This window comes from Heteronotia binoei, chromosome 10 (assembly GCF_032191835.1).
Source record: "Heteronotia binoei isolate CCM8104 ecotype False Entrance Well chromosome 10, APGP_CSIRO_Hbin_v1, whole genome shotgun sequence".
Taxonomy (NCBI): domain Eukaryota; kingdom Metazoa; phylum Chordata; class Lepidosauria; order Squamata; family Gekkonidae; genus Heteronotia; species Heteronotia binoei.
This window is the reverse complement of record NC_083232.1, coordinates 18,959,813-19,103,991: the sequence shown is the minus strand read 5'-3', so window position 1 is coordinate 19,103,991 and position 144,179 is coordinate 18,959,813. Positions and strand designations below refer to the sequence as shown.

Below are 144,179 nucleotides of genomic sequence, written 5' to 3'. Positions count from 1 at the left end.
GGGCCCACTGGGCATTTGCTCCTTTCCGAGTAGCCCATACCCTCCTGGAGATGCTGTCCCCCAGCAGCCGTTCTTATCCTGGCCTTTCTCCATCAGCTGCACCCAGTGAGGCCACTGCTGGTGTTCACTGGTATTCCCGCCTCCTCTACCACATTGGCCGCTGGGTATTGGATTCTGACATGTTGCACCCTCTGGGCATGGCCAGCTGAGGGGGGGGGGACAACAGTTCTCTGAACACTCCACCTTTCTCCACCATAAAAATAAAATATTACAAATGAGGGGGGGAAAGCTAAGATGAAGAAAAGAAAGAAAGAAAGAAAGAAAGAAAGAAAGAAAGAAAGAAAGAAAGAAAGAAAGAAAGAAAGAACTTTGAATCAGTAATAATAGTAGGACAGTCCAAAGTAGACGTAAAGGAACAGGAAGAGCCCAGGAAGTTTTGTTTTAGTTTATAAATATATATATTTTTATTTGATTTATATTTTTGTCTGTTTTGTTGTTTTCGTCGTCTTCATCTCCTGGATATTTATTTGTTTGGTATTTTGAAATAGATGTTTTAAAGAATATGAACCCGATCTTCAAGAGCCTTAAATAGTTTCTTTGGTAATTTATTATCATGCGAACTGTTATACTCACAGGGAGAAGAAAATTATTTTGCGAGGCCAAGCAAAACTGCACAGAGATCTATTTTTCTACCTGTCACGTGTGTCCAGACTTTCCAAAAGGGAAAAAAAGATGTCTCTCTCTTTCTCTCTCCTTCTCATCGGCCCAGTGCTTTGCTCTTTACCTTCCGTGAGTCTCAGAACAAACAGAAGGGAAGCTTCATGGGGTGGGGGTGGGGGTGTGTGGGGAGGCAGGTCCGTAAATTATATTTTTATACACAGAATTGTAAATTCAATTTTTTTTGAGAGATCAATGCTTAACAGTCACATTTCATTTTTTTGAAATAGTGTAAAATATGAGAATATATTATTTTAATTTAAATAGTATCAAATGTAACGTCGGCTCCTGTTATCGTTTGCCATTGTCTTTGAAATATTTTGCTTTGTATAAAATGAAAAAAAAAGAAAAGAAAAAAACCCTTTCATTCACTCTTGGAATTCAAGACTGTTACACAAATTCTCCTTGTTTTTGCAAGCCCGTGGGGAATGGGGGAAGGGAGAAGGGAGAAACTCTCTTATTTTTAACCTTCAAAATCAAGAAGAAGAAATTTATGAGAAAAATAATATTTTTTAAGAAGCGCACATGTTGGCGATTTAAGTGACAATGGAGAATAGTTTGTACAGAGTGGGGGGGAAAAGGATGTTTTGCATTAATAAACTGGTAAATAACCGCTGTCAATTTACTAAAATGTATTTTTTTGAATATTTTGTAATAGTTTTAATAGTTTTATAGAAATAAAAATGTGCTATGCACAGTCTGGTTAGTATATAAGAACAACGGATTCCTGGTGCATCACGTTGGTTTTGTTCTTTTTCAAAGTTCTGGAAATAGGAGCTGTGAGTATCTAATATCAAGGGTGGGTACCTGGGGAAGAGCCATGGCTCAATAGAAGAGCCTCTGCTTGGCATGCAGAAGGTCCCAGGTACAATCCCTGCCATCTCCAGTTAGAAAAGCCCAGGCAAGGCAGTAGGTGATGCAAAAGCCTTTCTGAGATCCTGGAGAATCACAGCCGGTATGAGTACACAATACTCACCTTGATAGACCAATGGACCAATTTAGTATATCATGGCAGCTTCATGAGTGGGACAGTAGGGATGGTATTGGAGAAAATGAGCTGTTACCTTGAGGATCCCCAGAGCAAATCTTGCCTCAGCCTGAAGCCCACTAGACCATCCTGAGGTAAAACGGAAGCACTGTCACGCCACATCTGAAGTAAAATGGAAGTGCTGTTGAAAGGCCAACATCTACTTCAGCACAAACTTTTGTAAGCTGCATCTCCCTTTGTGAAAGCTCGTATAAAAAAATGTTGATAGTCTCTCAGGACATTAGTTTTATGGCAGACTAACCTGGCTACCCGCTTTGCGGTCACCCTGAGCAAATCCACTCTTTCCCTGCCTCAGCCTATCATCAGCAATATGGGGTAACAATCATACTGGCTTACCTTACAGGGCAGTTGTAAGGACCACAGTGGTGCATCTCCTACCACTCGGAGTATGGAGAAACAGAGTTTCCTCCTCTCTGCTCCTCCAGCCCCTTCTAACCCCATAAGGATCACTTAAAGAGTAGGGAAACTCAGGTGGAGGAATAATTATGGGGCTTGGGAGAGTTGAATGAGAAGGGCCAAAGAGGTGAAATCACTCTCCCTTTCTCGTTTGCAAGCACAGTTCTGCTGAGTAATGGACTCCATCTCATCCGGTCACCCCTTCTCACTGCAGCCCACCAGCCTGCAAGGATCAAGCAGTACCGGGAATGATTTCTCTGGGGATGGGAACAGGCTTTGGGGATGGTGCAGCATGCGGGGAAATGCCCAGGCTTGTAGCGATGGATCCATGCCAATGAGTATGAAGGGCTTTGAACGCTGAAGATATATTATTGCTTGGCCAAATCCATCACAGTAATGCCATGGGTAGGATTACTTACTACCAATCAAAGGCATTAAAGACGGTCTGGGAAACAGCCATATGAAGCACCCAGCCCAAATCAGACAGACAATCCATCACCCTTGCAAATGCCAGGCCTTTGACTTGGGGAGAGTCTTAATTCTGACACATTTCTCCTTGGCAGAGAAGAAAATGGTGGAGTATTGGGATAGTTTTACTCCAGGGTATTGATTCAAAGCTGTGTGTGTGTGTGCTGAGTGCCATCACATTGCTTCTGACAAGATGGTTCTAGGCATTAATGCCCTCTAAAATGTCCTGTCGATAATAGCCTTGCTCAGGTCTTGCAAATGGAGGGCTGTAGCTTTGTAGATGGAGTCAATCCATCTCCTGTTGGGTCTTCCTCCTTTCCTGCTGCCATCAACCTTCCCTGGCATTGCTGTTCTTCCCAATGACTCTTACCCTTGTTATAATATGAGTAAAGTGGGATAGCCTCAGTTTGGTCATTTTCAGCTTCTAGGGAGAGTTGAGTCTTGATTTAATCCAGAACTCACTTGTCTTTCTGACAGTCACAGTATCTGTAAAACTCCTTTCCAACACCACATTTCAAATGGTGATTAAAAGATACTCATGTGGCCAGGGCTTTTTTTGAGCAAGAATGCACAGGAACGCAGTTCTGGCTGGCTTGGTGTCAGGGGTGTGTCCTAGTATGCAGATGAGTTCCTGCTGGGTTTCATCTACAAAAAAGCCCTGCATGAAACAATGGTGACATCAGGGGTGCGGCCTAATATGCAAATGAGTTCCTACTCGTTTTTTCCCCCCTACAAAAAAGCCCTGTGTTCTGGGCTATAGGATAAATCCCAGAACAGTCCTCTACTTCTCGGTAGGGCTAGAAAAGCTTCTGGTAGAAAGTGTCATCAGGTTGCAGCCATCTCATGTATATCTCGGAGGCAAGAGATGAACAAAGGTGGGTTGCTGTTACCTGCCTCTGTGAAGCATCCCTGGACTTCCTTGGTGGTCTCCCATCCAAGTACTAATCCAGGCTGTTCTGACTTGGATAGCCCAGGCAAGCTCAATTTCATCAGATCCTGGAAGATAAGCAGGGCTGACCCTGGCAAGTACTTGGATGGGGGACCTCCAAGGAAGACTAGGGCCGGGACACAGGGGCAGGCAATATTAAGCTATCTCTCTGAATGTCCAAACCCCACCAGGAGTTGCCAGAGGTCAACCACGATTTCCAGGCATGCACACACGTGCACCACACAAATACTCACCAAAAAAAAGAGGCTGACCTTGCTTAGCTTTTCATGCTCTCACAAGCTTGGGCTAGACTGGGCTATCCAGGTCAGGTCCAAAGCTTCTAGGGCAGTCTTAAACTATGCCTGGGAAACCATCAACGGAGGCTGCGGTGTGAGAATCTCCGCTCTGCCCAGCTTCTGCTCAGGGTGCCAGCTGGATTCTCTCAGATCCTGGGGAGTCATGCCTCTTTCTTCTCAACCTGCCAGCTCTTAAGTGCCTACAGGCCATGATCCCGAGAGCTTCTCTGATCCACTTGAACTTCAGAAAGGTTGCCAAAATAATTTGCAATAATTCCTGGCAGATCTCATGTTTTTCACACCAGCTGTGCAGGAGCGACTTACTTATTTGCTGAAAGACCAGGATGATGAGAAACTGTCCAACTAGGGATTCAAAACTGAGGCTGGGGACTACATTTGGGGTTGGATCTTGAAGATCCACTCTTCTACCAGCGGTGGTTTCTCTTGGCATGAGGAGCTGTGCCCGGACTGAAAAAGCAGGGGCAGGAGCCTTTAGTGCAAAGGCAAAGTGGCGCCTTTAGTGGAACCGATCCACAGGACCTAACCCTAACACGCCCAATGTACACTGAAAATAGTGAAAAGCACATTTCATCATCTCTCCTATAACACTACCCTGCCCTGAATGGCCCAGGCTAGCCTGATCTTGTCAGATCTTGGAGGGTAAGCAGGGCCAGCCCTGGTTACTATTTGGATGGGAGACTCCCAAGGAAGTCCAGAGGCAGAGGCAGGCAAAGGCAAACCACCTCAGTTCATTTCTTGCCTTGAACAGGGTGGGCCAGGCTAACCCAATCTCATCAGATCTCAGAAGCTAAGCAGGGTCAGTCCTGGTTAATACTTGGATGAGAGGCCAACAGGCAAGTCCAGGGTTGCTACGCAGTGGCAGGCAATGGCAAACCACCTCTGTTCATCTCTTGCCTTGGAAACCCTACAACAGGGGTCCCCAATCCCCAGGCTATGGACCGGTCCCGGCCTGCAGCCTCTTAGCAACTGGGCCGTGGAGTGAAGCAGAGGTGCTGAACTGCCCCTTTTGCCCACCTGGGACCTGGACAGATGAAAGAGGCAGCGTGGCTTTGCTCTGAGGCTGCCTTGGAGCAAGGCAGAGCAGTCTCACTGCCTTTCATCTGCACATGTCCCGGGCGGGCAGAAGGGGCAGCTTGGCAGCAACCTTCGCCTACCCCTTCACCTACCTAGCGGGGAGGCAGCAGAAGCAGTCCCAGTCACTGCCCATTTAAAGACTCCCATGGGGGGCAGCAAAAACCCCAGTGCTGCCCCCCCTGGGTCTGTGGAAAAACTGTCTTCCACAAAACTGGTTGGGAGCCACTGCCCTGTAGGACCACCATGAATCGGCTCTGACTTGAGGGCATTTTCCACCAAAACCACTCATAATATCTAACTCCTCTCTTGATGTTCTCTCCACCCCACCCCATCTCCACCCATTGCTAGCACCATGTTTCGAGACATGGGTGAGTTGCTCCAGAGTCCATAATGATGAAAATGTACAGGGGTTGTCACTTTTGCAGAAACTGTGTACCATGATATTTCACTTGAGGCCCAAGTAAAAAGAGGAGCCTGGCGGGTGGCGGATCATTCTCAGTGGTAGAGGAACCTTGACCTCACCTTAAAAGTCAGCACAATGTGGACTAGTCCTTACCGCCCAGGATCGTGCGTGCCTCTGCTACACCCTTGTTCAGAGTGTGACAACAGTCTCAGGGCTGTAAACCCACCTTGAAGTGGGGAACAGCTCTCCCTACAAAGGGGCAGCCTTTGGGCTTGTTAAAGCCATCTTCAGTTCACCGTGCGCTGTGTCAACATCATTAAGGCCATAAAGTCTCTGTTGCTGGAATGTTGTGACTACCTTTGAGGTTATAAACTCTCCCCAGTTTGGATTATGTACATTTGGGGGCGTATATACGATGCTCTATAAAAACTCGAAGTGATTGATAATTCCCTCCCTAATGTCTCTGCAAATAGGCTTCTAAGAGCTTTCTCGTTATCGGCATGGCTAGAAGGTCTTTCTTCTTCTTTTCTTTTCTTTTTTTGGATTCCAGTTTCCAAACTTCTTGGCATTGTGTCAACAGCTGCCATGCTGGCCTTGATCAGGATCAGCGTGCGAGCCATCCAGTGGATGTTAGACAAACAAGAGAACGCCACTTAAGAGGCCCACGTTGTACTTCTCTATGGGCTAGATATAACCACCTCTTCCAGCCACTTTATACCTCACCTTGAGCCCTGGAAGTCATCCAAAAATGAGTAACTTAATGTATGAGCCAGTAGGTCTTCAAACTTTGAGACTTCCACTCTGAATTTTAGATACAGACTGCACACAAAACTCCTTTTCATCTCTTGCCCTTCCTCCAAAGGTCCACAGATGCCAACCTTCAGATGGAGCTTTGAGTTCTCTTGGAATTATGACTCACCTCCAGATTATGGAATTCTCCTGGAGAAAATGGATGCTTTGGAGGGAGGACTCTGGCATTGCACCCCATGGAGGTCCCTGTTTCCCCCAGGCTCAATCCCCAAATCTCTACGAGTTTCCCAACCTGGATCTGGCAACTCTACCTTCTACTCCCTGCTGGCAGCCAAGGAGGACCTGGCAACTCTAAGAGATCCATGTAGAGCTTCACACCCCCAGGTGGTGCTCAGAATTCTCCTGAAATTATAGCTGGTCTCTAGACTACAGAGATCAGTCTCTCCAGAGAAAATGGCAGCTTACAAAGGTGGACTCAATGTCAGGAATGGCCAAACTTGCTTAATATAAGAGCAACATAGAATACACATCAGATGTTTGAGAGCCATAAGACATAAATGTCAGAGGTTTGAAAGTCACAAGTCAAGGAAGGAAGGAGAATATATTGGGGGAGGAGGGATGCATGCATCCGATGAAAAGAGTTGTGTTTATTGACAGCTTATGCTACAATAACATTTGTTAGTCTGAAAGGTACTACTGGACTCTTTACTATTTTGCAGCAACAGACTAACACGGTTAACTCCTCTGGATCTATACTGGGAGAATGTACACTAAGTGCAGGCTTCCCAAAACACTCTAGACTACACAAATGCCAACTGACTAAAAAAGCCATCATCCCCAATTCATGGGCAAGGTAATCCAGCTGCAAATGAATGCTACAGAGTGCAACATCCAACCGTGTGTGAAAACAGCCCTAGCATCCTTCATCACAACAGCCCTGTCAGGCAGATACACATCATTATCTCCACATCGCAAAAGAGGGCGAGCTGAAAGAAGAGAGTGCTTAGCAGAGAAGAATGATTTGAACCAAGGATCTGCCCATTTTGTAGGCCAGGCTCTCAGACCCTTTACAGTCATTCTCAAGGGTGATTCCTGCATGAGTAGTCTTTCAGCTAGGTAGAGATGAAGGTGAAAACATTTGTTTTAAAGCTACAATCCACCAATAATTCAAAGACTCCTTGAAATACTTCTTACATTTATGGGCAAAGAAGCAGTTGTCTTAGCACATAACACCATTTCGGTGTAACCTCTCCCCCCCCCCCAACATTTTCCTGTGGGACAAAAGTCCATTAAAGTCTCTCCTGCTGCAAATGGCTATTCTGCAGCCACTCAATGGCATCTCAACTTGTTTCAAATATGTCAGGAATTCAAGGAGTGTCTGTAGGGCCCTTCTGTCATCCCCCCCTCTTTCACCTCGTACCCAAATTAAACACTGAGTGGACTGCATAATATTTACACGTGAAATAATCTATGGTCGTGCAAAGAAAATCAATTTGTCAAAGAGCCGGGGCAACAAAAGGAGGCAGGAGGCCCCTTCACCGTCAACACGCAAGCCTTGGGTGTGAACATGGCGGGCGGGTGACCTCGCTGTGGCGCCACTGCCGAGCCAGGCCTCTCAAGAAGGCTCCCAGAAGCTCTCCCTTCTCACTGGCGCGGGTTGACCAAGCCAAAAATGTCTCATCTAATCTCCCTTGGAAAACATCTCTGTCTGTCAGAAAGTCAGAGGCTGGCCTGGAATGGCAGTTTCCAGTCAGTTTTGGGTCAAAACTAAGCCCAAACTGGGAATGAAAAGGGCCGCAATAATCGGTTCCATCCAAGAGTTCCACACACAACAGGGATTTCCGGGGGCTAGACTGGAGTCCAGGAGCAACTTAAAGATCAACAAGGTCAGTGGTTTTTTTGAGGAATACAGCTCTGGCTGGCTTGGCATCAGGAGGTGCGACCTAAAATGCAAATGAGTTCCTGCTGAGCTTTTTCTACAAAAAAGCCCTGCGTGGAACAATAGTGACATTGGGGTGTGGCCTAATATGCAAATGTGTTCCTGCTGGGCTTTTTCTGCAAAAAAAGCCCTGAACAAGACTTTTTTGGGGCGGGGGTTAAAAGTTTCTGGGAGTCAAAGCTACCTTCATCAGATACAAGGAGCTCCTGGAGTCTTTATATCCCCAGTCTGGAGGTGGTGGTGGGGGGCGTGTTTTGCAAAAAAAGGTGTCAGGATGCAGAGGTACAACGTAAAAGGTAACATGAAAAGAAATTTCCAAGTCATTCTAGTCCTCACAGGGCAGGTTCAAGGGGGCTTTGTTGCTCCGAGCAAGGCACACCCATTACTTTTAGAGCCCATAACATCACTCTCAGGGTTCAAGCCATGCAGAGTTGCCAGCCTCCAGGTGGGACCAAGCAAACACAAAGAACCATGAATATAATTAACGCACTATGTATTAATTTCAATATCCACATAAGGGCACTTTACTTTCGATCATCATAAATCACAAGAGCAATAAAGTGCAATGCATATGACTCTTTCAAGTACAATGTATATATCATTCCAATCTCAATAAAGTGCAGTCCTACCAATGTATTCCAAAGTCCAGTCTGCTGGTGCTGATCTTCTGGAGCCCAACTAAAGTGTTTCAAATAACGTCTTTGCCTCCTTTGGTGTATTCATATACGTTGCTATCACTGAGTTCTGGATGGAATGGGCATGCTCAGTCTCTCCTGTTTGTAACCTCCAGGTGAGGCCTGGAGACCTTCCTGAATAACAATTGATTTCCCAACTACAGAAATCAATTCCTTTGGAGAGACGAGTAGCTTTGGAGGGTTGATTCTATGGCATTATACTCCTCTGAGGCCCCTTCTCCAGGCTTGTCCCCCCAAATCTCCTAACCTGGAGTTGGCAGCCCTAGGCAGTGGAAGTGCAGGGCCAGGAAAAGACTTCCCACCCCCACTGATGATGAAGGACTGGGCTTCACCTGGAGTCCCAGAGTGACTTACAAACTCCTTCCCTGCCTCTCCCACAACAGACACCCTGTGAGGTAGCTGGGACTGAGAGAGCTCTGAGAGAACTGTGACTGGCCCAAGGTCACCCAGCTGGCCTCATGCAGAGGAGTGGGGAATCAAACCCAGTTCTACAGATTACAGTCTGTCGCTCTTAACCACTACACCAAACTGGCTGATAAGAGCTGGGAGCCAGCAGAGGGGCCATAGTCTTTGGTGTTCTCCTCCTCCTCCCTAGAACCAGTTCTGGGGCCTTGGGTGCAAAGTGTTTACACCTTTGGGTATAGCAGAACCCAGCATCATTGTTCTAGGGATGTTAGGAGGTGGTGGGCAAATGTATGCGTAGGGGTGCAGAACTGGCTTAGATCATTTCCAGTTGCTCTTGGGGAGTGCCACTGTGCCTATGAACTTTACATTCACGGAGCAGTCAGAGCTTTGCGGGAGTCTCCTGGAAGTCACCGTTTGATGAGGAATGCAACTCAACCACAGGATCATTGGCAACCATCCGAAGCATAAAGCAGCAGATTCTTAATCATCATTCCACACCCAAGTGGCTTGATATGGCAAGTTCTGGAAAGTTTGGGCAGAAAATTCACTCGTAGGTGTGAAGTTATTGCCATGGTTCTGTATAGTTGAGCATGGAATACCAGCAGTCGGGAGGTGGAGGCAGGCTTTATTTAGCCACCCCCCTGAATACCCTCCAGGCCCCCAGTAGGGTTTAATCACCAGAGGTTGCCATGATTTCCAGGTGCACACACACATATATGCAAATATAAATAAATAAAGCCAGCAGTGGGAGTAAGCCATGGCTATTTGTTTCAGAGTAGAACTGACGAGACCTGGGTTCAAGTTCCTCCTCTGCCTCAAAGCTTGCCTGGTACCTTGTGGCCTTTCCCTCTCAGCCTCAACCACTATGGGGGAGGGAGCTGTGGAAAGACGCGATTATGAGGCGGCAGATGCTTCTCCTCCTCCCACCCCTCAGGTTACCCCTGTGTGTTGGTAGGAGCGAGAGACTGGCCCAGGGAGTTTTATGGCTGAGGGGTGATTTGAACCCAAACCTACACGAACGCCTGCAGCACCAGCTCCCGCAACTGCAGCAGGGGGAAACCACCAGAGCTCCCAGAGAGCGTCAACAGATCTTTCTTCACCACCTTTCAGCTCCTCCACACACCTTTCCTCCAAGGAGCTTAGGGAGGTGCCCACCGGGGTTTCCCCCCAGTCTGCAGCCCGCGCTCCAGCAGCTCCCCTGGCTGCAAGCCGCAACTCCCCTGCTGCGCCTGCTTTCCCACCCCTCCGAGGCGGACGGCTCAGGGAAAAAAGAAACAAACGTCCCCCCTCCTGCTGCGGTTCTGTACTCCAGGAACACGCGCGGATTTCCCGCGAATTGTTTGACCTGCCTGCGGAGAGAGCCCCCGCGCCACGCCGCTTGCTCACCAGCAGGTGCAGCCCTCTGCTCGACGCCACGCGAAGCCCCCCTTTCCCGCCCAAAACTGGAATCACAGCGACCTCTAGTGGCCCTCGAGAACCCCGCAGGAACGCAGCGGGCTCTTAAAAGAACGTTGACGCTAGCCGTTGGTTCACGTTGGATTTGAATAATGCCCTCACAACCCATTGGCTGGCGGTTCAGGAAGGAGGTGGCATCTTCCGTTTGGCCACAGATGGGGTTGCCAACTCCGGGTTGGGAAATGCCTGGATACTTAGGGGTGGAGCTTGGGGAGGGTGGAGTTTAGAGCAGGGAGGGAGAGCAGTGGGGTGATTATCATGCTGCACCCTCCTAAGCAGCCATTTTTCTCCGAGGCAATGATCTCGATCCTCTGGAGATGATCAGTTGTAATTCCTGGAGATCCCCAGGCCCCCTCTGGAGGTTGGTAATGCTGCCAGGGATCAAGAAACATCTCCTCCGAGTCCCAAACCATCCTGTCTGCCTGCCAAGATCATCTCTGGAGGAGTTTTGGTGCTGCAGTCAGGCCTCTCTTCTTTGTGACGTTTCTACCCCGGTTTCTTGCTAACAAAACAAGGGTATACTAGAGCAGGGCCAGCTCTGGATTAGGAAATTCTGTCATTTCCTCTATAGGAACAAATCTCTATCTTCTGGAGATCAGAAGATTAAAACGCTTGGGGCTCTTTAGCTTGGAGAAACGTCGACTGCAGGGTGACATGATAGAGCTTTACAACATTATGCATGGGATGGAGAAAGAAGAGAAAGAAGTACTTTTCTCCCTTTCTCACAATACAAGAACTCGTGGGTATTCGATGAAATTGCTGAGCAGTCTGGTTAGAACCGATAAAAGGAAGTGATTAACATGTGGAATTCACTGCCACAGGAGGTGGTGGCGGCTACAAGCATAGCTTCAAGAGAGGGTTAGATAAAAATATGAAGCAGAGGTTCATCAGTGGCTATTAGCCACAGTGTGTGTGTGTGTGTGTGTGTGTGTATATATTTGGCTACTTTGTGACACAGAGTGTTGGACTGGATGGGCCATTGGCCTGATCCAACATGGCTTCTCTTATGTTCTTATCAGTTGTAATTCCAGGAAATCTCCAGGCACTACCTGCAGGATGGCAACTGTACCTCCAAGGGAGATGTACCATTTCTATCATCTCTTAGTACATGGCTGAGAATTTGGATCTATTTTTCCGCCCCTCATTCCGGCCCTTGCGATGCTCCTGGCCTGATTTTAAGCTCCCTTGGATTTTCTGTCTACCTCTCTGGGACAGGTGGGTGTCAGGTTGGACAGGCTGCCAGGGAGTGACCAGCTTCACAGCAGAGCTTCAAAGAAGTTATTTTATTTTTTTTATAAAAAATTGGGGAAACACAGAGTAACAAATATAGAACAGCCAAAACAATGTGTTTTAGCTGTTGTTGTTTTTTTAGCAATGAGCTGTTCTATTAGTCCCCTGTGCAAGCACCAGTCGTTTTCGACTCTGTGGTGACGCTGCTTTCATGTTTTCATGGCAGACTTTTTTTATGGGGTGGTTTGCCATTGCCTTCCCCAGTCATCTACACTTTCCCCCCAGCAAGCTGGGTTCTCATTTTACTGACTTTAGAAGGATAGAAGGCTGAGTCTGGAGCTGGCTACCTGAACCAGCTTCCGCTGGGATAGAACTCAGGTCGTGAGCAGAGGGCTCTGACTGCAGTACTGCAGCTTTACCACTCTGCACCTCGGGGCTCTTTGTCCTATGTACAGAGGTCCTTCATACACATAGGGCTCATGAGGAAATAAACTTTCCTCAATAGATTTCTATTTTACATTTCTCATGCTGTCTTGGGGCTACCCCTGGCTTCCAGTGCAATGAACTTTACATTACTTTTCTGAAGCTTATATCTGCAAGTATGATTGCCTTACTCGAGTAACTGGAATGGAATTCTTAAAATGCTTAAAAAATTACTGTAACTGTTGATTATGCAGAAGCATTGTTTTAAATGAAGCATTCTAATACAAACACCCTGGTTTCTTCTTGCTTTAAAATATACATCATTAATGGCGGTGAAAGAGTGATGTGACTTCTCAGTCTCCCTGCAAATCTGGGCTAGCACATCAGTTAGGGTTGCCATTCTCCAGGTGCGGCCTGGAGATCTTTTGGTTTGGTTTGGCAGAGACCAATTCCCCTAGAGAATTGGCTGCTTTGAAAGGTGGACACTATGGCATTGTACCATGATGAGGCCCCTCCCCAAATCCCACCCTCTCCCAGTTCCACTCCCCAAGTCTCCAGGTGTTTTCCAACACAGACCTGGCAACACTACTTATATATATGAAGAACACACACACAAAGACTGGAGATTCATTAGTATTTGTTGTGCCTTTAATGCTTGGACGATGTAATAGTGTTCCCACTTTCCTGTTAACAATGGAGAAACCAGATTTAAATGTGGAAATTCCCTTGTCGATGTCCTACTGATGATACTAGCCGTTTAAACCCAATTAACTGTGTTAGCAGTTGTATTGCTGGCATGCCGAGACCGCAAGCAAAGAGTCTGTGTATCCAGGATGCGATTCGAGCGCCATCTTGTGGAAAAGCTAAAGAAAACTTTTTTTAGAAAGTGTGCTGATTTTCTTTACTGTTAAGTGCCTTTTTATACATCATATAGAGGTAAACTAGGGCTTGTTCCTGTGCATAGACTGAGCAGGGACATGTAGCCATATCAGCAATATATTCACTTGCAATACTTCTCTTTAGTGGAGTAGCAACTGATATGGTTAGCAGCTGGGAAAACCAAGTTTCCCATTATGAGTTCCCTAGCGAATGGCTGCTGCTGCTGTTGCTTTTTCCTCCTCCTCCTCCTAGTCAGAAACAAAGTATGGGGACCCTCAGGGGTCATTTTGTAGAAAAATAGGTGGTGGAGCTCATTAGCATATGCCACAACCTCCCTCCCCAGCCAAAAGCAACTCAATGCAAGAAAAGAGAACACTGGGTGAGCGAGGCCTACTTGAGCTGGCTAGAGATCCAGGTAGCCCAAGCAGGCCTCACTCACCTGGGGCTCTCCTTGGCCACCGCCCCCAGTCAAAAGGCCAGCAAGGCACCTGCCACCCAAAATCACATAAGAAGTGCAGAAAGGGTGGCATGGGCTTCTCCAGAAGTTAATGAGAGCTGCTGGGGGCATGGCAAAGGTGGTGGCTGGCTGGCTGCTTGCTCTCCAAATCCAGGGATTGTTATGCAGCTGCACCTACTATTCAATAGACAAGGCAGGTGAGGAGGATGGGGGGGGGTGTCAGAAAGGTTCAGGAGCTGCTGAATTCAAGGCCTGGGGACTCTGCAGAGTTCTCAAGGCAAGAGATCTTCAAAGGTGATTTGCCATTACCTGTCTCATGCATCCCTGGCCTTGGTAGTCTCCCATCCAAATACTAACCAGGGCCAACTTTGGAATGGGACGAGATCAGGCTATCCAGGTCAGCATGTCTTTTACAAAACACCTGGGAAAAGTAGAGATGGGGGCTACCAAGATAATGAAGAAGTTGGAGCCCCTTTCCTCTGGGGAAAGGCTGAAGAGCCTGGGACTTTTCACTTAAGGAAAGCTATAGCATGAGAGGGGACATCCTAGAGGTTTATAAAGTTGTACATAGCCAGAGAAAAGTGGATCGAGGGAGTTTTTTCTGCCTCTTCCTTAATACTAGAACCAGGCCACTCCTTAAGCCTAAGTAGCTTTTGGATACAAGTCTTTGAGTGTTGGCAGTCAATGAAATATGCAGCATATTGTTTAGCCATCAAGATCTGGCATCTAGTCCCATTTGTGGTACTGGTAGTGTGTTTCTGTGATTTGTGGAGTTATTATTTTATTGATTGAAATGCTATTCACTTTTATCGCTGAGACTCAAGGCAGATTACAAAATTTAAAACAACTTAATAGGAACGATAAACAATGTAATAAAAACCAGATCATGGAATTAAAAGACAGAGTGATAGAAACAACATAAAACATGACATATAAGAAATGCAACCACCACCACCACCCTGGATTACAGAAATTTGGAAATATCACCACAAGGATAAGAATCTTGGAGTGGTTTACAATCTCCTTCCCTCACAACAGACAGTCCCATAAGGAAGGTGGGGCTGAGAGATCTCTGAGAGAACTGCTCTTGAGAGAACAGCTCTGAGAGAACTGTGTCTGACCCCAAGGTCACCCAGCAAGCCCTCATGTGGAAGAGGAGTGGGGAATTAAACCTGGTTCTTCAGATTAGAGTCCACTACTCTTAACCACTTCACCACAATGACCCATTTGCAGCGTGGAGCTTTCCGCAGACTTTACTCAGATGTGTGCTGTTGAAGTGGTGGGGCATCCAAGACTAACCTAAACTCTGCCCTAAATGCTTCATTTCTTGTCCCTCCTTAAAGCCACTGGGACAAAAGAACTGGTGGGTACAGTTGATTTTGCCAGTTATAGGAGCAGTTGTTGAAAAACATGGGACATTTTCATATTTCCTGTGACAAAGGGTACACATTTCTATTGCCAGAGACAAAGGGAAGCCACATAAGAGTAGAGTTGCAAAGTCCCACTTTGGAAACTCCTGGAGATTTGGGCGTGGGAGAAAAGGTGGGGTTTGGGGAGGGACCTCAGTGGGGTACAATGTCAGAGTCCACCCTCCAAAGCATCCATTTTCTCCAGGGGAACTGATCTCTGTAGTCTGGAGGCCAGTTGTAATTCTGGGAGATCTCAAGGCCCCCATCTACTTATGGTAGTTGATCATTACCAAGCTGACTGATTCATTTGAAATGGAGTGTTTGAGGAGAGTTTTACAGATACCATGGACAGCCAAAAAGAATAAGAATTGAGTACTAGATCAAATCAAACCTTGAAGGTAAAATGACCAAACTAAGGCTCTCATTCTTTGGTCGCATCATCAGAGACAAGAGTCACTGAAAAGTCAATCATGCCAGGAAAAGCTGAAGGCAGCCAGAAAAGAGGAAGGCCCAACATGAGGCGGATGGGCTCCATCAAGGAAGCCATGGCCCTCAGTTTGCAGGACTTGAGCAATAGGACGCTTGGGAGGCCATTAATTCAAAGGATTGCCATTAAGTAGGAAAGCAGCACTTCACACACACCATTAGGAAGAGGAACTATTTTGATAGCATTTCCCAGTGGAAGCTTCAGGGGGGGGGAGAGAAGAGGAAGACAGAGGCTGAACTGGCTTTGAATGTGAAAATGCCCCTAAGGACAGGAGGCCCTATCTTAGGTTTGCACCCAGGACTCTGCCCCTTTCCCCAGCCCAGATGAGGTATGCTGAGAGGTTTCTCCTGGTTGAAGTGACAGGCCTGATACACTCCTGCCCTGAGTGCCCTCCAGCCCCCTTCATCAGCAGCATTCAGCACAAGAGCCCATTTTGCTTCTTGTTTTTTGGAGAGAGAGGAGGCAATTATTGCTCGGCAATTAGGCCCAATCAGTGCCCCTCACACAGCTGGCAGTCCATAATCATTCAGCCTCATTTACAACTCGATGGCCTTTAGCTCTTCTAATTTTCAGGTGCTGGGGGCCATTTTTTCTCCCTCATAAATTTGAAGAAAGGGAGGGGGGATCATAAATGTGTGAGGACAGGGCACAGGTGAGAAAAGAAGACCTAGAAGCGGAGGAAAAGATAAAGGATCAAGCCACAACACAAATCTTCCATGGAAATGAGGGTTTCTTCCTTCCTGCTGTTCCAGGCCTGGTGATTGAGGGTTTGGTTGATGAGATGTGAGGCGGACACCTCCCTCCCCGCACGAGGAAATGAGTTTTCGTTCAAAACGCTGCTGATTAAATGGGGCATGTGGGTGAAGCCCAAAGGAAAAAAGACGTCTATATTTCACTGATTTTTTTAACTAGACTTGCACGAGTTTTCCCTTCACCAGATTGTTTCTTTAAAGCTGGGACAGAGAGGGCACATCAAAAGGAAGCCACAGATCAAAATGAGAGGCGGCTAAGGAAGGGTGCGACAGAAGAGATTGGTAATTATTTCCCATTAGATGTTTCACCTCAACTCAACACTATGAACGTAAGTAGATTGTGAGGGGGAGGGCAGGAAAGGATGAGTCAGTGCTTTGCTCTCAGGGCGCTTTCTTATACGACCACAGTGGCCACAGTAATGCCGATCACCACTTTGGGGTCGGGAAGGAATTTTCCTCACGGTCAGATTTGCACAGGGATCTTGGTGCTGGGCACACCCGGCCCTTCCCCTGTGGAATCCTTGTAAACTAGGACTGACATCCACTGTCCATGTGGGCACCAAAGGTAGCCCGAAAAAAGCTGCACATTCTGGGAACCAAACAGGCTTCCTAAGCCATGATGACCCCAGTGACTGAGATGGCTTTTAGCTGTTGAGACTTGCTATTTTCATCTGCAGTGCTCTTGAATATATTGTATTTTAGATGGGCAGCTAATCATGGACAGAAAGTTGGAAGAGGGGAAATGCACCTCTTATTTGAGAGTTGTACATGCCTGGCTGAAAAGGTTGTTGGTTTCTCCCTAAAATAGCCTTGGAGTGGGCTGCCCATCTAGCCCAGAGCTGTCTACTGCCAAGGAGTGCTGGCATGTCAAGGTCTCATGCAGAGGTCTTTGTAATCTCTCCTTTTAATGGGAAACCACAAGGGCAGAACCTGAAAGCTTCTGCATGCAAAACGTGTGCTCTGCCACTCAGCAATAACCCTTCAAGACCAAAATGGACCAAAATGAGCTGCAAAAAGGCTGCCTAAAGCAAATACTAACCTTCAAAGTCCAGGACGGTGCAGTAGCAAGAAGTAGGCCTCTGGGTTTCTTAATCTACTTTATTGATATATCTCACCTTTCTCTAGAGTTGCCAGGTCCAATTCAGGAAACCTTAGAAAGTCTGGGGACTTTGGGGGTGGAGCCAAGACACTTTGGGGATGGAGCCAGGAGCAAGGTTGTGACAAGCATGATTGAACTCTGAAAGGAGTTCTGGTAATTATTAAGAAACGTGCTTATACACCCCCTCCTGGCTGCATAAACTAAGGCTGGCCATTTGAGTGGTAAAAAGAAGCTCTGGACCTGGATCCAATGGTTCCATTCCCCATACATGCAGGCCCTAGTCTCCTGTGGAAGGAATTCTATTAACCAAGCATGTTGTGATGCAGGAAGGATGCAAGAACATAAAGAGAAGCCATGTTGGATCAGGCCAGTGGCTCATCTGGTCCAACACTCTGTCATACAGTGGCCAAAAAACCCCAGGCGCCATCATGAGGTCCAGCAGTGGGGCCAAGATACTAGAAGCCCTCCCACTGTTGCCCCCCCAGCACCAAGAATACAGAGCATCACTTCCCCGAGACAGAGAGTTCCATCTATACCTAGTGCCTAATAGCCACTGATGGACCTCTGCTCCATATGTTTATCCAATGTGAAATGCTGGATCCAATATACACAAACAGTGCTTGAATATTGTGAAATGACCACGTATTTTAAAAGGCTGACTATTAGATCAACACTTTACTCATTAATACTTCCAGTTCTAAGCCCAAACCTGTTCAACTGTTAACAGTTACAGTGAAATTAACCTTTCAAACTGAACGACTATAAAGACATTATTTATTTATTTATATTTGGACTTATATCCTGCCCTTCTCACCGAAGTGTCTCAGGGCGGCATTAGGTAAAGCTTCTATAGATGAGCAGTTTTTATCCCTCTTGTTCTTATTTCAGGGTGAGTGAACATATCGCACTGCTGCTATTCAAAATGGTAGTTCTTAAGAGCAATACCCTGCTGACACTGTAAGAATCCTTTGTATATGTTGTTTTTGGCATTGGCTGTTCAGCAGCCATCGTGTTAAGACTGCTTCCTCCACGCAAGGAGCTGGTTCTGGCCATCTGCAACCACAATGGAGTATGAGGAGCTTCACAAGATGCCAAGAGGTATTAGCTTTGGGTTTGCACAAAGTGTTTACTCCAAAATAGCTGTTCCCATCATACGAGGATGCTTGGCTTGGAACATCATTATTTTGCGATTCCCTGGCCCTTCCTCAACATTCCACTAGTGCCTGCAGAGTCAATGATGTTGAAGATTCCAGGTTTAGAGTAACCGCCCACCAATGGATGGAATCCATGTATTAGCCAGAAAACAGAAACAGAGGAACTCCTGAGAAGTAATCACCTAATTCTGGAACACCATGGGGAGATAAAAGCAAAGGAAGAAAGACTTCCTGTCATTCAGAGAGGGAAGAACAGAAGGCTGAACTAATGCTAACAGAACTTTGCAGTATAACTGAAGTGACAGTCTTGCAAGCCAAGGTTAACCGCTTTCTCTGTGGCCTTGGTTTCCCTATGTATAGAAGAATAGTTTATATTTTCTAATGTTATCTCCTTCCCCAAGCCCCATGGGTCTCTACAATGCTTTCTTGATGGGTGAAGGTCAATAGTGCATGACTGATAGATAAGGCTTGCGAACTCAGGGGTCACAGCTATGCATTGCACTTACCATGCGGTCAAAATAAAGTCAAAACAATCTGCTGAAGGCTCCTAGATTCTCAGAGTGATCATTAATATTTCTACGACACTCTATCACATAACTTCCTTTCTTATCTATGGTATGAGTTCACAGTAAAATTGTATTAGAGATTCACTTCTGCTAGGATTGTATTGGGCTCCAGTCAGCCATTTTGATTAAACCTATGAGTCCAGAGGGTATAAACTGTTAAAGAAATTGTCTCCTCTGGGCTGGCCATCAACAGCTCCTTGTGAGACGCTGGTGACCAGTCCAGAACGCTCTGTATATCTGAACCTCTTAAGTTCATATACATGCACTAATTTCAAGTATAGTGTTTTTATGAAATTATGATATGCTGAATATGAGATATGTTGAATACTGAAATGTTTTCAGTCTTCAAGATTTAAAATTGATGTATTTTCTGTCCTAAAAATTGCTAGACTATAATTCTCTCTTTACTAAATTCAAACCCCCTTGCCAGTCCCCATCCAACCAATAAAAGAACTCAAGAGAACTGAGGGTCCTAGAAATACTCCTGGGCTCCAAAATCCCACAATATCAATGCAGTGCAAAACTTTTACTCTTTCAGCCTTGAGCTACTTTTCACCTTGAATAATACACTTTTCTTGCCATTCCATTAAAACTGTGGTCCTTCTAACTCTTTCCTTAAGTTGGATCTTTGCATTCCTAGAGAATACCATTGATCTATAACAACCTCCTAAACACAAGAGGTGTAGCAGTTCTCAGTTCAGATCACTGCTAGGTCAAGAATTCACCTACCTCGCAAGGTTGCTGTGGAAAGAAGCCAATGTTATACCGAATCGATCTGACTATAACATATGGATATTTACATAAAGTTGCCTAGTCTATTCCCTATCAGTATTGACTATTTTAATTGTTGGTATCAGACTAAAGGATCATTAGGTTTTCATACGTTTCTTTAGAAAACCTAAATTTTTAAATTGCAAAATATTGACGTTACTAATATATTATTGTGTAACTTCTTTCGCAAACTCAGTTTGAATGCTGGTTTATTGAAACATAAGTTTATCTTACACTCTGTTTGTAATGCTTGAACTGAAATCTCCGATGTTTGTTACGTTTGCTAGTTCTAAATTCAATGAAATGAAATTTTAAAAAGCCAATGTATGGTAGCCCGCCCCAGGTTGTATTTTAACTACATAAATTAATAGAATACTTGAAGCGGTTGAATAAAATACACAAGCCGTGTTATAAAGAAAAGGGGTTTTATTTATACAGTTCAGTTACAGCAGATAAGTTTAACTGCACAATGACACTGGAGCAAGTTTAATTAGCTACTGACATTCCGAAATCTGGAATCACAAATTTACACACCGATATTCTCCATGTATTCATACCATGTGAACAAACTCCAGAGAAACCTTGTAAAACAAGCACAATGAACTTGGTGCCAAAAAGGCACACAGATTTACATTTAAGAAAACGAGGTGTAAAAACAACGTGGGCATCGGATACCGCAGAAAGCAAGAGGCAGGATGTAAACCCCAGGGGCGTCAGTCTCATAACCCAGCAGCCAGCTCTTGAGCTTATCCTAATAAATACAAGTTCCACAGTCCAGATTAGAGCAGTACAAGTTTGAACGGCACTACCAGTTACATTCAAGTCTGTACAGTATTCCAGGAGGTTACAAAGGTTAAGAAAGATCACATTCAGTCACAGTACTAACAGATCGACAGGTTCTCGCTACCGCTACATGGAAAGCTATTGCTATCACTGAATTCGGGGAGAAGTAGGAGAGCCTGAAAAGGGAAGGAGGAAGAAAGAGCAGAGGTTAGAGACGACGTATCCTTCATAGACTGCCTTGGAAGCTGGTGCCACTTGCCTGTATGGATAGTAAACTTGCATTAAAACAGTTAAGAGCCTTGCAACATTCCTAGAGGAGAAAAAGAGAGCCTGTAAAGGGGAGGGAAAACCACAATAAATTACACCTCAGCTGTATTGTAAGTGTTTGTATACACTCCAGCCTTCTCCACCACTATGGAAACACCTACTTGAGTCCTAGAATACTGGTCTGAAGTGCCTTATTAAGGACATCAGCAATGGATCAGCAATTATTCCGGGGTCATGGAGGTCTCATAGAAAAAGAAGACTGCAGATTTATACCCCGCCCTTCTCTCTGAATCAGAGTCTCAGACCGGCTTACAATCTCCATTATCTATCTATCTATCTATCTATCTATCTATCTATCTATCTATCTATCTATCTATCTATCTATCTATCTATCTATCTATCTATCTATCTATCTATCATCTATTATAGCATTGGAAAAAGTGCAGAAAAGGGCAACTAGAATTAGGGGTTTGGAACACCTTCCCTATGAAGAAAGGTTAAAACACCTGGGGCTCTTTAGCTTGGAGAAATGTCGACTGCGGGGTGACATGATAGAGGTTTACAAGATTATGCATGGGATGGAGAAGGTAGAGAAAGAAGTACTTTTCTCCCTTTCTCACAATACAAGAACTCATGGGCATTCAATGAAATTGCTGAGCAGTCGGGTTAGAACAGATAAAAGGAGGTACTTCTTCACCCAAAGGGTGATTAACATGTGGAATTCACTGCCACAGGAGGTGGTAGCAGCTACAAGCATAGCCAGCTTCAAGAGGGGATTAGATAAAAATATGGAGCAGTGGTCCATCAGTGGCTATTAGCCACAGTGTGTGTGTATATATGTGTGTGTGTATATATATAAATTTTTTGGCCACTATGCGATATAGAGGGTTGGACTGGAAGGGCTATTGGCCTGATCCAACATGGCTTCTCTTATGTTATCTCCTACCCCCACAACAGTCACCCTGTGCGGTAGGTGGGCTAAGAGAGCTCTCACGGAAGCTGCCCTTTCAAGGACAACTCTTGTGAGAGCTATGGCTGACCCAAGGCCATTCTAGCAGCTGCAAGCAGAGGAGTGGGGAATCAAACCTGGTTCTCCCAGATAAGAGTCCACATTTAACCACTACACCAAACTGGCACTCCAGTTAGAACAAGAGTTTATCAGCCATGGATTACAAAAAACAACATTACTCAAAGGGCTCAAAAGCTTTCACCTCCATGACAGTTCTGGGCTATTGGACTGGCCCTTAATATAGAGAGAATGCCACTGATGCTTGATTTGGTGAAAGGTCTTTGGATGCAATCCTGCTGCATTGTTTTGTATGACAGGAGCTGGGTACAAAGTACTGGAAACTGGTCTAGCTCCCCCTGAACACTAGGCTGTAGTAACATTAAGTGCTGTCAAGTCACTACTGGCTTATGGTGACCTCCTCATGGAGTTTTCAAGGAAAGAAATGAGCAGAGATGGCTTGCCATTGCCTTCCTATGCACAGCAACTCTGATTTTCACTGACCTTACTTCACTTCTGATGAGCTCTGACTATTCAGGTTGTTATGCTATGCTGTGGACACTGCATTTTCATCAGCATAAGACTCTCCAGCGCCTTATACTGAAGCCCTCAGAGATCCACTCAGAGCCCTAATTCAACGGTAGAGTCCTCAATACTTTGTATGAAGAAGATATGGATTTATACCCTGCCCTCCATTCTGAATCTCAAAGCAGCCTACAATCTCCTTTATCTTCCTTCCCCACAACAGACACCCTGTGAGGTGGGAGGGGTTGACAGAGCTCATGCAGTAGCTGCCCTTTCAAGGGCAACTCAGTGGAAGCTATGGCTGACCCAAGGCCATTCCAGCAGCTGCAGGTGGAGGAGTGAGGAATCAAACCTGGTTTTCCCAGATAAGAGTCCACTACACCAAACTGGCTCTCAAAACTGGCAGATTGCATATCTGGAATCCCCAGTTAAAAGGATCTCTGGCTGGGAAAAACATCTGCTTCCATTCTTGAAGAGCTGCTGCCAAGTCCAAGTAGGCAGTATTGGGCTAGATACAAATTATCCTCAGTTCTCCTAGCATCCATATGTTAGACCAGGGGTGGCCAAAGTGCAGCTCAGGAGCCGTGTGGCTCTCGAAGCTTCCGTTGCCCCTGTTTGGTGAGTTTGGAGAAGGCATTTATCTATTTAAATCAATTATCCAAGCCGAGCCAGCTGGCAGCTTGGAGAATGTATTTAAAGTTGCGTTCTTTTCACCTTCCCATCTATTTGTCTTCCTCCCTGCAGCTCTCAAATATCTGACGCTCATATCTTGCGGCTCTCAAACATCTGACATTTATTCAATGTGGCTCTTATGTTAAGAAAGTTTGGCCACCCCTGCGTTAAGACAGAAGCAAGAATTGCACTATGAAGGCAACACAGGGAGAAGCCAGTTAGTGGGGACCTCAACTGATCTGATTGTGACGCTGCACATGAGGAGATCACATGATGGAGGGGCAGGAAGACCATACTGGGCTCCTATGAAGCCCTTCAGCAATCTGCTCTCCAAAAAGGCAGCAAGTACGACCGCATGCCAAGTCTCATTATGGGTCAACATAAAACATTTGGGTTCAGATATCTGGGTGCTATTGGGAAGGAAGAACTGTGAGAATAAAAAGAAAATGAAGATGATGACATTGCCTGGTCAAACAGCAGGAAAAATATTGCATGGCAGCAGATCTAGACATGAAAAAAAATCAAGGTCAAATTTGTAGGAAGCTTATCTAAATAGATGGCCTTGGGTGAGCCTCAACCTCACAGCCTAATAATGGCAATTAAGGGATGATAGCAAGCAAAGCAGAACTTGGGGGGGGGGGGGAGGGGGAGAATGCTGTTAAGACATGACTAAAAGTGCATGAAAAGAGACAAGCCCAAAGATCCTCTGCAAATAAATAAATCTGATGTTTCTGCTGTGCCTGCAAAAAAAAAAAAGTGTTTACTTTCAAGTCAAACCCGGAAGGAGTTTAAGAATTAACTCCCTGGTCTCCCTTACACCTGTAAAGAAAATTACTGAATTATTTAAAAAAAAGAGAATTAGTTAGATGCATACAAATAGCAAAGAATGAAAACTACTACACACTGTAAAACAAATGACTGAAGAATCACGTAAAAAACCAGAATTTTACAATTCAGAGATTTTTCACAATTACATACATAATTTCAATGACATCATTCTAAAACATACTAGACACTCCAATTAATTTGCACATTTGGTTCTAAGAGATTTATCCTCCCAGATTGTCAGTGGGCATTAATACCCTTTGGAGGTCACTGGTTCACAGGGCTGCCATAAGTCGTAGGCGACTTGATGGCACGTAACACACAGAGCATGGATCTGCTGAAAAGGCAGCACTGTGTTCACAGGCTGCCTTTTTAGATCCACATCCAATCCAATGGCGAAGGGTGGTGATGGCGTTCAAGAAGAATTGACCTCACCAAAACACAAGTAGTGTGAAAAAGGACAGTCTTACCAAGATGAACATGAAAACTGGGAATGCATCCTTGTAGATCACCAAAAAAAAAAAAAAAGAGAGAGAGAGATCCTTCCCAACCACACTTATACCAGAAGATGGTATACATGAGATCCAATATGAATCTGGAGTCTGTACATAAGGCCCCAAAGGCTTATGTAGATTACAGGTAGTCAACTGTGTTGAATAAAAAAAAATGTACACAGGTTACAAAAAAACCTTACAGAAAATCCTTAGGATTTAATAAGTTGCAATGCTACTATCATAGTATTGACATTTTGATATTTAACCGTGGTGCTAATGCAACATCCCACAAGCAAACGTTTAACTTTGACAGCCTAAAAGTGTTCTATGGCATGCTCCTTTAAAATCTTTGCACCTTCTAGTGTTTAATAGAAACAGGTTTCCAACGCTTTGTTTTGTCCAAAATTGCTGCTGCAAAATAAAGTTTAGAAGATGGTGAGGAAAGTTATGAGCAGCTGATTAAAACCCAGATGTGCAGACTGTTGGTAAGAATACAAGACCAACAGTCTACCATTCAGGTAAAGGGACATGTCAACAGAAGGCCAAAAGAAAGAACAATGTAACAAACAGGGAAGGGAAATTAATAGGACATCTAGAGCCAACCCAGAAAAGCCAGAGGTACAGCAACACACATGGACATGAAAACTTATACCCAGAGTTAAACTTTGTTGGTCTTAAAAGGTGCCACTGGACTCAAACTTTATTCCACTATTTCCCTTGATGCTAATAAAGAAAAGATTGAGAAAAGATGCCAAACTATTAATAGCTCAAGGCTATACTAAAAAAATTCCACTCTGAACTGATCCCTGAAGTGTATGCTGCATACAACTGCCAGAATTCCTGGTGTCATCAATATTTCCAGCTAAAGTTTTCTGTGAAAATAACTCACAACTACAGACAAAATAAATAAAAAAATAAATTAAAATATGTAAAAAATAAAAATGAAACTACAGGGAATACCCACCCACAAGATGACATTCCCCCCTTCATTCTTCTGGAGTTGCTACTCTGGATCCACATATTGTCCTGATAATGAAACAAAGACAGCACCACATACAATTCAGCTGCTGAAAACAAATATTTTATCTTTGGATTTCATCACAGGGGACACATTGATGTGAACAAGCTACCATGAATGAATGAAAGAGAAATGTCACCTTGTGTCAACATTTCCCCATAAAAATGATCGTATAAACTCATCATCCCCATTCTCTAGTTTTGTCCTCTCTAGAACATAAAAACTGCAATCCACAGAATAATGGACTATCTTTTTTTGGTAACAATTATATAATTCCGTTTCCCTATTCTAAGTTCAATCTAACTATTTATCTTTTTACTTCAACAGTTTAAGGAGCCAGAATCAGGAATATATGTATGTAGCATCTCCTGTATTTACAAATGGGCTTTAGCTGACCATCTCTGTTTCCTTAGGATCAATATTGCAACAAAACCCTTGAGAGCATGAAGGAGTGTTAAATTCAGTACTCATACGGAGAGCTGTACTGAGAATTCCAGGACCAGCCTGAATTGCCAGTATGAAGAAAACCACCTTATTTCAGTCTTGATGGAAGATTTCCCATGGAAATAACCCTATAGATATCTTAACAAACAGAATTCCCAGATCATGTCCCAATCTTTAAAGTCCCTAGGACCAAACTGAAAACTTTCACTATATTTTCCACTGGAAAAAAACTATTGCTCAGTTAAACTTTCTGTTAAGTTGTAATTAAGATCCAACATTGTACAACATTCGGCTGCGGTTCTTTTTTCATTAAGAAGGTAATGAAAGGTAATGTGAATTTGAAAATGCCGCAAAACTAAAACAGAAGTTATTCTAAGAGAGGAAAAAAACCCTGACTCTGCCTACAATAGATACTGGCTAAAAAAATCCATACCATATTTAAGTTTCTGAAGCTTAGTGAACAAATAATACGCAGATCAGGATATATGTATTGACTTACTAGCATCTTTATAAAAAAATTGAAGAGTTACACAAAAAAATGAACATTTAGGGAACTGTGTCCTTAAACTTCGATAAGACAGCACAACCCACTTTCATCCCCTCCCACCCCCAAGAGTTCTGATGTGACGAGAACTGTAAGCACTTTGAATATCCTTATTTAAAGTTTGTTCCAAAGTCCGATATTTACATAATACATGAAATGCAAGTCCTGCATTTTTGCATCTTATTTTCAAAGCATGATACAGAAAGAACCAGATAATGGTTGCAACAGATCTTCTGCAAAAATTGTGGCGTGTTGCACTGAAGGAGGGGAATGTTTCCTATTTTAACTGCCATTTTTACCAAAGGCACCTCGAACTGAGAAGAGCCACAATCTCATCCTGCTAACAAATCCTACTACTAAGTTAGCATGAGTCGAGATATTGCATGACCTGTTCCCTCTGGGATTACTTAATTCAGTGGCCGGGTGCCTCCCACCCAGAGCAGGGGACTCCTACCAGCTATGGAGGGGAAGAATCGGCAGCATGCGGGAGAGCTCTCCTTTCCCGTAATCGAAACTGGAAAGTTCCAGCTGACAGTCGTGTACAAACAGAAATCTACGTGATGTGCACACGCACAGTTAACACACACAGACAAGGCATACTGTATTCTCCATAATGCGGAGTAAGCCTAGTATTCCTACAGCACCTGTACGGAAATGCCTACCAACCTTTTAAATGCCACAGCTATTTTTTCTCATGGTCAGAGTTTCAATCCTTGAAATAATTTTTTAAATGACTGCTTCTTTACCAGTCCAAAGTTATCTACGGTAGCAGCAGCCCCACGGAGGTTAGCACAAGGGGTGCCATCCTGTCCCCTCCATCACAAAGGCATTTTTTGTTTTTCAAGCCTGGCCAAAGCCGTGCAATCCTGCCTCTGACTAAGCCCAGAGCCTGAAAGCTGCTTGCAATCCCTGCACTTCGTCTCTTTCTCAGGCCCCCTGTAGGGATGTCTTGATTTTGCCCAACCTATTCCTTCTGGAGAAGCAAACAGGAAGAGCACCACATTTAACTGCCATCGGAGTCTAAACACAAGAAAAAGATTTAACGTCTGCAAAGGAACCAAAGCTACCATTTCTGGGCACAGGAAAACTGACGATCCATCGGAACCCAAGATTCCTGGTGCCTCAACAAGCACAAAACGAATGGATTAAGGACAAAACTCACCTCCGTGGCCTGTTTGAGGCTGGGCACTCCATGAGGTCACAGTTCACCTTTACAAGCCATTTGTTTATAACACCTTTTAAAACATCTGTCCTTTTTACTGACAACTAAGCTATTCCTGAAATATTTCCAGGGGCAGAAGTAAGCAGTATTGCCTAAAAAGACTTTTTCTAGTATTGGCAGCTTGGCATCTCAACTGGGGACTGGAAAGTCATCTCCTACAGAGTCTAAGCCTCACATACAACATATGCAGCCTTTATCAGGAATGACATTTTCCAGCGGACTATTCTTTTCCCTGTGCTGGCGATTTTTTAAAGAAGCTTTGACCCCATTAAATACTTAGGCACTTTCTAATTGCCGGCTCTTTATCAGTAATTTTTGAGTATCCATAATTTCAACAGGTGCCTATTTCAACTAATGCACTAGTGCTGGAATGCGCTTATACAGCTAACTATAGAAGATTCCTTAGGCTGGATGCAAAGCAGTTTTCAATGCCAAAAAAAGACCTTCCCCTTTGGGAAGAACGGCAAGAGACAGTGGGAAACTTTACTTACTCTCACCATCCCGCTGCCTTAAAATCTGTACATAATTCCTGGAAGAGCCCCCATGTCTTCAAGAATCAAGTATCTTCCTGATTTCACCTGGGGCGGGGGACACACACACTAAAGTACAATCCAATAGTCTCAGTCTCTGCCATTTACGTGGTTTTTGTAGCGAGTTAAAAGACAGAGCATGTCTCCAAAAAAGGAAGTGGGGATCAAAAGCAATAGATTACTGGGAGCAAACTGAACAACAGCAGGACAATTTGCAAGAGGCTGTCAGGAAACGGACTTTGCTTGTGACCTTTGGTTAGCATTATAATGAATGGGAACACTCAAGAGCTTCCCCTCCCTCCCTGTGCACTTTGTAAGCCCCCTTTCAAAGCGATCTAAGAAATATATATATACATGAATGCAAAGAGGCGTATCTCAAGAGACTCCAGAAAAGTAAAATATAAGATACTTCATTACGCTAAGAGCTGAAATTGGCAAAGTTATTCCTGTAAGTAAGCACCAAGAGAGGAAAGAAGGGTGAGAGAATATAACAGAGTCCATGTTGCAGAATTAGTTTCAGCACCCCTTGGCCAACTACCAACCAGTTATGTAGCCCATGTTATTCTACATATTATATGGCCCTACCTGCTTAGATATGAAAGGTGAGGTGTGGGTGCATTGTCATTTCAATACCCCTCACTGAAGATAAGAGCAACCATTATCAAGTATTCTTTTCTATGAATAAACGTTTTTAAGAAAATCTTTGCAAAGTCAGTGTTCTTTCAGTGCGAGTCACTGATCACACAGTACATCTCTTGAGAACCACTGATGCGTGCTGTGTGTCGTGCTCCAGGGCACGATCCCCCGCAGTTCCCACAGATTTACACGGTAAAAGACAAAGCCAAGACTAAATCCCCGTTCCTGGAGCCTTCCTTCGCAGCAATGCTTTTGATGTCTGTAGCATCATCAAAGTAGTCTGAAGGTTAAACGGGGTACTGCAAAAGCTGGGATCAGGCTGCCCAGGGAGATCCTGCCCTCGTGGCTTCCTCCAGAACACACCATCTGTAGTGTATGAATCAGCTGTCTTCATCAGATCACTCCACTATCAGGGCCACGTTGATGTGGGACAGATCTATCATATGCCTGGAGAAGGGTAAAGCATAAGGGTCAAAGGATATGCATAAGCTCGTAGCGTCAGTGTGCCGAAGAGCCTTTTTTCTCACGAATTTCTGCCGAAGATCTGTTTAAAAAGCTGACATCTGCATCAGGTCTTGGGAGAAATTAGCCAAGATTTAGGGAATAAGAGCGGGCAGCCCCCCCAAAGGAGCCCCTCCTGCTAAAACACTGGACACAAAAAAGCCATGTGGCTTCCAGAGACATTCACCAAACCAGCAGCTTCTAAGAGAGTGATTAAAATGTGGAATTCACTATTAAAAAAATGTGGAATTTACTACCAGAGGATGTTGTGAGGGCTACATGCATGGACATGAAAAGTACCATCAAGTCACAGCTGACTTACGGTGACCTTATAAGGGTTTTCAAGGCAACAGATGTTCAGAGGTGGTATGCCATTACCTATTTCTGCATCATGACCCTGGTATTTAGAGGTCTCATACAAATACTAGCCTGGAGTGACCCTGCTTGGCTTCTGATGAGATCAGGCTAGTCCAGGCTATCCAGGTCAGGCATAGACAGCTTTAAAAGCGGATTAAGGCAGATTCATGAAGGACAGGTCTCTCAGTGGCTACTAGCCATGGTGACTAAAGGGAACCTCATTCAGAGCTAGTCAGCCTCTGAACCCCAGAGCTAGGAGGCAACATCAGGGGAAGGCCTCAACCTCTATGCCAGGTTGTTGGCCTTCTAGAGGAATTGGTTGCTCACTGGATGCTTGGCTAGATGGAACATACCGTATTTTTCGGTCCATAAGGCGCTCCGGACCATAGGACGCACCTTCCTCCTGGGGGGGCGATCCGCTCCCTCCGCCCTCCGATCCCGGCGCTTGCTTTAAGCATCAGAGCTGGAGCCGGGCAGACAGGCACGGAGGAAACACGCCGCCCCCTCCGCAGCCGGCGCTCGCGAAGTGCTGGGTTTGTGGAGGGGGCGGGTGCTTCCTCCGTGCCTGTCTGCCTGGCTCCAGCTCTGATGCTTAAAGCAAGCGCCGGGATCGGAGGGCGGAGAGAGCGATCCTGGCGCTTGCTTTAAGCATCAGAGCTGGAGCCAGACGGACAGGCACGGAGGAAGCATGCTGCCCCCTCCGCAGCCGGCGCTCGCGAAGCGCTGGGTTTGCTGTGGGGGCAGCATGGAGCAATCCCAGCGCTTGCTGGAAGCAGAGCTGGAGCCAGGCAGGCACGGGGGAAGCACCGGGATTGGAGGCGGAGGCAGAGGATCCCCCCCCCCCGGAGGAAGGTACGTCCTATCGTCCCTTCGCTCCATAAGACGCACACACTCCCCCCCCCCTGTTTTTTTGGGGGAAAGTGCGTCTTATGGTCCGAAAAATACGGTAGGTCTGATCCAGCAGGGCTCTTCTCAACCTACTGGTGATCCCCAGCCTAAAAACTAACCATCTGTCCTCAACCAGAACCAGGGCCTTCTCAGACTAGGCTTCAGCCTGATGAAACTCTCTGCTGAACAAGATCCAGGCCCTACAGGATTTGGTGCAGTTCCACAGGGCCTGCAAGACAGAGCTGTTCTGCCAGGCTTATGACTGAGCAAAAACCAGGGCTGGGAAGACAGAAAGAGAACTGCACAGAACTTTCCAAGAACAATAAGGAATTCCTAGCCCTTTGAACTTTCTTACTATTATGTCGTGCATTGTTTGGAACTCCCCTGCTTTGATATCCACTGTAATTTTTGAAATTGCTATAAAGCTATAATGATTAACTCTACTCTTGAAAAAGGCAGAGGTACTGAAACAGGTGTAAATAACAATTGGATCCTGTTGAGAGAAGATATACCTTGACTGTGGAAGTGATTTACTCGTTTATATACACATCTTTTCTGGTTTATTGACTGGCTTATGTTTTTGCCTGTCCGCTAGATTCTATTATGTGTGTTGCTCTTATCATATTGTAATTCTTCTTGTAATTTCTGGCATTTCTTGCATTTACAATACATGTTATATTGCTTTATTGTTTCTGGAGTTGTATTATTATTTTATTTATTCATTCAATCAAATTTATATTCTGCCCTCTCCCTCATTCAATCAAATTTATATTCTGCCCTCAGGCTGAGCCTAATGGGCTCAGGCTCACAACAGTTAAAACAAACATAAAATTTAAAAACGGGATATACAATAAAATCATTTCCATACATTTTACAATCATTACGTCTAAGATGTACATTAATATTCTGATTATTCCAATGTTTTCAGTTTCTGTTCTTTCAGTTCAGTGAGATTGCCGATGCTGCGGAATAACAGCCACCTCCCTTAACCGTTGAAAGCAAGTTTGAACGAGGTCTTACAGGCCTGCAGAATTGTGACAGGTCCCGTAGGGCCTTGATGTTTTTGGGGAGGGCATTCCACAGAGCAGGGGCTATTACTGAGAATGCTCTGGTGATGGATAATCGAGCTTCCTTCTGTCTGGCAATCTTAAGATTTTGGGATCCCGAACATTGTGCTCTCTGGGTATGTATGGGGAAAGGCAGTCTCGAAGATAGACAGGTCTCAGGCCATGTAGGGCTTTAAAGGTTATAACCAGCATCTTGAAACGAATCTGGAACGCTACGGGCAGCCAGTGCAACATTTCCAGCACAGGTTGAATGTGCTCCTGTACATGTAGCTCCATTAACAACCTGACTGGTGTGTTTTGCACCAGCTGCAGCCTTCAAATATGAGTCGGGGCAGCCCCATGTAGAGAGCGCTGCAGTAGTCTGTTATTGAGGTAACGGATGCATGGATCACTGTTGCCAAGTTGCTGCACTCCAAGTATGGAACCAACTGCCTTATCCGCCTGAGATGGTAAAATGTGGATTTGGCAGTGGCTGGTACCTGGGCCTCCATTGTCAGCGAAGGCTCCAGGAGCATCCCTAAGCTCTTTTTGAAGCTGGTGCTAATGGCATCCCATCAAAGGCCAGCAGAGGGATCTCGCTACCCTGGCCGCCGCAACTTAAGCACAGGACCTCTGTCTTTGCTGGATTCAATTTCAGTCGACTCTGCTTGAGCCATTTCACTACGGCTTGCAATGCCAGGTCCAGATCTTCCAGGACACAGCTGGAATGGAAGCTAGATAGAGCTGGGTGTCATCCGCATACTGGTGGCAACGCAGCCCATATCTCCGGACAATCTGGGCAAGAGGGCGCATATAGATAGTAAACAACATCAGGGAGAAAACTGCCCCCTATGGCCACCCCTTGTCCCGACCTTGGAGAAAAGAGGTAAGCCCACCTCGGTGAGGCGGTGGGACAGTAGCTGGTGGTCAACTGTATCGAACACAGATCTAACAGTAACAGCACTGCCAAGCCGCCCCAATCCAGATGTCTTAAGAGATCATCCATAAGGGTGACTAACCAGTACCGTCTCCGTCCCGTGGCCCGGCCGCAAGTCGGACTGAAATGGGTCTAAGATGGAAGCATCATCCAAAAATCTCTGTAACTGTACTGCCACTGCTCTCGCAATTACTTTACCAAAAAAGGGCAAGTTCAACACCGGCCGGTAGTTTGTCAATATGGTTGGATCCAAAGATGGTTTTTTGAGGAGAGGGCAAACCACTGCCTCCTTAAGGGGCATGGGAAAGGTTCCTTCCTGGGAAGACTTATGACTGAGTCAGTGATGGTCTCCATACTAGACTACCCTCTCTCCTTCCTGCCCATCCCATCCCAGTCCTGTTTTTGTGTTTGTTATTCCTCCAAGTGCTTAGCTGTAATATATTTTACTCCCCAACCCTGGATAGGAGGCATTAGACTGTGCTCTTTCAATGTGCCATCTGATTAGTTGTTAATATTACTGCAAAAACTCTTAACAACTACGTTTATAGGAATTGTTTTATGAATGTTGTTACCCACCCTGAGGCCTGTTGTACAAGGAAGGGCAGGCTCTAAATCCAACATATAAATAAATATGTTCTTACAGGGTTCAGTAACTGCATCTTTGCAATTCTGTGCAATGCATCTACTAATGCACAAGAAAACAGAAATATGGCAAGAAAAGCACTTACAGAGGGGTTGGGATGCCAAACCCAAGAGTACAAATCACAAAGACAATTGCATGTTAACCAATCTACCTGTGAAACTTCTGTTGAAATTTTAAAGCGTCGGCTGGCTCTTTAAATTTTGCAATGGCCTTCCGTTGTTGAGGAATCATCTGTAAACTCTGTGGAAGACAAAGCACACACACACAAGTGTCTCTTACATTTTGTTCAAGAGCAAAGTTTTGTTTCAAACCGCCTCCCAAAGGACGAATTGGACCACTGTAAAAAAAATCAGGGCTCACTACACAGAACAGGGATGGAAGGAACTTGCTGTCTCCACTATGAGATGTGGTTGAAGAAGGCGGCCGCTGCTGAGGCCAGGCTGTGTAACCTGCAACCCACCAAACCAAAGGGAGCCCACCGGACATGCACTGTGACTTGACAGTCCTTTCCCCCGTCACTGTTTCTGTCTCCTGAAAGAGGCTGATGTAAACCCAGACGATGAGCTTTCTTCAGTCACTGCTCACTTCTTTTAGGAAGCTGTTTTAATCTTGATATATGGATTTTAATCTTGATTTGTTGTTTTTATTGTTGTAAGCCGCCCTGAGCCCGCTTGCGGGATAGGGCGGGGTATAAATATAAAAATTAAATTTAATTGAACTTCTAGCAAGCAGTAACTTAAGAGTCACCATAAGTTGGCTACAGCTTGACAGCATTTTCTATAACACCAGTTCATGTCACCATCTCTCTCCCTATGATGCTACTTAATTATTTTGTATGTATCATGCCCTACTATTTTGCTTTGCGGTTAGAACTGGCTCCCAAAGCTGTTTCCAATAATAAAAAAGCACAAACGACATTTGAACAAGACGAGTAGCTGTGTTAGTCTGTCTGCAGCAGCAGAAAAGAACAACAAGAGTTCTGCAGTGCCGTATGGACGCACAGAATTTGTGGCAGGGGATGAGATTTTGCAAGATTTTCAAGGCAAGAGAAGTTATCATGGTTGGTATAAGGAATAACTCTTGGAAGGGGGTACAATCCTTGGAAGGGTGGAAATCCAGAGAATGCTGGATTTCTAAGCTCAGTTGCTGCATTACAAGCCAAGGGAAATTCCAACTATGCCCAAGGGAAGCCATTTTATCACTGTAATTCTGGGTCAAAGCAGCAGATTATGAGCGGCAGGCTGGATCCAAAAAGCTCCCTCCTACGCCTGTAAGGTGACCTCTGTGTGCAGAAGTTTATTTAGTATCTATACCTCCTCCTCCTTCTCCTCACAGTGGTTTAAATCATTCCTCCCTCCTTTTTATGCTTCCAAGAACCCTTTGACATGGGCAAAGCTGAGAGCAGCTGGCCCAAGGCTACTCAGCAAGCTGCCATGGCAGAATGGGGATTTGAACCAGTGGCTCCTAAGCCCAGCACTCTAACCCCTAACTGACTCCTAATTTTCACACTTGTGCTAGGGCTCTGTGTGAGATACAGGAAACAAAATCATCCCAAGACACTCTTCAGCTTGCGCAAGATGCTGTGCAACATCTTCTGCAAGAAGAAGTAACATGTAGTAAAGGGTTTAAATCATGTGTGGAGAGGTACTAGCTGGATATGAGGGTGGGGGGGACTTATAGTAAGAGCCACTCATCTGTGAAATCAGCTGTCTAGAGAGGTGCTGAACTATTCTTGTCACCTGTAGAGCCTATCCAGATGTTACATATCAAACAATGACTCTTCTCTTGAAAGACAGTTATCAGTGCTTTTATTCTCACTGGCAGCAGCTGGATAAACATTTGTCAGGGAGGCTCTAGGCCAGCGGTGGCCAAACTTGCTTAACATAAGAGCCACAAAGAACAAATGTCAGAGGAAGGAAGACTAATAGAGGGGGGAGGGACAGGGTAGAGAGAGGTGGAAAGAAAGCAACTTTAAATGCATTCTCCAAGCCACCAGCTGACTTGGTTTGGAGAACTTATTTAAACAGAAATGCCCTACCCAAGATGGCTGATGGAGCGGTGGGGGCTTCAAGAACCAGCACTTGTGGCTCCCGAGCCAGTTCGGCCACCCATGCTCTAGGCTTATCCTGCATGGACTAGATGGCCTCTCTGGACCCTTCCAACTCCATGATCGTATAAGTGTGAGAAGAACTGCTGCAGAACTCTTGGGCTACCACTTGCTGAACAGCTATTTTCCTTCTGTGCAAGATTTTTCAAACTCTGCCCCCAAATCTGCCTTAGCAGCAACTCTTGCTTCCTTCAACAAAAGCCCTAATACTACTGTTTTACCTACTTGTCCTTAGCAGACTACAGTATTAGTGCAATGAAGCCGCCCAACTGCTCGTTGCTTTAACCTGTTCAAAAAGAAAACTCCTGGGACTTCTTACCCTGAGTATGGAGCTCTTTACTATGGATGTAATGGAGAGGGTCTGGCTAGAATACATGAAATCAAAGTAGAACTACAATCAACGGAAAACATGAGCATGCTAAGGGTTACCATCATTCATCATTAAAAAGAAAAAAAAAAGTGTTCTTCCACCAAGCCTTTGATGGCTAAGATTGGAGACTGCAACCCTGAATGAAGTGATCTGAACCACCTTGAAGCACAGGCCTGATCCTATGATTTTTTAACGGAACATCTGGGTGTAATAGCTGAAATGAGATATGGAATGGATAGGCAACTATCCGCCATTGTTTTAAGATCCTTGTTACAGCACCTGTAATATCTTAGTGTTTTTAATGTATTCTTTTCTATATCTGTTTTAACTGGTTTTATTGATACGTAAGCTGCCCCGAGCCTGCTTTGGCGGGGAGGGTGAGATATAAGTCTAATAAATAAGATCTGAATGGTAGGTTGATTAATATGAAGACAACAAAGCTGCCTTAGACTGAATTGGCCCAATGGGGCATCACAGTCAGTACCATCTACTCAGGCTGGCAGGGGCTCTCCAGGGTCTCAGGCAGAGCTCTCTCCCCTCACCTACAACCTGATCCTCTTTTCTGGAGATGTCAGGGATTGAGCCTGGGACTTTCTATACACCAGCCAGATACTCTAACCGCTGAACCACAGCCCCCTCCCCAAGGAACAGCAGCCATGACCAGGTGCGGTTATTGTACTTTTTATTGCAAGGCGCAACATATGGACCATAAAGTGATAGAATTTTTATTACAGAAAAATAAAACTACATAAAAATAACTTACATAAAGTTTACTCGAAAAAAATATATTACGTACAGAACATACACTTTCTTAGTATCACAATTAGTCCTTCAACATAATTTTAGCCTATCGCTCAGAAGTAATGCAGAACACTAACACTAAGCTAACCAATAGTCTATTTTTCAATCAACTTTCTTGGCAGTGACTGTAGTGCGTAAGCCTTGGTTGAGCCCTGAGCCCTACTGCTAACATTCCGCTCATTTGTGGAAGGCTGGGTTTGCCTGATTAGTTTAAGTGATAACAGACTGAAGCTTCCTGTATCCCAACCATCAGTTAGGCTACCTGAACATCTGGTTCACTGCCACCAGTTTTAGAGCTACAAAAAATTCTGTTTCACATCTGCTTAGTGTCAGTTAATGGTAGGCATTCATTCGATACAAAGATACATTTTCAGTCACTTCTAAGCGCTATCACTTAAACTAAAAGTATACCCACATCTATTATTACATGGTAAGTGTTCCACCACAATCGACATGTGCTTATTTTTGAAACAGTGAGCGCGCCCTACGCAGGGCTGGATCTTATGACCATTTTCGCAGAACATACTGATAGTCGTGGATCCTTCCTTGTGCTCCCTTCCTCCCAGAAGTCCCATTTGATCCTGGGAAGGATGATTCCTGGGTGTCACAAGACCCATGAGAACTAACAGCTATGTAGCTCAAGGGGTCAAAGTGGGGAAACAATTGCTCTCCCCACTAGTGCAGATCTCTTAACAAAAAGAGGGAGAAGGGGGCAAGTTCTCTCCCTTCCTTCTCCCCGCCATCACCTCCCTCCAGCTGTGTGGCTACTACATGCAGCTCTCACAACTGTCAATGGGAATTAAGTTTCCCACAGTTAGATGTGACTGCTGAGGGCGAGGGGCAGGGCTTTTTTTATAGCAGGAACTCCTTTGCATATTAGGCCACACACCCTGATGTAGCCAATCCTCCAAGAGCTTACAGGGCTCTTAGAACAGGGCCTACTGTTATATCCAGGAGGATTGGCTACATCAGGGATGTGTGGCCTAATATGCAAAGGAGTTCCTGATTAAAAAAAAGCCTTGAGGGAGATACAGGAAAGATAATCAGGATCCATCCAGTATATAACAAGTTATTTGTAAATGATCCTTAAACAGGTTTACAAAATACATTTTTCAATGAAAACGAAATCATGGAAATCACTGGCAAGAATTCCCCATAGAAAGAATTTCGAAACCTGTGAACCAGATCCTGCATATCATAATTTTTTAGTGTTTAAACACAGAATACAACAGTATCCAAATGTTTTCGTTTGATTGCTCTGTGAAGACGAATGAAAAGGCCCCTTTCACCTTTTCCAGCATTTCTTAAGTGTCCCCATTTTTGCATTTAACAAAAATGGGCATGGAAAATTTCACCATCAGAGATGAATATGGGAAAGAGGAAATGTGAAACCTGTCTGTCAAACCATTCTCAACTATCTTTTCATACTGAGTACAGAACAAAGTGGAAACTACTGGCTTCCAATTCTCAGAAAAGCCGCTTCTAGGCATTCTTGAAGTTGCTCTTTTTAAAGCCTTCATCAGACTAGTCAGAACCAGTCTTGGGCTGGAGGTTTCTGCATTGCCTCTCAAAAAAGCAAGATGGCTTTGGCAGTGTGAATGCAACACTGGATTTTTAAAAAGGAAAAAAAAATATATAACAAACACATCTGCAGCTTTTAAGCTGTGAATGTTAGCATTTTTAAACATAAAGTGAATACACAAAGGTGTGCCATGCAGCAGTATGACAACAGCCATACAGGGATGATAGCATCTAACTCCCAGGATGTTGGTCTGGACAAGATGGTTGCTAAAAGTCTGTGCTCTCCTCGTCCTTTGTCATGTGGCTCTGCTCTGTTTTTATGAACAGCCTTCTTTAACCTGCTAGGTCCACCCCATCGTCAGCTGTTAACCAGTTTAACTAAATAACACTTTGTAAAGCCAGATCTAGCCACTGTATACAGGAAAACTTTACAAAAAAAGATGCTGTTTGCATTTAACAACAGGAACAAATCTTCTCCCGCCAAACAGGGAACTAATTGCAAATAATTTCCTCAACCCTGAGGGGCAAGGCAAGTTCAAATGTCCATCAGTCTCAACGCAAGGGACAAGAGAGACTACGGGGCGGGGTCATGCCCCATCTGCAGCGTGCAGCGACTTCCTCCTGTGCCACTGGCACTCTCCCTCTCCTGAAACTTCTTCGGCCCTGCTGCTAATAACTGATCCTCACCACAACCAAGTTAGGTGCTTCTCTCTCAACTACTGCTGGGCTTTCTCCCAATGTTTTCGCCTCCAGCCTCCTGTGAGAGCCAATTGGGAGAAAAAGAAGAAGCAGCTGGGTTTAGCCACAGCACCATTTTCTCAGGGCGACAGTCCACAAAACTTTTAACTATACCACATTAATCGTTTTGGAAATGATCAGGGCTTTTTTTGTAGCAGGAACTTCTTTGCATATGAGGCCACACACCCCTGATGTAGCCAATCCCCCTGGAGCTTACAGGGCTCTTCCTACAGGGCCTGCTGTAAGCTCTTGGAGGATTGGCTACTTCAGGGTGCGTGGCCTGATATGCAAAGAAGTTCCTGCTACAAAAAAAAGCCCTGGAAAGGATTAAGCCAGCAAGTCAACTTTCCCACGGGAATAAAGCAAACGTGAGAAGGCACTTTCATGATTTGTAGCCAACCTCAACTTTGGATCACGGCTGTTTGCACGCGACCCGCAACTGGTGTCAAGGTTTTGAAAATCTTATTTTTGGGACCTTGAATGCCAGGGCTCTCAGTGGCATCAAACACAAATTAAAACATATCTGCGCTTGCACTGAAACACAGTAGTTAAGAAACATAAGTGAATCTGAATTTATATTTACTAAGGAACACGCTACATTAAATATTTGTTTTACGTCTCAAATGAATTTAAATTCAAGTCTACATTTATATAGGATGGGGTTCCCAACATGGCGCCCACCAATACTTTGCCTGGGGCCCTCCACCAATGTTTTAGTAAAGTGGGTGGGACAAGGGGGGTTCTTGCCCAGCAGGGCTTCTGAATGGCCAGTGGAGATCTGATGCAGTGGAGATGGCTGTGCAGAATCCAATAACATTTCAGCAGCAGCTGCCACTAGAATGCTGGTACTACACTCTCTTTTTTCCTTGAGTCTTTTTAAAGTTACTTCCTCCCCAGCGCCTGAGCTTCCTGTTTTTGAGTGTGGCTCCACCCACTGTAGAGGTGATTTTGCAGCAGGCTCTGCCTCTTGTGGCAACCACCCGTGATTGTGACCATCACTCTGTGCCAAATTTTCAGAGGTGCCCACATTAGCAAAAAGACTGGGGACCCCTGGTTTAGGAGAAAGGAATATTATTCTAACATACATTTTTTTCCGCTATATATTCTACTTACAAACTGGAAAAAATTCCACTGCTTTTCCATGGGACCCTGCTGAGCGGTAAGCATGCAGAATCAAATGGAAAACCAGCAGCTGCGTAAGTGAAGAGGGCCTTTTGTGTGGCAAGGAAATTCAGAGAAAAAATATTTAAGATGATGACATTAAATCTCCTTATTACTCATGATTATGATCCTAATAACTTACTTCACCAGCGACTGCTTTGGGGAGTCCAAGTACAGGTGCTAGGAAAACATATAAAATGGAGTTAAGTCTGCATGTCTTAGTTGCAGTGATAACAGCAAACTCAACTTTCCCTTCTTCTAAAGAAACTTCAAACTCAATCAATGACCATGCTACTCACATTTTTATCACTTCCTAAAACACATACATATCTTCTGCATGCATAACAATGCATAATTTCCTAGAACCACGCATGTAAAAAAAAGCTTGAAATCACTCTGCATATGGATTTGGAAGTTGAATGCAACTCTCCAAAGTGCTCTTTACTACATGGGCTCTTCCTCTACAAGAGTTTGTGTGCACTTTGTTTTTAAGAGGCTTCTCTACTTCACTGGGTAACTTTGGCCTTTGCTGGCAGGAGCCTACAAAGGACCAGCAGTGCACTTTCCTGTGCAATTTGCAAAGGGAAATATCGGGTTACCGGACAAGGTTGTTGATGCTGATTTGGACAGCAACAAGGAGCGAATGAAAAGATGAAGACATGAGGATGAAGATGATCACAGCAACTCAATTCTGTCTTTAGGAGCGGCCCTATATGAAGATCAAAGAGATCTTAGCAGATAAAAGTGGTGAAAACATAACAGTTTGATTCATGTGCTATATGATTCCCCTGTTTTGTTATTTCGTCTTATTTTTGTTTACCTACAAGCTTTTAAAGTTAGATCTCAGCACACACTTGAAATTACTGTAAGCCAGCATTAGGCAATACCATTACTTTAAGAAGGCTATGTGGGATGTGCTAAAAAAAACAGGACCTTCATTCAGCCTCCCTATCCCAGAGCCATAAAAAGAATCTTTTAAGTTGGTGCTTTTAAAACATCACTCATTTAAAATATAAATAACTTTTTAAAAAAACAAAACCTAGATATACAAGAGCTTAGTCCACGAGTTCTATGAATCCTATCTGCCTTAGGCTTTTACAGACTGTAAAAGAGAGAGACACCAGGCAAAATATTCTTATACTTCATGGTATCCTTCTGCAGAAACCAAGAAAAGACAAGAAAAACAAAGCTGCACTTACCTGTAACTACTGTTTATCATCTGTGCAGGCACACATGGGAAGACTGTGCGTGAGCTGACCGGCCATCAGACAGGTTTTTTACAGCTGAAAGCCTCCAGGAGGTGCTGTACGCTGGAGTCAGAAACCTGTTCCTACGCAGTGACCTGCACAGCAGTGGCCCCACCCTCAGTACCTCTAGCACTGTCAAAGCCAGAGCATGCAGTGGGGCAGAAGGGCGTGTATGTGTGCCTGCACAGAAGATACTAAATGAACAATAGTTACAGGTGAGTGCAACTTTGTTTTCATCATCCGTCTTCTGTGCAGTCTCACATAGGGATCATCGCGAGCTACTTACCAGGCTGGTGGGGCACGCTCTCCTCACTTGAACCATGAATAATGCACTGCCTTTCCCACTCGAGCTTCTTGCCTTGCCTGCAGACCCAAAGCGTAGTGGGACATGAACATGTCTGCTGATGACCAAGTAGCAGCTTGGCAGATCTCCATCAATGGTAATCCATTGAAGAAAGCTGCCAAAGAAGCTACAGCTCTCGTAGAATGGGCATGAATATTAAGTGGGCATGGCAACCTGGCTGCACCATAGCAGATAATCCACTAGGAAAAAGTCTTTTAAGTTGAAGCACTCTTTCCTGTATTAGGACCAGTGAAACATATAAACAGTGCTCTATCCCTGCAGAACCCCAGGGTTCTTGTAAGGTAAAATAATAAAGCCTTTCTAACATCTAGAGAGTGCAACAATCATTCCTTTTCAGAGCTTGGTGCAGGAAAAAAGATGGGCAGAATAATATCCTGGGATAAGTGGAACCTTACATTTCCAAGCTCTAAAAGTAGGAAGAGCCACACTCCATAAGCCTCCCTTCCCCACTTTTAAAACGCTGCTGAATTCCAAATCCTGAAGATTTTACTGATGGGAGGAGATCTCACCCCATAAGCACGCCTCAATTCAAACTCTTTCATTTCTGCCCCCTCATGGCATACAGGCAACCATCTGAAATGGGAGGATCATTACTAATCCCCCACACTTGCTCTAGAAGTTGCATTGCCCATGGCCTGAGGATACACCATGGGCAAATGACTGCACTTTCTACAAGCCTCAACTCAACACACTGGGAGTGGCAGGAGAAAGAGAATCTTATAATAATCATTCTTGCTCATGTGGATAAGACAAAAGTCATAAACTGTTTGCGAGGAACACCACCAAACCCTCTCCCAATTCCATCTAACAACACATTCTTCTCTGTGGGTTTACACATTATTTTTCTAGGTGCTTTTTAAAAAAAAAAATTCCTCTGCGCTTCCTCAGGAGCACCCTGTGTTTTTTGTGACAGGAGCTGTAAGAGGAAGAAGATATTGGATTTATATCCCGCCCTCCACTCTGAATCTCAAGAGAGGCTCACAATCTCCTTTCTCTTCCTCCCCCACAACAGACACCCTGTGAGGTGGGTGGGGCTGGAGAGGGCTCTCACAGAAGCTGCCCTTTCAAGGACAACACCTGCCAGAGCTATGGCTGATCCAAGGCCATTCCAGCAAGTGCAAGTGGAGGAGTGGGGAATCAAACCCGGTTCTCCCAGATAACAGTCTGCACACTTAACCATTACACCAAACTGACTCTCAGAAGAGAAATTCTGGAGCAGTGAGGAGAGGCAACTGCAAGACACATTAATCCTCTGCTCTGTTTTCCTGCATCACCGCTGAATGTCAGTTCTTTGATCTAGAAATTTTTTCCTTTCAGACACAACCAGGAGGGGAAAACACCATTAAATACATGTAGTTAACCACTCACATTCCCCCTCTCACGCCACTCCCAAATGCTTTTCCTAGTTGTTACAGTGAGCTTTGTAGGATGAAAGATTTCTGGCACAAGTAACGGAAGCCCAGGGTGATCTACCTGAATGGGTCCTACTGACATCAGCAGGTTTTTCAGTTGGACGTTGGTAGTTGACGAAGAAAGCCCTTCAACTGACACGACGCAGGGCTGCGGTCTGCACTCCACCACTCGCAGATTCTGTTTATTCGGCATCAAGCGGCCTCGGCCCATCTGGCCCGCAATGCCTCTGCCTCTCCCGTGCATAATGACCTGCCGACAACAGAACAAAAGTGAGTTGCATTGTTGATTTCCTGGCTGTCTCCCCTAACTCATCCTGACAAGCAACGGGAAAGTTAGTAATTCACTTAGAAGGAGATGATGAAAGCAGAGGGCGATAAAAAGGTGTCACGTCACTGCTGGCAAATTTTAAAGGCCCACATGTTTAGAACGCCTTTGTTAAACGCTCAAATTTCCTCACTGGCTGCAAACGTGCAGCTATGTGGGAACTGCAATAACAATGTCACAAGAGAAAGTGATTATTCTGTTGCCTCCCTGAGGATATTTAGCTTTGCCTGCTGGCTGGTTGGTTGTCCCCACAAGTGTTCCCTCTAAGCTAGTTAGTGTGAGTTAGCTCAATTTTTTTAGCCTCCAGCTCACACATTTTTGTTTTAGCTCAGGAAAAATGGCCCCAAAGCACACTAATTTCTGCAGTAGCTCACAACTTTAATGCCAGTGGCTCACAAAGTAGAATTTTTGCTCACAAAACTCCACAGCTTAGAGGGAGTATTCCTCAGTTCAGAATCCCACAGAGGCTTCTGGAGAAGTATCCCTTCCCCTCCCCCCCACCTGCCGATTTCAGAGGTTCCACTGGCCTTAAAGGAAGAGGGCAATTTTCTGAGGTACAAAACACATGTCAACTTCTGAAAAACAGAGGAACTGATGATTCTGGGCATTTCTTTACCATTGCAGTGGACAACTTATAAAATGTGAACTGCACATTTTATAAGCTGTCTATAGAACCACTGGCATGGATCCACACATTTCAGGTGTCAGTGATCCATGCTAACTTCAAAATGACAAGCCAGCAAGTACCTAACACTTTATATGCCATCCTTGGAAAACCTCCCCCTCAACTGCTTCTCAAATCAACTTGTGGACAACCAGAGGTAGCTATTTCTGGCTATTTTTTCCCCCAAGCAAACAGCGCAGCACTAGTACAAATCTCAATCACCTTTTTAGTTGGATGAATCCCCTGGATGTTTTTCAGCCCCTGAGGAACTGTTGAGTGAATTTGTGCCAGCGGGTGTTGATGGGGCTGGTGCTGATGCGGTTGTTGGACTGTCCCCTTTGTCAATGTAACTTTCCGCACTGGCTGATGTCTCTGCTCAGCTGGCTGCTGGAGCCGGTGGGGAGGCCCCTCTGGATGAGAAAGGCCAATGTTCTCACCCCCCTGAAGAAGACAATTACATGCTGTTCAGGAGTCTACAAAATGCCACACATACCACCATGTGATGCTGTAGCAGCTACTAGCTCTGAAGGAAGACAAACAAAATTCAGAGAAAGAGGTCTACTGACTGCTCTGAACCACGGTAGTTCAATGAAGCCTCCACGTTCAGAGGTGATATGGCCCTGAATACTAAAAAGAAAGGGGGAAATTCAGCAGTACTAGGCTCTGGTCTTCATGCTGTGCTTGGAGCCCAAGAATTTAGTTCACCATTGGGGAGGGGGAACAGGATGCTGGACCAGATGGACTGCTAGTACGATACAGCAGGGTGCTTACATTCTTTATGCAACATGTAAATCCACCCTCTTCTCCTGCATCGATTCTGGCCCCTAGCAGCAGATTCCACCAATGTGGCCAAATTATTCACAGAAATCTACTGACCAATATTAGGCAATTCTCCCAATGAATTGTTTAGGAGGGACATTTGAAGGTTAAAATGCAAGCCTAGATTTTTGCATCCTAAAGAGACACAAACAGTTCTAAAAATAATGTCAATGCACATTTAATGCTGCCGTGGGACCAAGAGCTAGCAGAATTCAGCTTCTGCCAGGTTTGCCTTTTCAAAGACTTTTTACCTCGTATAGTAAAATATTTCTGCTGGAGCATTCAGCGTGCAGTCTCTGCCTGCAATGTGAGCATCACGCATGGTTTCTAAAGCTGAGCTCCCAGCGGTAGGCATGTTCCAACCTCAACACTTCTGCTGAGGAAGCAAGACTCGGAATGGAGCTACTAACCAGCCAGCAAGTTACGCTCGTGAAATGCTTTGGGAGATCTGCTGATCCTCAAACTTTGAAACAATAAAGCACACCCACGCCCTCACTGCAAGTTAATGGCACACTTGCAAATCACACTTCAACTTTTTTGTTGTTGATAGTCTTTGTATGCCAAGTGATAACCAAGGGGTAGGATTATACACATGAGGAAGCTGACCTACTGCAAGTGAAAAGCGAAATGAAAAAAGCCCTGGCCACATCAAAACTTGAAACTGTTGATCTGTAGACAAAAGAGCCAACAGATTTAAAGGAGGAAGTTAAAAATATATATTTGTCCGCCCCATCGTTATAGTGCACTTTTTGGCCATCAAGTTGCAGCCAACACATGCTGACACCACAGGGGTTTCAAGGCAACAGACATTCAGAGGTGGCTTGCCATCGCCTGCCTATGCGTAGCAACCCTGGACTTCCTCTGTGGTCTGGTCTCCAATCCAAGTACTAACCAGGGCTGACCTTGCTTAACTTCTGAGATCTGACAAGATCAGATCTCATTTCATACCAAAGAATAAGCCCTTACTAACTCCCAGGAACCAGAAGATGTTTAAGTGCATTCACAAGTAAGAGACAGCAAAAGCACATGCACGCAAATGTCCTGTCAAATGAGGTTACCAATCCATGCACCCAAAGCAGGCCATAGCTCATAAAAGCTTATGCCACGTGTTTGTCTTTATGATTCTATAAAACTGTTTTAGTTGCTTTGGACTAAGATGGCTAGCTAGCTCTTTGGCATTTCATCTTTAGATGTTATCCCCTTGGATCTGACGTAATCCTAATTGTTCATCTTGAAGGCCCTACTGTGCTGAGTCACACCAAATGTTTCATTCACTTTCAACTGTCTCTACTTCAGTCCTTTTTTGGGGTTGCAGAAGTGTGTCCTTATCAGAGTTCCCTCTAAACTGAGTTAGCGTGAGCCAGGTCACAGATTTTTAGCCTCCAGCTCACACATTTTTGTCTTAGCTCAGGAAGGATGACCCCAGAGCACACTCATTTATGCAGAAGCTCATGACCCCAGAGCACACTCATTTATGCAGAAGCTCACAACTTTAATGCCAGTAGTTCACAAAGTAGAATTTTTGCTCACAAGACTCTGCAGCTTAGAAGAAGAAGATATTGGATTTATATCCCGCCCTCCACTCCGAAGAGTCTCAGAGCGGCTCACAATCTCCTTTACCTTCCTCCCCCACAACAGACACCCTCTGAGGTGGGTGGGGCTGATAGGACTCTCCCAGCAGCTGCCCTTTCAAGGACAACCTCTGCCAGGGCTATGGCTGACCCAGGGCCATTCCAGCAGGTGCAAGTGGAGGAGTGGGGAATCAAACCTGGTGCTCCCAGATAAGAGTCTGCACACTTAACCACTACACCAAACTGGCTCTCCTAGAGGGAACTCTGGTCCTTATCACCAGAAATTTAAGAGAACACCTGTAAAAAAATTACTTTATGGTAGCAAGACCAATAGAGGGATGCCAGAGTTTTGTAAGCTGTGCCCTCCACTACGGCCCTCCTGACAGCTTCACAATGAAGACAAAGTTTGTTTGCCACCAATATTTTCCCAGACAAATTTATTTATAACAAATGCTTTGAGGATGTCGTGATTATATTAAAAAAAAAAACCCTGCCCACTGATAGTGTCAGAGCTTCCTGCAATTTGACAGATCAAATCTTACTTTAATTCTTAAAACCTCACGAACGAGGGATATCGCTCACTTGCATTCTGCAGCGGGCAAATTGATTAATCCCCTCCTATAGAAATCTCAACTCTTGATTACACCTATCAGACGTTAAGCAGCATTATTCCAGAGTGACAACACTTGACAAATTCCCCAACCATCTCTCTTCAGCCTTTGTGGCCCGGCTAGCTTGTATTAACCCTGATGAAAAATTAATTTTCCTTATCTTCAACTAAACCCCAAAATCCAAATCCGCCAAACTGGCAACTCTTTCTGTAAAGGTATTATGAAAACCTCCAAAAGATTAATTGCATGTCTTCAGGTGACATTAAATTAATTTCTATACTCGTGACAGACATTTGATACTCTGCACTGAGAGGACAGATAACATTGTCAGGATACACAGAAGGACAGGGGTGGAGTGTCCCGGAGCAGCCTCTTATGAATTCGGCTTTCGATAAGGCTATACTTCACTGTCAACGGCACTGTTACAGATCTTGCAGCCCACCGACCTCACAGCACAGGTTTCTATTAAGGACGACAATGCTGTATTTATCCATGTAATCTTTTCGAAAGCAATTCAAAAATCACCTAACAGCAAGGGGGGGGGGGATGCGCATGCCAGATAAAGCATTTAGATGAAATAAACCTGAGTTGATCTGTCAAGTGATCCATCAAAGGGACACAGCCAAAAAGGTCTCCCTACAGACCTATCTAGTGAAGAGGAGCCGCCACTGAAATCGGATATGGCGTCTTCCATGTGTTTTTGCATCCTTTCCCTTCCCACCATTAAAAGCATTTCAGAGACCGTCTTCTGTTCACAATCAGGTACCCCCAATCCAATTTTTTTTAAAAGCTGTTGCATAAAACTAGCTAGCAACAATGTTTACCCATTGGCAGGTCCATAATCACAGTACTGGCACACTGGCATGTGGGAGGGGGGGTTAGGGTTTTGAACCAAGCTTCCTTTCAGACATTCATTCGGGTAAAGGAGAGGACAGGGTAAAGAAAGAAGGCAAATGCCAACAGTGTGGGTGCTGGGAATTGTGACTGATCAATTTGTTCTCTGTTATTTAAAAAAAAGGTAAAGGTAGTCAGTTGTTTCTGACTCTGGGGTGATGTTGCTTTTACGATGTTTTCACGGTAGACTTCTTGCCATTGCCTTCCCCAGTCATCTACACTTTCCCCCAGCAACCTGGGTACTCATTTTACCCACCTCGGAAGGATGGAAGGCTGAGTCAACCTCAAGCTGGCTACCTCTCTGTTATTTGGCTACCATCAAATATTGCCATATATTCCAGGTACCTGGCTTTACTTATTTCACTAGGATGTCATTTATTGTCAAGGGCAGGGATAAAGGCTGATTGCTCATAGCTCTGCATGGATACAGCAGTGGTCCTCTCCCCACCCCCACCTGAGTGTCTGCTGTATCAGCATATAATGCCAAGTACATTTTTTTTAACTAGTTGCTGTTCCTAATCCTTTAATTTCAGCTTTTATATTATAACAGGATATTCTGACTTTGGGTTGCTCTTGGTGCCCTGGAAGAGAAGCCAAAAGTTCTCCTGCTCAGGAACTACTCACATTTATAGCAGCCTTATATCTAACACTGAAAAAAAACTTGTAACTTATATTTATATATAAATGGTTTGACATTCTGTAATTAGCATACCTATCAAGCCAGTTGATTATTAAGGCAACTCTGGTTTTAAATGAAGCTATTGTTTTAAAAATGCTTGATTATTTTAGTAATTTAATTTTTCGATTCATACCCTGCCCTATCCTGTAAGCGGGCTCTGGGCAGCTTACAACATTTTAAAAAACCTTACAAAACATCAAACAAACTACATCCAACTAAATAAATAATTACAGAATTAACAGAAACCATGATCTGACCAAAACTCTAAATGGTTAAACGTCCAACCCAAGAATAATCTGTGGCCTTTTCTTACCTCTGCACTTACCGCTGAATTTCAGTCTCTTTGCTTTCATTCAGTTTATTATGAGGAACCAATCATGCAGCATGCAGATGACCCAAAGAAATGTAAACATTTTATCCAAATGAGAAATGAGACTACAGCACTGACTAATATGTCTCTTTCTATGGGAGAGGGCACACTGTAGCCCTTATTGCACTTTTATCACACCCCTTCCTCCAAGGAGTGCAGGGTGGCATATGTGGATCTTGCCTTCTCCATGTTATCTCCACTCCCACCATTAGGTGGGCTGAGTCAAGAGAGGTGGCTGGCCCAAGGTTGCTCAGGGAGATCCGTGGCGAAGTGGGGATCTGAACCTGCCTCTCTCAATTCCAGCTGGATGTTTTCTTGGCACAACCATCCTTTTAGTTTCTGGGTGTCATTCGTGCATCCAAAAGCCTGACCTTCAAATTTTACAGGAAAGACATAACTGCAGAAAAAATGCAGCCTTTGCTATAAAATCTTTCATGATAACACAGAGCAGCATAACACTTTTGAACCCCTCTACAAGCATGCCTATTCACAGGAGAGCATTTAACATACCAAGACAAAGGGGGGGAGGGGTTCACCAATAAAGGAGAAAAACCTCAAAAACTACCCCAAATAGTTAATATCAAGCTGAATGTTATTTTCAGTTCTCTTCCCTTTGGGAGTATTATTTGTTCTGGAAGTCTGTGTCGGGGACCTCGCAAACTCCTTGGGAAGCTTTTCAGCAGCAATTAGCTCCCTTGAGGAGTTCATGCGTGCAGACTGGCAGAACAAGAAACTGAAATCCCCTGGCGGAGAGTGATCTTGAAATCCACCAGGGTACATGAAACATTTGTTTCGGGGTGCCTTTTGGGATAACGTTTAGCATAAAAACTATTCGACTCACTGGGAAACTGACTTGCAAAAATGAGCAGAACAAAACGTGTATTAAAAACCTCAAAATTTTAATCTGCAAACTCTCCATCTGTACAGACACCACACACAGAGACAGGCGGTTATACATGCAATGCATGGAACTATTTATAACATGCCCAGAGAATACATATATTCAGGAGCACATAAGGAGAATGTGGGCATGCGCTGATGATGACTGACAGATCCAAGTTATTCCAACTGGAAAGACATAAATGGATTTAATGTACTGATGGTTTGATAAACCTTGAGAACTAATCACTGAAGACAGTCCACACCACGGGGGGCCAAACTTGCTTAATGTAAGAGCCATATAGAATAAATGTCAGATGTTTGAGAGCCACAAGACGTCACCATCAGATGTTTGAGAGCAGGAAGGAAGGAAGGCAAAGTAGAGAGGAGTGAGGGAGAGGTGAAAAAAAGCAACTTTAACTTTAAATGCATTCTCCAAGCCACCAGCTGGCTTGGCTTGGAGAAGTGGCTTAAAGAGATAAATGCCTTCTCCAAGGTGGCCAATAGGGCAGTGGTGGTTTTAAGAGCCATACAATATGTGTGAAAGAGCCACATGTGGCTCCCGAGCCACAGTTTGGCCACCCCTGGTCTACACCTTGACTGTTTCTAAAGAAGTTCATGTTGGTTGTGGGAGGCAGTATAGAAATCTGTTGTAGTAGAGTGTGTGGTGGTTGTTTTCCTTGGTGTTTTTTGGTCTCCCCCCCACCCCCACCCAAAGAGAAAGGAGCAAGAACACTCTGGGTGGGGTGGGGAACCTATTTCATTCATCTTTCTTCTTTAGACTTTGAAGTTGATTCAGGACAAAAGGCCAGATCAAGGAAAGCTTATCAAAACTATATAGCAACACAACGCTGTATTTTATCCTCGTAAATTCCAGACCTCCATTTTAAACTCAGCTTTAAACAACTCCTTAGATTTAAATGCTGCATCAGCTCTTCACTCTGATGCCTGCAGCAAGAAACTTCCCAGCATTTTGTAACTTCTATATCAGGACATGGAAAAACCTATATAAAATCAAAATGGTCAGCCACTAAAAAAAAATATGGCTCTGGAAATTACTTGTGGCTCACTGTATATGTTTTCTTATAAAGCAACGTTAAGTGTTTACCCTTACTTTAAATTCCATGTCCAAGAAGCTCTTATTGCAGTTTGGGAAGCAATCTGTTATCTCTTAAAACTAGCAAAGAGGCTCACTTTTGCAGCCTCTGCACTCTGGCTACAGGAAGAAGCTGGCGGCCTCATCGTGGGGACCGAAGCAATGGCTCCACAAAGGAGGAGGAAAGCAGAGCTGCTTTCCTGCCTAGCACCTTGGACAGCACCAATCAGATCTGATCTAAAAACTTCAGCCTTCTTACACAGTTGTATTTTGTGTACACATTTGCTTGGAGACATCATTACCTGCGACATTCTAGAGGGGGAAAGTGTTCTAATTGGGTATGATAAATTATTTTCCCTGAATTGGCTTGAACTTTGCTAGACTTCAGGATAGATTTCGGCTTCCAGAATGCAAGAACACAGATTCTTTTTTAAAAAAAATATGCTGTAATACATGCCTTTTCATAGCCCCAGTGACACCGACTGGATCCTATTCCTGGTCAGAAATGTATGATGTTCAATGCTATACATTTATTTATTTAGATTCCTTGCTCACCCTCCCCTGCACAGCAGGGATCAGAGTGGATAACAATGGTTAAAACAATAAATACAATAATTCAAATTCATTCCAATACAATTACTGATCAAACAGATGGCACAATTTCCAAGCTCTCAAGGGAAGGATTGGGCATCATGTGTTTTGTAGACATTAAAACTGATATTAAGACTGAGTTGGTGGCTGGAGAGATAGAAGGAGGGAGCCAATCAAGAAGCTAGTTGCCTCAGCCATATACCTGGTGGAACATTTTGGTCCTGCAGGCCATGCAGAACAGCATTGTCCAACAGGGCCTGAATCTCATGTTGTAGAAGAATGTTCCACCAGGCTGGGGCTAAAGTGGAGAAGGCCCTAGATCGAGTTGAGGCCAGACGGATGCATTTTGGGCCAGGATCCATCAGATTATTATTCATTAAGTGCAATGCTCTTTGAGGGCCACACCAGGAAAGACGGTCCCGAAGATATGCTGGTCCCAGACCATGTAGGACTCTGAAGGTCAAAAACAAACCTTGAATCTCATCCAGTATTCAACTTCAAGCCAGTGCAGTTGGTAGAGCACCGGTTGTATATGGGCTCTAGATGATGTTCCTGTAAAGAGACACACCACCATGTTCCGGACCAGTTGTAACTTCTGGGTCAGCCTCAAGGGTAATCCTGCGTAGGGTGTTACATTAGATTAATCTGGAGGTGACAGTTGCATGGATCATTGTGGCTAAATCAGGGTGAGACAGGAAGGAGATCAGTTGCCTGACCTGGCGTAGATGAAGAAATGTCAGTTTGGCAACATTTGTGAGTTGGGCCTCCATTGAAAAGGAGGCATCACACCAGGACTCCTCACATCTGACACTTGCGTTAATAATACATTGTCAAGAGTTGGGAGCTGGCCCCCCCAACCTTGGTCCTCCCCTATTCAGCCACAGGACCTCCGTCTTTGGTTTTATTTCAGTCAACTCTATTTCAACCAGCCAACCATGGCCTCCAAGCCCTCAGTTAAAATATCTGGGGCAGTGTTTGGCCGGCCATCCATTAACAGATATAGCTGGGTGTCATCAGTGTACATATCAGTAGGGCGAGGGGCTGCGTATAGATATTTATTTAGATTTCTATTCTGCCATTCCCGAAAACAGGCTCAGAGTTAAATAAAATTGTGGAGAGGATTGCAAAGGGTACTGTGGTGAAACCCTCTCCCCTACAATCACCCTTTGTCCCCGACTGTGAAGGAATGAGACAAATCATTTCACGGCTATCCCACAAGCCCCACGTCAGAAAAGTAGTGGGTCACTAGGTCATAATCAACCATGTCAAATGCTGCTGTGAGATCAAGAAGACCCAGCAGCGCTGACCCACCTTGATCCAGGTGTCTATGTAGGTCATTTGAAGGGGCAACCAAAGATGTCTCCATCCCATCACCAGGGTAGAAGCCAAACTGGAATGGGTCAAGAACTGATGTGTCATCCAGGAATCAGCTACCACTCTCTCAGCTACTTTGTCTGGGAAGGTTCAAAACTGGGTGGTAGGTGGATGGATCTGTGGGATCCAGAGATGGTTTCTTAAAGAGTGGTCTCAGTATTCTCTCACCGCTGGCCCTCACCAACTATGACGGACACGCGTCCAGGAAGTAGGTGGCAAACTTTATGGCTCTCAGGATCTTGTCCACATTGTTCTGAGAGAGTCAGCTGAATTGGTCCATTACTGGATCCAAAACAGCCAGCATATGAATTTCCAAAATGCCTTGCCAATGGCTAAGACTACTGCTTTGGCTAGCAGTGATTTTGTTATTTGCAGGGAACATTTCTAGCCATTGCTACTGTTAGGCAAACAGGCAACAAAAGGCTAGGAAATCAGCAATTACACTTTTACATTTGGGGGGTGGGTGGGTTTAACAATATATTTAACATGAATAAAACCTAATTACCAGTGACAAGTTGGATGGTGGCCATCTATTCGTATGTACTCACATTTCCATGCATGGGAAATAGGAGTCTGTCTGTTACCTGTGAGGAAAAAAAGAATAAAGTGCAGATGGGGGTGGCGGTGAGGGTGGGGCTTAGGCTTCCTGATCTGTATTGGATGCACCTTCTTTGGAGACTTTCTACAGGACAGGTAAGCCAGCGGCATGTTTACTCCCTCGCCCCCCAAACCCTCTCCTGAAATCTTTCACAAAAATGGCAGGGAGTTAGATGTTTGCACTGGCAAGGCTACAGGTTTTCCAAGGCTTCCTCCAGCTGGAAAGAACAGCCACCAGTTTTTCGAAACAGGAAAGCACCACTATGTTCCGAGTTTCAGGATAATTTCCAGATAAGCATCTTCTTCAGTCTTGGCTTTTAACAGGCAACTGCTGTATAGCAGCAATATAACTTGGCATAATAAGTTTGTGGAGATGAAAGGTTTCGCGGGGAGGGGGGTTTGAAGGAACCATGGTTGTGGTTAAAGGTTTATCCTGAAACTGGGGTTGGGGTTCTGCACAAACAAAAGCCACACAAACACCAGCCAGATCCAGCAAAGACGGGCAAGTCTCTTAGGTCAGCTACGCCTTTTTAGCCAGTGGAGGAAAAGGCAGGGGGTGGTTCCATCTGCTGCCCCCCCCCCCCATAGCCACTCATGCTGCATGGCTGTTCCCCAGGCAAGTCCCATGAATTCTGGAAATCAGCTGTTTGGTGCTCTCAAGGGGCTGCTGGGAGAACATGGAAACAACCCAACTTGGACCATGCTGGCAAGCAATCCTGTGGGGGCAACTGATGATGGGAGGGACTAACTCAGCTAAAAGCAATGGAAGTTGAAAGGCAGGCTGCTCACAAGGCTCTTCCAACTTTACTCAGAGCAAGACAATTTCTAAAAACTGGGGAGGCAGTCAACAGGAGGTGGTTTCCCTTTCTATCATCAAATCTCATAAGCTGCCACTGGGGCTCCATCCATATGTAGGGAGGAGCCTGTATCTTTTGATTGAAGTGCTCTGCTGATTTGGGTTACTGGCCTAGATACTTAGTTTTCCTAAGGGAAGAATTGGTCAATGTCAGAGGACAAAGCCTCTCTCTCTCTCTCTCTCCACAAACATTTTGTGCCACATATACATATTCATAGGGACTGAAAAGCACCCTAGCACTTTCAAGTAGCAAAGCACTGTTAAGAAAGATCATCTATAGTTGATGGAAGGGGGAGGGGGTGTTACAAGATGCAATGACAAGAACGTATACATCCAATACTGGAAGTCAACAGATTACGTTCCACCCTCACTAAAAGACTTGGAGATTTCTGCTCAAAGGTCAAGGCTGTATCCTGGGACAGGAACCCATTTACAGCATGTAGTGCAACCGTGAATGCAGTTTTGTTGAAGCCACAGCTACTGGACTCTTTCTGCCAATGCTGTCTATATTGCAAGTCTTATGGGATCAAGGAAAAAGCACAAAAAGATTCTGGGCACATTCAGTGAAAACACAGCGTATTTCTAGCCCTCAGGGTTATGAACGGTGTGTCCGTGCATGTGCAAAGCATGCTGGGAGTTCTTAAGCTACATGAATACTTGTATGAGATATCCAGTAATTTGGTGCCTATGTCCCTCTTGTCATGACTGACACCGTCAGGATTGCAAAACACTAAAACTGCAGAATAAATCACGAGAGTCAGTAAGGCACAGTGATAAGACAGCCAGACCAAGATCAGGGAGACCCAGGTTTGAATTCCCACTCTGCCATGAAAGCTTGCTAGGGGACTTTGGGTCAGACACCCAGGCACACACCTTACAGGTTTGTCATGAGGATAAAATGAAGGAGAGAAGAATGATGTAAGCAGCTCTGAGTTCCTACTGAGGAGAAAGGCGGCATATCAATGAAGTGAATAAATGAATGAAATCATGCCAATTCAGTTATGTGAAATTTGTTAAAATTGGATATTTCTACACAGGATGCAGAACCCAGCTTTTCTTGGCTCAGAATTTGGATTGTCGGAATTGGGACTGAACTCTCTCTCTTTTTAAATAGATCCAGGTGGGCAGCCGTGTTGGTCTGAAGCAGTTGAATAAAGCAGGAATCAAGTTGCACTCTTTTTAAGTATCACAACACTGCCTGGTCAAAACTTAATGCCTTAAGCATTTTGTGAATAAAAAATGAGGCTTTTGCTTTTCTACTTCTGTTCCCAAGTTACATTTTCTCCATCACCTTCTACACAGATTCCTGAACCATCCACGCCCACTTCTGAGTAGCATCCTCAACACTTACCTACACCTTATCCTAGTTTGGAGGGGGGGTGGGGAGGATCCAGAGATGAGACCTGCCTCCTTGACTGCTGTTTCCCACCCAATACAAAGGATGCTATGATCTGTGAGATCACAATAAAAGGGCTAGAAAAGTGCAAATCAGTTGGAAACATTTTATTGCATGAGATGAGTAATACAGATCCAAAATAAACCAAAACTGTACAATCATTGAACTTTGTAGGCAGGTCTGTATCAAATGTGAGATGGACATACTTTTTTCCTCTTCTTGAGAGCAACGCTTGCTACCCAACAACAGCAAAATTTTCTCGGCCGTGCCTCCAGCTCCTCCACCCTTTTCCCCACCTAACATACACTAATGATTCACATAGACGGGAATTCTAAACAAAATTCTGAAGCCAGCAGCTGGTTTCTGCCTTGGCAAGGTCTATGACTACCAACAGTTGCAACAATCGCATTGGGGGACGGGGGGACGGGGACCAGAGCAGATTCTTCCATAGACAAAAGACCCACTTAGTGCAGTTCTCCAGAGAGACAAAAAGGTGCGTTCTTGGTCCAGTATAAGCCTCAGCATTTTCAGACGACAGAGAATTAGGCATCACTCTGAGCAAGGGGGCCCAGTCTGTGGCTAAGGAGAAATCACCCAACAATAACGTAAGATGGTTAAATAGCAGTTTATATTGAAGCATTATGCAGTTCCATGGCATTCACTGGATGACTTACCCAGTCGTCATTACACTGCTGTGTTGACCGATACACACCTCACTTGCACTGTAACTTTAAATCATGACTGACTATTCCACAGGTTACTGAACTACACACCTCACCTGCACTGTAACTTTAAATCATGACTGACTATTCCACAGGTTACTGAACTACACACCTCACCTGCACTGTAACTTTAAATCATGACTGACTATTCCACAGGTTACTGAACTTACAAGGAAGGAAATGCAGCAAGGAAGGCATGCATGCTAGCTACACCTGGCCCACCATGCAACTTTGATTTGGCATTGTAACCAAGTACTAAAAAACAAACTGACTTTTCCAAAAACTCATACAGCTGTAATTGGAAGACAAGCATACCACCCCTTATGGGCACAGTAAACAGAAGACTGCTCTGCTATACCTGATCAGTTAAGGAGTAGAAAAAGGGCCATGCAGGTGCTTGTTCCAGGTTTATGGCTGCAATCTGCCCAATTCAAGTAAAGGACAGTAGCCTCATGCTGGTCAAAACAGTGCCCCCTGCGGAGAAGACCACTCCCACTCACTCCTATGTTCTGCTGTAAATCTGATTACTCCACCCAACCCCATCCTCAAAGTTACCCTCCCTTCTGCAGCGCACACTCCCCACATCGTCCTCTATCTTCTCATGAGATGTTCCCTTCCACAGCATCTGCTTTCAAAAAGTGTTATCCCTTTCTATATGACCTGTTTTGATGTCTGTTAAATGTAGGTGTGGGAAAAGTCCTGGGGAATGGAGATTAGAGGAGCTGGGTCAGGATGAGAGGTAGGAGATACAGAAACAGAGAGAGAACATAGGGATGCTGTTGAGAGGGGTCCAGAAGACAGAGCCCCCCAATCCAACAAAAGTTTGCAGTAACCAGGAAATACAACAAGATGGGTAGCTATGTTTGTCTGTAGCAATACAAAAAAACCAGAGTCCGATAGCACCTTAAAGACTAACAAAATTGGTGGCTGGGTATTAGCTTTTGTGAGTCGCCGCTCACTTCTTCAGATACAGCGAGCAGTGACTCACGAAACTGCATACCCTGCCACCAATTTTGTTAGTCTTTAAGGTGCTACTGGACACTTACTCTTTTCTACAGAAAATACAATGCACCTTAAGTTGTGAGTATCCTGTCCCACTGGTTTCCATAAGCTGCAAATGCGAATACTAACATAATGGCAGGAAGGAATGGAAGAGACGGCAGGGGCCAGGCAAGAAAAACAATCTAAGCAGATAGTATTACTAAGTATAAAACCTCCAACAAGGCCCCAGGATAGAGCTAAGTTACAGCCTGCCAGAGGAGAGCTAGAAATCTAAGCATGTAATTTGATGTAAAAAATTATATCTCATGCATTTTTAAACATGCATCTCAACATACAACTGAAAGGAAAAAAATATATATAGAAATGTGGCTGCACGAGTCAGCTCTGAAGCAGCATCCTTTGTGGGCCCGTCAGGGATTTGCTGAACGTATCAACCAAGTTTCATCCAGCCCAGCACTGCCACCCTCGCTCTGCAAAGAGCACCAAATAAGGACAGAGGATGTGCAAGAGAGACTGCGTAGCTTGCCTCTTGCAGTTAATGATACCTCAGCCAAAGCTGCCACCCCCCCCCCCCGCCAACACCAACCCCCCTCCCCCCTTAAATCACTGCAGACAAAACAAATATTTGACACAGTACTAGGCCTGAGAACTATGTAGCATGGAAGACTGAAGCCAGGTAAGAGAAGCCAGAGATACAGGACAGCTGCCACAAAGAACTGAATTCCCCATGGTCACTCCCTGAAGTCTTCCTCAAGTTTTGGTCTGGTATCTCCTGCTAAGATCCCTGAGACCACTAGAAACACTTGATGCACACACTTCCTCCAAATGTTGTGAGGTGACAACCTTCCAAATTGTTAAGATCAATGGGTAGCGGCTCTCATGCTAGAAACATTGCTACAAGTCTCTCTCATGTTCACTGTTATGCTGGAGACAGAGAGATGACAAAAATATATCAGACAAAAGGATATTTCTGCAGGAGAACACAACCATAACATCTGCATAGGCACACAAGAAGCTGAGCAAAGCAGAAGCTTGACGATACAACAAAGCTCTTAAATACACAAACAGAAAAACCAGGATGCACACCAAGTTGAGTCCTCAACTTTTAGGGTGCTTTTTTTGTAGACCAGGGGTGGGGAACCTTTTTTCTGCCAAGGGCCATATGGATATTTATAACATCATTCACGGGCCATAAAAAATATCAACTTAAAAAACAGTGCTCCGCTGAGGGAGAATGATTCAGACCAGCAAAATTAATGCAAATAATTGTCTTTCCATTTGAAGTCATGTGGGGAGAGCCTAATCTGGCACACACACACACACACACACAGCTGGCCCGCCACCCTAGGCAAATACATAGAAAAAGTCCAGCAGGAACTCAGTAGCATATTAGACAACATCCCCTAATATCATATTAGGTCACACACTCATTAGCATATTACGTCACACCATCTGGGATAATCAAGTGCAAACTGAATTGTAACAGTAACTTTTCCAGGCCCTGCAGCAATTCTGACCGGCCAGCCAGCCCCCAAGGAGGCTGCCGCACAGTACATTTGGGCTCTGTGATCCCTGCCTGGCCCTGGGGAGGCTGCTGCACAGCACGGCTGGGCCCCACGATCCTCGCTGGCCAGCCAGGCCCCAAGAAGGCTGCCACAAGCTCAGTTCGGTCCAGCAATCCCTGAGGGCCACACCAAGTGACCTCAAGTGCCGTATACAGCCCTCAGGATGGAGGTTCCCCACCCCTGTTCTAGACCAAAGCTGACCTGCCATTCAGCCGCTACTATTCTGAGCGAGTGTTGGGAGAGGAGGAACAGTGGCTCAGTGGTAGAGCATCTGCTTGGTAAGCAGAAGGTCCCAGGTTCAATCCTTGGCATCTCCCCAAAAAGGGTCCAGGCAAAGAGGTGTGAAAAACCTCAGCTTGAGACCCTGGAGAGCCGCTGCCAGTCTGAGAAGACAATACTGACTTTGATGGACCAGGGGTCTGATTCAGTATAAAGCAGCTTCATATGTTCATCTTGTGCATCCTAAAAACCAGCCAGAGAATACATGTATGGGGTCATGGACATCACAAGACATTTAAAAAGTTCCCCACATCAACGGTGGCATAAATTTGCTACCTGATTAAGTTTTTTTTCAGCTGCCAATAATGTATTTGGGAAGCTACTTTCTAATCTAAACTAAAACAGAGAAGTAGGGCTGTCATCTGATCAAGGAAACAAATATTAATTGGTAAAATATGCATAAATTTGCATTAGCTGTTCTGGGGCAAAAACTTCTTTGGTTGGATGTCAGACCTTATTTTTAATGTGAAGAGAATGATGCAATGTTCAGAGCTGGTGCTTCTGAACAGGGCTTCCCTATGTGCGTGCACGTACCCAGGGCTTTTTTTGTAGCAGGAACTCTTTTTGCATATTAGGCTTCAACCCCCTGATGTAGCCAATCCTCTAAGAGCTTACAGTAGGGCCTGTAAGAAGAACCCTGTAAGCTCTTGGAGGCTTGGCTCCATCAGGGGGGTGTAGCCTAATATGCAAAGGAGTTCCTGCTACAAAAAAACCACCCTGTACGTACCACACCTGATCTGGATGGGCCAGGATTGGCCCTGGTCATTATCTGGATGGGAGACCACCAGAAGTCCAGGGTCACTAGGCAGAGACTGCTGAATGGCTCTTGTCTCGAAAACCCTACAGAGTTGCCATAAGTCAGCTGTGACTTGACAACGAGAAACAAAGCAACAGCAAAAATCTGAATGTGCATATTACTCTATTTTACTAGATTTTGTCTTCTACAGTGATGAAAGCCACCTTTCTTCAGGAAAGGCAGGTCTGACACTCATAAACAAACAAGTTTCACTGACTTTAATGGGGCTGATCCTGAAGGAAATTTGTAGAACCGCAGCTCTCCTGCCTCCTAGGAAGCACCAGCTGTGATGCCCTGCCTTGGTGTGCTGGGATGGACGAGCTGTCCTCCCTGAACTGACTCTTCCAAGAAGCATGGAAAGGACCAGTAATGAGTCTGGGCAGGCAAGGGAGCTGCCATTAGGTGACAAACTCCTTGGCCCTGTCTCATCACCCAAGCTGGAGGCAGGGTCTGAGAGAAATCGGCAAGCGCCAGTAGAAAAAAACAACAACACAACCCAGAAGATCTGGAGGCACTTTTCAAACAAGCTTAGCAAGTCACTGATCTATTTACTATCTTGACTGAGCCCTGCAGCTTATACAAAAAAAATATTATAGTAGATGCTGTAACAATGCAAAAGTAATATTGGCACAACTTTTTATAATGCACGTTAACTCCAGAACACAACAGAAAAGGAAGTTTCCCCCTTTTGGTACTTTTGCTCCAAATCCTGCACATTTACGGCCCAGCTACCAGTAGGACTGCTGAGGTTAGTGTCATTTGCAGGAAGTTTTCTTCCTTTACAGCAGAAAAAAAAATTAACTGGTAGAGAAAAATATCGCCCGATCACAGTTGAAAGACAAAACATGAGAGGGAGGGCACCAAACTGCAGAAAACAGCAAACCACCTGTACACAGGTCAGACTTGACTGCTCAAAATGTATTTTGCTACATGTTTGTGTGCCGGATGGCTTACATGACCTGTAATTTCCCAGTGTGCACACCTGAAGATGTAAACATATGGGTTTGCCTTTTATTCCCTGTGCAGCCTGAACAGTTCAACTTAGCTCAAGCTCAAGAACTGGGAAGCTAAGCAGGGTTGGCCAGTTAGTACGTGGAGGAGAGGCCACCAAGGCAGTCCAGGGTTGCTATGCAGAGGAAAACAATGGCAAACCACCTCAGCTCCTCTCTTGCCCTGATGTGACCTTGAGTCAATTCATGCCTGTAGCAAACCCATCCTTTCAAACCCCCCCCCCCACTTCTAACTGTATGGCCCTGCCATCAGAGGGCCCCAAATCTGTCCCCTTTGCTCACCGCCACTCTGAACAAGTAATAGCATTGCGGCTTGTCTTTTCACTTTCTTCTCCTCCCTAACACAGCGTGCAGAGGCCGCAGGGGGCGGGGGTTGGAATCTTCTGGAAGGTAGCCTTCCGAGTGCCCAACTTCAGTTCGAGAGGTCTCTGTCTCTCTGAGAAAGGGGCAGGGGCATATAAGAAAGGGGTGGGGGGAGAGGAACTGCTGTGACTGCCCAGGTAAAGTGGGGTTCACTTGGGAAACTCGAGGCAGCTTACAGTGCCAAGAGCCTAGGGCCACCAAACCATGTGCCCCCCCCAGCCCCTCCAAATAACAACTCCTGCTGTGGGCCCCACCAAACATGAAATCCTGGCTATCACAAGTTCTCGCAGAACTGTTCCTCTCAAGAGCAGTTTCTGTCAGAGCTCTCTCAACTCCACCTAACTCACAGGGTGTCTGTTGTGGGGAGGGGAAGGGAAAGGAGACTGTAAGCCACTCTGAGACGCCTTAGGGTAGTGAAGGGAGGGGTATAAATCCAATCTCCTCTTCTTCTTCTTCTATGTGGAGATCACATTATCTAAAACCCTGCAGTACCCTTCGCAATATCTGCCTTGATGAAGAACTACCACAGAGACGGAAAAAAGTTTGAGTCCAGTAGCACTTTAAGACAAACAAGTTTAATTTGGGGTGTAAACATCTGTGCGCAGGCACATGAAAACTTTTACCTTGAATAAAACACGGTTGGTCTTAAAGGTGTCCCTGGACTCAAACTTTGTTCAACAGCTTCAGACCAATACGGCTACCCACCTGAATCATACTGCAGAGATTGTCACTGATATCCCCCTCCATAAGCCTGAAGCAACAACAAAAAAGGGGAGGAAAAGGGGGTTCGTAGTTTTGAACACTTGCAGAGAAAGCTGCGATGCCACAAGAACAACTTGCTGTTCAAAGAGAACATGACACAGCTGACTCGGAAGAGCTCAGCTGGGATGGAGCACTTGAAATCAAAAGGTGAAACAGAAGGAAGAATACCCAGGTGCCTCAGAGTTACATTATCAAAAGCGTTTCTACGCAGGACTCATAACTAGATATGCAGCAGGATTTCGTTCCAGCAGACTTAAATCTTTTTGTAAACTCCGATTATCAAAATTGGCCAGACTGCCTCTCCCGCTGCCAGCGACTCCCTTTCTCTCTACGTGGCATGTGGAACAAAGTTAACTGGCATTTAGCTTTTTGACAAACTATTAAAAGTTTAATCAGAAAGTCTTGATCAGAGTATTTCTGTGTCTGGTTTTAATTTCAGTAGGATTTATTAGGGGATGATGCAATGAAATATTCCGCTGCGCAAAGAGAAACCAGCATGTTTTTACAAGTTAGAATGGGGGAAAAAATACTAATAGTTATTGCTTAGGAAAAAAATACACCTGTCAAAACCCTTGGAATTCCTACTCTGTGCTCATACTCTGGTCTTGATCCAAGGGTACTCTGGCCTTGATCCAAGAACTCTGAGCTTACAAAGGCTAGAAGCAAGCGCACACCTGGAGTTCTCTTTCAAGTTCTTGATACAGCAGCTCATGTTGCCAAATAGGCACAGCAGTTTTTTTTCCTTCCCTCTTTAGCAGTGGAAGTAACTACAGCAAGATTCTTCACTAAAACCTCTAGCCATGTACATGCTTCCCCCTCCCCCTCCACCCCAAGCATACAGGTTCTTCATAAAACAGTCTCCATATATGTCATCTTACAAATGCCTTCATGCAATCCACCTCCAGAGAAAGGAGATTCTATAACCTATATAGGCTTCTTGATCTACTGGCCGAATGGTTTTTTTGCAATCAGAATGCCACCCAGAGGTACAGCTTAAAACTATTTCCCTGTATTCTGAAACATACATCCTGTAAATTTAGCTACAGTTGTCCGAAAAAAAGACGACGACGTGAATAATTATTTTTCTGGGATAAAAGAAGACACAGCTTTAAAACAATTTGACCAATTCCCTAATATTTTAAAATGGCTCTCCTGGAATCTAGCACCCACAGACAGTGTGATAAACACTCTCAGAGGCTGTCAAAAACAGTCCCATGAAACTAGATACACGTTTAAAAACACACAAAACAGGGCTATAAGATTCCTCAAAGAATATTTCAACAACAAACATGAATAAGGGACTCAACACACTCAGCTGCTTTGCTATATTTTGCTGGAGAGCCAGCTGGAAGCCATTCCTTCCTGTCCACATTCAATGGCTCAGCAAGGGCCTCAGTGCAGCCTCTGCCTGTCCACATTCAGCAGGATGCACCAACAGGAAGATACCCCCTCAGCTATGCTGCAGCTAGTTCCCTGCCTCACCCTCTGGGCCTCTGTTCTTCCCAACTTCCTCATGCCTCTGCCTAGTACCCCTGAGGTTCAGGACTGTTCATCAATGCTGACCCATTCTGTTCTATGGTACATTATTTTCTAAAATTTCAGCTTCTATTAGGCCCTGAGAGTTGACTTTCCCTGAGGCCTCTCCTGTGTGGCCAAATCTGGGGCCAGGGTCTAGATAATTCTTCGTCTGAACAAGTCATCTCTCTCCTTAAGCCTTCCTGGTGTGCTGTCTTAAAATCGTATCTGCGTTTGTTACTGCTTCGGTTTATCTCCTGCTTCCTTGACAAGCAAAAGGATAATCTACATTTGTTCCTTTGCTTGGGAAAGCCTCCAATTTGTTAACATTTTAAGAGTCTAGCATTCAAAACTGCACCTCGTTGTCGAGCTAAGCCCAGTTAAGCAGAACACTGCAATCATGCCCTGTCCTGGCATTACACTTAGGTTTCTGTTCAAGGCACAGAAAGGCAGAAAGGCAGCTTTATTCATTTGGATATAGCTATGTGGATTACTTGTGTTTGGTTCTGTCATCCACTAAATCCTCCACATCCATTTCTAACTGCGCTAAGACACCAAACCTCTTTAATTCAGATGCAAAAACACAAGGAGGCATGGAACACCTCTAATCAGTAATAAACCTGTGGTCTGCCTTCTTTACCTTGGTTGTTCTTACCCTGATTGCCAACTTACGGCATATTCAACTAATTCACTGGGACTGCGTAGGATTACACTGCTGGAAAAAGAGATCTGTATAAAATGGCTACAACGTCTTCGCCCATCCCACATTTGTGCTCCTTCAAAACTAACCAGGGAAACTTTGTATTTGACATGTGAATTCTATTAAGCTTTTTCTTATCAATGCATGCTAGTGATTCTGCCAGTGATGCCAACAGGAAAGGCACAGACCACAAACAAACAAGCCACACGGAAGCAGAAGACAGACAAGCCTGGTAACTTACCCCTCCTGACAACTTAATCACCCTGACTTTGGTGCCGACATGGGGCCCATCTCCACTACCACTGTTTGCCCGCTGCATGACAGTCCTTTTCACCCCAGGCTTCAGCTCCTGAGGTTGGCCTTGCACTGATGCCACCCGGGCAATCGGAGAGGAGTTCATGTGCGCCGCGGCAGGCTTTGTTGGCAACCCTTTGTGTGGCAGCTGGAGCTCGTTTTCGGGCACTGTCCTAGTCTGTCTTAGCTGCTTTACAGTTTTTATCTGCTGTCCTTGAAACTGCATGTTGTCCCCCATCTGGAGGACGTTTGCGGGCTTAGGCTGAGTGGCGGGGGGATTCGGAACTGCCAGGTCCTGCTTTTTAACCATCAGCCTGTGCTTCACATTTTGGCGGGGCTGAGCACTGGGAAGGGGGAGCAGAGGGTTTCCGTTGGTGGGCAACTGTGAAGCTGCCTCCTCCTCCTCCTCCTGCTGTGTAGAAGATGATGACTGTTGCTGTTGCTGCTGGGCCAGCCTTTCAAGCAATTCTCTCTTTCGAGCGCCAGCCTGCAGCTGCCGCCGGAGCTCCTTCTGCTTCAGGATCTCTTCTCTCAGCCGTTTCTGCTCTTCTATCTTCAGGCGGTAGAGCCTGGTTTCTTCGTCTTCATCTGGAAACTACAGAACAGCGGGGGGGGGGGGGGGAGACAAGTTATAAAGGGGACATAATTCCTCTCCAGTTTTCTTACAAGCGGCAACTTCTTTGTGAGGCAGGGAGGGGAGAAAGAAAGGATCATGGCAAGCTCTCCAAGGAGTGTTTGAAAGGTACAAAGATATGGTGTTACCAAATGAGATTCACTAGCTATTAATTAGTCATTCTGTACATGAAGAATCTGTAACTCTAGTTTGGACTTTTTGGGGGGAAAAGAGAGAGAAATCAGGATGCTGAAACAGAAGCTTTCTAAATGGGAACTAATTTAGAAGTTGTGGAAAAGCAATTAAACTATTAATATAATTCAAGATCTCAAAATATTGTTTCGAATGGAAAGGGTAACAATACGGAGGCAGCCCTCTGTCAGGCAGGTTTTTATCTTGCTCTCTTCTGACAAACTAACAAAAGGTAGGGTGGTAAATGACCTGAAAGGCCCTGATTAGAACTATTGATTTTTCTTACAGAATTTTCAGCCTGATCTGAAACTCATTTGTCACACAATAATTGGTTATAATGAACAGCACAAGTCAATCTCTCTGACCTTGAACTCATGCACTCTCTTCAGAATTAAAATGTTGCCAAACGCAGTGCTGGAATATTAATGGTATATTGGGAATGGCTTTAATATTCCATCCTTAAGCTTCTCTGAAAGTATTATACTCTCTGGGCATCAAATAACCTTTCTAAAAGGCTTGGAAACGGCTGGGGGGGTGGGGGGGAGGATCCTTTCAGGACGCCACAGGAAATCACGACCCAAAGAACGGCCGCTTCAAGTGTCACTCCTGAGTGAGCATGCTTCAATACAATGCAGGTTTAAAGGATATTTAAGGAACTGCATAACCGACACAATAGTTTTAACCCCTGAAACACCTAGACGCTTTATAATGAATTTCCTATACTTTGGTAATATACCAAATGTTGACATTTATCAAATACAATTAATTGACACCTTAAAGACATTCGGAGCAGGCTGTATATTAAGCAAGCCGTGCTTTGTGATATATTTATGGAGTTGCCTAAAGATATGAAACAAGGGGCCAAAGAACTGTACTTCCAATATACTTCCATAACTGTGCTTCCGTAACTTCGGCCAGGTCCATGGAAACTGCTCAGATTTAACAAACCTTTAAGACACTAACTCATCCATCCTCATGACTGGGAGGGGCCATAGCTCAGCGGTAGAGCATTTTCTTGGCATGCAGAAGTTCCCAGGTTCAATCCCTGGCATTTCCAGGTAAAGGCAACAGAGAAGAGGTGATGTGAATGGCTTCTGCCTGAGACCCTGGACAGCCTCTACCAATCTGAGTAGACAATACTGACTTTGATGGACCAGTGTTTTGAGTCAGTATAAGGGCAGTTTCATGTGTTCCAAAGAGAGAAGGGGTTACAATTATCGTATATGGTAGATCTCTACATCCTTCCACAATGTTTCAGTCTTTTTATTTTATTTATTTATTTGTAATTTATATCCCGCCCTACCACAGAAGGGATGTTAAATTACCTAGGGTCATGATATTCAACCTTTTGAGACTTGGGACCCTCCTTTACCCAAACTGGCAACATCGATCCTACTTTTAATTTACAATATAGACTTATGTATCTCACCATACCTTGTCCTTGTCTCCCCACCCGCACCCACCCATTTTTCACTGACTTCTCTTTGCTTAACATACCCACCCAAAAAAAGGGATGGGCCACATTCTACATGCTAATTCACATTCTACATGCTACTGAAAGATCAATGTGTTACCTATAAAGAGCAGCTATACCCTACAATGCAAATGGAATGCCGATAATGTGGAATTAAGAAAAATGCACCCTCTCAGATCCTGGAATCTAAGCAGCGTCAGCCCTGGTTAGTGCTTGGATGGAAGATTCCCGCAGAAGTCCAGGGTCGCTACACAAAGGCAGGCAACAGAAAACTACCTCTCAGCACCTCTTGCTTTGAAAATCCCACTCAGTCACTGTAAGTCAGCTGTGACTTGACAGTCCCACCCTCCCCCCCAAAAAAAAAATTGGAAAGAAAACAGGAGACAAATCATTTACTTCAAATTAATTTCACTGCTACTATTGGGGAGGGGCAGGAATTGTGATTATATTCTTAGAATGAGCACAACAAATTACACGAAGCTTATTCCTGAACGCCCCCTGCTCACCAGTAAGAATTTTGCTTTTGGTCATGTGAACACAGAACAAGCTTAAATTGAGTCTCTCTCACACAACTCAACATTCTGAAGCTTCTATCTCTCTCAGCCCCACCTACCTCACAGGGCGTTTGATGTGGGGGAAGAAGATAATAAGTAAATAAGGTAAAGGTAGTTCCCTGTGCAAGCACCAGTTGTTTCCAACTCTGGGATGATGATGTATCACGTTTTCACAGCAGACATTTTTATGGGGTGGTTTGCCATTGCCTTCCCCAAGCATCTACACTTTAACACACACCCCTCCCCCCGCAAGCTGGGTACTCATTTTACCAACCTCAGAAGGGTGGAAGGCTGAGTCAACCTCGAGCCGGTTACTTGAACCCAGCTTCCGCCAGGATGGAACTTGAACTACTAAAAATCAAAACTGCCACCATAAGAAAAAACACTCTTCTTGCAATATGCACATTTAATTGATAATTAAGTTTCTTCAAAGTCCTCCACACAACATTGGCACTGTGGAAAATCTGTAAGCAGCAGTTCTTCTACAACAATCAACAATACAATATGTTGTCGAAGGTGTTCACGGCTGGAGTCCATTGGCTGTTGTAGTTTTTCTGGGCTGTGTTGCTGTAGTCTTGGCACTGTGACACCTGATGTTTCGCCAGCAACTGTGACTGGCATCCTCAGAGGTGTAATCCAGAAAACTGGAGTTCTCTCTGGGTCAAATTGAGAAGAAGTTGGTAGGCATGTAATTTATATCTACTCAGGCAGATGTGGTAGGGCTGAGTCATTCCTGGGCTGTGACTTGCTAATGGAGGAGCTTACCTGAGGGGGTTCTTTTGTATATGGATTGGCTATTGAAATTCTAATCTTATCTGTAGTGCTGTTGTAAGCTGTAGGGCATTTTGTGTTTTTCAGGACTGGAAGCCAAGCCCTATTCATTCTTAAGCTTTTTTCCTTCCTGTTGAAATTGTGTTTATGTTTCTGGATTTCAATGGCTTCCCTATGTAATCTAACATGGTAAATTGGATGTGTTGTCCAGCATTACAGTGCCTTGGAATAAGATACTGTGTCCTGTTTGAGTTAGGCTATGTTCTGTATCAGTTCTGGGAGTTGGAGTTAATAGCCTTCAATTATTGGTATATGAAGGGCTATTGAGCCAAATCTTACATCTTGTCCTTCAGCTCTCCTGAGTATAGGCTATCACTGAACGTGTCCATTTCATCTACTGCGCAGCTTTAAAAAGAGTGCCAACAGATCCCATGATTATGTCATGAGATCTTGGTAGCCACTAAGACTTCCACACCTTGATTAGTGCCGGGGGGTGGGGTGGGTGGGGGGGTGGGTGGGGTGTGTGTGTGTGTGTGTGTGTGAGTGAGAGAGAGAGAGAGAGGACTAACAAGGGTAAAAGATAAAAGGGAGGCAGGGAATAGGGAAAAGAGGAATAGGAGGTAAAGATGAAATCTGGAGGAAGAAAAGATGAAATGTCTCTGGTTCGGGAGGACTCATCTCAAAGAGATGAAGGGTTAGTTCTTACTTTTCTACTGGGTAATGGATCAGAGTTGTCCACTGAGATGGTGACAAACAGTATGGACTGTCTGCCAAAGTCTCGAGGCAGCAGGAAGAAGGTTGCGGGCCTAACTTGCCTGGGAAATTATAGATGTTTGTATACAAATGCTAGAAGTGTTCAAAGTAAAATTGGTGAGTTGGAATGTTTAGTGTTGCGAGAAAACAGACATTCTGGGAATTTCAGAAACTTGGTGGAATGAGGAGAATCAGTGGGACACGGTGATTCCTGGATATAAGGTATATCGGAAGGATAGGGAGGGAAGGGTTGGAGTGGGGTGGCTCTGTATGTCAGAGAGGGCATACGGTCCAGTAAGACTGAGGTCAGAGAATTAGATTCCCTTTTGGAAATGCTTTGGGTCGAAATAGAGGGCCCAAAAGGAAATTTAACTATGGGAGTTTGTTATTGCCCACCAAATCAAAAGATAGAGGACGATTATAATATGATGGAAGGATTAAAGATAGTGGCTAAACGTAAAAACTGTGTCGTAATAGGTGATTTTAACTACTCGCAGATGGATTGGGTCAATATGTGTTCTGGCCGAAAGAAAGAGATTGAGTTTCTAGATGCTCTCAATGACTGTGCTATGCAGCAGATGGTCACAGAACCTACAAGGTGTGGGGCGATCCTGGATTTGGTCCTAAGTAATGCCCAAGACTTGGTGAGAGATGCAAAAGTGATTGCACCGCTTGGGAGCAGTGACCATAATGTTATTGATTTCACCATTTGTATAAATAGAGTTGCCCCAAAAGACAAGCACAACCACGTTTAACTTAAAAAGGGGTAAATTCTCTGAGATGAGAAGGCATGTGAAGAGGAAACTGAAAGGAAAGGTAAATACAGTCAAAACCCTTGGGGAAGCTTGGAGGCTATTTAAAACTACAATCCTAGAAGCTCAGATAAAATATATACCACAAGTTAGGAAAGGCACAAACAGGTATAAGAAAAGGCCTGCATGGTTAACAAATAAAGTCATGGAAGCTGTAAAAAGTAAGAACTCCTTTAAGCGGTGGAAAGCTAGTCCAAGTGAGATTAATAAAAGGGAACACAATGTGGCATATCAAATGCAAGACTGTGATCAGGCAGGCAAAAAGGGACTATGAGGAGCATATTGCAAAAAACATAAAGACCAATAATAAAATTTTCTTCAAATATATTAGAAGCAGGAAACCAGCCAGGGAGGCAGTGGGGCCCTTGGATGACCAAGGGGTAAAAAGATTACTGAAGGAGGATAGGGAAATGGCTAAGAAGCTGAATGCATTTTTTGCCTCCGTCTTCACTGAGGAAGATGAGAAGTGTTTGCCTGCTCCAGAACCACTTATTTTGGAAGGGGTGTTGAAAGACCTGAGTCAGATTGAGGTGACAAGAGAGGAGGTCCTACAACTGATAGACGAATTAAAAACTAATAAGTCACCAGGTCCAGATGGCATACATCCGAGAGTTCTGAAAGAACTCAAAGTTGAACTTGTGGATCTTCTGACAAAAATATGTAATCTTTCATTGAAATCTGCCTCCGTTCCTGAGGACTGGAAGGTAGCAAATGTCATCCCCATCTTTTAAAAGGGTTCCAGAGGAGATCTGGGAAATAACAGGCCAGTCAGTCTGACTTCAATACCGGGAAAATTGGAAGAAACCATTATCAAGGACAGAATGAGTAGGCACATTGATGAACACAAGTTATTGAGGAAGACTCAGCATGGGTTCTGTAAGGGAAGATCTAACTAACTAACCTGTTACATTTCTTTGAGTGGGTGAACAAACATGTGGACAAAGGAGATTCAATAGATGTTGTTTACCTTGACTTCCAGAAAGCTTTTGATAAAGTTCCTCATCAAAGGCTGCTTAGTAAGCTCAAGAGTCATGGAGTAAAAGGACAGGTCCTCTTGTGGATCAAAAACTAGCGAATTAATAGGAAGCAGAGAGTGAGTATAAATGGGCAGTCTTCGCTGTGGAGGACGGTAAGCAGTGGGGTGCCGCAGGGCTCAGTACTGGGTCCCATGCCCTTTCACTTGTTCATAAACGATTTGAAGTTGGGAGTAAGCAGTGAAGTGGCCAAGTTTGCAGATGACACTAAATTGTTCAAGTGAGAACCAGAGAGGATTGTGAGGCACTCCAAAGAGATCCGTTGAGGCTGGGTGAGTGGGCGTCAACGTGGCAGATGAGGTTCAATGTGGCCAAGTGCAAAGTAATGCACATTGGGGCCAAAAATCCCAGCTACAAATACAAGTTGATGGGGTGTGAACTGGCAGAGACTGACCAAGAGAGAGATCTTGGGGTCATAGTAGATAACTCACTGAAAATGTCAAGACAGTGTGCGATTGCAATAAAAAAGGCCAACGCCATGCTGGGAAGTGAAAACAAATCAGCCAGTATCATAATGCCCCTGTATAAATCGATGGTGCGGTCTCATTTGGAATACTGTGTACAATTCTGGTCACCGCACCTCAAAAAGGATACTATAGCATTGGAAAAAGTGCAGAAAAGGGCAACTAGAATGATTAAAGGGTTGGAACACTTTCCCTATGAAGAAAGGTTAAAATGCTTGGGGCTCTTTAGCTTGGAGAAACGTCGACTGTGGGGTGACATGATAGAGGTTGACAAGATTATGCATGGGATGGAGAAAGTAGAGAAAGAAGTACTTTTCTTCATTTCCTTTCTCACAATACAAGAACTCATGGGCATTCGATGAAATTGCTGAGCAGTCAGGTTAAAACGGATAAAAGGAAGTACTTCTTCACCCAAAGAGTGATTAACATGTGGAATTCACTGCCACAGGAGGTGGCAACGGCTACAAGCATAGCCAGCTTCAGGAGGGGGTTAGAGAAAAATATGGCGCAGAGGTCCATCAGTAGCTATTAGCCACAGTGTGTATATATATGTATATGTATTCTGGGCTCAATCTTTGCCACTGGTTTCTTCTAAGTTAACAGTAAACGAAACAAGCAAACAAACAAAAACCCTGCAGGACACATGTGCTGCTTCTTTCATCCCGACACAGAACTTCATCAGCGTATTCATCCCTATAAATCTCAACTCAAAATCTTCCCAAGAACATCTTTCCTTCCAGTGTTGGTGCTCGGAAACACATTTGTGACATACGCTTATACTACAATAAGTACACGTTAATCTTTAAGGCACCGCTAGACTCCTGTTTCGGTTTTGCTACACAGACTCACATGGCTGCCTCACTGGAACCTACCACTGCTAAAGTATCGTTCACGTGTATTATGAAGTATCTCCTGCGATGCATTACAGCTTTGTTACCTCCCAGTTCTTTTGTGGGAAAGTGAATTTACAAGGTCAAACTTCAAAAAACTTCTTAGGAAGAAAGCAATGAACGTACCAGAAACTGAAATAAAAGGTTGTTAATGGCACTGCAGAAAAGCGTACAATGTTTTCCTTGGGTTCTCAATCACAGAACATAGTCCACGTCATCTTCAGAAGGTGCAAGTATAAACTATTATTATTATTTATTAAATTTATGAATCACCGCATCCCAGCCAATGCTACACAGCCTCACACAGCTGTATAGGTTTTATCTCCAAAAGACTCTGAACCAAAGGTGTGAAAAGGACTAGTATTCCACTTAACACACGTATTGCGAGCAATGATCACCAAACATACAAAGAGCCATTCACATGTATTTTGTGGACTGGGGTATGAAAGACAACAACTCCCACCCAGAAAGGCCTAAGCATGCCTGCAAACAGATTGCCCCCTTAGGCAGCAGCTTCTCCTGGCATGTGAAAAATACCCTGAAACCCTGGAGAAGCAGGACGCTTGGCATCAGAAGGAGGGAAGCTGAAAAGCCTCCATGCCTCACACTTCTCTGGATCTAAACAGTGTGCTGAATTTCAAAAGTCAAGCCAGTTTAATCAAAGAAAGACTAGCCTGCAGTACAATACCTATGACTGAGAGAAAGGAAATCAATATGAAGGAAGGACAGTGCTACTTTTGGGGACCAGCTGACTTAACTTTGCTTCTACTCATCACTGCATGTCTCCTCTTGCTATTTGTAAAATGCCCCATATATATTATTGTTATCCCCACTCTGCTGCAGTTTTATTCTGCTGGTTCATTATTGTAATAAATTATTGACTGATTTGCTTATGAAATACCCCGGATTTCTGTCGCTACCAAGACAGTTCAGATGAGCAGCATCCTTCCCTCCCTAGCTACAGCCGATCTTTTGCCACTGTGTACTCCCCTGTTCACTAAAATCTGATGAGCCCTTGTTGCAAGTACCACCTCTATAAGAGACATGGCTAGCATTTTCAGGCAATAACAGCTTTCTTGGTTATGGCCTCAATTTTATGGAATGTTTGTCCACTTGATATTTACCAGATTTGGTTGCTTGGGTCATTCAGGAAAGCAGTAAGTAAATGCCTTTTAATGGGGGGAAAAGGCATTTAACTTTTAACAAGGTTGAGAATCTACCTGTTCTACTATCACTTAAACTCTACTATGTTAAGTGCAGGTATTGCTACTTTTAACCATTGCTTCTAAACTGCTTATTTTATGGCTGTCCCCCATTTGGGAATTTGTAAATGTTTAAGGCACAGGGTGGTGGTAATAATAATAATATGCAACAATTCTACATTACGTTTACTTCTGTTGGCAATATAGTGTTCCATCATGCCTCAAGATCAATGTGATCCCCTGGCATGCTATGCCAGTCTCAGCAGCCTTCAGCAGCTGATCAGAGCTATGGTAGCAATAACTGGCTTATAAGACTTCTCTCAAAACAATCATGACTCCCTGTTACTACGCAGAGGAATCAGCAAAACATAAATGGCTGTTTAGGGGTGTTCAAAAAAACCCCACACATGGCATATTTTGGGTTTGGGAATGTTGATATTCCTGATATCATAATAACAGTATAGTATTCAGATTCTGAAAATATCTGGGAAACCAAAGAAAAATTTTTTTGGCTCCATTATACCCATAAGGTCCATGGGTATCTGGGGCTCTGAGAGGGGCTGTTTGTTGAGGTAGAGGCACCAAATTTGCAGCATGGCTGCTGGTGCCTCTCCTAAAAAAACTTTCCAAGTTTTAAAAAGTTTGGACCGGGGGGTCCAATTCTATGGCCCCCCAAAGAAGATGCCTCCATCCTCCATTTATTTCAATAGAGGGAAGAAAGGCATTTAAAGAAGAAGAAGAAGAATTGCAGATATATTCCCCGTCCTTGGCCATTTCAGATAGACAAATATCCAAAATCATTTTGTGGCTGAATCCAATACCTGAAAAATACCTATAAGGCATTTTCTGGGGTGTTTTTTTTTTAAAAAGCTCTGATTTAACTGAACAAATACCCCTCCTCCTGTTGGTATATATACACATTTCACTGCCTGTCTGTCTATACCTGGGGTTGGAGGGCAGAGAAGGGCAATGGCAAACCACCTGCTCTCACTGGTCTTGAAAGCCGCTTGCTGGGGTTGCTGTAAGTCAGCTGCAACAGGACAGCTCTTGGCCCAGAGATGCACTCCTTGAAAACTGTTTCCTGACAGGTAATTAACAAACTAAGAGCCCCTCACCTCTGGCTCAGATTTGACCTCCGCTTTAGGTTGGGCCACTGGAGTAGCAGCTTGAGGTTTCACCTCCGGCCTCCCCTGCTGGGGCTTGGTCCCTGTGGCAGGCCTGCCGGCAGGAGCAGTACTGGGGATGGGTTTCACTTGAGCTGCAGGGGCTGAGGTTCGGCGGTTGCTCACGGCCTCGATCGCATGCAGCGGTGCTATCGGCAGTTCACGCAAGTTGCTGTTCCTCGGAGCACCTGACTGGAGCTGCTGGTTTGGACGTTTCACGATGTTCTGCGTTGGGGCGTTCTGGAAAGATGAGAATGCAAAATGGTATTTGGTTGCTAATATGGAGTAAAGATTCGACCTCAGGAGGCATAATTGTCACAGGGAGTAAAGCCTGGCTACGGAGCTTCTGAATTAAGACTATCTTGCAGGCATTTCAATGGCATATGTAAAAAATCTGCTTCTACTCAGCTGTGCCAACAGAGCTGGCTAATCCATCAGGGCTGTACTCCTCCAAAACAAGACCAAAAGGAAGGAGGGGAAGAGACCATCGCCTGGCTCTCCCCATTGTGATAAATTTATACTATGGAAGTGATGGTTATCAATTCACTTAACTGCTGATGGCTTGAGAAGCAACAGCACTGAATGATTTTTAAACTTTTAATGGCATTGGGTAGAAGAGAAGAATTCAGCAGTGGTCCTTTATAGTCACAGGAACAGTGACAGCTACGCATGACCTTTCAGACACATCCCTTAGTGCACACAATATTCAGTCCTAAAGAACCATCCGCTCCTCCATTCAAACCCATCCATGAGAACACCACGGCAAAGGTTTTCCTGTACTCTTTTGCCCTAGCTCTACTCAGTGCCAATTAGCCCGGCTCAATACCCCCACTGCTCCAATGTCTGACCCAACTTTGTCCTTCCTTTCTACTTCAGTTGTCTTACTCTGACTAGGAGTCTTGACCTAGACACATGCAGCTGCCGCATACAAAATTGGATCACTGGACTATCAATGGCAGCAGGACCGGCAGGGGTTCCCCAGAGTCTCAGACACACCGGAGCCCAAGCCTGGGACCTTCTGCAAGCCAAGCGGATGTTCTACCCCTGAACCACAGACCCTCCCCAAAGGGCTCCATCCCGATGCAGTGACAGCAGCGTGAGGCTTACAAGCAGCCACTTCCCTGGACACAGATGGAAAGTGCAAGCTGCCTCCTGAGGGAGCTCCCATCCTTCCTTCCTCTGGGCTACATTCTGAAAGATACCTATGTCTTCCTTCCCTGCCTCCAAGGAAAAAAAACAGAACAGCCCGCCTGAGTTGCGTTTAGAACTCGGCTCTCCTCTTTCAAATGGGAAATGGAAGGTCAGCTGCAGAGCCAACACATGAAGGCTTTTCTCTATAGTTGCTTCATGGACAGCAGTGGGGAAAGGGAAAATTCTGCAAACAATTTCTGAACTGGGGGCACTTTGGTGTGAGTAGCGGCAAACCTGAGCACTGCGTGAGGCTAATAAGAAAGTCCTTTACTTTGCAATTAAGACTCCTAAGCAGCTGTTAACATGGGCAGGGTTTTTTTTTTTTTGCTTCACGCTAGGATGATGAAGAAGACTGCAGATTTATACCCCGCCCTTCTCTTTGAATCAAGAGACTCTGAGCAGCTTACAATCTCCTATATCTTCTCCCCCCACAACAGACACCCTGTGAGGTGGGTGGGGCTGAGAGAGCTCTCCCAGAAGCTGCCCTTTCAAGGACAACTCCTGCGAGAGCTATGGCTGACCCAAGACCATTCCATCAAGTGCAAGTGGAGAGTGGGGAATCAAACCCGGTTCTCCCAGATAAGAGTCCGCACAACCACTACACCAAACTGGCTCTCTGGATGGTAGAATCCACTCTCCCTGGTAAACCCCGACAGGCCTGCTTGTGGGGTTCTTATTTCACAAGACTTGCCTGCAGCTCCAAGGAAGAGCATTTCATCTTCAGAGCACAAAGCGACTGGAACAAAGCAACTCCCACACTGATTCTGCAACAAATCAGTGCAGAATTGTGCAGTCCCGTTTTAACAGAGGGACAGAGCCAGTGGGTGCTGTGGGCAAGGAGTTCCCTTCAAAAGGCACAGTACAAAGGAGCAAAGAACTAATGCTCGCTGCCATCATGGCTTCCTCCTTGTTCTCTGGAGGAATAAGAGCAAAATGCAGTCCTGAAAGGGGTTGCCAGCCTCCAGGTGGGGCCTGGAGATCTGCCGCTTTTACAACTGATCTCCAGGTGGCAGAGATCAGCTCCCCTGGAGAAAATGGCTGCTTGGCACGGTGGACTCTATGGCATTGTACCATGCTGAGGGCCCTCCCCAAACCCTGTCCTCTGCCAGCTCCACCCCCAAAATCTCCAGGTATTTTCCAACAGAGATGTGGCAGCCCTATGAGGCTGTGAGCAGGACTGCTAATAGTGTGGAATGGATAAGGACACGTAAGTGAACAGAACAGGAGATGGGCAAGCACTCCCTAAAACCTCCTAAACATAAGGCCATTCAGAAACAGAATGCATGGTGAGTTGTATATATACATACACTGTAACGTGAGAGGGCTCTCACTCATGTTATCAATTTAAATTTAAAAGGTGCTCTTTGGGGCAAATTTTCCTCCTCTTGATATTTTCTGTTACTGCACTGAAGCGACTCACATGTCTGGACTTTATGAGACCCTGCCTCTGCTGACACTGCATCCGACTGTTGTTCGGCTGCTGCTGTGAAGTCTGCAGGTGAGGCCTGAACTGGGAGGGGGCCACAGGAATCAAAGGCTGGGGAGGCACAGCCAGGAGGTGGTGCTGCTGCTGGTGCTGATGCTGCTGGTGGTGCGACTGCGGGTGTTGCGGATGCTGCTGTGGCTGCGGGTGTTGCTGATGCTGCGGTTGCAGAGGAGGGTGCAAAGGACCCTGGACGTTTTAAGAGAGAGGAGAGAAAGATTTATTTAAAAAAAAAATCAGGAAAGGCTAAGGAAGCCACTCTTTGTGTACCAATCGTCACCATTAGCAAACAGGTCTTTGTATACCATGGTCATTACAATTAGCAAAAAAGAGACCCACAGAAAAAATAAATCCCCTCCATTCTCAAATGAACTTTGATCGAGCATTACTATTATTCCGTTACATTCCTACTCGTGTCTAACAAAGGGAGCTTTAACTCTTGGAAGTTTTTACCCTGAAAATCTTCTTGGTCTCAAAGGTGCTAATGGACTTGAACCTAACTGTATTACATTATGCTCCCTTCTTTAAAAAACAAGGAAACCTAACTGGAGTCTGAATAAGGTACTTATTGCTGAAGTACAGTATAATTATTTTAATTTTTAATAAAGAGCTGGGAAACTTCAAAAAACACTTAGGGCACACCACTGCGTTTATAGGCATTTTTACTGGAAATACTAAATTGAACCAGCAGAGGAGGCTCTAACCTTAGCTGTGGCCTACCGTAATTACACTAGATGCAAGCTTAATCTCCTCGCTGTATGGAAGGACATGTTTTTAAACAATAGGTTATTTTCATAGCTCTGCTGAAATCAATCAGTTTAGGAATCCATGGAATATTGAACAAAATGTCACATTACAAACTTTTCTAATCTCATTAACGGAGAACAGTTTTGCAAAAATTCAAAGCGGTTCAACATCTTCACTTTGAACCGCCATGCAACGAGGAAGATGCCACTAAAGCTCTCATCGTTCAATTAACACGGAAGGAAGTGCGTTTTCATGCTCGGCACAGCAGCGAAAAGGCACACTTAAAGTTCTTGTAACATCAGACCAAACATTATGTGTGTAGGTGGTGTTTTCAAAGGTTTTCACAGTTTTCTGCTTAAGCAACATATGTTTTGGAGGCTTTTTAATTTGCAGTTTTCGTCACACTTCATCATCGTAACAAACTTCAGAAAGAACAGGGCCGGGGAAGGGGAGCTTTCATTTGCAGGGGTGTGCAATGTAATTTAAAGTTTCTAAGTCAATCTTGGGAAGCTAAAAATGGTCCCACAAAACCAAGAAAATTCATTTCCAAAATTGATCACCTTCCCTGCTCTTCACAACTATTGCAAGATGAAAGGGCTCATCTTCTCTCTAGTGATCAAAACAAGATGTTCACAAAATGGCAATAAGAGGGTGTTTCAGGCAAACGCTCCCACTGGGAGCTAAAGCCAAAGAGGCCATCAGCAGATCACCAAATGCTTGCTCCAAACTTTGGTTATGGTTTCATACCTGAATGCTGGGCTGCGTGTGAGTTGCCAGAAAGGGCTGCCCTGGGGCCTGTAGGAACGGCTGCCTGGGGGGAAGGAACGGTCGCGTGTTTCCGGCTCCCGGTTGGTTGAAGTGAAGAACTCCCACAGGGCCTTGAGGCTGAATGTTTGGCCTGACCAGCCTCTCTCTGGGAAAGACAGGCTGCTGCCCTTGCTGACTGAAGCCTGGTCCAGGCTGGCTGAAAGGGAGCGGATTCTGACTGGGAACAGGGTGGCTGCTGTTCAGAAGAGGAGGAGGGGGCGGCGGCGGTGGACTCCGTTGCTCAAACAAGTGATGGCTGGGAAACCTTGGATCTACCCCCGCCCCAAGAAAAAACAGATGTTACCACTCTGTCTATAAATCAAATCTCCACCCTGCGCCCTCCTGTAAGTCAACGTAAGAACACAAGAGAAGCCATCCAGTCCAACACTCTGTGTCACATAGTGGTCAAAAAACCCAGGCATCATCAAGAGGTCCATCAGTGGAGCCAGGACACTAGAAGTCCTCCCACTGTGCCCCCCCAAGCACCAAGAATACAGACCATCACTGCCCCAGACAGAGAGCTGCAACCATACACTGTGGCTAACAGCCACTGATGGACCTCTGCTCTACATGTTTATCCAATCCCCCCTTGAAGCTGTCTATGTTTGCAGCCACTACCACCTCCTGTGGCAGTGAATTTCATGTGTTATTCACCCTTTGGGTGAAGAAGTCTTCCTTTTATTCATTCTAATCCAACTGCTCAGCAATGTCATTGAATGACCATGAGTTCTTGTATTGTGAGAAAGGGAGAAAAGGACTTCTTTCTCTCCCTTCTCTACCCATGCATAATCTTGTAAACCTCTATCATGTCAACCCTCAGTTGACGATTCTCCAAGCTAAAGAGCCCCAAGCGTTTTAACCTTTCTTCATAAGGGAAAGTGTTCCAGCCCTCCCTTTAATCATTCTAGTTGCCCTTTTCTGCACTTTTTCCAATGCTGTAATATCCTTTTTGAGGTGCGCTGACCAGAATTGTACACATTATTCCAAATGTCAAAAGTCACACTAAATCATAGATACACCTGGGGGAAAAATATAGACTTACTCATTCCACCCTGTTATTTTAACTTCAGTTTTAGCAGAAGCAGGTGGACAATCAGAATTAGAGACACTCTTGGCTCTCAAGTCCAATCTGCTCCTGCAAAGTAAAGCCATTCCCCAAACACCATACCTAATCTCCAATTAAACCATACAATGCAAACTATTGTTATTAATACATTTCCATCCTGATCTTCCCTTAAGGAGCTCAGGGCAATGAGTTTTTTTCCCCTCCTCTACTGTATTATTTCCAACACACACCCCTCCCCCAGCAATCCAGTGAAGTAGATTAATGTTGGGAAAGAAAAATAGTCATGAAGCTCAATGTCTCAGAGAGGGGATTTTGTTCAGAAACTGAGTAACAAATTAGGCAGCCTTAGTCCAAATTCTGTATCTGCCAGGATGGCTTTAGGCAAGCGACATCCTGAGTCTCAGCCCCACCCCCCCAAAATCTGAAGTATCTTAATACTACCTGGCTACCCTCTGAGGCTTATTATAACGATTACAAAAAAGGTGGTAGATGTGAAACACTCCGACATCTGAAAGTGCTACAGAAATGCAATTATAAACAATAAATCTGCAACCAAAAATGCCTGCAAGGAACCCTAACGAGGAAAAGGGACATGGAACTGCCTTATGTCGAGTCAAACCACTGGTCTACCAAGATCACAGTTGTGGTGGAGGAGAAGATTCGATTATACCCACCCTTCACTTGGAGTCTCAGAGCGGCTCACAATCTCTTTTCCCCTCCCCTACCAGAGCCAGTTTGGTGTAATGGTTAAGTGTGCGGACTCTTATCTGGGAGAACCGGGTTTGATTCCCCACTCCTTCACTCGCACCTGCTAGCATGGCCTTGGGTCAGCCATAGCTCTGGCAGAGGTTGTCCTTGAAAGGGCAGCTGCTGTGAGAGCCCTCTCCAGCCCCACCCACCTCACAGGGTGTCTGTTGTGGGGGAGGAAGGTAAAGGAGATTGTGAGCCCTCTGAGACTCTTCGGAGTGGAGGGCGGTATATAAATCCAATATCATCTTCTTCTTCTTCTACCCACAACCAACACCCTCTGAGGTAGGGTAAGGCTGAGAGAGCTCTGAGACAACTGCTCTTGAGAGAACAGCTCTGAGAGAACTGTGGTTTGCCCAGGGTCACCCAACTGCTGGATGTGGAGGCGTGGGGGAATCGAACCCAGTTCTCTAGATTAGAGTCTACACTCTTAACCATTGCACCAAATTGGCTCACCCAGTACTGGGCCAAGGTCTTTCAGTGTCCTGGCCCCACTGGTGGACCTCCTGATGACATCCTTTTTTTTTGGCTACTATGTGAAAGAGTGTTGGCTAGATGGGCCACTGGCTTCTCTTATGTTCTTACATAACCTGCTATCAAATCCTTTTAACTGCGTATGCAAGGGACTGGAATGCTTGCAAAGCAGATGTACTGTCACCTAAGCCAGGGGGCCCACCTGAAAACCATTTCAGGAAATCTATTTTCAGACTCAGGGTCCATTATTTCTACAATGGAAGCAATGACAATTTGGCAGTATAGATGACAAACTGGAACACCTACCCACACGCCTCAACACCTACCCACCATGTATTTGGAATTTCTGCTACTGCAATTAATCAGCCCAATGGACAATCCCAGGGCAACTCAGCAGCCTCTGCTGCTTTGACCTGAGCCATCCTGAAGCTGGCACTCTGCCACCTGCCCAAGTTATGCAGTGTTGTGATGGAGAAGATGAAGTCAATTAAAGCTGTCCTCTAAAGCCTGGACAATCAAGATGGCTTGGAAACCGGGTTCTAACCACTAAATCCTGAGCTTGAATTCAGTAGCTTTTACAGCAAACTAGAGACAACCAATGTAAAAAACCCATCTGGCTCAGCAGTTCAGATGAAGGCTGACCAAACTGCGCCCAACTCAGAATGATGCTTTTGACACGTTTGGGGGAGGGGGCCCTCACCTGCCATGAAGAAAGGCTCTCTGTCCTGTGGAGGTGGGGGTGGCAGTGGTGGAGGTGGGGGTGGCGGCCCCCGCCATTGATCCTGGAGGGGGAGTCGGGGGGCTTGACTGAAGTTGGTAGGAACCGGTCCAGGAGGATTCTGCTGGAAATCAGGAGGTCCCTGAATACAAAGAGAGTGGGAGAAAGCACAAGGGTTAACCCAGTTTTGGAGCGGTTCTTTTACAGACCATTTACAATCCCTTCTCCTTTAAAACAATCCAATTATCTCCTGTAAGCTGTACAAACTGGGAACCCTACTGAGTCCTATCTGCCGGTCTGGCAGCGACACTGAACCTAAGCACTGTATTCTTTCCAATGAATTCAAAATGTTTTAATAATCACAGCGGCACCGCAGGAACGCCGTCTCTTCTCAAGCTTACTGAAATCCATGCAATTATTGACCTTCTATCCCATTAATCCAAAAAGTCTGAATGTCTACTTTAGAAAATGCTCCTGACATTTATCTCTTTAAACCGTGCTATTCTCTGCTATCTATTTAGTACAACCTAAGCAACCAAAATGAAGCCACTTTAATTTTCAGGATGTCATAAATTGATTCCCCCACCCTTTCTGAAGTAAAGAAATCATATTTCAAGAATAACAGGGATCCCATGTTTGACACATAATCACAGAACCCTAAATACTTAAGAATCTCAAGTATTCATTACACCAAAGGGATATGAAAAATTAACATGGATTTGCCACCTTTGGTGTTAAATAAATTCTTTAAAGACTGCTACAAGATTCAGCTATTTCATAACCAGAACTGGAACAAGCCATTTAAATGGAAGCTCTGTAATTGAAACTCCCCCCTCTCGCCCCCCCCCCCCCCCAAGGTTGGTTGAAGAACTATACTGGGTCATTTGCAAACTTTGAAGGCAAATTCATAACATATTCAGACACTGACCAGCTAAATTCATTAGACATGATGCTCTTCTGTCACCATATCCCATCCTGCACAACACAGAAAAGTGCTCAGAACCTTCTCAGCCCTACTTGGGTGAATATTTAAAAAATGAATGCTACCTAAAACATAAGGTAAAGGTAAAGGTGCAAGTACCAGTCATTTCCGACTCTAGGGTGACGTTGCTTTCACAAAGTTTTTATGACAGACTTTTTACAGGATGGCTTGCCATTGCCTTCCCAAGTTATTTACACTTTACCCCCAGCAAGCTGGGTACTCACTTTTAAACATACCCACACTTCAATTTGTGATCGGCACACATAGAGTAGTCTGATATAGAAAGGGGAATTCAGGACAAATTATGCACTGCTATGAAGAATCCTGTGGCACTGTGGGGGTTTTTTTGGAGGGGGGGGGACTACCACTGTGCTATGACAAAAAAACCTATTTGTGAAGTTAAATGGAAAATTGTTTCAAACAGGTGGAGGAACTGTATCAACCAGGAGTGAATGCTGACAATGCTGCACCAGCTTGTTCTATCTTTCCAGAAACTGCATTATCCATTAGAAGATTTCACACAACTGGTCTTTTCAAGAAACAGAGCTATCAAATTCACCAAGGGTTGGATCCTACTGTTTTTCTACTCAATCTCCCACAATTTGCCTTCTCTCTGCAGCCCCTGTTCCTCACAGACTTTGTTCACAAGGATCTCATAACCCCCACTGTAGCTTTCGTTAGTGGTCAGAAACCAACTTATCAGAAACCAACCAGATGTTTGCATTGTTCATTATTCCAGCTGCCGGAAGAGGTAAGGGCCCTGCGGGATCTTACCCAATTCCGCAGGGCCTGTAAGACAGCCCTCTTCCGGCTGGCCCACAACTGACTGGCACTGAGTACTGAACACTGAACATCGAATTTGAATTGAGCGTAACTTAAGACCGCTGAATGATTTTAATGTTTTATGTATATAACAAATGATTAGATTTTTAACTATAAATTATGTAATTGTTAATTTTAATGCTTAATTTTATATTTTATGTTAGTTTTACATGTTGTAAGCCGCCCTGAGCCACCTAGTGGGAAGGGTGGGATATAAATCTCAGATAAATAAATAAAAACAAAAATTCCACAGAGACACGTGCCAACTCTTCCTGTAGGGGTAAGGGGAGGCAGGACTGCTAGCTTCAAATATCCAAAGGGCTGTCATACAAAAAACAAAGCAAATTTGTTCTCTCTTGCTCCGTTGGGCAGGACTACAACTATTCTAAAGAAATTAAAAGTAAGCAGATTTCAGCTAAACGTTAGGAGGAACTTCCCGCTGCTAAAAAGCATTCATAAGCAGCACAAACTGCCTCAGAAGACAAGAGAACCTCCCTGTTTCACTGGAGGTCTTTAAGCACAGGCTGAAGGGCCATCTGTTAGCTATGCTGTAGTGCAGGGTTTCCCAAACTTTTCTTTCCCGTGGCCCGGTTATTTTTACACTTCTCCTTTGCGACGCCAGGAAACTTTGGGGGTGGAGCTGGGAGATAGGAATTATGTCATTTCCTGTGGTGTCAAGGGCCAAGTGATGTCACTTCTGGGGCACAATGAACCAAAACTCCACCTTTTCCTGCAATGTGACTTCCAGAATGTCCACCAGTGGGGCCAGGCCACTAGAAACCCTCCCACTGTTGCTTCTCCCCCTCCCAGCACCAAGAATACAGACAGAGCATCACTTGAAGGGAAAGAAAGAAAGGGGGGGGGCAAAAAAAAAAAGCCTTCCTCACTATTAGATGACCTCAGACAGCAATAATTCTGCCCAGGGGTCATTTGGTAAAAATATAGCTACTGGAATGCCCACTCCCGGGCCCTCCCGGCTGAAGAAAACACACACACTCTTCTTTGCCGCCCAGGCCTCCCAGGGAAATCTCCCCAAAAGAACATATTGCAAGGCACAGGAAAGCTCATACCTTGAACACTTCATGGGTCTAAAGTGCTAGTGGACGCCAGCCTTTCTCTCAAACACAGGGAGGGAGGGAGGGAGGGAGGGAGGGAGGGAGGGAGGGAGGGAAGGAAGGAAGGAAGGAAGGAAGGAAGGAAGGAAGGAAGGAAGGAAGGAAGGAAGGAAGGAAGGAAGGAAGGAAGGAAGGAAGGAAGGAAGGAAGGAAGGAAGGAAGGAAGGAAGGAAGGAAGGAAGGAAGGAAGGAAGGAAGGAAAACAGAGCTCAGACTTTGCAGCTTGTGTCAGTCTTCAAGGCTAGCTTTTCTCTACACAACAGAGAGATGGGGGAAGGAAGGAAGCCAAATGGAGAGCAGGCTTTGCAGCCTGTGTCAGTCTTCAAGGCTAGCTTTTCTCTGCACAACAGAGAGATGGGGGAAGGAAGGAAGCCAAATGGAGAGCAGGCTTTGCAGCCTATGTCAGTCTTCAAGGCTAGCTTTTCTCTGCACAACAGAGAGACGGGGGAAGGAAGAAAGCAGAGCAGAGGTCATGCTTCGCTGTGGGAGGGGCTAGCTTTGGTTTTTCTTGTGACCCGGTAGTGAGGCTTCTGTCGCCTGGTACTGGGTCATGACCCTGCAAATGGGAAACACTGCTGTAGTGTATTCCTGAACTGAGCATGGGCTGGGAGATAGACCAGATGATCTATAGGAAAGGAAAGGTCCCCTGTGCAAGCACCAGTCGTTTTCAACTCTGGGGTGATGTCACATCACGACATTTTCACAGCAGATTTTTTTTACAGGGTGGTTTGCCATTGCCTTCCCCAGTCATCCACACTTTCCCCCCAGCAAGCTGAGTACTCATTTTACCAACCTAGGAAGGATGGAAGGCTGAGTCAACCTGAGCCGGCTACCTGAATCCAGCTTCTGCTGGAATCAAACTCAGGTCGTGAGCAGAGAGTTCAGACCACGGTACTGCAGCTTTACCACTCTGCACCACAGGGCTCCGTAGATGATCTATAAGACCCTTCCTATTTTCACACACTGTAACTATGGTCCTTGAACACTCCTCGTTCCCCTCCTGGACAATTCTCCTTACAAAGAAAACCCTTCTACATCATACAACGGCACTTCCCAGCTCACACGCAGCAACAACTGTGGCTACTCCTCTGCTATAAGAACAGGAATGCATCTCATCCTAAGCTTAGCTGCCCTGAAGCTACAAATGTCAAAGCCAGGCTCAATATTTATATAGCACCCTGATCAGGGGTTGTTTTGTAGAAAAATAGGTGATGGAGCTCATCCGGGGATTGTTATGCAGCTACACATACTATTCAATGGACAAGGAGGTGGAACTCTCAGGAGGAGGAGGAACTCTCAGAAAGGTTCGGGTGCTGAGCTCCTGTGAGCTCCCACTGAATCTGAGGCCTGGCCCTGACCTGGATGGTCCAGCTGAGCTTGATCTCATTAGATCTCAGAAGCAAAGAAGGGTTGGCCAAAGAAGCCACCAAGGAGACCGCCAAGGAAGCCCAGGGTTGCTATGCAGAGGAAGGCAATGGCAAACCTTCTCTGACCATCTCTTGCCTTTGAAAACCCTGCAAAAACCAGCTGTGCCTCGACAGCCTTTCCTCCACCATCACTCATACAGCACATTCGCATCCACAAGTTTCAACAACCACCCTGTAGAGTCGATCGGTGTTATCCCCAACACTGTAGATCACGCTTTAGTAAATCATTTGCTTCTCATGAATTAGGGGGTCCTAAATTATGTTTAACTGATGCCCTGACACTGTTAGGGAACTCTTTCTCTTATGCCCCTTTCCACTGTATAATGGACAGAAGGCATTAGCCGGGCATAATAGCAATTGCTTTAACAAAACTGCACTGCCTAACTGTCTACAGTTTGTTCTGAGAATGAGCTGCTCATTGAACATGACTTCCACACATGGAGGCAATACTAGTTTCTGAAAGAACATGAGATAACGTTACCTTAATCCTGTCAAAGAATTACACTATTTTGCTTTCCTTTTTATCCTCTCAAATATCCTCCCTAGTTAAGAAATTAACACTCTCTCACACAATTCTTACACAAATTGTATTTTTACTTTTCGGCATCTCTTGTTAATTACATGATGTTATCTACTATAATCTATTCATGAACCACTGATAACTTTGGCTACCAATAGAAGAGAAAAACTTAGCATAAATTGCTTAGCGCAAAGTTAATCTTATAAAGGGAGGAATAAAGAGGATCTAACAGCTATTATGACTTATCAGCTTTCCTAGAAGGGTCACTCTATACTTTTTCCGAGAGACTAATTAAATACCCTAACAATGTCATTGAAACTTCACAAATCTTCCAATAAATTACATCCTGTCTCTACAACATGTTTTCATTTATTAATCTCACTTAAAATGCAAAGAGGCTAAGAGAATGCCACTGACACCAACGTAGGGATACTCATTTAATTCTTATTAAAACAGCATCAATGCAAAGCATCAGTGACCACAGTAACCTATAATGTGGTTAAAGCTAGAGCTATTGGTCACTAAATATTAATCTTCTTATTTTAGCAGCCACTGGACTTTAACTTTCCTTGGATAAATGACCTTAACTCAATTCTGGGCATGATTCATACAGAAGTGGCTCATGTCTCAAAACATTTTCTGTGGCTGCTGTGTTCTCAGCAATCCATTTTTGAGGATTCCCAGATGACTTGGAATAGGCCTCGTGATGCAGTTCTTCATATGACATGGGTCTGCACCAGTTTAGCGGTACAATGACTGTAAAAAGGAACTGGGGTCAAACCTGAGAGAGGACTATATGCAAGTATAATGTGCCAGTTCTGTGCATCATAAAACACCTTCAAAGCCAAGTCCCAACAATAATCAGAGGCAATAAAGGAATCTTCAAGGCCCCAACCCCAGCTACTTTAAATGACTCCAAGTTGGACAGCTACAATAGCTACTGCGGATTAACAACAACCCTATTCCCCAAAACAAGATATACTTCACTAATCAGTAGAGGGCAGATTAGCAAGAACTGAAGAACCTCATGCCTGACCCTAAGTGAGATCTGCCTCTTGTCTTCAGAAGCCATGGATTTAAAAATAGTTACTCATCGATTTCCTTGTTTTTCATATAGGATAACAAATGCATTGCTTAGGAATGAATTATTCCAAAGTGTGTATTATAAAGCAGGGGTGGCCAAACTGTGCGATGGAAGCCACATGTTGTTCTTTCAAACATATTGTGTGGCTCTTGAAGCCCCCACCGCCCTATTGGCCAGTTTGGATAGGGCATTTGTCTCTTTAAATCACCTCACCAAGCCAAGCCAGCTGGCAGCTTGGAGAATGCATTTAAAGTTGAAGTTGCTCTCTTTGGTGTAGTGGCTAAGTGTGCAGACTCTTATCTGGAAGAACCGGGTTTGATTCCCCACTCCTCCACTTGCAGCTGCTGGAATGGCCTTGAGTCAGCCACAGCTCTTGCAGAGCTGTCCTTGAATGGGCAGTTCTGGGAGAGCTCTCTCAGCCCCACCTACCTCACAGGGTGTCTATTGTTTGGGAGGGTGGGGAGAAGGTAAAGGAGATTATAAGCCGCTCTGAGACTCTGAGATTCAGAGTATAGGGCTGGGTATAAATCCAATGGAGGCCCAGATTGCAGCCACTGCCAAGTCAGCCTTTTTCCATCTGAGGCGGGCAAGGCAGTTGGCTCCCTTCCTAGAGCGCCAAGATCTGGCAACGGTACTTCACGCAACGGTCACCTCGAGACTGGATTACTGTAATGCCCTCTACATGGGGCTGCCTCTGTACCGAACCCGGAAGCTGCAGCTGGTGCAGAACGCAGCGGCCAGACTGTTGCTGGGGCTCCCTAAATGGGAGCACATACAGCCTGGGCTGCGCGAGCTGCACTGGCTGCCAGTTATATACCGGGTTCGTTACAAAGTGCTGGTCATTACCTTTAAAGCCCTATATGGTCGAGGACCTGTCTACCTTAGGGACCGTCTCTCCCCATATGAACCCCAGAGAGCACTGAGGTCAGCTGGAAAAAACTTGTTGACCACCCCCGGACCAAGAGAGGTGAAGCTGCAATGCACCCGCAATCGGGCCTTCTCCTCTGTAGCCCCGAACCTATGGAACCAACTTCCAGAGGAAATGCGGGCCCTGCGGGACCTTGAACAATTCCGCAGGGCCTGCAAGACTTTCCTCTTCCGACTGGCTTTCGCTGACGTAGAAAGAAATTGCTAATGATTACCGCCATCATAAAGAACAAATAGCATTAGCACTTTTATCAATTTAATTAATTAATTTTAAACTTATCAGAATTTTAATGTTAATGTTTAATGTAACTTTGTCTTTTGTATAATGGTAATTTGAATGATGTTGTTAGCCGCCCTGAGCCTGCTCCAGCGGGGAGGGCGGGATATAAATAAAAATTATCTATCTATCTATCTATCTATATCATCTTCTTTCCACCTCTACCTCCCTCACCACATCTATTTGCTTTCTTTTCACCCTTCCTTCCTTCCGGCTCTCAACCATCTGATGTTTATTTTATGTGGCTCTTACATTAAACAAATTTGGCCACCCCTATTCTAAAGCTTTTAAAAACAAAACAAAAAAAAGTTCAAAACTACTTAACATCCTGTGTATAATGAAACTTCTCTCCTCAATATTTCAGCTAAAGCCAACTCCTCAGACTGACTACCCCTCTTTTTGCTGCAAACTACCAGCCATTTCAGTTCAGAGAGGACAAACACCCCTGTCTCAAACGGTCTGGGAGAGAGGTACATGGTGACTCCTCTTTCCAGAGGAATTTTCTGAAACAATTATCAGCAGACGCTCATTACATTTTGATCACCTAATGCCTGCTTGGATTGTAAGTATGGAGAAACAGGGCAGTCACACCAATCTTAGACCTGCATTGGTATGATCTTTTATTTACTGGCTGGTGAAAAGGAAAACAGAGAAAAGGTAAAACTTCTACTCAGGGCTGCCCGAAAACAAGGCCTCCATCTTTAGTTTCCTGCAAGTGTTGAATATTTGTAAAATAAGCTTTAAAATACAGAGGCCATGTTCGGCTGTCACACTCACAGTAACTGAGAGATTCATCCTGCAACCCCACATATTCCTTTCAAAACACACATCAGTTTTAAAAAGGCCATGGCCCTTATTGGCTGCTGCGCCAAGAATCACTAGTCTTAAAACTTGAGGCTCAATGAAATTTCACAGACAAGTTTCAATTGTCCTGCCTATGCCTTTCTTCCATACCGAGGCAACACCATTCCTGAACTGCTCTGGTTCAAAAACCAGGTCCCTTATTCCTACAAAAAAAACCTCAAGCTGAAATGAAAGATTCCCAGTTGAACGGGAGGCTTCTCTGCCTCTGGACATAACCCAAGTTAAGCAACTGAAAACATTCCTATACTCAGTCAAAACTATGATCTGTAGTGACCCTAAAACTGAAGGCAACTTGCTTCAATTATTCTAGAGGCCAGAATATTCAGAGTATAGAGTTTAGCTGCTTGTTTCGGAAGCTGTGTCTTTTAAATGGTTACAACCCATCCAAGGCTCGTGGAAGAGCTGGATTCTGCAAGAGTGCCTCCAAATCGGATCTGAACTACATTAATTCAGATTATACTCTTCCAGATCATGTTAACTACCTTCCAGCCAGGTTTTCCAATTACATATGTTGTTTACTAAGATGCCTGCTATATCCTACATATGCCCACCTTCCATTAAGGACACCTAAATCCATGGCCTGGCAAGTCATGGTCCATACCAAGCACCCATCGTTTTGGCTCGATGGTACCATTTGCAGAGACAAGGCACTGCACAGAAAGCACGAGGGAAAGGGTTACTTCATTTCAGACGCCCCCTTTTCCACTCTTGCTTAATAGCTGTTACCGTCATGTTTAGCTTCCGCTGCTCCTCCTGCAGATGGGAATTCACTGATATGATTAAATTTGATGGTATGATAATGTATGGTAATAGTGATTAATCAGAAGCCCACCAGCAAATGGAGGATGTTTGTTATTATGTCACCTGCATTTTAAATTGCGTTTCTCCCCTGCCAGCCTGATGCTGCTTGACAGGGGGAGGGGGAAGGGGGGAGGATCTCACGCGGCACCTGTTTTGCTACCACTTATGGATCTGATAAGAGAAAAAAAATGCTCTGCGCTCCGTCACTATTGTAAGCGCTGTAATTATAGAACTACATTGGTGAGTTGCAAAAACGCTATGCGCTCGTAAGGAAAGCTTGCTGGAGGCACCCAGGAAGCTCAGTTGCACATCTGCAGGAGCTATAATAGAAGAGAAATGTAATTTGATTCAGCGGCCTCATTCAAACATGATTTGCATGAAATGCCATATAAAAGCTCTATCCAAGACATGTCAGTCATGACCACCTGATACCTTGTATCACGCTAGAAAAGAAAACAAAATGCTCTCCCTACTACATGGGATTGGCCACCGCTCCTGCTACACAGTAATGGAGTGCAAATTTCATTTACTGTTACGCCATAACAAAAGCAGAATCATAGCAGTAACTTGGTTGGTTTTTTAAAAAAATGTCTTACACCTAAATAAACAGTGTTACAAGGAGGCAATCAGCTGTCTCTCAAAACATCAGGACCAGCAATTGCAAGACATTTAGAACCAGAAAGGATGTGCCATAAATAAGTATTTGCACATGTTTTAGAAGTATTCTTTTAACCTAAGAAATATGAAACAGGAGCATGACATACCCCCTACCCTGCTCAGGTAGCCAGCTAACTATGAAACCAAGGACTGGCTACAGTTCCCAGGTTTCTTGTCCCTAAGAACATTGGAAAAAGTGAAGTCTATCTTTGCCAGCGCCTAGAATTAGAGCGTCCCAGAACTGTGGTTTTCAAGAGTATACAGTGTGACCTCAACCAATGACTTTTCTCCTTCTTCCTTAGCACATGTTAGTCAGCTTAGATGAGGTCAACAAATCACCTGGTTTTATTTTGTGTTCTTCTGAAAGTGCTGCATGATACTCCACACAACGGAGGTTCATTTCTGCTTTTTAGTATTTACACAATTATATGAATAAGCATTTTCACAATGTAACAGGAGAATGGCTTAGAAATTTAATGCAAAAACAGAGAGAGAACCAGAATCAAGTGACTAATTGTACACAGTTTTCTCTAACTGCTATGTCTTGGTTTCCTAAAATGCAGTAGCCTGGTATAATAAAAATTGAAGAAAATAAGAAGGATGCTACCGTTTTACCATCTCCACCAACATCTACAACTAGACTGCCATACAACATACACAAGACAAATCAGTATCCATGAAACGTTTTGTAACTGGATCTTGAGAGAGACAGAGAAAGGGGGACTTGTTCTACCTCCTCCAAAGACAGATAACACTTGCCTGGTCATTTGACCATCTCACCCAAAACTGGGTGGGTAACAATGGGTAAACAGGCCTTCTCTACCCTCCAAAACAACTTTATTCTGACTCATGTTGCCTTGCCAAATTATCAAAAAACGTGTGGTCCTTCTGCCCTGACCTGGATGGCGCAGGCTAGTCTGATCTTGTCAGCTCTCAGAAGCTACGCATGATCAGCTCTGGTTAGTATCTGGATGTGAGACCACTGAGGAAGCCCAGGTCACAATGCACAGGCAGGCGACAGCAAATCCCCTCTGATCATCTCTTGCCTCGAAAACCCCATGGGGTTACTCTAAGTCAGCTGCAACTTCATGACACTTTCCACCAACTGCATGATTCTGCTCAGTTTTGCTTGAAAGGAATTCAGTTCCCTATTTTTATTAGATTAGGACTTCATGAGCATTGCATAAAGGCAGAAGACCACTACAAAGTTACCATTTAATGGGGCTTTTCAGGAAGCACGTTCTTCCTCAGCTGCTCCCCATTTGCCTGCCATTGCCTAAGCTCAGACACCTGTACTGGTGAGGACAATTCATCCATCTGGCCACGAGCAAGCCAGGCACTTTGGGGCCCAAGACTAATGTGTAGCATAACACAGACTAGAAACCATTAGTTCCTAGGACAGTTAACATTCAGTATTTAGTGAAAGGGTCATAATGAGTTCCATTCTTTTAATAAATCTTGGAAGTCTTGGTCATGGAGGTACTCTTTCAGAAAGAAATCTGTTAACAAAATTCTCTTTATTCTAAAAGGAAATCTGTTTTATGGGTGGGTGGGGGGGAATCTCTGGTTGAAACAAAAGCCAGAGCACACACTATCAGAATCCTTCATCATAAAAATAAAGAGTTGGCAATGCTATCAAGACGCCCACAGGTTTCAAGGCATTTCTAGTATGTTTTAATACAAATTCTACATTCATTATTATGACTATCAGTAATCCTTCACAGGAAATGCAGGCACAGTCATTGATTAGATAGGCATCTTTAAAGCAGAAATAATCCTCCTATTGTAGGAATATGGAAATCACAATTCTATTCCTGTATTTCTGAGAGGTGCATTTTCGGCTTCCAACTAATTTTTGTGTGTAGCTGCCAAATACAAAGAGCAATTCTGTATATGCAAACAATAATCATGGTTACTTCAGCAATTGTTTTAGAGTTACATTTTCAATACTTCTGTAATTAAGGGGAGGGAAATGAGGGCAACGACCCTTTCCGAACATGCCCACTACATAGATGGATGTTCAGTGTGGAAAAATTCTAAAATAAAAAAATAGCAGAATTTACATACTGCCAGAATATGAATGGCAAGCGGGTTGCGTGTACTCAATGCCATTCGAAGAACTAATCAATCAAGGCTGGTGGATTAGCTAAGAGAAAGAGCTGGTTAGTGTGTTTTAGAAGCCAAAGATAAGGAAGAAGAGGAGGGTCACTCAATGCCAGATCAACATCTGATATTAAACGCTTAAAATAACCAAGCAGGTTGCTTTGTTATTAAGTAAGCAATTTTCCTATTAGTATGGAGAGGACCACAATAGAAAGGTGCATTCTTAACTCCACCATGGACAGACTGGTTCAACCATTTTACAGTTAAACCAAATTAATTCTGCTCTCAAAAATTCATTGACCTTAAGCTTTTAACAAACAATTTTCAACTGCACAGATCACTGTCAATATTTACAAATCCTTAAAAATTGTATTTCGCTGGCCCTGCCTGTATTTGCCATATTAATATTTCCTTGCAAATGTATGCTCATCCATATCACAGAAGAAGAAACAGCTGCTACTCACGGGAAATCTCTGGGGTCCCACGGCAGGTCTTGGCTGGGTTGGGACTGGCAGCAAGGGCACTGAAAACAAGGATCGCACCTTTGAAATCAATTTGTTTTAGCCGAGACTCCGTGCCATTTTTATCAGCCATCACCCTCACAGGCAGCTGCCTCCCCCATCCCCACAAATAGCTGCAGGCAGTCAAAATCAGTTAACAGCATGCAACAGGGCAATCAGGAGCCTAATGGCATCAGCTACAAAAATGTACACGTAAATGTAGAACCGGACGATCTATGGGCAATTTATATTTTTTCTTCTAAAGGCAGCTAACCATATCACTCAAACACGAGCACTACTCAAAACTGACCTATGGCCTAATTTCCAAACATGCTATATCAGATGCTTGCCTGTACTCCGTTCCCCCCCACCATCACCAAAGTCAACAGCAACACCACAGTAAGTTAGTCCAACTTATGCCATCTTTTTGGAAGTTTTGCCAATTTCGCTCTGCTTCCTGCAATTGAGTTTTCAAGCAATTTGGACTGTTTCAGGAAGCTCTGGAACAAAGAAAGTAGTGATGTGGCCTTCTGGAAACATAAGAACCAAACATTGGGGGGGGGGGGGGGAATGATCAAATGCCCTAAACCAGCGGCATCAAACTCATTTGTTATGAGGGCTGGATCTGACATGAGACTTTGTCCAGCCGGGCCATGTGTCCCATAAAACATAATGCCAGGTACCAGAGAGATAAAAGACAGTAGTTGGCAAGTTCATAGTTGGTGTATCCTCACTAGAAGGCCTCATAGGCTAGGAGTGGGGTGCAGATGAAAACCCACAGAAGCAGACTGGAGAGGCAGCAGTGCAGTACTGGGCAGATGCTCCCACAATGCTTGACTGCTGCAGACAATGTTGTTCTGCCATGCTGAAGCCACAATGGAGTGGCTCTGCCCCCTCCTCTGCTCCAGCACTCTCTCCCTTGCCTCAGTTTCTTGCGGCCTGCATAGGAGCCCTTGGCTGGGCCAGTTCCGGCCACTGGGCCTTATGTCTGACACCCCTAACCTAAACAGAGTGTGATCTTCTTTAGCATGCTTATTTTGACTTATATTTAGTAAGCTAATTTAAGTAGCACCTCATGCTAATTTTGTGTACCAATAATACCTGAACTGAAATATTTATGGAAAAAACTGAAGGGTGGGCATTATTTGGGAAGAGGTAGCAACTGAAAATTTAAAGATAAAGAGTGTGCATTCCTTATATTCTTCAAATTTAAGTAAGAACAAAGGAGGCACTGAAAACTGCTGACATGCTTATTTTAGCATGTGTAAAGAATTGTGTGCAATTTGGCCTGGGCATAGTTGTCCACTCGTCTGTTTTAACAGAATTCAGTCCTCACCCACATAGGTCAATTGGACATCTCAGAGTGCCAATTATAATATCCCTTCCACCAGGGCTTTTTTTGTAGCAGGAGCTCCTTTGTGTATTAGGTCACATGCCCTGATGAAGCCAATCCTCCAAGAGCTTACAGTAGGCCCTGGAATAAGAGCCCTGTAAACTCCTGGAGGATTGGCTACATCAGGGGTGTGTGGCCTAATAAGCTATAAGTCTGGTGACTTTATAACTTGATTTCTTATTTGGATTGTTACATGTATTTGCAGTGTAACATGCCCTTCTCCAGATAACGTTCTAGAGAAAGTTTTCTGCCCCACATCACCAGAGGAAAACATTTAAAGATCAATTATGGGGAGGCACATAATACAAGGCCATTGAATTAACCTGTTCTAAGGTCAACATGCATATAAAACTGGCACTGCTGCTAACCACTTGTGTCAGGACTAGTGTGCTGGTATTGGCTGGTATGAATTGCTGGGTATTGGCTTCTGTGAGGTCTACTTGCATATGTACTGGCCTGACTACCAAGATGATGGTACTCAGGTGCCAAGATTATGGGACTCTTTCCCCAGGAAGTCTGTCTTGCACTGTATTTCATTCATTTTAGAAGGACTCCTCATATTTATTTCACTAACACCCCACATTTGCTCCCCAACTGGGACGCAAAGAGGCCTACATCACGCTCCTCTCCTCCATTTTATTTTCACAACTCTCATGGGAAACAAGTTAAACTGAGGGTGTAAACAGCCCAAGGTCACCCAGCAAGCTTCCACCTCAGAAAGAAGACTTGAACCTGGGTCTCCCAGCCTCAAGTCTGACACTTTAACCACCACCCTACACTGGCTGGCTGTGACTGTGGCCTTGTCCTAACCTAGCCCTACTGCTACTGGATTAACATGTCTGCACGGCTGCTTGCTGCCCTTATGGCTTTTAAAAAAGGTATTATTATTGGGCCTTTGGTGATTTGTTCCAAAGAACTGCTTCTTCTCCATTAACTGTCTTGACAGCTGTAATTTGCTAAATGACCAGAGAATGGTATCTCTAAACAAGTGACACAAAATGCAGGTGTCCTCCTGATAAAGTCTCACCTTGTACAGGAGTTACTACCGTCCCTTTGAAGTGGGGGTTGATGTGAATGTTCTTTGGCTGCTGCGAGGTCACTGGAGGAGGAGTCATCAGTATTCTTGGTGTCTCTAGCTGCAGGGGCATGTGGAGCCCTTGAGGGGGAGGGGGCGGCGTGTGATGCTGAGGGGGAATCGGCAGCAGGCCCTGCATCTGTGGCTGCTGTGGTGGCGGCGGCTGCTGGAAGAGATTCCTGATGGGTTGCTGATGAGAAAACATCCTTTGCGAATGAGACTGAAATGACAAGGCAAAAACAAACAAATGTAACCGCTTGAAATTATATTACCTTTGTGTTAAAAACAGCCCGTGCCACAAAAAAAAACATAGGAGACTTCCTGAAATTTCCAAGTTCATATTTTCATTGGAGATTGTATAAATTCACTCTATCAACAGCTCATGGAAACTCCATGTCCAGAGGCAGTATCCCAGCTATGGCGGCAAAAGAAAGCAGGAGACCACTCTTGCCCTTCTTTCTCTACTTGTTAAGGTTTTTGTGCTATTCAATTGCAGTTGGAAATAGGTTGCCGGACCACAGTCTAAGCCAGCAGGGTGCTTGTTTGTCTAACATCATGCAATTGCTGTCCCCCAGGAGACTCAGAATGTCCCTAAATGGCCTATTCTCTACTCAAACACAGATTACATCTGGAACAAAGAGCTAACACTGACCAATGATGGTCAGTTTGATCCAGCTAGTCAAATACATGTGCCATCTGGGCTGGAGTGAAACCAACCTGAGCCACTAGGAAATCCTCCCCGCCCCCCCCCCCCTTTACATCACACAACAAGCCTTGCTGGAAGCCCTTAAAAGTGATCTCTCCAGATTTGTAGCCTACTTTCCCCAGGGCTAAAGGCAGAGCTGCAGCTCTCAGGAGCCTTGGGATGACACCAGGAAGCATGCCCTGAGACTGCCTCGGCGGGGGAGGGCGGGATATAAAATAAAATTTATTATTATTATTATTATTATTATTATTATTATGCTATTTCATGTGTTCAACTGGCAACAGTGCATTGGCTAAGGTATACACCCAAATAACCCCTTTGATGGAGCTCATTGTCTAAAAGCAGATGAATACAAGCCAGCACAGGATTCTGCATTAACCAGCATGGCATTAAGGGTACCGTGACAGTCGTCTGGGTTGCTAGCAGTGCCGGCCGGTGATCCTTCAGCCTGCCCCGTTCATTGTCTCTTCTTTGTTCTCCCATTCCACGACACATTAAAGGCCCTCCTCGCCTTCCTCCTCTTCTCGAGCCGTAGCGCCCCTGTTTAAGCTGCCGCTCCCTCTCTTCAAATTCAAGTAATGCCGCTTTGGCTTCTGCAGAAAGTTCTATTGTACAAGAGAAATGGGCACAATTGGTGTTTGCCAGAAGGATTAGAACAGCAATCAACTGATAACATTTTGACTGCTGCTATGATAGAATAACATCAGCCCCTCTGATGATATGGTATGCAACCCCAAGACGATTGATGAACATTTAATTCATGTAATCATTTCCTTATATCCTTTTAATTTGCAAATGCATGCTTGCATTTAGTGAGGACACATTTTTTTCTTCTTTCAAAAGTACTCCTCTTCCCCGTGGCAAATTACTGAATTTGAAAACAGGCCGTCTCCCCCCACCCCCAAAATGTAACTAAGTTCAACTTTTGGAAGATAAGCATTTCTAGCACAGTCAATAGGGTTTCAAGTGAAACTATTTGCATTAAATTCTCTGTGTGTCTCAACCTCATTATGACAACTAATGTACACTGAGAACATATAGCTACTAATGGAAAGAACTCACTAGATTCCTAGAACAGGAGGCTGATCCCATCACCATTCTCACTGTCTGACCAGATACCAACCTCTATTTTTAATTTAGATTTCATTCCCTGCTTTCCCTTCTAGTTTAAGTAAAATTCAAGAAATTCATGGAGAAATGTCCATTTACTTATAATTTCAAACACAATGGCAGAATACTACATAAAGAAAGACATACTTCTAAATAAAACTACTGAGGAATACTACTAATTCTAGTTTATCTTCAGACCATTCAAACAGTTCTCTGTATCATTTATAGCAAAAGCAAGGGAAAGGGATTCAACACGAAAACACCTTGATGATCCTTTCACAGAAGTTAGGAAATGGATCCCCATCACTCCTATTGTAGTGATATTAAAGGACAAAAGCCCTCCAAACCTTGGATATGAAGTTCTACCGAGAGCATACCATAATGGTCTTACTTTTGCCCAAATAAGCACCAAGGGTTTTACCGCAATGGCAGAAAATTTTTTCACATGTGGAAAAACTAATGTGAGCTTTTGCGATTATTTGCTGCCATTAGAGTCCAGTGATCGTCAACATGATGCCCTCCTTGGCACCCAACTGCTTGCTACCACAGAGCAATTCCCCCTCAAAGCACAGGCCCAATCCTGTCTCCAACAGCGACTTTCTGACTGGCCCTGCTCTCTCATGGCGACCATCCTGTGGCATCACCCACACCCTATCTCAAAAGTCCAAAAGCGCCCACAGAACCAACAAGACTGGAGGCCTCTGTAGTTTCATGACATGGCAGGCCGCGCCATGTTTTCTATTCTTGGTTTCACTTTTAAGTAAAGCAGTGAACTGAGAAGTAAACTCTGGGCAGTCTTAACACTCAGCTTCTGAACTGTTCCCTCCACTGTCCCTGGCCCAAGCATATGGGCTGGATCCCACTGGCTTTTCTGCTTGTGAAAAGGACAGAGGGACCCCCTTATACAATAGAAAAAGGCCATCCCGAGGACTGTGGGACTTGTGCGAACAAAGGCCCTGTGGGATGGGAGAGCAGAGGAACAGGTCAAGCTCCATCAGAAATGCAAACAGCATTCAACACTTAGCACTTTTATATATTTATATATAGATATAAAGAATTTCTACTTCAAATGCAATCTGTCAAAACCGAAACTCTTACGAAGCAAACATTACCTTGAGGTTTAGCTGAATGTTTTTTTTCCTCAACACGTTTTGAAGGAGGCCAGCCATCACGGCTACAGGGCTATTTGCTTAATGAAGCCTTTATTTTACCAAGAACTGGGGGAAATTGGTACTAACCACTGTGCTGTCCAAAAGTATATTTTTCTTGCTGAGCTTGTCCTGTTACTGTTTGCTTTTGTATAGTTCAGCCTAAGAACCAAAATGCAGCTTTGTCAAAGGCAACCCCAAACGTTCCTACAGAAACTGCTGGCTTACTTAGCACTGGAGCTCAGACCTACCCAAACTGTGTAGGCAGATCCAGCTTTAAACAGCAGAAGTGCCTCGAGAGTGCTCAGATCTCTCCTTGGGCTTCCCATGTTCCTTTCTGCAGCCTCTCTCCTCACATGCTCTTCTTGCAGCCAAATTCATCTCCTGCATCATATATTGAGCACAATACGGGGGGGGGGGGGGCAAGGTGATGGGCAATGAACATGGAGTGAAGGGATCCCGATGATACCTTTCCTGGCATTAGTATTTTGAGGAAGCGGGCAGGGCCAGGTGGGACTTTTGCCCAGCAAGGCTTCCGATAGGCTGCTGGGAGATTTGACTGACTGTACAGATTTTTAAAAATGCTCCCTTGACAACAGCTGCCGCCACAGCACTAGGATCTTCTCTGTGTGACTGAAGCTAAGCTACTGCAGCCATTTTGTGGCTGGCACCATCACCTGCGGCAGCCATTTTGTAGCTGCACCCACCATCCAAAGGCTCAGAAAGGCTGGGGCCCCTGATGCAGCAGCACTGCCGTTTTTGTGAAAAATCAGACTCTGTCCCATTTTTCTATAAAGTTGCGATAGACTAAATTTAAATGGATATATATCTGACATTGATTGTAAGGGTTAAACGAGATGTGACATTCTTGGATTTCTTTTCCATCTCACTCCAAAGAATGAGTCTTAACTCTCAAGTACCAAACTTGGGGAACAAGGAATAAAAGATGGAGCCAATCTAAGAAGCTGCCTTCAGAGCCACATGTAGCTTCAGAACCACCCTTGTCCTCTCCTGCAAAGGTGTCTGCAGCCATTGCTATGTCTGTGCTGCCCACAAACCCTGCAGAATCCTGGCAGCTGAAAGTGGGGTGCATTCAGTAGCAGGGAAGCAGTCAGGTCTGAGAAGAAAAGAAGAGCTCACTCTAATGCAATTATGAGGGAGGGGGCATTAGTCAGGTTTAGAAAAAGGCAAGACAACCCAGGTGCAGATGACTGCTATTGCACAACAATCCAGCCACGTGTAGATCCAGCCCATGAGTCTTAACTCTCAATTCTTCCTTTCCTGTCCTAACATCTATGCAAGGCCGGTAAGGCTGAGAGTGACTGGCTCAATGTCTCCCAGTGAGCTTGACGGCAGGCTGGGCTTCCCAGATCCTAGTCTAACACTAACCTGTACACCAGACTGGCTCTCCTCTGTACATCCTCCTCCTCCTCACCCAATTTCTTGGATATTCCCATCTGTTTCAAATTATTCTCCTAACTCTGTTATTAGACTAAAGTACAACAATTTACCCAAGGTTACCCGTTATGCATATCCTTCCTGTGTGCTTCTAGCAGCACACAACATTTTAAATGGTTACCCATAAAACCAAGAATACACTCCAGCGGTATTCACTTGTCACTGTGTAAAACCCCTTTTGAAAAGATCTTGCAGTCCCTTTTAAATACTTTCAACTATTATTGGCTTCTGGGAGGCTATTCCCGTTATTACTGCCAGGACAGGCCTTACTGGCCACAACTCACGCCCATTTTATACTCAAGCTATGCAATCTACCTAATCTAACACCCTCCCAAAACCAGAGATTTCCCTTTCTCTTTGCAAAGGCAGAAGATACCTCCAAATTCATTCACAAGGAAAAATATTTAACATATTTTTGCCAGCACAGATGCAGTCTCGACTGCAGAATTCTTTCACACAGCTAATGCAGTGAATCAGCAATTATTTTTCTAGTGCCTCCAAGTGTCAAGATTAATTTTGCCACCCTTGGTAATAAAATGGTTTCAAACGACATCTTTAATCAGCAAGTAAGAATGCTTCCCTCCAATAGAGACAAGCTGTCACAAAAGGTCACCAAAAAGTGACAGGAGGGAAATTACGTTTGTAATTTCAACTGAAATATTAATTTCTCTTTTAAGTATTTTCTCAACTTATGCCTGAATTTTTAAAGTAAGGAAATGTAGCTATACAACCAAGTTTCATTTTTATACCATTATTCCTATTAAGAGCAATCAGTACTGAGAAAAAGTAATATTTATTATGCCACTTCTGCTACATACTTTACTCTTATTAAGTTGACTCCTAATAGACATCAATTATGGCAGATTTTGAGGCGCTCTGGCTGACAACGGTTTATCAAAGAAAAACTTGGCTGTAAATCGCACAATTAACTAGAAGACTTAAAAATACTGCATTTAGAATTCTTTGCAAATTGTAGCAACTTCGCCATAGCGTACATACCAATAAGTGCCTTCAGCTTACATTTTTAAATCTTCTACAGAATTTTTCATTGTAGACTCCACGTGAAGCAGACCAGATGGAATAACTGTTTTCTCACAATAGCTGCTCTAGTTTATCAGCAAATTTCTATGCTCCCTCTCCAAAGAACCTGTTTAAAGCCACTTTGTAAGTAAAACATAATAAAAACATAAAATGCCCTGATAGGGCTTATTTTTAGCAGGAACGCACAGGAATACAGTTCCGGCTGGCTTGGTGTCAGGGGTGTGGCCTAATATGTAAATAAGTTCCTGTTGGGTTTCTTCTGCCAAAAAAAAGTCCTGTGTGAAACTATGGTGACATCAGGGGGTGTGGCCTAATATGCATGAGTTCCTGCTGGGCTTTTTTCTACAAAAAAAGCCCTGCTGATAGTTAACTGTTTGGAAAAATAGCATTAAATACCCAGCATTAAAAACAACATAACACACTGAGCAGTCTAAAGTGAGCCTTGAAACAGTTCAGGCTAGAAGCCTGAAAAGTTATGGTAGAAAATCAGTTCCTTAATTAAAATTACAAAACTCGCATACAGGGGTTCTTACAATGGGAAAAGATAGCTAACGTATGTTGGTAACATGCATAAACCTCCCTAACCCTGAATTTTTCAGGCCTAGCCAAACTCTGGATAGCGCTCCTCAGATTTTCCGTTATCATAATAAATGTGGAAGAACTGCCCTGCAGTTCAAAAATGCCAGCAAAAGAGTGCATAATGCCTACACAATCCCTGGCAACTAGTGTTAATGAAGCCTAAAAATCTGACATAATTATTCAACAGCCTAGTGCAGAGTTGGCATATAAAAATGTAATGCTGGTGCCTATGAATCAAACTGATCCCAATTCCTGGCTTCAATATCCATTGTGTTCTCTGCCTTGCATACTAAAATATCCCAACAGAGCTCCTGCTCATGCTCTTTCTCTGCAAAAGCACAGCCTCAAATGGGAATCAGACAAGGAGAGGTCGTATGAGCCTTAAAAATGGCTTAGTGGATCAGACACCAATGGACAGTGCCTTCCTGTATTGGAAACACAAAGTGAAATCAATGTGCGCATTCACCACACAGAACAGTGCAAAAACCTTCCTACACTGTATATGTGAAGTTCCTCACAGACATTTCTAGACTACAATGTCAACCCATGAAGTGCTGTTGGATTGCTTCTAAATAGTTCCAATATTTCTCCATCTTCCAGCTACAGTTCTGTCAGAGCAGTTTATAAAGCAACAAGGAGGCAGAAGAAACATCCTTCCCTCAGTATGCCTGTCCAACTTTTACCTAGCTCCACTTTGCAAGGAAAGCAAGGAGATACAAGGCCCTTCCCCCCTTCACTAATTCGAATCGACTGCTCTGAGTTTGATTAAGGCAGGATATAATCATGACAAATAGATTAAACTATTAATCCTCCTAGAAACAGAAGCATAAAAATAAAAAATAGCACAGTCACCAAAAACAATGAAGTATAGCCTCCAAAGGCCTGTTACAATAGAAGTGTCTTTAACAACTTTCAAAAAGCAACTTGAGAAGATAACAAGTAGACTTCCTAGGGACAGGCATTCTAACATTCTGGAGACACCACAGAGAAGGCCAGGATCCTAATGCATGCTAGCACCCCAAAAGAGTTGTGTTAATGGCAGGTTGCAAACCTTTTGGGTAGGACAGAGAATCAAATAAGAGAAAACACTCTCTGGGATTTCAACAACTTAGACCGCTTAGGTCTCTAAAGATAAAAATAAAGATAAAGACAATCCCCTGTGCAAGAACCAGTAATTTCTGACTCTGGGGTGATGTTGCTTTCACAATGTTTTCATGGCAGACTTTTTATGGGGCGGTTTGCCATTGCCTTCCCCAGTCATCTACACTTTCCCCCCAGCAAGGTGGGTACTCATTTTACTGACTTTGGAAGGATGGAAGGCTGAGTCAACCATGAGCCGGCTACCTGAACCCAGCTTCCACCAGAACCAAACTCAGATCGTGAGCAGAGCTTGGACTGCAGTACTGCAGCTCACCACTCTAAAGATAAAACTGGTACCTTAATTTGGACACAGGTCAGTGCTTTAAAAAGAGGTGCAATATACCTATACCATTTATGCATGTCAACAGTTGGAGCTGCAGCATTCCATACCAACTGAAGTGCCCAGACTGTTTACAGGAGCAGTTCCATGAAGAGGGCAATAAAGCAGTCACAAAGGTATATGAATGTAAATGGAGACGTCATGAATACAGCAGATGATTCAATCCCAAATTTGTAAAAGGCACTCTGGGTGACAGCCAGTACTCATGCAAGAGCAAAGCCAGATCCAGATGAATGCCCCAAGCTGCAAACATGATCTTCCAGAGAAGGTGTGGTCCTGTCCAGGAAAGGTAGGACTCCAAATAGGTGGTTCAAGTTCTCAAATGACATCAACTCTATGCTGTCTGAACTGAGGGTATTCTTGATCACCATTATGGTGGACAACTATTTGGGGAAGAGGCCACCACATATTTGAGGAAACAGAGAAACAGAAATATAGACATTATCTGATGAGGGCACATGTGGTGGAATTGCTGCAACTTCTGATAGACTGAAATCTCTATGAAGGACATTTCTGCACCGTCTGACTGCTTTCATATGTAGTGTCTCATGTATATGGGTTTCATAATTATTCTTAATAATCAGACATAAATGGAATTATCTGTATTGTGGTCTTGATTGTATTAGCACAGTTGTTTCGGGTTTTCCTAGTGTTCTTACTGTGTGTCTATTGTTTTATCCTCATGTAAGTGAACACAAGGATAAAACAATAGACACATATGTAAGTGAACACAGAGGAGCCCTGTGGAGCAGAATGGTAAAGCTGCAGTACTGCAGTCCAAGCTCTTTGCTCACAACCTGAGTTCGATCCCAGCAGAAGCTGGGTTCAGGTAGCCGGCTCAAGGTTGACTCAGCCTTCCATCCTTCTGAGGTTGGTAAAATTAGTACCCAGCTTGCTGGTGGAAAGTGTAGATGACTGGGGAAGGCAATGGCAAACCAACCCATAAAAAGTCTGTCATGATGCAATGTCACCCCAGAGTCAGAAATGACTAGTGCTTGCACAGGGGACAACCTTTGCCTTTTTAAGTGAACACAGGACCAATGTCTCAATGGGAGAGAAAAGCAGAATAAACATGTTTAAATAAAGATGCTTGATTTTTTTTTTTTAATAACACATCAGAATTACAATCCATGCACCTATATGGAAATTTGTGGGTAAACCAGACTCCCCCTAGAGGTCTGTCATTCACAAAATTCCAAACCATTCACATCTTCTAATTCATGGGACTTCTGAATTAGATTTTTTGTATAAGATTGCAGGGAGCGCTGTGCCTTACCCCTGGCTGCATTAACTCAACACAAGACGCAGCTCTGAAGCTGCCGCACCCTGGGATGTATCAGCTCCCAGCACAAATTCTGTTTGCCAGCTCTACAATGTCTCTGTATTGATCTTGATGCTGAGGATTTTTTCAGAAGGACGCTTGTTTGCATGTACTCTCTTTCAAGATGACACGCTGGGACTGTAAATAATTCATTAGTAATCCTGCCGGTTCCACCTCACTGTGATGACAACATGAATCTTAGATTTCTTTCAGGTATCACCGTTAATCAGCCAATCCTTCCAGGAAAGGGGAAAAAAATAAAAAGAAAAGACACCCCCATGCTGAGCACACATTGTGTGTCACCCTAGAAGAAAACCTGTTTGTTCTCAAATTAGGAATGACAAGACACATCCAGATATAATCAGAATGTGGTTTTTTTACGTATGTAAAACTGCCTTAAGATCTATAGCTTATAAGCCAAACATGACTTTTCCACCTCACGTTTAAATCTTTTTCCTTCAAACAGCTTCTCATTTTGTATCCAGTCTCAGACAAAATCAACATTATCTGCAATTAAATCATCCCATCAGTAACCAAGCCAAGAATAATATTTTTAGGAAGGATTCTTATAGTTCTGCACCTAGACCCCACTTTGTATCCAGCACAGTTTACAAAAAAAAAAATCAAGTCTAAAATAACCATAAAATACTACAGCATGTAATACATAAAGAAGGTATTCTTGGCACTAGAGCAAGTACAAAAGACAATTAATGAAGATTAACACCAACTCACCTTCTATTTGCCTCATCTTAATCTTTGAGACCAGCACATTATTTATAACACTTACAATTTTTTTTGCTGTTCAGTCGCACAGTCAAGTCCGACTCTTTACGACCCCATGGACAAAGTCATGCCAGGCCCTCCTGTCGTCCACCATCCTCCGAAGTCTGCTGTTGCATCAGTAACACTGTCCAGCCCCTCCCCAAATCTTACCCAAGGTTTCTGGGATGTTTCTCCGTTCTCTTGTGACATCTGATAACCTAATGATCGTCCCTTCTTTCCGTTCAGTTTTGAAGCGTAATCGACCAGACTCTTCATCATCATCTTCTTCTTCATCAGACTCTTCCTTGGATTCCTCTTGAAGTTCCAGATTTTCTATAACTGCCTGTAACATAATAGCAGGTGAATGAATTACTAACATCAATTGTCTTCAGTTCAGCAGAGTCGGGTGAAGGCTAAAGAACAGTTATCAGGCATGTAATTCACAGCTTCATATATGTGGCACACTGTGTGCAAAGATCTCCTAAAGATCCAAAACCATCTTAAAGACGGTGAACATTAAGTCCATCTTGAATGTCCTCCCTAGACCCAAATGATCTGTGGAACTATAAGCTAGTGGCAGCTAACCTATTCTGGACAAACTCCCTGAATATGTGCAGGATGGGCCATGCTTTCTTAGATAACTTCTGGATTATCTTCCAGTTCCATTTCGACTTAGCTTCTAACCTAGTTTTGGATTAAACTGTTCTACTTGCCTTGAACAACAACAAGAGGCAGGAGTATGGCCTTACTGTTACTTCTTGACCATGCAGCTGCTTTTGATTCTATCAACAACAGTACCATTCTGATTAAGGCGGCCAAGGTAAGAATCACGAGCACTCCCCTCTGGTGGTTCCAGACATATCTTCCCAATCAATACTAGACAAGTGTGTTAGATGGCAAACTGCCAGGCCACGAGGTTCCCTTCTATCTCCCATAAAGTTCAGCATCCATAAGACACAACTGGAAGAGGTTATGCAAAGGATTTGGAGATATTATCAACATGGGAGAGGGACAGTGGCTCAGTGGTAGAGCATCTGCTTGGTAAGCAGAAGGTCCCAGGTTCAATCCCCGGCATCTCCAACTAAAAGGGGTCCAGGCAAGTAGGCATGAAAAACCTCAGCTTGAGACTATGGAGAGCCACTGCCAGTCTGAGGAGACAATACTGACTTTGATGGACCGAGGGCCTAATTCAGTATAAGGCAGCTTCATATGTGTTCATATGCTGGTAATATCTAGTTCTATGTTTTACCTTTTCAACCAAATCAGCTGAGACAATGGCTGTCCAGAGTTATAATGGGATAGCTGAGCGTCAATGAAGTAGAGTTTAACCGGGACACTACCTCTGGTACTGCTGGTTAATAATGTTACTCCTTAGTCGTAAAAGAAGGTTGCTCAGGTGAGGCTGCAGACCCTCCCCCAGAACAAATTCTCAGTTTTAGGGTACTTTTAGATCAATATTTACAGACTGTGCCCAGATATAACACTTGCTTAATAAAGCATAAATTGCCCAGTTATCCATGTTCTGATTACACCCTGATTAGATTGTTGCAATGTGCCTATCGTGGGGTGGTCTTTGAAGGCTATTTAGAAACTTCAGTTGGATTAGAACACAGCACTTAGATATGCTATATAAGCTACAGGGAACATATCTCAACAATGGTGAAGGGGCTGCCTATTAATGTCTGGATATTTTACCTACTAGTATGATATTTCTTCTTGAATGACCTCTTTTCTAAAACTAGTTTTTAACAGAAGGCTACAGCAATTCTGATTGCCTTGGAACATGCTGGCATTCCAAGCAATGATCAAAGAGGCCAGACACAAATGTTACTCCTTTAAAACCTCCTCATGTTCTGCTGCTCATCATATCACCTAGCCAGCTCTCCTCCTCTTAATCTTGCAACTGAAAAGTTTCAATATTATGTGCAACTGGAAAGTTGCTACTCTGCAACACAAAGGGTTGGACCCAGACTAAACTCGCAACTTCTGATTTCCACTTCCTGCTGCAGGCCCCTCTCCTCCTCATATCATTTCTCAGGGTCCCCTACCTCCCGGAAGCAGCATTTCAACAGATCGGTTGGCTACAGTGAGAGGAGAGAGGCAGGGAATTCCCATTCCACTGATGAAAAATTTACTCTGAATCCAACCCAGAAGAGGCAAAAGCCACACTCTGATATGTATGTCTTGCATGCAAATGTGACAAAGTGTACAATGAAGTGCAAAGGGCACACACATAATCATCCACGCATGCTACTGCACACACATGCTACACAAACTACTGCAGAGCATCAAAGGAAGAAGAGAGTAGCTTGGCTTGTTCCAAGATACCTAAGCCACCGGTATAATGTGACTACAAGAAATGTCATTCAAGGATATGCACACTTGGAATTATGCAAGCCTTGTTGTTCACGGGCTATGCTGTTATTACAGAATGTTCTGTTAGGAACGTTTGAACAAGATTCATGACTTACTCTGAAATCCTAAGCAGAGTTACACCCTTCTAAGTCCGCTGAATTTAATGGACTCCGAATGGTGTAGCTCTGCTTAGGACTGCACTGTGTAGTTAGTTTCAGCTGCATTATCTTCAAGACCCTGCAAAGTTACTCTTGACAAACAAAACAACTACAGTGTTCCCTGATTCATGATGAATGTCCGTTTTATGAAGACATTTGTTCCTTACATATCAACCCGATGCTATCAAGTTCTATATGTCCCTCCTCATTTCTGATCACTCTAATGAAATCAACAATACCACACTGTTAAATAAGAAAGCACCTGGTTATATCTTTGAAATTAACTATGCACATAACATACAACAAAGATTATGTTTTTTTACTGTGTGTACACACTGCTTTACAAGAAAGAAACCAAATAACATTGATGGTCCAATTCTGACGTGTTTGTTGCCTTTGCTGTCTTCCCCCTCCACTGAACCCAGGCAAATGAGATAAACTTGTTATATTCTTTTAATCTGTTAAAAACATCTTCACTATTTTGCGGGCTAATTCACCGCCCACTCCCTGCATGTAGTACTGTTCACTGCATTCCATTTCATTATCTGATTTCATTATTCTGATGGCACCTGGTTTTTTGGCCACTGTATGAGACCATTGGACTGGATGGGCCACTGGCCTGACCCAACATGGCTTCTCTAATGTTCTTATCTGACAAAGCTCACATGAAAGCTTTGTCACATGAAAGCTCATACCCTGAATAAAACTTTGTTGGTCTTAAAGATGCCACTGGACTCTGTTCTAAAATGAAGTAACATTTGTGATGCAGGAGATGCTTTAAACATGCTTTAGAAAGTGGTCTGCCACTGGCTTTAAACACTGAGTGAATCAAAATGACTGAAGAAAACATTAACAAGACTGGGTGAGGAGGAGCTTTAGAAAGAAGATGGAGGGGAAAAAATTGCCTACCTGTCACACAATCTAAGATAAAGCTCCAACTTCCTACTTTAAGAGAACCTGAGAACTAAGATGAAGACCCTTAAATCCAGAAAGTAATATAATCCTCTGCCTCAAATATTGGCAATAAAAGAGAAGAGTGGCAGCTACTCTCGTCCAGAAGAGGAAAGGAAAAATAAAAGCGTCAGACAAAAATGAACTTATTGCTCAGGTGATAATTGGTCTTCTCACGGATGGCTTCCCTAAGTCACTCTGAATTTCCTGTCTCCATCTGCTGGCATGATGTCTGCTTATCCAAAAGTCTTAAAGTGTCAAGTGTCGGAACTCATGCACTATACAGTACGTGGCATTTTCATTAAAGGGTTTGGCCTGGCTTGAGACTGCAGCTTCCTTGCCTGTGTGGCTCTCTTGGCACGGAGAGCGGGGGGAGGGGGGGAACCAGTCCACGGTAGGTGAAGCTTCTATAGACAGCTGTGCAGAAAACAGGCTTTATTGAAAACTGCTGGCTAAGAATGAAAATTATTTACCAAGCAGATGATCAAAGATCTCTTAGATTCATTTCAAAGCTTTGAGGTGACTTAAAAAAAAAAGGGTACTCATGAACAGGGTCCAAGGTAGTAAATGTACTAAATGATTTTTTTAATGGGAGTTTCATGGCTGAGTGGGGATTTGAAACAGATTCCCCCAAGTCTGGCCTGACCCTTTCTGTCCTCCTTCAGGAACAAGACAATTCCCATACAGAGGCAAAAGATAAAAATGCAGGTAATGTCATGCAGGATGGTATAGTAGTTGCATGTTAGCCTTATACGAAAAAAACTAAGTATTCTTTCCCCTCAGTCATGCTGGAAGGCCAATTTGCAGGCATAGCATATGCAGACAGAATTTGTAAATGTGGATCTGGTCACCTTGAGTCCTTAGAACATATTTTACTGGAGTGTGAAATCTGGTCTGTTTTGAGAGAAAGGTATTTGTCCTTCCTCTTAATAGATTATGTGAATCTACCATGTCAAAAAAACATCCCGTTTTTGTTGTAGATGAGGACTGGAAAACTACCCTAGCAGTCACTAAATATTTAGCAGTGGTGATTGCCTGTAAGAAGGCTGGATCTCAAAAAATTCAAGACCTTTGAGTCAAAAGAACAAGATAAGAAGAGAAGTATTCATTTACTAGTCTGGCTCCCAAAAACTGATAGTAATCCCCGGGCCGAAGGAGGCCCGTCTGAAGTCAACCAGGGACAGGGTCTTTTCAATCACAGCCCCCTGCTGGTGGAACCAGCTACTGGAGGAGGTGAGGGCCTTGCAGAACCTTGGGCAGTTTCGCAAGGCCTGTAAGATGGTCCTCTTCCGGTTGGCATATAACTAACTGGTATTTAAAAACTGCGAAGGAAGGGTGTGAGAATAGCACCGAACTGTCAGACTGTTTGTTCTTGTTTTACAGTTTTAACTATTGTAAATTATTGTATATGCATTTTAATATTTATTAATCTTATTGTTCTAGATTTTATGTTGTCAGCCGCCCTGAGCCCGCCTCAGTGGGGAGGGCGGGATATAAATCGAATAAATAAATAAATACTATGGAGTGCTACTTAACAGTTTTGAATTTTAAGTCAAGGAAAACAAACATTTATTTTTCCAAGCAAAATCCAGATGTTCAAGTAGTGAAAGAAGAGCAAATTGAAAAGTCCAGGTCCTACACATTTCCCCTTCTCTCTTACCAAGAACTTATAACACAAACTTACACCAGTATCCCTAAAGATAACACTGGTACAGGAGTTTAGGAGAAGAGTAGAGATGAAGAAAAACTAAGGAAAGAAGAAAAATATTTTGAGACATTTAGCTACTGGTGTATAGCCACAAGAACTGTGAGCATCTTGACAAATGGCCTGACTTCATAAAGGGACATGTTTAAGAAAGGAGGAGTAACACCAGGATGAACAGAATAGTTTTTCTTTGTACTACTATGCTTCAAAGATGCAAGACCGGTGTCAGGTTTGCTACTTGGCCTTAATGTAACTGCACAGTGAATTTCAGATTCCCTTCAAATCCCACCCAGTAAGCAATATTCTCCTTCAGGATTTCAGCTCTTCCAAAATACCTCTTCTGGTTCATTTGGAGGAGTCTGGCTGTCAGCAACCTGTTCCAATTCTTCGGCTACGTATTCTTCTTGCTCTTCCATTACTTGCTGCTCACCATAGGATTGCATATAGTCTTCATCCTAGGAAAAAATGCAGGTTGTTAGTCCTACCTGTTCATTTATTAATCCTACCTGCTCATTTATTAGGGACTAAATATAGCTGTAGAACTCTCGAACTGATTTCGCACTCACCTTAGGCCGCTCTCACATTCGTCTTCTCAGCATGGCTTCCTTCCGATTTCACACTATCTCCCTCGGGGCTGCAGCAAGCGTTGGTGTTAAAAAACTAGTTTCTGTTTGCTGTGCAAAAGCGCGAAGACGCTTGCTGCAGCCCTGGGGTAGATAATGTGAAATCGGAAGGAAGGCACACTGAGAAGACGAACATGACAGCGGCGTAAGGTGAGTGTGAAATCAGTCTCGATCTCCTAACTACAAAAGTGACTGGAAGAAGCCTGTGGGATCATGCCTTCCTTCCTCTCAACCTTCGAGAAGAATTTTGCCCCCCCTCCCCAGAAGATCACCACTTGGTATGGCAGGTATCTGTTCTGTAGAACACTTCTTCAGGTGGGGGGAGCTACTTTCTTCAATCTTGCCCTTTAAGCGAAAAAACAGTTTCAACAGTTAACAACTGCAAGGCTGGAAAAGAGGGACCGACCTCTTTTCATCTCTGTAACACACTACTGCAACCTTGGGTCAGTCACAGGTTCTCAACAGAGCTGCTCTCTCAACAGCAGTTCTCAAAGGAGCTCTCTCAGCCCCACCTACCTCACAGGGTGTCTATTGTGGAAGAGGAAGGGAAGGTGATGGTAAACTGCTCTGAGACATCAAGTCAAGGGTGGAGCATAAATCCAATCTCTTCTTCCTCATTTAATATTTATTTTTATTGCAAATATTTTGGAGAGTTGTTACGGCTGAAAGAGTCTATAAACACAACAGAGCTCTCCCCTTCTACAAGACCTCCCCCGTAACTTCCACAAGCCATGTTGAACCACACAGATCAGGAAAGGGAAGTGGGGATTTGCACATGGGACACAGAGTCCAGCAGCTCCCTGCCCACTTCTTAAGAGATCAACAGCACCCAGGGTGCCAGGGGCCCAAGCAGCGTGTCCCAAACTTTACCACAGACATATAACAGAAGGCTATAGCAGTAACTAGTTTAGTTGAGTATCAGCTATTTCAATACATTCAGTTAGCTTTCATGATCTGCGAAGTTAAGACATACACAGGTAACCAAACAAGTATGATACTTTTCCTTATGCAGCTGTTTCAACTGTGGTGTTGGATGTGGTCAATTTAAGAGCTGCCATACACCACCATAAAAATATTTTTGTCACTGATTTATCTAATTGTACTTTGTTTTTCTCCAGTTATTACAGGCAACCTAAAAGTCCTAACAAGTCCAGCCAGCTATCATAGCTGAACTGCAAGAGATGCTGTACAAACAAGAAATATAGTAAAATTGAATGGTTCTCAATTGCCCTGCTAACGCACAATTTTCTTGTGAAATATTTTGGTTATACTGATAGTCACAAGAGTACTTTCCACTAAAGTCAAGGCAAGCTGCTCGAAGCAAGACACTAAAATGGGAACAAATTATGCATATGACATTTTCTGAACTAACCTCCAATCTCTTTATTCAGGTTTAGACAGTTCTCAGTTACAAGAAAAAAAAGGATGAATGAGCAGGACATCAATCACTTTCAAATATTAGCACCTTAAAGATGTCTTTAGCAGGTCAATAATCTTTTCACCTTCGAAGGACTTTATCAGATCTTGTCTAAAGCCTGGATAAAAGCTTTTGCATTAAGTACTTCTAACAATTGGCTGTGCGCCTCCACCACACAAAGCTGTTTTCTTCCTTAAGGATACAATCCTCAAGGTCATGATTCTCAACTGCCTTCCAGAATGACAAAGGAGCATTACCTACAGCCAAACAAGCTGTCAACACAAACTTTGTCACAGGCTAGATAAAGAAACTGGCAGACAGTGATAATAGGTCTAATTTCCCCCCCATCCCTAGGGAGGTAAACAGATTTCAGATCAGTCTAAAAACCTAGACACATGAAGCAATGTTATCTCAGAAAATACAATAGAAAGAAACTCACTGGAAATTCATCTAGCGGTTCATTGATTTCAAGATCTAGCACTTCATCATTATAAATCTCTTCTTCTCCCTGATCTTCACCATATTCTATTTGGTCTTCTGCCAGTTCAGCCTCTGCGCCTTCATACTGCCCTTCTTCTGTGTACTCTTCTGCATATTCTTCAGGAACCTCTGATTTGTCATAAGCCAGTTCATCATCCCCTTGTTCATATTCTGAATCTTGCTCGGTGGATGGATCATGAGCTCCCTCCGAGAGCTCAAAGGGCTGAACCAGGCCAGATGTAGCATTAAGACTAACAGCAACATCCTGGGTACTGCATTAGGATAAAATACAGAGACCTGAATGAAATAAAGGGATCCGTTCTCCGTATTTCGTGGGCAAGGTCTGAGAAGTCTGGACCATGCCGGAAGCATTCAGTTTTCTTCATTAGCCAGGAAAAAAAGACAAGCCCACGTGTCAACTTGACTCCATGCCACAAACACATAATGCATACTTATATCACAGCTTATCACCAGCTGCAGGCTATTTGAGCAGAGGGATCAAACCATCCAGATGGTCTAGCAGGTTAGGTTGGCAAGAGGCTCTATATAGTAACTGAGCAAACTGCTTTCAATTTTAATTCCCATTCTAACAAAAAAGGCGCAACACGAGAACTACTACTACAATGTTAACTTCTTTTTCTTTACACTATATCAAATCTTAAGACTTTTTCAGAACTGATGCTTCTTTAAAGGGGGAGTCTGAACACACTTTACTGGAATTCGCACAGGGTTAAAAAGCTTTCATTACACCAGCTGCCCAGAGTCTCCTATCCAGAATCGCACTAGCAACTAAGAGCTTGGCTACAATAACTTTTGTGTAATTTACTTTGTTTTCCAAAGCAATAAGGAACAGCTCCCCAGTTTTCTTGGTTCTTTCTCCAAAAACTATGGGACAGGATATGGAGATGAACAAATGATAAAACAGGATCAGATTTTGAAGTACCCTCCCCAACTAAAATTTAGCCAAAACATCATATTTTGAAAAAGCTGATCCCTAAAAAATAGGTCTAACTTGGCGTTACAGAATGCATCTAAGAAATCCTACTACTCTCTTTACCAGGCAGGAAAAAATGGATTTCTATTCAAAATATCACAGTTAAAAACAGCTTATTTTAAAATACTGCTTTTATACAGCTCTAGCACTTGTGCATGGACACCTCTGTTCAGAGTTAAAGTACACTGCATTCACTGCTGTAGCATTCTGGTAAAATTCACATTCAAGGTACTGAACAAGAAAACCAGTTACTTTACATGGTTTTTAAACAGACAAACCTGAAATGTTGATCCTCTTCATTATCGCTCTGCAGAAGATCATCATTCAGTTCTTCATCTGATATATCTGACTGAGTCTAAATGTTAAATTACAGAAAAAATTGTCCTTGAGATCACCCAATATATATATAAAGATCTAAACGAAGTAGCAAAGATGGCTGTTCTTCAGGCCTGGGACATTTTTACAAGGTATTATCAATATCAAGCAAGACATTATCAATATTAGGTTTGTTTTGACCATCAGTGCAACAAACACCAATTCTGAAAAATCTATATATCAGCTGACTGAAGATTTCAAAGCTCCCCAAACAGAGGCTGCATTCAAAAATCAAAGCAAAATGCAATTAAAATTGGACAAAAGCTGCTGTGCTCACACATGCCCCTTCCCTTCTTCCGCACTTCCCACTTCTAGCATACAGAACTTGAATGAACATTTCCTGGTTGGATGAAGCTCCAGTGCACCATGACATACAAACGCAAGCACCTCCATGAATTGTGAGTCTGTGTACTCCAAACAAGCCAGTATCGCTTCTTGGTTTGTGCAGAATAAACAAAATCCAAGCCATTTAAGATTGTAAATCCAGATATCACAGGAAAGTGGCGCTTGATCAAATGTGATGCGTTTGCATACTAAGGGAGGAAAGTGGGAGGAGCAACAGGCATGCACAACCACAGCTACAAACTGCCCTTGTGCCTGGAGTTTAAGAGGAACTTGTCATGACTCGTAACATCTGAATGCTGCCTCAGACGTAACACTGAATAATGAGGCTTGAAAACAGTGACCTCATGGGGCTAGATATAGTCAGATTTTCACCCAGTCTCATCAAATTCTGATTATTACAGCCCCATGTCACCTGACTCCGCCCCCCCTCCAATTTGTTCAGACTCCTTAGAATCTCAAGTGTAGCCTTTTCTAGTGATCAAAGGGAAAGAAGAAGACTGCAGATTTATACCCCACCTTTCTCTCTGAATCAGAGACTCAGAGCAGATTACAATCTCCTATATCTTCTCCCCCCACAACAGACACTCTGTAAGGTGGGGGGGGGGGCGGCCTGAGAGGCCTCTCACAGCAGCTGCCCTTTCAAGAAAAACTCCTACAACAGCTGTGGCTGACCCAGGGCCATTCCAGCAGCTGTAAGTGGAGGAGTGGGGAATCAAGCCTGGCTCTCCCACATAAGAGTCCACACACTTAACCGCTACACCAAACTGTTCCTTACTTTTTCACCAGCAGGAAATCTGGTTGGATCCAACAGATAGTCTCATTAGAATACACAAGCTCATTAGAGCTTGATGTTTAGCCCCCATGAGATCCACCTGATTGGCCCAAACAATAAATATAACCAAGGGCAGGAACCAAGGACTCGTCTACAAAGTAAGAAACTTATTTCTGAGGGAACAAAGCTCCTCACTTAGTGAAAAAGAGCTGCAGGACCCAGAAACTTATTTTTACATAACCACATATATGAATTTTTCAACCTGACTTCAAACCACTCTCTTGGTAGCTCCAGCTGACAAATTTGTTAAGTTCCAACACACAAGAAACTCTGCCATAAACTGTTATGTGGCTTCTGTGGAAGGGATTGCAAAATCTTCAGCAACAATGGCTCAAATCTCAGTGGCACACATTAAGAGTGATTAATAAAACATATACAGTGAGTACATAAAACCAGTTTTGCTGGGCAGTAGGAAGGAGTAGCTCAATTGGCAGGCACAGATGCATGTTCCAGTTCTATCTTGTTGAAAAACTTTCATTCTAGAGGAAAGCAAGCAAGAAAGTCCAGGAGACAGATAAAGATGTGAAGGACTGGGTAGAAACAGGGAAAAAATAAGGGGTGGGGGAACTATCCTCCACAGAACACCCCTCCCTTTCTCCAATGAAAGAACTGGGGAATTTAGGGGTGTACTAAAATACCCCTATGAAATATTTTCTCTTTTGGGATGAATGGAATGCTTCTTAAGACAAGGTTTTTCTCACAAAACATGTAACATGAAAAAAGCCTGATAACTTTTTTAGTGGAAAAGGTGGGAGGTTTGGGAGAACACTAAAAAGCAAGTGAAACACAAGGTAAAGTTTTAATCAATGTGTAACTTGAAAATGTTTATATAAACCAATCCACAGCATCAAATAATGACAATATAATTTATACGGCACACATATCCACAACATATTTTCAAAAATGTTTTTGTTTCAATGTAAATACTCATGGCAACAATAGGCTGTTACACGCTGAATGAGCCTAGCTTGGCTTTCCTCTTTGAAAACTTCCACGTATATGCACATATTTGAAAAAGAAAAACAAGCAGATGACATATCACGGCCCTGCGGGATCTGCCACAGTTCCACAGGGCCTGTAAAACCGAATTATTTAAACTCGCCTTTAGAGGCTGAAGGGAGGTAGCTATTACTCCATGGCACCGATAATTCCACGGAATCATCGTAACTAAAGTAAGAACATTCAGAGTAATTAAAAACGCACATGTTGGTTTTATGATTGTAAACTGTACTGGTTGATTTTATTGTGTAAAGTTTGGTGTAGTGGTTAAGTGTGCGGACTCTTATCTGGGAGAACCGGGTTTGATTCCCCACTCCTCCACTTGCACCTGCTGAAATGGCCTTGGGTCAGCCATAGCTCTGGCAGAGGTTGTCCTTGAAAGGGCAGCTGCTGTGAGAGCCCTCTCCAGCCCCACCCACCTCACAGGGTGTCTGTTGTGGGGGAGGAAGGTAAAGGAGATTGTGAGCCGCTCTGAGACTCTTTGGAGTGGAGGGCGGGATATAAATCCAATATCTTCTTCTTCTTCTTTAACGTTTTATGTGGTTTAATTTGCTGAGCCTGCCAGGGGAGGGCAGGATATAAATTTGATAAAATAAAATAAATATCAGGGCACGCAGGGTGTGCAGACAACCAGCAAGAACAAGTACAAGATGTACGTAAAATGTTACTTATGTATCCTGTGCATTTATGCACCCATTTCAAATGTGTTTACTACTGACCTTTTTCCCAGTCAGTAAATCTTCTCCTAGCAAGTCATCATCCAGTTCACTGCAAGAAAAAACAAAGACAAACATACCCCTGGAATAAGCTCTTTCTGAAGGAAGGATTTTGTATGTAATAGCGATATGCTCATTAAAAAGTTAAAGCATCTGCTAAAAGGACTGCCAAGGAATTCTTCAGTATAGAATACAGTATAGTCTCAATTTGCCACAACAAGCAGGAACATAGCATACAGTATGCAACTTTCTCAAAAGATTTATGGGCACTATTTTTCATTTGCCACCTACTCCTCAGTTTATATATAACAATGTTCCAGGATTTCAGTGACACTGTAACAGTGTTCAACATGGCGACCTCAGATTTTTCGAGGGGGGGGGGGACCTTAAAAAGCTATGAGTTCATCAACATTATTAGGAAGAAAGTATAAGTAGGTTTGCCACTTGTCAAAGCCACAGAGGACTCTTATTACTGTCAAACAGTTAATGTTCCTGGTGGTAGGAAAGCATAAAACTAAGAAACACAAGAAATAAAACAAAGAAGCATGCTCTGATCTAATTGTGATTCATAGTTGCAACATTTGTGTAGGAACCACCACAAATACCACTAGGCACTGGGGCTCTTACTCCAGCCAGTAATGGCCAAACTCCAACTGGAGTATAAGAAAGCTGAAAGGGCTCGAGGGAGTTATGCCAGTAAGTCACTATTAGACGGTATTTAAGTCTTAAAAGTGGCCTTAGATGACTTACCTATAACCACTGTGATGCACTGTCTTCTCAATTCCTACCCCAACCTCTTTGCCATTTGTTTTCAAGAGTATCATCTCTCCCTTCTCCCATAAAGGTAAAAAAGGTAGTCCCTTGTGCAAGCACCAGTTGTTTACGACTCTGGGGTGACGTCGCATCACAACATCACGGCAAACTTTTTACAGGGTGATGTGCCATTGCCTTCCCCTGTCACCTACACTTTACTCCCAGCAAGCTGGGTACTCATTTTACTGACCTCGGAAGGAAGGATGGAAGGCTAAGTCAACCTTGAGCTGGCTAACTGAACCCAGCTTCCACCGGGATCGAACGCAGGTCATGAGCAGAGCTTGGACTGCAGTACTGCAGCTTTACCACTCTGCGCCACAGGGCTCTTGCTCCCTTCTTCCATACAACTCTGCATGATGGGCAGGAAATTAAGGTCCAATCGAACACACATATCTTACTAGGGAGGAAGTACTTCAATGCACTTCCACATCGCCTATGCAAAAGAACGCCTCAGGACAGAGGCATCCAAGAGACTTTGGGCTGCAAAGCTCTCTACCGCATCAGGACAGAGGCATCCAAGAGACTTTGGGCTGCAAAGCTCTCTACCGCATCACCTAGCATTAAGGACTCCATTTAGTTGGAAACTAATGTCAAAACTCAGATTTACATTACACTGCCTTGTGCTATTTTCTGCACTGTATTTTTTTGTTTTAAAATACTCCTATGTCTTCACGGAAGATACATTCACTCTCAACTGAATATACCTCTGTGGGTTACTATGAGGATAAAATGGAGAAGCAGAGAATGATATAAGTGGCACACGGTCTCTCCTGGGAAGAAAGGCAGGATACAAATGATGTAAATGTTTTCCTACCATTCAGTTTCTGATACATACATAGCAAGCATACGCTCCATTAGCATCTAAATGTGCACTTTTAAAAACAAACAGAATGGAATTCCAGAAAAAGAACCTGAATGTGAAATTCATTAGCTTACCTGTCCCAGTCATCATCTCCAGCTCTCCTCCTCCAAGATCTTTCTGCGCCAGGCTTATCGAATTGATCGAAGTCATCATCTATTAATAAAAGGCATTTATTTGTACAGGAAGAAAATGCACCAACTGCAATGCACCAATTCTGTTGGCTTTTGGAGTTTCTAAACAACTTGACGCTCTTGGGAAACAGATCATTGCCCTGCTTCCCCACAGCACTGTGGTGTATTTGTGCACCTTGCAGGGTTTCCCTGGATTTTCTACAATCTTTCTACTCTGAAGTTTTGGGGGATATTGCAGCAAAGCCCGGAAAGTTCAGATGTTCCTGGTCCAACCCACAAAGCAGCCATTTCCCCCATAGTTCCCTTGGAAGCTTCAACGGATCCAGAATGCAACGCTGCGAGTCCTGACAGGAACACCATGGACAGCACATATTCCACCTGCACTGCGCTAGCTACACTGGCTTCTGGTTAAATACTGGATCAGATTCAAGGTTCTGGTTATGACCTGTAAAGCCTTGAGCAGTCTGCGACCAACATATCTACAGGACTGCCTCCTCTGCTATATCCCTGAAAGGGCATTACGCTCCACTGGTTGGAACCTGCTGTGACCCCTGGCCCTAAAGAGGTCCGTCTGTCCTCGATGAGTGGAACACTCATCAACTTGGTGGAACACTCTGCCAGAAGACATTAGGGCCCTGTGGGATTTTTTTACAGTTTTGCAGGGCCTGAAAGGCAGAGATGTTCTGCCAAGTCTTTGCATAAGGACCGTGACAGTTGCCATGCTGGAACCTCTTCTCCCTGCCCCCGGTTCAGTGGATATTCCCACCCCACCCCAATGTAACAACTGGGAATCTGAACGATAGCATTTTAAATGAGATGCCATTAGGGTTTATAATTTTTCAAAAAATGTAACTGGTTTTATTTATTTTATTCGATTTTTAACCTGCCCTTCCCGTAGAACAGGCTCAGGGCAGGTTACATAAAAACAAGTCAACAAAAACAATAAAAGACCAATTTAAATGTATGTATTGTATTTTTGTAATGAACACTGCCCAGAGTCCAACACTAGCCAGGATGGGGCAATCTGTTAAGTTGAAACAACAACGAGACAAGGAGATGACGACAACAACAGTAGAAGCAGCTGTTTCCTCACTCTACCACGGCGTTTTTTTCGCTTTCAACCAGACATTTAATAGTATTATATCAATAGTCTCTTATGCCAAAAGACACTTGAAGTTCTCTGAATTCCCAGATTTCATTTTTTTTAAAGGCTTCGATCAAGCCTGCGGGGCTTTCTCCTTCCCCTTCCCCCTCCGGCCCTCACCCTGTGAAGCTCCGAGGCTGCCAACAATGCTCCCAGCTCCTTCTGCCTTCTCTTTGCAGAGGTTAATGCTGAAAGCAAAGTTGCAAAGAAAATGCAAAATGGATTTTCTTTTCAAGCTTCTGGGCAGAGCAAATTTGAACAAAAATCCATTCCACGTTTTCCTAGCAGCTTTGTCTATGTGTTTCACTGGAGAGGAACTTCCCAGCATTCTTATGGCCAGCTGAACCACCTGAAGTTTCCTGAACGTTTTCCCAGGCTGAGAGCATTTTTTTTTTTTTTTAGTTTCTGCTGTGACCTTTGTGCTTTTTAATTGTGTTGGCCTGAGTCCTCTATAAAGTCTATATCTCTGCTATCTGGCTTTCACATTTTAGGACACACATGGCCCAGCCCCACAAAGTCCCATTTATGTCAGATCCAGCCCTCCCTGCAAATGAGTTTGAGCCCTTTTCCTTGCAGAGATATATGGGGTGAAGCATCCACAACAAAATGGGCTAGTCACTTTTTAAAATGGAAGACAGGACCTCAGACAACCTGATGCATATCTTAGTATAATGGCTTATTGATATAAAGCTATTAATTCGCTGATTTTAAAAAAGCTACCTGAGAGGCCCCATCACCGCTGCCAGTATCTGCAGCCAAAACAGCAAGAGGGAAACTGCACAAGCCTATCCTTGTGTGGAAAACACCTTTCCCTCCTTTCTGCCTTTCTCTTTGCACTGCTCCTTCACAAGAAGAAAAAAAGGCAACACTGCTGAAGTTCTTTAAACCTTTTAAGGGCCTACAAATGAATAAAACATTTAGCATGTAATAGACTTCGTTCCAATCCAAGCAACAATACAATTGGTAGTAAAACAAAAAAACAAGGCAGTGTATTGTTTATTGAAAGTAGCATGTAACTCAAAAATGGAGGATATACTAGCTGCTGAATTTCTGAGGAAAGCTGGGATACCTGAGTTGCTGTTTACATATTTGATTCAATTATCTGAGTCAATGATACAGATTCAAATACACAACTCCTGACATACCTATGAACAGCCACTTGGCTCATCCATCCTCAACTGAACTTTACAAAGTTGCTTTTTAAAGCCATCATTGGCACAAATGACTAACATAAGTACATTAAAAGAGACAACTAACTTTTGGAAAACAATGTCCCACACACTGGAAATATTCAAGCTACATTCCAATTCTGAAAAAGATGTCCAAGATTGCAGCAACTACTGGCCCATCACATTAATTTTGCAGTCAACCAAAGTGAAGTTCAAAATGAGAATGTCCAAATGTTCAAGCTAGATTCAGAAACTGAAGAGGCACTAGATATTATATCTATGTTTCAGTGTTGTTCTCAAATTCAAGGCCTAAAGTTTGTCAGTACACTTCTACGTAATTTCCCCAGCCCCTCCTCTAAACAGGCTATGTTACTTGATATCCTAACACTGTCACAGCAAATTCTTCAGAATAACATGCACATCATTAAATACAAATCAAGCCTGTTCAAAGCTAGATAGCAGCCTATTAAGCGACAGAACAAGCATTTCAAGTTCTACTCATTTATAGTTTTCTGTAATTCTTCCCTTCCTTCCTCCTGTGAAAGGCATTCTACACATAAACAGGAGTTGAAAAGAAGAAAGTCTGTTCTCAGCCCTCTGCAAGCAAGAAGCTGGCATTTAAGGGCTCTCCTGCCCCCCTTGTGGGTTGTAGAAAGCTTCTTCTGCTTCATTGCTGGCTCTTTTGCAGCAAGCCCAAAGACCTCATTTCTCAAGGCAGAAATGGGGAGCATGAGAATGGGAACAGTAGCAACAGTTCTCATTGTATGGCTATGGGAGGTCCAACATATTAAAAACCCTGCATATGATTTCCTCAGTTTATCCTCAATATCTCTCCCCCTCATCCTGGAATTGCACAAAGGCTGTTAATGTACCCTTTTGAGCAGCCTGCATGACAGGAAATAACAGTTCCCAGTCCCAGATATGCCACTCCAATTAACAGAAGTGTATTGTACTTTGTGGATGAACATATTTAAAGAGTTGCAGGCACAAAATACACTTGCTGATTGTTAAACAGAATTTTGTCACACCACAATTAAGAATATGCTCAGCTTACTAACACTGCATCAGAAGGAGGGGGAGGAGGAGATTGTATTTATACCCCATGCATCACTCAGTTTCGGAGCAGCTTACGATCTCCTTCCCTTACTCTCCTCACAACAGACACCCTATGAGAACTCTGAAAGAACTGCTCCTGAGAGAACAACTCTGAAAGAACTGTGACTTATACAAGGTCACCCAAAAGATAAATGTGGAGGAGTGGGGAAATCAAACCTGGTTCTCCAGATTAAAGTTCGCTACTCTTAACCACTAGACCAAACTGGCTCCCTAACTCAATGCATTTGGCAGGGGTATCAAACATGTGGCCCGGGGGCCATATGAGGCCCCCAAGCAACTGGCTATCATCCACTTCATTCTCCCTCTCACATGCTTCCTTCTGCATAACAGCTTGCTTCGCAAGGCTTGTTCAATCTCATAAGAGCTACAGAGCAAAATCTTTCTCAATTGGCTCAAGCTCCTCCCCTGGGGAGAAAGGGGGGAGGGAGTTCGCTTTGCCAGGCTCTTTCGATCACACAGCACAGCTACTGAGCCAAGCCTCTCTTTCTTCTATTGGCCGAGGCGCTTCCCCCTCCTGGTCCCCTGGTGGAGGAAGGAAAAAAACAGAGCTTTCTTTGCCCAGTGGGAGAGATACATGGGAGAGATACAAAGAAAGCATCTTTAAGACTAACAAATGCTAATGTTTTAAGCATATTTTATTTTAAGGGGGTTTTCTTAAACTTTAGTTGTGCTTGTCTATGTCCTTTATAAAGTTTATATCGCTGCTACCTAATCTTAAATAGGTACACACATGGCCCAGCCCGACAAGGTCTCATTTATGTCAGATCTGGCTGTTCGACACCCCCATGCTAGAGGTTATTGTAAAACATTTTTATGAGACTTTTTATACCCCTTGTGCAATAAAACTGAATTATTGATGTGTATTTACATAAAATGAATACACTGTATATAATTAGCTCACTGTAAATCACAGGAAGGAAATAACTTCAGCTATATATTGAGCGAAGCATGATGTAGTAGTTACCGTGTCAGACTAGGACCTGGTGGGCTCAAATACCCCTCTGCTATGAAAGCTCACTGGATGACTTGGGGGTGTCACTCTCTCAGCCAGCCCCCTATACAGGGTTGCAATCGTAAGGATAAAACAGAGGAAGGAAGTACAATGTTGGAGGCTGCTTCAGGTCTCCAGCAGGGAGAAAAGTAAAATATAAATAAGTACTGTGCATAATCTACTTTAGATATGTGAGAACCACAGAAAAAATAAAAGAAACTGGGGGAAGAACTGTTGCTTCTTTTTTGCAGATGAAAAATCTGAGAAAATGTTTCCAGCTCTTATACTGTAAACATATACAATATTTTAAATATTTTCTGTCTTAAATTACTTTGGTTGCTATGCCGTAACAGTGGTTCCCAACCTTGTCCAGTATGTGTACTTCAAACGTCAAAAAACATCCTACAAATTCAGCAATACTTTTAATTGAATCTATATTTTATGAATCACAACAGCATCTACATATATTTGGACAACATATATGTCCAAGGCATTATATATTCAGTCTACAGAAGGTATGTTTATTATAGTGAACCACTTAATGAGATGGCTGGTGCTGTTCTGCAGCTTTCAGAGAATGGAAGTCTGGTTGAAGGGTAGAAAGTAAGGGCCAATGACTCGATAGTATTAAAAAATTTCATATATTGGTATACATGGGAATTACTGGTTAGCTGCCTAGGATTCTCCCTTTAACAGAAGTTAGAAATTAGCCTGTACAAACTGAATTTTCTTGAGCATCCAATGAGCTTGAATTTGTTCTTGATGGAACTAGTGGTGGAAGGTCATTTATTTTTATTTTAACCCTGCTTTTCAGGGTTAAGCTGGCCCACAAAGGAACTCACATGTATCAATGTAACACAAATCATTATTAAAAAGTAGAGTGGAAAATGTTCCTTGTGGAGAGAATTTTTCATTTGTACTGGATCTAGGAATCATCACGGATGCCCAGTTGCTCCCCAACGGCCACAGCATATAGTTTGCTACTGCCAGAGTTTTCTTTCCCTTACAGTTCCACGCTTTCCATCCACATTGTACTTTGGTATGAGTTACCCATGCACATGGTAACACAAGGCAACAGTATAGCCTATTCCAATCTTGAGTACATGCTTTTCCTTCTTTTTGTCACAATCACATATCAGACAAGACTGACAGAGAGTCATCAACACCTACATACAATAACATTTAAAAGCCATTTAAAAGACTGATTTGAACAGTGTATGTAAAGCACCATCATGTCACAGCTGACTTATAGCAACCCCATAGGAAGAAAAAGAAAAGTTGGTTTTGACACCTCTCTTTTCTCTACCTTAAGGAGTCTCAAAGCAGCTTACAGTCTCCTTCCCTTCCTCTCCCCACAACAGGCACCTCGTGAATGAAGTAGGTGGGGCTGAGAGAAACTGAGTGGCCCAAGGTAACCCAGCAGGCTTCATGTGGAGGAGTGGGGAATTATACCCAGTTCTCCAGATTAAAGTCTGCTGCTCTTAACCACTTCAGAATGCTGGCTCTTGCTGTTCTCAGGATTTTCAAGGCAAGAGACTAACAGAGGAGGTTTGCCAGTACCTTCCCCTGCACAGCGATTCTGGACTTCCTTGGTGGTCTCCCATCCAAACACCAACCACTGCTGACCCTGCTTAGCTTCTGAGATATGACAAGATCAGGATAGCCTGGGCCATCCATGTCAGGGAGATTGCAACAGTACAGAAGAATTAACAGACTTAATGAGCTCATGTTAAGCATAATGAGATGCAAAATCTTGTCTCCATAAATGGAATTTTATTAGAACAGTCTGAAAAAGAGGATAATATAAAATTCATCAGGTCACATATTTTAATAATATGAGAAGCCATGTTGGATCAGGTCAATGGCCAATCCAGTCCAACACTGTTTCACACAGTGGCCAAAAAAAAAAAGACCAGGTGCCATCAGGAGGTCCATCAGTGGGGCCAGGACACTAGAAGCCCTCCCACTGTGCCTCCCCCACAAAGCACCAAGAATACAAAACATCATTGCCCCAGACAGAGAGTTCCAACAATAAACTGTGATAGACCTCTGCTCCATATGTTTATCCAATTCCCTCTTGAAGCTATCTATGCTTGCAGCCGCCACCATTTCCTGTGGCAGTGTATTCCATGTGTTAATCACCCTTTGGGTGAAGAAGTACTTCCTTTTATCAGTTCTAACTTGACTGTTCAGCAATTTCATTGAATGTCCATGAGTTCTCGTATTGTGAGAAAGAGAGAGAAGTACTTCTTTCTCTACCTTCTCTATGAAAATGCTATACAATTTCTCTTAAAAGCAAGTGTCCAGCTGGATCAGATCATGATCTAGCCCAGTACTAGTTACAAGAATGCCAACAGCCAGCAGGTGATAGATTCATTGGTAAATTGCAGTTACTCACTGGCCAATTTCCATGGACAACAATGATAAACTTAGTACCACACAGTGCTTCTAAAAGAAGCAGTACTTCCTGTTCCTATACTTTGACATTAACACTGATAAAGGAGGGATCCTCAGCTGTAGAATGTAAATACAGCATGTTATTTTCTTCTTCAAATAACTGCTATTTTCAGCATTACATGAGAAACTTAGCAAAAAGGAAGCAAGACTTTGTAGTGCCTAAAGTTGTTGAAATTTTCTTTATCGTAAGATAGCAGAAAGCTACAAATACAGCTTTGATAATGCTATCTTATACCAAGACAAGGGAATGCTATGAAAGTTACACACCGTTTGTTCTACCTGCCAATTCCAAGAGAAATAGTCATGTGGGAAAGAGATGTAAAGGCATAAAAGATAACTGGAGGCAGAAAAATTCAGAAACAGCTTCTCTGGGCTTTATTTTTTTTGGGGGGGGGGTGGTGGTGGAAAGCACTGCAAAAAAAAATCCAATGAACAATTTTCTCCTTTGCAATGAGCAAAATTATTTATTTAAAACATTTATTTCTATGCCACCATTCCACCCAGTTCTAGGTCCCCAATGCAGTGAACATTAAAAAGCATTTAAAATACAAACAAAAAATGCTTAACAAAGTTAAAGACATAATATAAAAATCCATTTCAAACAAGGCTATTTAAAATGTATAACATAAAGATGTATATGCAAAACAAGATAGAGCATTAGTTAATGCTAATTCCTATGACCACTGTGGACATATATGGCACGTTTTCAAGAATACATTTACTTAAATGGGATTTTCATTTCCAATGAATTCGCTAAACTGTTTCCAATAATATATTCAAAAATTCAACATTTAAAACACTGAACTTTACATCTAAACATGTTTCTAGTCCTGCTGTGACTATATGTTGTTCCACATAACTATATAGAAAACCAAAGTATGATTTTCTATTTTCAACTTCTGATGTGTTTTCTTCCTCTAAGATGGCAAAAACTAAGATGCATGTGTTAACAAAGCACAAGAGAACAGAGGCCTATAGCTCTTCTTGCTATCCAAATTAAAAATGATGTGCTTTATGCTACAACAGTAAAATTAGTTTAGGTTTGATAAGTACAACGCACATTTAAATTTTCCTTAAATTCCATTTTTCCTTAAAGACTGGTTTAAAAAAAACACACACAAGATTTCCCTCCATGGCTTCAGAATTTCCAGAAATTTAGTATTACTAGGAGGGAGCAGCAGCTTCATGAACAAGCAAACTATAGTTGGATGAACACTGAGCAATTGTTTGCAAAGCAGTTCTGATTACAGCAATTCAGCAACTGCGCTTTCTGTGACTCCTGGTCTCTGAAACCTTTCATCATCTACCTGCAGAGGTGTTAAAATTAAAGCTACTGTCAGTATCTGACCTGATATTACTGAAAAGCTCATTTGAGACAACCCCGGGCAATGTAACTGCAAATAAATCATGAAGTACTCAAATCCATTTAAAAACCAGAGTCTAGCAGGATCTTAGGCAGGAGGCCTGGAAACAATTTAATTTCCTAGGAACCAGCCCTTCAGAGTAAAGGAGATGTTTCAAAAAGTCTAAATGCTAGAATTAGTATTTTGGGTGTCTGATACTTTGAGGCCTGGCAGATAACCTAGAGAATTTGCATCAGACCTTCTCTACAGTATGTGATAAAGACTAACCAATTGAAGAGCAGCATACAAATATTATAAAACAGTAAATATATTTTTGGCCCAACCTCTGCTCATGCGCCTCTTTCTCTAAGGCAGGGGTGTGAAACATATGGCCCGCAGGATGGATTTGGCCCCCGCAGGGCTCAGATCAGTCCCACAAGCAACTTCCCTCTCCTGCTTCCTTTTCTAAGGCTGCAGCAGCAGCTGCACTGTAGCTTCTTTTCCCTCCAGCTCCCTCAGTGGCTTTGCTTCCTGCCTCTTGCCTCCCTCCCCTGCCCTTACAAACACAGTTCCCTTGGTGGCTGCTTCCTGCTTTGTACAGGAGAGATACAAAGACAAGCCTCTTTCACACACACCCACACCCCTTCTGCTTCATTCTCCGGGGCTGCTGCTCCTCTTTTGGGGAGAAAGAGAGGGAGGAGAGGGCAGGAGGCAGGGAGGGGGGAGAGAGAGTGCAAATTTTGAGTCCCATGGCAGCGTTAAGTCCCATGGATCTTATTTTCTTTCAAAAAGACCCTGATTAGGAATCAGAACACTCTGATTGGTCCTTATATCTTGGCGAGTGGCGTGATTTCAGATGCCAAATGATAACAGCACACATTGGTGAGGAGGATGCATTGTCTTGAGATTCAATATCAATTTAAATTCAGCAGTCTCTTTCTAATCTTCATTTGAAATTCCTTTGTAAGAGCACTGCTACTAAATGTTGTGGTTGCTAATGTCAGACTTACGTCCATTTATCCTTTGCATCCCCCCGGAATGAATCCTCCTGGATGGAATTGAGACCTCGGTTTCCTGTCTCATTACCAATGCTGGTATCTCCACATCTACTTACCACCTCTGCATATCACTCCTAATCCAATCAAGTTGGCTACTGTCATTTGGCATCAGAAATCATTTTATAAAGTTTATTTCTGGTACTTCATGTTACATTTTATGACGCACATGGCCCAGCTCAGCAAAGTGGCATTTATGTCAGATCCATCCCTTGTAACCAAAAGGTTCGACACCTCCGTTCACGGTGTGGTAAACACTGTGCTGGCTGAGATGGGAATTCTTTGACAGTCGCTTACCCTCACTGCTGAGGAATGTGTGGCACCTACCAATGAAGATCTATTCAGCATATGCCACCCCTCTTTCCTCCTTCCCAGGTAAGCAGAGATTTCAATGCATTAGAGAAAACAATGCATCATTAAATGAACATTCATTAAGGGAAGGGGCTAGCCACCTTTCTGCCAGAGCCTATTTGTAAGGGCTTGATTCTTTTAGACTATTTGCACCTGCTCAGTTAGCAGGAAGTGCCCAAACATACACATATTCAGTACACATATGCAGTGATGGTCAAAGGCACTGAGGCTAGAAAAATTCAGAACCGCCCCCCATAACTTTCAGTTTTTCCAAGATAGAAATGGGGGGGGGGCACTTTGGGGAAAAAACCAACTCCTGTGAACTATTTTCTCTTTTGGAATGAGTGAAATGCCTTTTCAAAATATGTATATGACGTTTTTTTCTGAATGTAAGCCAAGCTGCAGCATTATGTAATGACAACTCCTGCATATTAAATATGTCACTTTAGTCTCCACTGTTTACTCGGTAATTTTAGATCTTATATATTTTAATTGGTTTTAACTGTTGATTGTCTTTTTTATGATGTAACCAGCCCTGAGCCTCCTATGGGAAGGGCAGGCTAAAAATCAAAAATAAATAAATAAAATAATGCACACACACTGCCATAGAAACTTGCTGGATGACCTTGACTCAGGCACTCCCTCATACTAACCCACCTTACAGGGCAGTTGTTATGGAGATAAGACAGAGGAAGAGAAAACATATTGTATGCCATTCTGGGCCCCCATTGGGGACTATAGCAGGATATAAATATTTATTTACATTTTTTATACTCTACCTTTTTTATTGACATTCAAGATGGATTACAAAATCTAGATCAGAGAAATCAACAAAATAAGGTATTTGATAAACAGGTTAGCAGAACAAAGAATACCGAAATTTGAAACAAAGGATATTAGACATAAGAATACCAAAAAGTGGAATTACATCGGCGGAAAACCATGTAGTGAGAGCAAGATAATTCAACAAGCAGATAATATATATACAAAGCAGTATGGCCCACTGCCCCATTCCTTTTATTAAAGCATGTTCCTGAACTATTATAATATAGCCCTGCTGTCCTTATTTTAAAAAGTCCGATTGAACAATTGTTTTACAACATGGGTGTCAAACACACAGCCCGAGAGCCAAATCAGGCCCCCGGAGGGCTCCTATCAGTTTGTCTGCTTCCTTCTCCCTCTCTTGCTTCCTTTAGTTATCACAGACAGTTAAATAAAATATTGCAAGAGTGCTAATCTTTTAAGCATGTTTAAAGCTTTTAAAAAAAAATCTTTGTGTTTATGTCCTTTATAAAGTTTATGTCTTCGCTACCTGGCATTCCATTTTATGACACACATGACCCAGCCTGACAAGGTCTTATTTATGTCAGATCCGGCCTTCACAACAAAATAAGTTCGACACTCATTTTACACAGTTTGCAGAATGCCAGTAGAACAGGAACTGTCGCAGACAGACCATTCCATAAGGTGGAAGCCACAACAGAATGCATGTGTACAAACAAGCTGCTGATCTTGCCCACCTGCAGGCCCTACTCAGTTGAACGGTGCTGTCATTGTAGGGAATAGAAGTAGTAGTCATGCAGATGTGAGGGCCCAAGGTCATGAGGGGCTTTGTATGTGATAGCCAATGGATTGTAACGATGGAGCAACTGCAGAATAGGTATAATAGGCATGCTCCACTTGGCTCCTGATGGTCGCTGAACTGCACCATTCCATATCAACTGAAGCCTCTGGGTTGACTTCAAGGGAACACATATGTATCCAAAATAAGTATGCCCAGGTTCATTGTTTAAATGCAATTAATTTTGTCCCCAATTAATATTCCATAATGGGTATGATTATAATGCACTATTGTTCAGTGTTCGCCAACCTAAAAATTTAAATTCAATATCCAAATATGCTGCTATTTTTATTGTATGAGACTTTCTCTCCCTAAAATACAATGTTCACCACAATTTCAGTTTGACTTTCTTTTCCTTTCAGATGGCATTCTATCCAACAAACCTGAAGGTTACCGGATGGGAGTTTCTTTACTCCCCTCGCAGACCACCAAGTCCCCCAAAATTGGAATCTGGAGAGCATCTGCAATGGAAGCGAGTAGTTGTCCAGAGCGGTTATTACCAACCTTCATCAATGATAAGGTGCAAGTCATTATTTTCAAATGACAGCCTCCGCTGCATAATTACAGAACTAAAGACACAAATTAAGTTTAATCTTCCAAGTTCACAACAGAAAGACAGAGAAAACTGTCCATGTTCCTTTTTTCTAAGAACTCAACTATACTCATGGTGCCTCTGTGCATCTTAAATGCATTGCTCAACCTTAATCAATACATTCTACTTTGGTAAAGAATAAACCAGAAGCAACATGTTAAAGCTAAAGCATTTATACTTTATATACTATATAAATTATACTATAATGGGTAAGTAACCCAAGGGAAAGTTGCCTGACTGAGGGCACATACTAGCTGCAGAAGTATGTGGTTGTGGTTATGTGTCTTAGAACACACCTGATCCGTCAAATAGGATCAGGTCAGCTATAGTATATTTATATAGTATAGTTGTAGTATACGTGGAAACAGCTCCATAATTGCCAAGTCCTTCAGAATTCCTACACAATAAAAAGCAAACTCCTTCAAATGCTTTATTTTTAATTAGACTTGTCAGCAAAACAAAATTAAGCCCATATGATTTGCCCCACTAAGCTGGGGGCTTTGGGGACAGGCTTTATGTCAAAACAACTTAACTTTGCAAACCAAGGAAGACAAGAAAAATGTAAAAACAAACACAAACGTAAGGAGCGCCACAAGTATTTGGCATTACTTAAACTCATCAAACTGGGGAATGATGTCACAAGAGGCATTTCATTTTGCTACCATTTATCAACTCCTCATAAACATGTATGAGGTAAGACAGTCAAAGGGATTTTCCATTTAAATTTACATACAAAGTAAAAACTCTGTATTCAATAAAGCAAATATCATGGCAAAGAAGCATCTAGGTTACACTGCATCAGTCACTAGAGCACAGGTTTCCATTAACTCAAGCATAAGACTCCTCTCAACTACCTAGAGAGGTAAGGTTTCTCAAAATTTTGAAGCTGGGGAGGGGGTCTTCATAAAGGGGCTGGTATTTTTGGAAGAATATATGCAATGTTTACTTCCCTATCAAACCCTAAGCTCCTTTTACTTATTTAATACAGAAGGTACCATTTTGTAACTAAATTAGCATTAAAATTGTACTATTTTGCACATCTTTGGAATGTAAGAGTCTAATTTAGTTTTCTATTAAAAATTGCAAACACACCCAATACTTGAGTAACTGCATCTTATGCTACCTTAACATATGTATCTTAATTTTTCCACGTCAGAGATAGGAGGAGAACAAATAAAAATGAAGATATGTTGTAGAAAGGAACAGAAAGTCTCATACAGTCAGAGAAGACCAAGTTAAACTTTGTAACACTGAACAAAGTTTGAGTCTAGCAGCACCTTTAAAACCAACAAAGGTTAATTTCAGGTAAAAACTTTTGTGAAGACGTGAGCATACACACAACAGCTTATACCCAGAATTAAACGTTGTTGGCCTTAAAGATGCCACTAGACTCAATACTTGAAAGTACTGTGTCATCTAATTCTGCAGATTGCTTTATATATATTTTTTCATACTATATATCAAGAAACTGGTCTTGTTACTGGCTACAACATTTCAATTTTGCCAGAAATTCTCTTTTTTAAATATATGGCATGATAACTCTACAGTGAGCATTAGGCAGGATTTGATTTCAAGTCTTATAGTTGCTGCACAAACTTTGGTCACATAAAAATGGAAATCTCATCTTACCCCCCACACATGAATTATGGTGCACAAAAATATGGGACTTCTTCACAATAGAGAAGATATGAGACCACATAAAACAGTCAGAAGTTACCACAAGCAAATGCACTTTTCCCAAAAATGGTTTCCATTCTTCAAATACATATCCTCCAACGATGTTCAACCCCACAAACAGATATATCTAAATCTGATTTATCTTTAGATGCTCTTCCTCTCGATTTTTTCTCTCCCCTCCCCTTTTCTTTTTGTATTCCCACAAGGCCTAGCTGCATACACATCAAGTCATTATTTTCATTTTCATCACAATGCTCTACACAACTTATCCCTACAAGTTGTATGTCTTTGTTTGCTGTTTGAAATTGCTACATATTGTTTATATCTAAGCTTTACAATCTTTGCTAGCTAAAGGATCTGATTCTTGATTCTATTGTTCCCTTATTTGTTGCAACTTTGTTGGAAAATGTGAAAGTCAATCATTATTGCTATTTTCTCTTTTCTAATTGAAATTAATTAAAAATAATGATAAAACACTCATGTCTTGGCCTTGCAAACTTGAATGCAGGCTTTTGGGCCTAGTTAAGTTACTGAAGGCCCCTCTTCGATGAGCTAAAAAAAGACTAGATCTGTTGCAGTAAGTATGGCTTAAAGTAAGACCATTCTTGCTTCTCCTGGATCCCCTTTGGGTCACCCTTGTGACTGCAGGTTGGGCCTTGAGAATGGCTGGAATCAGAGCTTTTTTTGAGCAGGAACACAGTTCCGGTTGTACTGGCACCAGGGGGTGTGGCCTAATATGCAAATGAGTTTTGCAAGTGAACTCCAAGTGGCTGGATTTCATTTATATGCAGCACCTGCTTGCAAAAACCATTAAAGGAATGTTCCCTTCAAAAGGCTTTTACAAGCAGGCACTGCATGCAAGTGAAGTCCAAGTGAACTTGCTGCATGACATCTGCTTGCAAAAGCCATATAAAGGGAATGTTTGGAAGTGCGGGGGGGGGGGAGGGCAAAAGGGATAGCTAAAATAAATGCAAGCAATTTCAGCCATTTCTCTCACTTCCCAACAGAACCTCACCAATACCATGTGGGAGGGTCATGGATAGAGATGGGCACAGAACTTCCAGTTCACAAACCATGAATCAGTGATGTTCATCACAAAATTATGCTCATGACAAGGTTCATGCCCATCCCTACTCTTTCTCTTCAGTCTGGCCAGGAAATATCTGGATCAGAGGACTTAAGCTTAATTACATACCTTAGGATAGTTATTTTAGCTTTATTATTTTCTTTCCTGTTTTGCATTGCTCTTGCATATTTCTTTTACTAAACCTTATTAATCATAATCTGTAGTTTTATTTGGGATTCCGGGCTTCAGGCTAAACCTTGGCCAATTCTGGCTACAACTATCAAAATAATTGTTTTTGGAACTCAACTTACAAATGTCCTACTTTTGGATGGGGTGGAGACTCTGTCCCTCAGTGTCTCAGCTGAAGTTTAGTTAGAGGTGGTGGCTTGTTATCTGAGCAATGAGAATTTACTCTCCCATCTTATACATTTTGCTTTTTGACCTGTCACTACACATTTGAGAAAAACATTTCATTTATTCCAAAAGGGAAAAAATATGAGCTTTTAGTGCTCCCAATTCTTCCATTTTTCCACTGGAAAACCTGAAAAATTCTTCAATGCTATACATTTTAGAGTGTAAAAAACCTTGCCCTAGGAAGCATTTTACTCATTAGACATCCACACCACTATTCACTCCAAAAGAGAAACAGTTCACCTAAGTTCTTTTTCCCAGTGCTCCCCAAAATTTTCTACTGGAAAAACTGGGGGGAGGGGGGGGGAGAATCCTCAAAAAATTGTTTTCCCCCAAATGCTTCCAGGATGTCTCATCTCTACAACTACCTGGTTTGCTTAATACCAAAGAAGCTTTCCAGGGAACTATTAACTGAAACTAATGAAACTAGATTTGGCCTAGATAACATGTATCAAATGACTGGCACACAGAAAAGTCTGGCAAGCCTTTATAAGGCAGGCTTTCAAGTAACACAGCAAGGCACAAGCAGCTATAGAGGAAATATCCAGGATTTTATTTTTAAATGAAGCACCCTGAACTGGGAACAGATGACAGAGCAGTGAGAGGGAGCTACAGCAAAGCAAGCCAACAATGCAGTGTGAGAGCACCACATCAGTGTATTCCAAACCCAGAAATCAACATACTTCAAGGTCAATAAGATTATGAAAGCCTTGCAATAAACCAATTAAGTCAGGAGCTTTCTGGCAGCTGACCAACGCCCACAGTTCATTGCAGGGAACTGATAAACTCAAATAATACCCTTATAATAAGTACCATAAAATTATTAAATATTCAAATAAAGCATCTTATTTACAGCTTGAAAAAAATAAACTCATGAAGTGCACATGACAAATGTGGAAAGAAGAACTTTATCAATGAAGGATGCTTTGAGCACTCCTTCTGCACTAAAAATTTTTACAGGAAGATCACCTAAAGTAACAAAGGTAGCAGCAACACTTGCAAGATATAGAAAATTGTCAAGAAGAAACTTCTGGAATCCTAAGCACATGATAAATCCAAAGAGGTCTTATTTCACACTTCTACTAAGCCAATAAGAGGAAGTATTACTGAACTAATATCTGGGAGACCAGGGTTCGAATCCCCACTCTGCCATGGATGCTTGTTGGGTGACTTTGAGGCAGTCATGCACACTCTGCCTAACATTACCTCACAAGGCTTTTGTAAGGTAAAAATGGAGAAGAACAATGAATTCTAATTAGTATCCCCCTTGGAGAGAAGGGCAGGGTACAAACGAAGACAATAAACCACCACCATATTTTCTATCAGAATTTCCACAGCCCTGTGTTAGGGACTTGAACCCCTCTTATACTGACAGAAAGAAAACAAGAAACAGCCACACTTTATAAATAAACTGGCTTTTATTTATGCCTTCTCTTAAGCAACAATCTATTGTAAATAGAAAAAAGCATGCTGGATGCCTCGCTCTCATATTTGCCTTTCTCTGGAGAGACAACTGTGCTAGTTTACTGCTGCAATAATAAGCACTAGTCTTACAGCACCTTCAACAAAGCGTTTGCAAATCACAGCTCATTTCACAAGGTGCCTCTTTAGTGCTACAAACTATCTACATCTTCAAGGTGCTGTAAGGCAACACTCCCATCTCTCTAGACGTTCATCTGGCTTCCAACCCATGTAAACAACTCTGCATCTGATATCCTCCTCTTCCGATATGCTGCAGCTAAACAACTTACCTTGACAGCGCCCCCGATATACGCAACTCGACCTTCCAATCCCTCAAAACCTACAGGCAGGCTTCTAAGAAATCTTCTCTCCCCCACCCCCACGCATTATCCAATCTGCGCAGCCAGCAACTCTAACAGCGCCTGAGAAGCTCACAGATGCCAGTCACGAGAGCCCAGGCCTCCTATACTCAGGGCTGTAGCCAGGATTTCATATTTGGCGGGGCCCGCAGCATAATTTTTTGTTTGGGGGGGGCGGGGAGAGCAGGGGGCTACCCGTTTTGGCCTGAAACACTTTCTCTGCCTCCCACGTAAGGCGACAGCATTTGTCTAACTCAGTAAACCTTCCAGGATGAACCAGCTACAAATAGGCTTCTTCCCCCACCCCCATAACGATCTGAAGCCCCTACAGTAGCACTACTGCACTTGTTCAGAGTGGCAGCGAGCGGCGCTGAGCAAAGGGGGCAGATTGGAGGCCCTCCAATGGAGGGACCATTCAGGCAGAAGGGGGGTTTGAATTGAGTGGGCTTCCCCCCCCCCGGGCCCCACTGTAGCTACGGGCTAGACTGCCCACCTTTCTTGCACAGAGAACCCTCAAACCAGAAGACCGATAACCTCGAGTCTTCAAGCCACCATCCATTTCCATTCCACCCCACCCCCCGCCTCCCGATTCTCCTAAGCGCCACTACCCTCTTCTTCCTCCTCCTCCTCCCCCGCCGCCCCTGAAGAGCTTCAACCTGCCATGCCCCCAGGCGACCCCCCCACACACACGCACACAGGTGAGCCCCCTCCCTCTCATGCGGCCCACCCGCCGCCTCTCTCCACGGCCCGCCCTCTAGCCGCGCCCCACCGGCCTCGTACCTGCGCCACCTCCCAAAGCAGCTGCCATGGCGCCGGGGCCTTGCGAGGGCCCACAGCGACGAGCTCTCCCGCTTGGAGCGACGGTGGAGGAAATTTCTCGGTTGGCGCCACCGCCGAGCACAAAACTAGCACAACATGGCTGCCGGTGGCTGAAGGAAAAAGCGGGGAGGGGGGCACTTCACTACCCCCGCCGCGGTGCAGGCTGGGATAGCGGAGGGCTCTTCTGATTGGTTGTCTCGCAGCACCAGGTCGACGAGCCGCTTCGCGGGCGCCTGCGCAGAGTTGGAAGTAGGACGAAAGTGGGCGGGGGGGAGGGAGGGAGTCGGGTGGTGACGCAACGTGATGTTTGCGCGTGCGCCAAGCAATATTTTTTTTTTACTACGCCGTCCTTCCTCGGCTTATTGACAAAAGTCTGGGCTGTGTGGTACGCATGCGCCTTTCGGATAAGGGTCGGAGAGAGAACGCTGGCGATTAAAATCTCAAACGCGAGATGGTGCGGAGCATGCGCAGAAGAAATTCTGGTCTCCTGCGTTGATTGCGCTCTTCCGGCAGGATGAATCTTCGTGGCTGGTTTGCGCATTCTTGGGCGTCGCAAAGTCGCATGTTCGGCGTATGAATCGCATAATTCTTTCTATCTGCACTTGTCGCCTCAATAAAAAGTCGTCCCCACTACTTTAAAATATTATTATCATTATTATTCTTACAATAATACGGTATTATAATTTTTTAAAAAAACGGGATGCCAGTTTTGGGAACTGCTTAGCAATCATGCAAGGCTTTCTTATCTCCTCTTTCTATTTTAGTTTTCCTTTCCTACTTATTCAGAGAGGGCTTGGCGAATGACAGTGCAATCCCATGCAGTCACTTCCGCCTCAATCGATTTTAATTTGATTAGTCTGGAGTAACAATTTGCATAAAATTTGCTCTGAGTGAAATGTCTGAAGTGTGGAAAGAGGTTCAGTTGCTTCAGATAACTAACGGTGCATCAAAGAAAGGAGTCTCACAAGGGAGAAACCATACAAATGCACGGAGTGGAGAAAGAACTTCACACCAGCCCTCTGTGCCATCTTGGGGAGACCCATAAAAATGCATTGAGTGTCGTCCCCCTAACCTGGATAGCTCATGCAACGTGATCTTGTCAGATCTGAGAACCTAAGCAGGGTCAACTCTGGCAAGTACTTGGATGGGATCCTTGATATACCGGTAGTCAGGAGGACAGAGGCAATATTTATTCAGCCACTTCTCTGAATATCTTCCATGCTCTCCAGTAGGGGTCAGTCACCAGAGGTTGTCGTGACTTCCCGAGGCGCGCACACGCATGTGTGTAACCACGCACATAAAAAAACCACCCAAAAATGCATTGAGTGTGGAATGAATTTCAATCAATCAACATTTTATTTATATCCCGCCCTCCCCGCCAAGGCAGGCTCAGGGCGGCTAACATCAAATACAGTAAATTATACAATAAATATTTAAAAACAGTAGCTAATTTAAACAATCTAATTTAAAATTTTCTAAAATTAACATTCTGGTGCTATTTCAGCATGATGGTGAAAGTCGCCTAGGCGAATCCCTCTGTCATTTTAATCGGTGAAGGCCATCCCAAAAAGGATGGTCTTGCAGGCCCTGCGGAACTGTTCAAAGTTCCGCAGGGCCCTCACTTCTTCCGGGAGCTGGTTCCATAGGCATGGAGCTACGATAGAGAAGGCCTGCATACGAGTGCTCTGCAGTTTTGCCTCCTTCGGCCCGGGGATGGTCAGTTGGTTCTTCCCTGCTGACCTCAGTGCTCTCTGGGGTTCATACAGGGAAAGATGGTCCCTCAGGTAGGCAGGTCCTCGGCCATATAGGGCTTTAAAGGTAATAACCAGCACTTTGTAATGAATCCGGTATGTAACTGGCAACCAGTGCAGTCCGCGCAGCCCTGGCTGTATGTGCTCCCAGAGCACCAACCTTTATCACTACAGAGGAGATTCCATATAAATGCACTGAGGGTAGAAAGAAGTTCAGTGAGACTGACAACTTGTTGTGGAAGGAGACATGTGGGAGAAATCATACAAATGCCTGGTATGATATATGGTAAAAGCTTCATTGGCGGAAGAAATCTCACTTCTCATCCAAGCAATCACACAAGGGAGAACGGATAATAAATGCTTCAAGCACGGCAATAGCTTCAGCAGCACAGGAGCCACCCAGGAGAGAACCCCACCTGAATCTTTCTTTGTGCAAATGAAGTTTATCCCAGTCACCAAGCATGTCACCTTTTTCACAAGCCTACACCAAAAAAGTCCATATAAATGGCCATGTGGTATTGTGATTACATTTTCAGAATAAGATCTGGGAGACCCAGGCTTGAATCCCCACTCTGTCCTGGAAGCTTGCCTGGTGACCTTGGGTGCGTCACACTCTCAGCCTCAGTACCTACTTCACAAGGCAGTTGTTGAGGATAATAAAATGCAGGAGAGCGAAATTATACAAAACACTTTGAGCCCCCATTGGAAAGAATGGTGGATTGCAAATGAAGTAAATAAATACAAATTTGCAAAGGGACTGCACTGATAACCTCAGATGGTTTATCCCAATGTTAGTTCTTGAAGAAAATAATGAAATGGTTGGGTTCAGCCCAGTCGTACCTCCCAGTTCCCACGAGAGCTACTGTTGGTGCATTCAGAGCCCTGTTCTTGGTAATTGCTTTGTCACTGCGGCATGTTTCATAGCTCTGCCTGTTTCACACACACACAAGCTTTGCCTGGATAATGTGATTAGCACAGAAGTAGATTAACAGTGATGATGTAACATATGAAGCTCATAATAAGTCAGACTATTGGTCTATCTTGCCTTTCCCAGCCCTGGGATTCTTTTAACTGAAAATTCTGGGATTGAAACTAGGACCTTCAGCATGTTGCTGTTGATTACATTTTTTTGTTTTCCCAGATAAAAGGGGGGACTCATAACCCAGCAACTAAAAAAAGTTTTTAAAATGAGAAAAGAAAAAAAGTAGACATAAGGTTGTGTGTGTGGGGGGGGTGGAATAACAGCTCCTGGAAGTGAGGAAACAACTCTCTTTTGTGCCAATTCCATCAATGCATTCAGAAGTCTTACCTGAGGGCTGTAGGAGGTGGCCATTGCCATGTGCTGGCCTGCACACCTGAGCAGAGGCCCCTATAGAACAACTGTAACCTTTTAAGCGAAACAGCCTGCCTTGTACTAAGGTCCACTGGGACATGTACAGAGGGAGCAACAGAGGGGTTGCATTTTACCCTTTTCTTTGGAATTCTGTGCTCAGTCTGTGGCTGTTCTGAGAGTGTGCATGTAGACATATATGTTTAAGAAATGCTTTATAACTTTTAATGTTAGTAGCGATTCTCAGTAGTAGATTAGACTTCCATCATTCCGGGCACACTATTTTAAAAAAGGAATGCTGTGGGGGGAGTGCCGTCAGTTGGCGAGTGGCTACTCCCTCAGAGTGGTGCACAAGGCAGAAAGTTGTCCCTGTGGTAACCAGACATTGGTAGCAAGGCCTCAACAGGGAGAGATAGCCTTGGCTCTCTCAGTGGGCAATTCCTGGATGTGAGGGCGATCTGGCTGCAACATCTATCGCCCATTGATCTCCAGGGCAATTCCTGCAAAGGCCAGGTGGTGGCAGTGGTTGAACCAAGAGAGGGAGAGAAAAACTGTTCCAGGTGTTGGGAAAACCTGGGAGCAGCAGCCACTGGGGCCCAGCTGCTGGAATAGGCCAGAGCAGAACTCTTCTGCAACAGACCCCACCAGTGATCTTTAAAAGTACTTGAAGTGAATCACCTACAAAGGAAGGCATACTGGTTCCACAGTCCCTTTTGTTCAGTTGCATAGTCGAGTTAGACTCTTTGTGACCCCATGAACCAAGTCACGCCAGGCCCTCCTGTCTTCCACCATTCTCCAAAGTGTGCTCAAATTCATGTTAGTTACATCAGTAACACTGTCCAGCCATCTCATCTTTTGCCGTCCCCTTCTTCTTTTGCCTTCTGTCTTTCCCAGCATCAGGGTCTTATCCAGTGAGTGCTGCCTTCTCATTTGGCGGCCAAAGTATTTGAGCTTCAGCTTCAGCATCTGACCTTCCAGGGAACAGTCAGGGTTGATTTCCCTTAGGACTGACTGATTTGATCTTTTTGCAGTCTGAGGGACTCTCAAGAGTCTTCTCCAGCACCACAATTCGAAAGCATCTGTTCTTCTGCGCTCGGCCTTCCTTATGATTCAATTCTCACAGCCATACCACACTACTTGGAATACCATAGCTTTGACAGACCCTACAGAAGCTCAATACCCAATGGGTGATAAGATATTTGATCCACAAAGGGATACACTGGTGGTTGAAAGCTACAAAGAAGGACTTCCTACAAATAGAATTTGTATTCTGGTTTGTATCATAGTGAGAATTTATGTTCTTCCTTTGCATTGTCTTTGCGTACGTATGCTTTTTGTGTTGCACTGGTTTTTAAACTGAATTCTGATGTTGTGCATTTCTCCATCATTCTGTGGATTCTGCACCTGTGTGTGCTGTATCTGCTCATTCTGCAGTGGCAAAGGGAAGGAGAGACCTGGCTGTACTGGGTCTCTGCTAGATTCAGACCTGCGGTCTCCTGGGCTCTTTCAATTATTTCCCAGGCCATTGGACTTATTTATCAGTCCCTCTCCATATTAAGCTTCACACCTGGATTTTAATTAATTTGTTCCTCCCCACAAACAAGCTAGGTAACCCGTCCCCTTACACTCCACACCATAGCACAAGAGAGCCAATAGAGATGCCTCATCCAATACAGACACAATTTTGGAACTGCTATCTTGAATAACCAATTATTGACTTCATTGTACATTGTACTAGGATTTAATTAAGCGATAAGGCCCATCATAGTGGGGTCCTTTATCTTTAAGATAAGGATTTGTCAGGCTTACCCCAGGAGGTCTTTATCTGAAAGATAAGGGAAAGGTACATAGGTGCCTCCTTGTTAGTTTAAACCCTTTAATTAAAAATCCTCTTTTAAAAGAAGAAGTTATAGGTTGTTATTGTCTTTGCTTCCACTCTTGAGGGATGCCACCTAGTAAGGTGATAGCTTTTACTGACCAGTGAAAAAGAATAGAAAGAATTCTGAGTGACTCCCAGTCTTGATCCAAAAGGTTATATCACTGCCTTACCTCTTGTGGAACACTTTGCCATGCAGTTAGACGGGGCTGTCTTTAAAGGTGATTTGGAAACTTCAGTTGGTTTGGTTGTGGCAGTCAGGTTGGTGGCAGGGCTTTGTCATTGTTGGATTCTCTGGACTTTGGTACTGTTAGGAATCTGAGTAAAGTCACAGAGTGTTCAAAAGCTGTTTAACACAGCCATACTGAGACTTTTTGTGTGCTATCAAAACTACAGAGTTACACAGAGCCTTTTTATCAATTTCAAAGTAATAGGAAAACTTCAGTAAAGGAGTTATATTCTAGACAGTGTAGGTAAGAGATAGAGATAGATTACCTATTCTAATTGGATGCTGCTGGGTGCTGGACACATGACCACAGGGCTGTGGCCAGCAGGGGGGACACAGTGCGGTGCCCCCTATAGAATCTGCAGCACCTCCACCCAGTCTTCTTCAATCTTCTCTTTCAGCCAGCAGAGGGCACTACACCTGTGCCCCCCCCCCCCCACTGCTAGCTACAGTCCTGCATATCCAGCTTCCATGGTGCAAGATGGAGAGAAACATGCACCTCCTTTGTGCGTGCGTAAAAGAAAGAGGAGTGAGAGTGAACAGAAGGAAGGAAGGCAATTTCCTTGTAATTCTCAGCTGAGACATGAAAGGGATAAACTCCAGAAAAGTAAACAGGAAGAAAGGCCCACCGTAGTCTTGTCTATCTAACTGACTCTTTTGTAACCCACCCCCCTCTGGAGGCAGAAGCAAAAAAGACAGTGCCAAGTTCTTCTCTTCCAGCAGTCATAAAGAACATGTTCTTCTAATATGAAAAGATCTATAGCAGGGGTCCCTGATCATGTTTAGCCCATGGGCACTTTTGGAATGAAGAAGAAAAAACTAAAAAGTTGCCAGGTGTCAAGCTGAGCATTCTTCTGCAATGGAAGCAGCTCCTTCAGAATCAGACTTACCCGCAGACTGAAAAGTGATGCCTCCTGTGTTCTTCTGAAGTACCTACCTCAGTGAAAGCAGATGAAAGCCAGACTAGCTCTTTGCTTTAGAAGAAGAAGAAAAAGAACTGCAGATTTATACCCTGCCCTTCTCCCTGAATCAGAGTCTCAGAGCGGCTTACAATCTCCCATATCTTCTCCCCCCACAACAGACACCCTGTGAGGTGGGTGGGGCTGAGAGAGGTCTCATAGAAGCTGCCCTTTCAAGGACACCTCTGTGAGAGAGCTATGGCTGACCCAAGGCCATTCCAGCAGCTGCAAGTGGAGGAGTGGGGAATCAAACCTGGTTCTCCCAGATAAGAGTCCATGCACTTAACCAATACACCAAACTGGCTCTCTGGCAGAAGCTTTCTCGAAGAGGCACAATGATACCCAGCTTGTCAATTTCCCCATCAGAGGCTGGGGATTCTCTATCCCTATTTTCAGCCGCCACTCCTGTGAGCAAAATAATGCAAAAAAAAAAAAATCACTATCAGATGATGGTAGAATGTCATTTTCAAAGGAAAGCTGGAAGTGATGTCAGTCAGCTTTAGGAATTACCAAACATTTTACAATAGAGTTTCTAGTGATTACTAGAGAGTCATGATGTCACTTCCAAGTTTTCCTTGGATGTGACATCATACCATCCCCCACATTCCACTAAAGCTAATACAGACATGTTGTTTTCTTGTAAAATTCAAGGTAGCATTTCCAAACTTTCCATTTTGAGTACCAAAGAGAGAATGTTTTAGAGTGTTTTCCACCAGTTATTACATTCTGAA

General features: G+C 43.8%; 2 protein-coding genes across 2 annotated transcripts in view; one reads left to right on the top strand and one right to left on the bottom strand.

Moving 5' to 3' along the window:
* The window catches only part of LOC132578211 (sonic hedgehog protein-like), a 35,506-nt gene extending 35,228 nt beyond the window's left edge, over positions 1-278 (top strand). The window contains exon 3 of the mRNA XM_060248102.1: positions 1-278. This exon is cut by the window's left edge and continues 495 nt beyond it. Within this exon, the coding sequence (XP_060104085.1) occupies positions 1-209 (209 nt within the window). The 3' untranslated portion in view covers positions 210-278.
* Positions 279-29,059: 28,781 nt separating this feature from the next.
* LOC132578176 (RNA-binding protein 33-like) lies at positions 29,060-137,425 on the bottom strand. Its single transcript, XM_060248049.1, has 19 exons — positions 137,268-137,425; positions 119,618-119,696; positions 117,872-117,920; positions 114,880-114,956; positions 113,567-113,879; positions 111,423-111,542; positions 106,090-106,261; positions 97,419-97,624; positions 96,266-96,533; positions 93,810-93,868; positions 81,749-81,908; positions 78,702-79,033; positions 77,145-77,396; positions 74,486-74,773; positions 64,559-65,206; positions 44,093-44,311; positions 42,943-43,131; positions 33,312-33,400; positions 29,060-29,235 (listed from the first exon to the last, which is right to left on the bottom strand). Exons 1-19 carry the CDS (start codon positions 137,293-137,295, stop codon positions 29,187-29,189), a joined length of 3,597 nt encoding a protein of 1,198 aa, XP_060104032.1. The 5' UTR covers positions 137,296-137,425; the 3' UTR covers positions 29,060-29,186.
* Between the last annotated feature and the right edge of the window lie 6,754 nt (positions 137,426-144,179).

Excerpts from the sequence above, each read along its gene's own strand:
- LOC132578176 (XM_060248049.1), bottom strand. The coding sequence starts at position 137,295 with ATGGCAGCTGCTTTGGGAGGTGGCGCAG. Across the intron at positions 113,880-114,879 it reads GAAGAGGATCAACATTTCAG|TACCCAGGATGTTGCTGTTA; the intron begins GTTTGTCTGTTT and ends ATCCTAATGCAG. Across the intron at positions 33,401-42,942 it reads TGTCAGTAGGACCCATTCAG|AGTTTACAGATGATTCCTCA; the intron begins GTAGATCACCCT and ends TGTCTTCCACAG.